The sequence below is a fragment of the Hyaena hyaena genome, unplaced genomic scaffold (genome assembly GCF_003009895.1).
Source record: "Hyaena hyaena isolate Hyena2069 unplaced genomic scaffold, ASM300989v1 scaffold_503, whole genome shotgun sequence".
Taxonomy (NCBI): domain Eukaryota; kingdom Metazoa; phylum Chordata; class Mammalia; order Carnivora; family Hyaenidae; genus Hyaena; species Hyaena hyaena.
In genome coordinates, this window is record NW_024081132.1 from 3,294 (window position 1) to 143,691 (window position 140,398).

At 50.6% G+C, this 140,398-nt stretch overlaps 5 protein-coding genes across 14 annotated transcripts; 4 read left to right on the forward strand and 1 right to left on the reverse strand.

Moving 5' to 3' along the window:
• The first annotated feature begins 19,943 nt into the window (after window positions 1-19,943).
• MOB3C (MOB kinase activator 3C) lies at window positions 19,944-28,531 on the forward strand. 3 transcript variants are annotated; one of them, XM_039254851.1, is made up of 4 exons: window positions 19,944-20,094; window positions 23,422-23,890; window positions 26,021-26,223; window positions 26,539-28,531. In XM_039254851.1, exons 2-4 carry the CDS (start codon window positions 23,473-23,475, stop codon window positions 26,566-26,568), a joined length of 651 nt encoding a protein of 216 aa, XP_039110782.1. In that variant the 5' UTR covers window positions 19,944-20,094; window positions 23,422-23,472; the 3' UTR covers window positions 26,569-28,531. The 3 variants fall into 3 exon arrangements, with proteins under 3 accessions (XP_039110782.1, XP_039110784.1, XP_039110783.1); XM_039254853.1 differs by having other exon boundaries at window positions 26,021-26,182; XM_039254852.1 differs by lacking the exon at window positions 19,944-20,094 and adding an exon at window positions 23,045-23,125.
• Window positions 28,532-31,733: 3,202 nt separating this feature from the next.
• MKNK1 (MAPK interacting serine/threonine kinase 1) lies at window positions 31,734-73,403 on the forward strand. 7 transcript variants are annotated; one of them, XM_039254835.1, is made up of 15 exons: window positions 31,734-31,778; window positions 36,829-36,946; window positions 41,546-41,716; window positions 47,779-47,885; window positions 50,280-50,381; window positions 52,684-52,781; window positions 55,964-56,043; window positions 57,595-57,668; window positions 59,829-59,933; window positions 63,420-63,475; window positions 66,712-66,966; window positions 68,296-68,490; window positions 69,200-69,364; window positions 70,767-70,810; window positions 72,097-73,403. In XM_039254835.1, exons 3-15 carry the CDS (start codon window positions 41,553-41,555, stop codon window positions 72,320-72,322), a joined length of 1,671 nt encoding a protein of 556 aa, XP_039110766.1. In that variant the 5' UTR covers window positions 31,734-31,778; window positions 36,829-36,946; window positions 41,546-41,552; the 3' UTR covers window positions 72,323-73,403. The 7 variants fall into 7 exon arrangements, with proteins under 7 accessions (XP_039110766.1, XP_039110764.1, XP_039110767.1 ...); XM_039254833.1 differs by having other exon boundaries at window positions 31,753-31,817; XM_039254836.1 differs by having other exon boundaries at window positions 31,753-31,817; window positions 66,712-66,807.
• A 5,704-nt stretch (window positions 73,404-79,107) lies between these two features.
• KNCN (kinocilin) lies at window positions 79,108-81,909 on the forward strand. The gene is made up of 4 exons (XM_039254799.1): window positions 79,108-79,258; window positions 80,306-80,374; window positions 80,951-81,025; window positions 81,830-81,909. The coding sequence occupies exons 1-4, from the start codon at window positions 79,108-79,110 to the stop codon at window positions 81,907-81,909; spliced, it is 375 nt and encodes a 124-aa protein (XP_039110730.1).
• Window positions 81,910-95,702: 13,793 nt separating this feature from the next.
• On the forward strand, window positions 95,703-96,230 carry TMEM275 (transmembrane protein 275). The gene has a single exon (XM_039254800.1). The coding sequence runs from the start codon at window positions 95,703-95,705 to the stop codon at window positions 96,228-96,230; it is 528 nt and encodes a 175-aa protein (XP_039110731.1).
• Window positions 96,231-114,147: 17,917 nt separating this feature from the next.
• DMBX1 (diencephalon/mesencephalon homeobox 1) lies at window positions 114,148-119,337 on the reverse strand. Of its 2 annotated transcripts, none has more exons than XM_039254848.1 (4): window positions 119,175-119,337; window positions 116,103-116,281; window positions 115,496-115,844; window positions 114,148-114,587 (listed from the first exon to the last, which is right to left on the reverse strand). In XM_039254848.1, exons 1-4 carry the CDS (start codon window positions 119,326-119,328, stop codon window positions 114,148-114,150), a joined length of 1,122 nt encoding a protein of 373 aa, XP_039110779.1. In that variant the 5' UTR covers window positions 119,329-119,337. The 2 variants fall into 2 exon arrangements, with proteins under 2 accessions (XP_039110779.1, XP_039110778.1); XM_039254847.1 differs by having other exon boundaries at window positions 116,103-116,298; window positions 119,177-119,328.
• Between the last annotated feature and the right edge of the window lie 21,061 nt (window positions 119,338-140,398).

Here is a 140,398-nt window from a genome sequence, read left to right on the forward strand (position 1 = left end):
AGTGTTATTAAAGGTTTTTGAACAGGGAGTGACCCAGGCCATTTATCTGGATTATTTGCTTCCTAAATATATTTTAGTTCTAGCCTGGTCAGTATGATTATTTAGGAGACAGTTGCAATAGTGTTAGCAAGAGATCAGGAAGACCTGAAGTAGAGCAGTAAGGGTAATGGAAAGAGAGGGGCCCTAGAAGTAGATAGTAAAATGGGCAGGATTTGGTAAGTTGATATGAAAGATTGAAAGAAAGGGAGGAATCAGTCTTCTTAATAAACCTCCTTATTGAGCAACATAGGAATGAATATATTTATCTTCTTGAGTCCTAGAAAGGGAGGAGACTATTGCTTCATATTGAGAACTAAGGCAGGGGGTGGGGCTTTCCATAACCCTCCATGAGAGACAAATACATGTCTCCCTACCCACCATACTAGTGGTCTTCAAACTAGTGGTCATAACCCTTTATCCAAACAAAATCTTATTATGTAAAACCTCTGATATAACAGCCTCTGATATAACACAGAGGTAAAGGGACCTGAGGCACCTCCACAGAATCCCTAGGACTCTGCAGTGTGGACACTACCTTTCTAGAATGAATATAGATGAAACTACCCTTATTGCCACTATTCTGAGCCTCAAATTAAAGTTGATTGTCAGAGGTCCCTATAGTTCATAGGACCAGAAAGTAGTGGTATCTGCCTCCAATTATGGCAGTGCAGTTGCTTTCGAAGTGGTTTACTCTTGAGGCATGTTTGAGTATAGGAAAGGTAAAATTGATGAAGTAGAGTTATCAGCCTTGACCAGTGTTAATTATCTTGCCCCACCAGAAACAGTATCAGGATGAAGTAGAGGGAGTACCAGTCTAGGAGTCCAGAGATCTGGTCCTGGCTCTGCCATTTGCTAGTCAAATGACCTTGGACCCATCCCTGAACTTCATGTCCTTTGATTGCCTGGCCTATTAAAAGAAGACTGGGTGATCTCTGAGGCTCTTTCCAGCTCTAAAATTCTATTAATTTGAAATACCCAGCATTTTAGAAGAAGGCTTTTGATTGAAAATCCAGTCTTAGAGATTAGTTCCTGCCTGTGAGAAATGACCTAAAAGCCCCATGGGAGGGAGTGGAGGTAAAGCAGCCTATGGTATTTATAAATCCATTTCCATCATTCTGTAGCTAGACATAGCACACTTTTGGCAGTTAGGTTTAGTGGGAATTTTCCACTATCTTTTGTGGTTGGGTTTTGGGCGTATGAACACAGTGATAATGAATAAGTGCCTCTGACCAGCTAGAACTAGAGAATTTCATAGGAAGCAAAAGTAATAGTTGTTTGAGGTAATTCTTTTGTCAGGTTTTGAGATTATAGCCTGTGTCCTGACCCAATATTTGTTACATAGAGAGCACCATTTCCCTGCCACTGAGCTTTAAAGAAGGTGGACCCTTCTCTTCCCGTGGAGTTTTGCTGGTAGATTACATAGCAAATTCTTCCAAAATTTAATGGCTTAAAACAAAAAATTTATTACCTCATTGACTCTGTGGGTCAGGAATTCAGGAGCTGCACAACTGAATGGCTCTGGGCATAGAGTCGGTCATGAAGTTGCTGCCAGGATATTGGCTTAGGCTGTAGTCATCTGAAGAAGGTTGATTCGGCTCAAGGACCTCCAAGCCCATGGCATGGCTACTGGCAAGAAACCTCATTTCCTTGCCACATCGGCTGCTTTGTAGGGCTACTTGAATGTCCTAATGACTTTGGCAACTGACTTTCCCCAGAGTAATTCAAGAGAGATAGCAAGACACAAGCTACAGTGTCTTCTGTGACTTAGTAGAAGTCATTCTCCTTCATCTCACCGTGGTTCATTTGGAAAAAGCAAGTCAGTACATACAGCCTACACTCAAGGAAAGGGAAACTAAGCTCCCTCAAAGAGAGAAGTGTCAGAATTTGTGGACAAACTGTAGAACCACACAGCTGGCTTTGGCACTAGTTTTCTGACTGAGATGGTATCAGGAACAGTGTTTATTCAATAGTTTGTCTGGTTAGTCAAAAACTTAGTACTGACTCTCACTATTGCTCTCCCCCCCCCCCCCCGCATTGAGATATACTTAACAGTTACTGAGGAACAGAACGAGGAGGGGAATTTTTGACATATTCATTACTTTATTCAGCAAACATTCACCAGATGTGACCCTGTACAGGAATGTAGAGCAAGCACATACTTTGAGGAATTCATACTAGGGAAGACACAAAAAATCAAAAGGCGGGTGGGGGGGGAGAAGGACAGATACAATATAATATGATACATACTATGGTAGAGGCCAGCATGGGGTAATTTGGGTGCACAGACAAGGGGCACCTTACAAAGACTTGGATGTCAAGTGGTCATAGAAGCTTTCTAGAAGCAGTGACTCCTGAGTAAGGCCCTCCACCTGCCACAGAACTCACAGACAGAGCTTTCTGGCCCTGTGCAGGGAAGGACCTCACTACTCTTTTTATCTTACAGAATGTTGCTGAGGCCCAGTGCATTGCCAACCAAGTTCAGCTCTTCTATGCCACTGATCGGAAGGAGACCTATGAGTTAGTGGAGACCTTTAACTTCAGGCCAAATGAGTTCAAATATATGTCTGTCATTGCTGAATTGGAGCAAAGTGGACTTGGAGCAGAACTGAAATGTGCCCAGGACCAGGAAAAGACTTAAAGCTGTAAGGGTTGGCTTACAGTGTCTGCTCAGCCCTGGATAGTTTTTTAAAACCCACTGCCCCCCCTTGAACTTTTGGAGCTTAGCATATATAAGGAGCAGTCTCTAATGAGTTGACCTGCAGGCTTATTACAAAAAGTAATCATGGAGGTGAGCCCTTTTACTTGATATTCAGGAATGAAGGTAGGAAAAGGAAACACTTTTTTAAGTGTTTGTGGTCATGATCAGAGAGGGCTGAGGATCCACAAGATGGTTGATTTGACTTTACACAGTTTTATAATAGCGCTAAGCACCACACAGCTCCCAAATGACTAGTTCCTCATATGTATAAAATTGTGACAGGATAATAACCTTGATGACCTGCTATAGTTAGATGTGGGCTTTGCATACTCTTCCTGTGTGTCCCTTGGCTGACCAAAGGCATAGCCCAAATACCCTGTTTAGACTCTAGAACAACCAGATATTGCCATAAGGATTAAGACTTCATCTAGATGTCCCCAGACTTGTCTTTAGTGTGGCTGTCGGAGGGTCTTGTAGATTTCAGGTGTAGTTAAACACACCAGTACGGCCTGCGTACTGTTAAACCATGGTTTGTGGCACCTCCTCCTCTAGAAGCTGCATATCTGGAGGCGAAGAGTCAGTACAGTGTAAATAAATCAACACTTTTGTAAGGAGAGGATCGATCCAGATTTGCATGTTTTGTTTGTTTTAAACAACTCTAAACCATGCCAGTATTAAATGAAAAAGTAGGTGGAAGCAAATGTTCCCAGATTGGGTGCGGGAAAAATCTAGCAATAAAATAAAGTCTGGCTTACAGTCTTTTCATACAAAACAGTGAAATCTAACCTACGTGCTGTCCTTGGTGTTGGTGTGAATCAGTGGACTGATCAAAACCCATCTTTGTACTCAGCAGTTGCTTAAAACTCCAAATATAAGAAAGGAGCTCTCCAGCGCCGAAAATTTGTATTTGGTTCGTAGTGTCACTGTTGTGGCTCCAAGTTCAGTGATGGAAGAGCTTGGTTACACACCAGCCTTCTGAATCTGAGGGTCCAGGGGCCCCTCAGTGTCATCGACCCCTTTCCTATGCCTTTCCTTTTCCTGACCTGACGTGCTCCAACCTTGCTGCTCCTGCCTGCGGTTTGCCTGTGTGACACTGAATTGGTAAGTGGGCCTGTAACCAGGAGTTGCAGATTGCGTGTGTATATGTTCTTTACTATGGAAGATTGTTTATAGGTTGGGCCTGTCTCCAAGCTCTTAAGATGAGATTGGTCTTCCCATGATTTTCTGAGCTGTGTCTTACTTTGTTGTATTTCTGAGTCTGTGTGTAGAAAGAGATAGTGTATATTTAAGCTGGAAAAGCTGCTAGCCTTTCACAGTTTCTCTAAAGGTTGAGCTATTTCTAATCCAAATTATGGACCTGCCTTTGTTCTGACAGTTTATTTATTGAGGAACTTGAGTCTGGATGTTTGGAGTCCCAGGAATCTTTGACATCAGGTAGAGTTGCTTTTGTGGGTATCCGGTGATGTGTGCTTTTCCCTCCGGATGGACCCACTTCTTGGCCATAGTACATTTTCATAACACCTCCACCAGACGGTGAGAAAAAATAAGATGATGGAAGAAGAAATAAGAATTAATTGGCTGCTCGTTCCTCCCAGCTTTGCCCTAAATCCCCACTTGCCAGAAAAGAATGTATACATGGACAGTTATATTGGACATGGTCAAAATGCCATCTGGCTGCTCTTTATATTTACCTGGCGAGATCTGGCAAAGAACTAAAAGAAAATTGTAACGATCAGTAAATTTGAACCCTGGTGGGACATGGTGTTACAGGAAGTGGACGAGTTTTAGAGTTAAGTCAATCTGGGTTCAGATGTCAGTGTTGGGATTCATTAGCTCTGAAATGTTGAACAAATTATCTAAAGCCTTTCATTCTGTTTCTCCATCTGTAAAATGTGGATTATAATAATATCTACCTCATAGGATTACTGCGAGAATTTAAACAGTCTTACCCATAGACTACAGTAGAGCTTCATAAATGTCAATACCACTCTTTTCAACTCTCTCTCCTGTCGTTAAAGACCAACACAAATCAGCATTTCAGATGCAGAGATCATTCTTCATTCTGGTGTAAAGAGCAAACCATATCTCACAAGTTCTCAAACTTTAAGTTGCAGTAGAATTACCTAGAGCACTTTAAAATGCATATTCTCAGTTCCCCCACCCTGCTGAATCATAATCTTTTCAGAAGGTGCTGGGAATCTGTGTTTAAGACGTGCTCCAGATGATTGGGATGTAGCTGACTCACCAGTCACTTTGAGAACCATTGCCTTATCTGTTCTTCACAAAAAATCTCTCATTAGCCAGATTTTTCCTTCCTACAGACAGGACATTAACCTTAAGATCAGTTTCTTTGCTCTTGCCTCCCATAGTGGTCTCTCTTTGCTCACTTTACAGTATAATTCTTTACGTATGTATGTTTTTTTCCCCACTAGACTGTGAGCTCCTTGAGGGCCAGGGTCTATCTCCATTCCCAGTGCCAAAGACATGGCCTGGAACATAGAAGATACTGAGTTGTTTGCTGAATAAATAAATGATGTGGATTTTAGCCAAAACATGGTCTTTTTGTATGTGTACCTGTATTTAAATACTCTGAATTTAACCGAATCTCTCAACACCTACAGATTGGAACTTACTGAGTAGTAATCTGTGCAGACCAGGAGGCCAGCTTGTACACAGTGTCTGTGTGTCTCACAGTCCACTGGCATTACCACGGTGGGCCGTCTGCCCAGGGGAATTCAGCGGGCACTTGCAGAGCACTTACTCCAACTGCTGTGCAGGAAGATGAGTAGGGTGATCCCTGCCTCAAGCTCTGTTCTGGCCACAGCTTGAGTCTCAATTCCCTCTGCCATTGTGCCTCACATCTGGCACCTGGTCACAGTTCTGCTGCTTTCTTCAACCAGTTTGGAAGCAGGAACCACATGTTCTGTTTTTTTGTAGTCTCCACAATACTGACCTTATTCAGTCTTGGAGGAGAGGTGTAAATGCCCACCCTCAGTCATTTGACTTAGCATTGATTTAGCATCCGTTAATATTTATTGAGTACCAATCACATGCCAAACACAGTCACAGGAAACTGAGGGATACAGCAATAGACAGGACAAATAAGGCCCCTGTTTTCATGGAGCTTATATCCTTGTGGAGAAGGCAAATGAATAAATGAATAAGATTATTTCAAATACTGGTAGTGCTATGAAAATAAAAAAAATAGTGTGCCTGAATGTGGAGTGGAGGCAGTAACTTAGTGGTCAGGAGAGCCTGCTCTGTAGAGGTGGTTGTTGATACGTGAGTTGAGGGAAAGTACCAGGTAGAACAGCAAGTGCTGAGGCTTGAAGCAGGGCCAAGCTAAGGATGAGAGTTTCTGGGTACAGTTTACAGGTTCATTCCCTTGAGCTCACAGCTCAGCAAGTGAGACACTGACATGAATAATTACAATATAAGGCAAACTGACCAGTGCCATCTTGGAAGAGGGGTGAAGAAGTCTAAAAAATGCTGCTGGGTACTGTGGGGATGCACATCTTGCCACATCATGGTGCCCACCATGAAGCAATTATGCTTGTAATAGAGAATAAGAGGTAGACAATATCAAGGTCTCAAAGAATATGCTCTCCCTACAGAGAGGCCCAGTGAGTTCAGAGCTGACCTCACAATATATACACAGTAGCAGTACCACTAGCATAGATGATAAGAGGCTTACCAACGTGCCAGGCGCCATGTAAGCCTTTTGCATGGATTATCTCAATCCTCACAACCCTGTGAGGACAGCAGGAACCTGCTAATTGGTAAGATGCGCTGCTCCCCTACTTCCAGCTCCGAGAAGATGGCAGCCTCCCAGGTACCCCTAACCCCAGCTCCAGCAGCCAGCTCAGGCGCTAAGTCATGGGTGCCTCTTGAATCAGCCCTTGCTCTGAGACACAGGTATGCCAATCTTCCTGCTGTCAACTAAAGAACAAAATGCACGCGTTAAATGTTTCTGATTTCTCCAAACTTTATTTCAAATGGCATCATGTTCTAAGGAGAACTTGTTTTGTGCACCATGGAACACTCTGGTCTTGGCCAATTCGAATGTGGCACAGAGGTGGCAGCACTTTTGTCCCTGTTCTGCTGAAGGAGAGACTCAGTGCACAGAAAGGGAAGAGATGGCTTAAAGGTCACTGCCTGCATCAGGAGCCAAGCCAGGAATAGAAAGTGACTGTCCAGGCTCCAGACTTAATGGTGTCATTTGTTAACGTCCACTGAGCAGGCTCACAGGGCTACCTCTGAACGCACCAGACCTCAGGAACTAGAAGGGCTGCCAGAAAAATTGGTTTGAACCATTATGAATCCTCCCGGGCTCCCTAGAGCTTTCAGAACCAAGTCCCTTTGGATCAGTTCACAGGACACAGGAGCTTCAAGGATCTGGTCAACTTCTCCAGGCTCATCTCGTGCTAGACCCCCACTCACTGCGTTAGCTCCAGATGTTCTGGATGACCAGTAGTTCCTTGAATACATTATGCTTTTCTTACCACTGTGCTGGTCTGTTTAGATACTTTTGCCTGCCTCAACTGCCCATTTCCCCTTCATCAAGTTAATTCTTATGTCTTTCAAAGCCCCACTTAAGCATCCAAAGCCTTCCCTGACATCTGCCGTGCTCCCCGATGCCCATCATGTGCTCCTCTGTGCTTCCCTGGCATTTTGTGCTCCACGTTTGCAAGGCTGTCTCTCCCATAGACTAGACACTTTTCAGAGACAGGGATCACATCTTATTGGACATTATCTTTCCATGAAGCCTAGCACAGAGAGAAAATACCCAGCGAATGTTGACTACATTCCTCGTGAATGACTGCTCAGCCCAGACCACCTGTGTCTATAAGCATCCCTTGTACCATGAGATCCAGCCCTGGTGAGCACACTGTGATTGGATCTAGCCTCAGGCAGTGGCTGTGTTGCTTGCTCTTATTATGGATGCTGCACATAGAAAACAAAACCACGGGGCCATCAGAGGAGGCAGCCAGGTTCAGGATATGTAAGCAGGAAGAACTGAGAGACAGTGTCCAAACTTTTGGAGCAAGACAAGTATTTTAAGGTACCAGCACAGCATGTTCAAGCTCCTGCCTCGACTTACCAAATCTTAACATTAAAAACAGTCTTAGCTGGGGCGCCTTGGTGGCTCTGTCAGTTAAGCTTCCAACATTTGGTTTCCATTCAAGTCATGATCTCATGGTTTGTGGGACTGAGTCCCATGTCGGGCTCTATGCTGACAGCAAAGAGCCTGCTTGAGATTCCCTCTCCCCTCTCTCTCTGCACCTTCCCTGCTCATTCTCTCTCTCTCTCTCCCTCTAAATAAATTTTTTAAAAAGTGTCTTAGGGGTGCCAGGATGGCTCATTCAGTTGAGCATTTGACTCTTGATATTGGCTCAGGTCATGATTTCAAGGTTTGTTGGATTGGAGTCTCACATCAGGCTCTGGACTGAGAGCATGGACCCTGCTTGGGATTCTGCTTCTCTCTCTCTCTCTCTCTCTCTCTCTCAAAATAAAGAAAGAAAGAAAATAAAAATATTAATTAATTAAAAGGATCTTAGAGGGGCACCTGGGTGGCTCAGTCAGTTAAGCATCTGCCTCGTGATTTCAGCTCAGGTCTTGACCTCAGGGTTGTGAGTTCAAGACCTGCATTGGGCTTTGTGCTGGGCATAGAGCCTAAGAGAGAGAGAGAGAGAGGATCTTAGAGACTGTCCTGTTGCTACTTTTCAACTGTGCCTCAGGAAATGCCAACAGTTCCTTAGAGGTAGGAATCCTGGGAGCCTGGTCCTTGCCCCAAACTCAACCAGAGAAGCAGTGTTGTATTTACTGGACTTCCCATAAGCTGTCATTTGAAGAAATCGTTCCCAAGAAAGACTGAGAAACCGTGGTCTAGTTTAGCCTCCTACCATGACAGCAGCCCTCTCTAGAGCATCGAGCCACTGGGCAACTGTTTGAAGACTTCCAGGGCTTGGGATCTGTCCCCACTGCTAGCTGACCTGAGCCCTGCTGAGACAGCTCTGAGTGATGGTAAGTTCTTCCCCAGCCAGCACTGAGACCTAGCCACCCCTCACTCTTGTCTTCTTGCTGGACTTCATTCTGCCCACAATAGCCGGAGCCTCCCAGAAAAGTCTGTTCACTTTTCTACTCCACAGCCTCTTCTGCTGGGGTATGACAACAGCTCTCAAGTTGCCTGGCAGCCTCTGCTGCAGATCAGGCTTCCTTCTGTCTTTCCTGAGATGACTGAAAACCATAGCACCTGCTTATGGACTGAAAACCCTAGCACTACACCCCTGGGGCCTGACCTGAGCCACCTACTGGGGTGGCCAGAGTGGATTTAGGCTGGTGGTCCTTCGGGAGTTGTCATGGCCCACCTGGCAGTCATCTCCCCACAATGCCACTCACTGAGGTCACCTTAGTGACCCCTTCACCTTGCCCTTTTCTCACTCACATCCCCCTCCCATCCTTAACTTTCTCCCCACAATCAGCTGTCAAACATGGTTTTTCCTACCTGCAACTCTTGACTTTGAGGCATCTACGCATATCTTGATTTCATGTCATCTGACTGGTTTCCATCACAGTGTTCGCATTCATCTTGACTTGAACCTTGGCTCTTGCCCAGAAACTATGTCCCTCTCAACAGATGTGATACTCACTTTTCCTTGGTCTTCTACATCTGTTGTCAGAGTAGTTGTCAGAGATAAGATACCCCCTCAAGCATTTCACTTAACCACTGTCCCCTCACGCCCCCAAAATAAACCTCTTGCCTTGGTTTAAAACATTACTACTGGGTCATTTTGACTCAGGATCCACTGTGATCCCCAGATTACTTTTGCTCATGTTGTTATGAATCATACATTTATTATTTGGCATGAATCCCCACCTTATATTCTTATTTCTTCAACCCACATTTATTCTCCCAATTTGGCCTTTCTCTGATCTGGTGGGAAGTAGCTGACAGATCTAATATTTTTCAGGGGAAAGGAGGAAGCAGAGAGGTGTTTTGCTGAACCTCTCTGGTGCGTGGCTCCCAGGAGACTCTGAGATGTTTGCTTCCATTACTTAAGTTTCTTCCATTTAATCTTTTTCAACAATACCATAAGGCTAATATTACTCCCATTTTACAAATGAGGACACTGGGGAGACAGCATCACAGACATTAAGGGTTAGGTGTAAATTAGAATTCCAGGTCTGCCTTTGGACAAGTTACCCAACTTCTCTGAGTCTTTGTACAGTGTTTAGCTCTGCTTCACACATAAAAGTGCAGCAAAATCATAGCTGATAGATTAAAGACTTCATTTTTTCAAGGCACACCTCTCCACATGGAGGAGGTGGGATCTTCTGCTCTTAGAACACAGACCTACTTCTGGCATGTGGACCTACTTCTAAACACAAGTTTCTATTGTGCTATTTTTTCTGCACTATGTTTTCAAGAAATACTCTTCTATGAATATAACAATGCTTGAGCAAATAGTTATCATGTCAGAGAGCATGGCAATAGGAATTTGGGGCTCTCAAGGCTGAATTCACCAACTGGCAGGTAGCAGCCAGGAGAGGAAGGCTGAGTTAAGCCCAGAGAAGAGTATACAGGTTGGAATGAGCACTATTTATCTCTCCTGACCACCAGCTGGCTGGACCCAATGCCCATACCTAGGACAGGGGAGTAGGGTAGGGGCAAACAAATAAATCCAAAGCCTGGGGGCTGACATCTGGGTGGGGAGCCAGTTGACACTTGGAGTTTCAGGCCAAGGTGCAGGGCCTGCCTGACTATTTGTAGATGGCTTATCGGAGACCAAGTTCTTCCAGATTACACACCTCTGCTTACTTAGCTCATTAGACTTAATAGTTTGACAGCTTTAAGAGGCCAAACCCTGTAATTTTCCCACCTGCTTGGGCATCAAAAACAGCTGAAGAACTTGTCAAAGATGTTGATTCTTGGGCCCCACCACTAGAATATGCATTCTTTTGGTCTGGGGTGAGGCCTGGGAAACTTTTTTTAAATCTATCTCCAGGTAAGTCTATGGCTCAGCCTGGGTTGGGAACCCCCGCAATAAGGTAGTGATTATACACCTGAAGAAAAAGGCCCCAGTCCAGGCAACATGACTTTCTCAATGTCACACAGGATGTTGGTAGCAGCATTCCTTCTATCTCTTTGTAGCAGATTTTCTCTGCACCTTGGTTCCAGGCAACCCAACTGTAAATATCTGTAAAACAAGGATTGGTTTAAGATTTCTGGGATGAGACTAGCTATTCCCTAGCATGGCCCAGGTAAGGACTTTGAAGTGCAACAGAGAAAAGCAGAGGCCTTCCCAGACTCTTGGAGTCCAGATGGCTTCCTTGTATGATTGTGAGAGCTGAAATTTCCCCAGCTCATGACCCCTGGAGCCAAATGCTGGACTATCTGTTGCACTGGATTATTTGTGCCTGGCCCCTGCAGCTGCATGGAGAATTGTGTGTGGCCTGTGTAGGCTGAAGCTCTCCATCCATCCTGTGCACATTTGCTCTTGCCTGTGGTGAGGGAGCAGAGGTGGGTGATGCAGGCATGGGGGATGAATGAGAACTCAGCTACAGAGCTCGGCTGGGAAACTCACACCCCATTGGAGCTGGGATTGATTGGCTGGAACTTTCTTGCCCTTCTCAGTTTGTCTCAGAGCCAGCAGCCCGCACTGTGTCCTTTGGGCACCCCTGTGGAGAAGGAATTGCTTTCAAGGTCAGGAAAGCTCTGAGTATCTCAGTGGTGGTCTACCATATACCTTCTTCCCAGAGGCAGATCCCATCCCTCAAGTGACCCTCAGATAGCCTTTTCCTGAACCCCTTCTCTCTGTATCTTGTCTCCTTTTTGTGTCTTTCTCTTTTTCCCTTTCTACCTGCAACTCACCTTAATGACTTTCTCTCCTGAGTGCTATATCTGTAGAATGTATGGAATATGACCTGCACCAGCAGATTTTGCAAGAGTATCAAAAGAGAGAGTGAGAAATCTAAGGTGGTGTCAAGGTTACTGAGGATGGTGGATGAACTTAACGCTGTTAATTGCTTTAACATGGATCCAGCACAAATGTCTAAGCTATCATCTACTTTCCCAGGAGACCATCTTAAGAAAAGCATCTAGTTCCCTTCCAAGGCGATTTGTTCTCCTCTCCCTGACTTACCGGACGGGTCATATGAGGTAGCTCTTAAACAGTACATATGCTAAGCACTCAATGTGGGGTAGTGGGTGGACCCACGGCTGGAGTTAGGAGGCTGGGTCCCAGCTCCAACATTTTCAGGCTGTGGCTCTTGGCCAAGTCATTTTGAAGACCTTTCGGAGCCATTGCTTGCCTCCCAGGTTTGTTGCAGGACTCAAAAATGACCAGAGAGGTGAAAGCACTTTGTAAACCAAAAAGTTCCTTACAACTGTCAGTGATTGTTACAGAGTTCCAAGGAGGAAGTAACATAAGAAACAGCCCACTTTTCAGGGTTTACTGTCCAAAGGTGAAGACAATCTCCTGGGCTTCACCAGGAATCCTAAGAACTTTCTGCAAGGCACTATGAACTTTCTGTGCCGAGGGCTCCCCCGTGAGGAGGATTGGTTCCAGGCAGCTGGTGGAATGAAAGCAGACTCCCTGGAAGAGGGGAGTGCACTTTTTTCCCTTAGCCTGGGGCAAAGCTGTGCTCCTCGAGCTGTTTCTTGAAAAAATCCTTAGTGCAGCCCCTGGGGAGCTGGATAACAACTGTGGGAGGTCACAGGCTGTACTTGCTGTGGAATTCAGACTGCACAGGGTGCAGTGTGAGTCCTAGAAGCGGGGCCCCACCCACTGCCTGAACAGCTGCTTTCTGGCTAGGAGATGCAGTTTTCATACCTCCAGGAAATGAAGCCAAGATGGGACCTAGTGATTCTTCCACAGAGAGCTGTAGGGCAGAGCATGGGGAGTCATCCTAACATGCCCAAAGCCTTCTTCCCCCTGAGTGTAACCTCTTTCTCTCTGGCCCACCCCTCCTTTTCTCTCTCGGAGGACAGTTTCACAGCTCTAGAAAGACAAACCTCCCTCCCAGGGTTGATGAGAGGAAGAAATGAGAAAATGCATCTCAAGCAGAGGTATATAAATGTTCACTGAATGGCTTTTATTGTCATTATTTATCTTTGGACCCCTCTCCTTCACTCCCTGGGCCTGTTTCCCATTTACTTGGAGGAAGTTAGACCAAGTGATGATAGTCAAGGGCCTTCCCCTTTAAGAGTGGATCTCTTTCTGTTGCATGTAATGATCCTCTGTAGCCTCAGGTTTTTCTTCTCTTTTTTGTTTTAAATAGGGCTTGAACTCACACACCTGAAATCAAGAGTCCCATGCTCTACTGACTGAACCAGCCAGGAGCCCCAGTGTAGCCTCAGTTTTATGAGCTGTGAAATGGGACACCTGTGCCTGGTGGAAAATCCTCAGAAGACTGAGGCTTTTGTCAGCACCCACAAAGCAAGGGCAAATACAGTGTGTCTGCCAAATCAGTGCCCGACATCCAATGAGTCCTCAGTAAATACTTATGGAATGAATGAATAGATGAACAAATGAATGAAATGGGTATACTGTTTTCACTCTACCATGCTGTCTCTGTAAGATGTTAAAACTATACTATTTTCTTTTTTTTTTTTTACAAATAGTTTATTGTCAAATTTTTTTTTTTTTTACAAATAGTTTATTGTCAAATAAAACTATACTAATTTTCTACTATCATTACTACAAGACATCATCCCCAGCCCTCTGGGAGGCCCTCCAGCTTGACCCCGCCCCACAAGTGAAACAGGGAACCGGAAGAGGTTGTCTTAGTATGTCCAGGCTGCTGTAACAGAATGCTGGGCTGCTGTAACAGAATGCCATAGACTGGTTGGCTTAAAAAACAACAGAAAGTTATTTTTCACAGTTTTGGAAGCTGGGAAGTCCGAAGTCAAGGCATTCACAGGTTCAGAGTCTTTTTTTTTTTAATATTTTTATTTATTTCTAAGAGAGAGAGAGAGAGAGACAGCGTGAGCAGGGGAGGGTCAGAGAGAGAGGGAGANACACAGACTCTGAAACAGGCTCCAGGCTCTGAGCTGGCAGTCAGCACAGAGCCCGATGCGGGGCTCGAACCCATGAACCGCGAGATCATGACCAAGCGAAAGTCAGACGCTTAACCGACTAAGCCACCCAGGCGCCCCTTTCAGAGTCTTATGAGGACCTGATTCCTGGTTCATAGACGGCCATCTTTTTGCATCTTTGTGTCCTCACATGGAAGAAGCAAGGGTATTCTCTGGGGTCTCTGTTGCAAAGACATCATTCCTGAGGGCTCCACCCTCATGTCTTCCTCACCTCCCAAGGGCCCCACCCCCAAATACCATCACATTGGGGATTCGGTTTCAACATATGAATTTGAAGGGAGGATAAAAGCATTCAATCTGTAGCATAGGTTCTCAAACCTTAGTCTTCTGAATAAACCTCACTGGAGAGCTTGCTAAACAGCAGATTCCTGGACCTACCCCAGAGATACTGAAACAGAATCTCCATGAGAGAGGCCTAGAAATCTGTCCTTCTGTGGTTCCCTTTTAAAACTTATTGTTAATAAGTTCACTCATTATTATTAATAAGTAAATACTTAATATTTAAGTAGTTATTATTTAAATAAGTAATATATATTATGTTTAATTGTTAATAAGTTTACTTATTACTGTTTATAAGTTTTGGGGTGCCTGGGGGGCTCATTCAGTTGAGCGGTTGAACTTCTGACTATGTTTGGTCAGGTCATAATTCCAGGGTTGTGGGATCGAGCCCAACATCAGGCTCGATGGTGGGCATAGAGCCTGCTTAAGATTCTCTCTCTCACCCTCTATCCCGCTACCCTCCCACTCATGCACTCTCTTTCTCCCTCTAAAATAAAAATAAAATTAAATATATTACTGTTAATAATTTTCAATTTACTGTTGAAATATTAAAATGTATACAAAAGTAAAGCCAATAGTATAATAAACCCCTAGTCCCTATGACTCAGCATAAATAATTTTTAATACATGACAATTTGGTTTCATATCTACTCTCGCCCACTTTCTCTCCAAATCCTAGACATCATATTGTTTCATCCTTACATTCTTCTGTTTATATTTCTAAAAGACAATTACTTACAAAAAAATCCTTAAATAACAATAATTCTTTAATATTATCAAAAGTATAGTCATTCAAACTTCCTAATTATTTCATAAACTGTTTAGAATTGATTTGTTCAAATCAGGATCCAAAGAAAATCCACAACTTGCAACTGATATGTCTTTTAGTCAATGTTTAAAAAAAAAACAACCTATTTTTGGGGGCGCCTGGGTGACTCAGTTGGTTAAGCGTCAGACTCTTGGTTTCAGCTCAGGTCATGATCTCATGGTTCGTGAGTTCAAGCCCCATATTGGGCACTGTGCTGACAGTGTAGAGTCTGCTTGGGATTCTATCTCTTCCTCTCTCTCTGTCCCTACCCCCCAGAAGTAAATAAACAAACTTTAAAAAAAATTTTAAAGATTAAAAACTTATTTTTTAATAATCTTGTACTCACATAGAAATTGCAAAAATGATACAGAGCTCCTGTGTACCCTTCACCCAGCTTCCCCCAGTGACAATAACTTACATAACCATAATAATGATCACAACCAGGAAACTGACATTTAAAACTACAGACTTTATTTGGATTTTACCAAATATACTCATTTTTCTTTTCTTTCTTTCTTTTCTTTCTTTCTTTCTTTCTTTCTTTCTTTCTTTCTTTCTTTCTTTCTTTCTTTCTTTCTTTCTTTCTTTCCTTCTTTCTTTCCTTCCTTCTTCTTCTTCTTCCTCTCCTTCTTCTTCTTCTTTTTTTTTAGAGAGAGGTGGGGCGGAGGGCAACAGAGATAATCTTAAGCAGAAACATAAGAGTGTAGAGCCTACACAGAGCCCAATGCAGGGATCGAACTCATGAACTGTGAGATCATGACCTGAGCCAAAATCAAGAGTCACTTAACAGACTGAGACACTCAGGCACCCCAAATGCACTCATTTTTCATTTTTTCTTTTGTATATAGTTCTGTGAAATTGTATAACCTGTGACCTGTGACCCAGAGAAAGTCCCGTATACTATGTCTTTATAGTCACACTCTCCTCCCCAGCTCTAACTCCTGGCAACTACTGATATCTCTACCCTGAGTAGAGTGGGACACAACTTCCTGTGCAGGCTTTGTGGTAGGCTCTAGGAAAGGCTGAGCCTGGGACACTGGTGAACCCCTCCCCCAAAACACACATATATACTATCACCTCTCCTGGGAACAAACTGGAAACTACCCCAAGTTGTTGGAGGGTATGCACCTAGGGGAGGGAACAATGCCTGCCAGGGCCAAGCTGGGGGTCAGGTCAGAGGGCTGTGAAATTGTCCTAAGGCCCATATGCACACACTGCACCTCTCCCTCCAAGGGTGGGTGGGGAGCCTGGAGAGAGGAGTACCTTGGAGCACAACCAGGCTGTGTTTCTGCTGTGTTTCATACTGCCTGGGTCTCTGCCCTTGCTTTACAAGATCACAGTAAAAGAGGGTTTACAGGGAAAAGTGCAAACCCTCTTCTACACAAAGCCTGCTGGATGCTTGAAAGCCACACCCCACCCCCAACAAAGACTGGTCTCCTGCAGTTTACAAGGACTATTGCATTTGACCCTTGCAGCTCTTCTATTATTTTTGTTTTGTTGTTTCTATTTTACAGAAGGGGAAATAGACTCAGAGAGAATAAATGCATTGTCTGAAGTCACACAGAATTTTAATGGAAGTCCTTTTCAACCTTGTTCTCCCCTGTCACATTCCCTTGAAACTTGTCTTCCGCAAGCTAAAAGAGATCTAAGCTCAATCCCTCTTAACTGCCATGGAGGTATCCTTCACTTTTTTCTCCATATACAGGATGGAAGACTCGGAGGAGAAAGCCTGTCTTCTGGGCAGGGAGGGGCAGAAGCTGAAATAGAAACTTCTCCTTTGGAGAATGAGGGGAAGGTGGGCACTGTCAGGCTATAGGAGCCGCCAGATGCCTGGTGGGGAGAGCTACTGTCGCCCATTCTGGGGGATGTGTGGAAATGAGGGGGGGCTTTCTATAGGAGGGGCTAGGGAGTCCCCAGGAAAAGGTCACTCTGTATCTGAGGAGTCACTGGGTACAGACCTACAGGCCTGGGAGGGCAGGGGCGGGGTAAGGGGCAGGAAGTTGGTCCTGATAAGGGATTTGAAATGGTGTGGGTGGAACATACTCCTCTGGTACAAAATGAGGAAGTTGACTTTTCCAGACACACACAGAGAGGGGCAGAGACTTTCCCAGATACACACAGCAGGTGCCCAGGTCTGGACACAACACAGCTGCAACTTGGAGCTCTCATAGAAGAGTCTTGTGCCCAGGCTGTGCAGTGGAAGAGGGTACATCCTCAACTAAGTTCCTGATGGCTCCTGCCAAGCTTCAGAGACAGAGCCTTATTTCAACCACTTACACTCAGAACACAGTGGGATGGACCAGTGTCTGTCCCATAGGATTACAACATGCCATCAGAGAGGGTAGGAGTAACCCAAGGTCACAGCTAATATGTGGTAACAAGCCATGACCTTGTTCTCCAAGGTCTGGGTCTGGAAGGACAGTCTCTCTAGCCAAGACTGAAAGTCACTGGAAGGAGATACAGGTATTTGAGGAATCTGGGTTATCTCTGGCTTCTCCCAACCTTCTACCTGCCGCCCATCCCACCTTTCAGACTGTCAAGTTGTATTGAGACAGATGCCAGGGAGCTCTGAGGATGAGCTGGGAACTTCTGAACTTCCTTCAAAATGGATCTTTTCTATTCCCCACAACATAAGATTCTGTGCTTTTCACTCTTCACCAGGCAAACTCCTACCCATCCTATAAAACCCAGCTTGGAGGTACAGCAAATAACCATGTACAAAACCACAGAGGGAGTCACATCACATTCCAAAGAATCTTACAGACCATCATCTCCAACCACAATGCAATATAATTAGAAGTCAACAAGAAAAATATAAACCTCCCATAGGCTGAGAAACTAAAACCATACTTCTAAATCATCCATGAATTAAAGAGGAAATGACAATGAAATTTCGAAATATTTAGAACTGAATGATAAGGAAAACACAAACAGTTTCTATTTCCTTTGTGAAGTCCCAGGCCCTGGGCCCATGTGCCAAGCATTTATCTTCTGCTGCCTCTCCAGCCTCACTCTGCACCCTCCTCCTTCCAGCTTTAGGCCGTGGAAGGCCCACATTGCTCAATGGGCTGCAAAGAGGTTCCCTTGCCCAGGCTTTGGGTAGGATTTTCCCCTAGACCTTTGCACTATGATTGCTCTGTCCGTGGAGCTTATGCCAAATGCAGTCAGTAGCCTCCTCCTCATAGCTTCCACTTTTACCACTCCCTCCCAGCACCCCTGCAGCTAGGGGTGACCACTTCAGCCTAGGGTAGATAGTGAAGGGGTGTTCTTGATAGCCCTTCAGTGATATGCCATCCCTGTGGTTTTCCTACACCCTGAATACACCTCTAAATAGTGCTTTTTTTAAAAAAAATGTTTATGTATTTTTGAAGAAGAGAGAGACAGAGTGTGAGCCGGGGAGGGGCAGAGAGAGAGAGAGAGAGAGAGAGGGAGACACAGAACCTGAAACAGGCTCCAGGGTCTGAGCTGTCAGCACAGAACCTGATGTGGGGCTCAAACTCACGAACTGTGAGATCATGACCTGAGCTTAACTAAGTCAGACGCTTAACTAACTGAGCCACCTAGGTGCCCCTAAATAGTGATTTCTTTAAACTCTCATCAAAGTGACCAATTTGAGTGTTCCATGTGCTTCCTGCAGATAACCCTGCTCTCCACTCTTACAAAGGGCTCACCATCAGTCCATAACCATGTTCTCACTCCTGGATGACTGAGCTCTGCCTTGTGTTATCTCTGAGGATTGGACCTACTGCTGACTTGTCAGCACCTGAGGTCAGCCACTGAATCAGCTTCCTCACCTGATCCCTGGCTCTCAGTGCAAGTCATGCTCAGTAAAGGTATTGATTAGGATATCAAACAAATGAAAGAATAGTTTAGAATTCCTTCTGCATACACTACAGCATGCAATTGTTTGCTTACAGGGGATTTGGGGAAGAGCGAAGACTCAGACATCATAAAAAAAAAGAAAAAAAACTTCGAGCTAGGTAAAAATAGGTGCTTACAAAAGATGAATCCTCAGTTCTAGAAGCTGGGATCCTTAAGGATCCAGTCTGTTCTCATACCATCAAGCAAGCAGAAGATCCAGACACAAGAGGAGCCCAGTGATCTGTGCAATGGTAAATGCCTACCTCCTGATGCCAGCTCCTCCTCCCCCTCACCTCCTCATCTTCTGCACCCCTCCAGAGTGACCTCTGCCTTGGCCCTCCCACCTCAGAAGGCCTCCAACCTTCCCTCCCATCCCAGGACCGTCAGCCAACTGGTCTCTGGGCCTGGACCACAGCCGGTGTAGTGGTATGGGATATCTGTCTGCCTTCAGGGGAGGAACCTAAGCTGAAAAGTAGAGAGAGCAGATCAGGTCTTAAAGGTTTGGATTTGGTTGAAAGAAAGGAGGTAAAGAAGATATTTCAAACTGGGAAGAACTGGAACAAAGATCTTGTGGGGGGAAACGGGGTGACTTTGTGTGAGGAGTGAGGAGAATTTGCCCTAAGCAAAGCACTCAGGTGGAGGCGCCTGTCATCTGAGCATTCTTCAGGGCCAGTACTTTGAGTGCTGACTGGAAAGACTCAGCTGGTGTTTCCCAAAACATTCATTCACTCGGCAAATGGGCATTAATTAATTGCCTGCTATGTGCCAGGCACCATGCCAGAAACTGAGGGTACGGGAGTGGATAGAGCAGACCCGATCCTGATTGAGCTCAGGGACAAGTGGAACACAGACGATTCTAGGCGGGCAAGGAAACCACCATTACCTAGCAGCCCTTGTTTCTGCTCCACACAGAAGCTGGGCCTGTCCCCATTTTACAGTTGAGGAAGCGGAGGATGCCTTAGTGGCAGAAGTCCAAGGGGACTGGGCCAGGGCCAGCTGCTCAGTCCTTCGCCCAGCGGGAAGCTGGGAGCGTGATTCGGACTTCCCGGAAAGGCTGGAGCGCGTCTGTGCACTGGGAGGGGGTCCCCTTTCCCCGCCCTTTCCCCGCCCGGCGGCCGCGGCGCGGCTGGGCCAGGAGGGTGGGGGCGGAGCTGGCGTCGCCGCGGGGGCGGAGGGCGACCGCGGCCCGGCCGGGCTGGCAGGCCGGTGGACAGGCGAGAGAACCGGCCCAGCCGGAGGACCGGAGGAGGACGCGACCCAGCGCGTCGGGGATGTGACCCTGCGGCCAGAGAAGAGGACCGAGGCGGTCCCGTGAGTGAGCGCCGCGCCCCCGCCGCGCACACGGCCCAGCCTCGCTGCCACTTTCATTTCTTCCTTTCTCCCGACGTAGCCCCGACCGGAGGCGACCTCCGCCCCAAGGCAGGCTGGCCGCGGCGCTAGGTCCGGGGTCCGAGGCTCTGAGCTGTAAAAGTCGGGGTTGGGGGTGGCGGTGTTTGAGGGGGGCGTGTCTTCAGGAGCGGAAACGTCAGGCCTGCGCCTCTGGGTCCTAAGACAGGTCTGTCCCGGCAGCTGGGCGAGGAGGTCAGGGGTCCAGGGGGGAGGGCAGAGGTGGGCGAGGGTGACCAGGAGCGGTGGGAAAAACGTGGAGTCCCGCCTCTACCTTGCTCTTGGAGCTCTGCCCTCAGGGCGCCCCCGCACACTCATCCAACAGCCGTAGGCTGCATTTTGGGTTCAAACTGGGGCCAGCCTGTCCAAGATCCTGCGCCAGACCAGAGGAGCAGCAGGTGGCCCTGGCAGAGGGCTAAATGTCAGGAACAGGCAAGGCCATTCTGTGGGCTTCTTTTGGGAAGCCTACCCAGATGCCCACCCAGGGAGTGAGTCATCACTGGGTACTTTAGGAGTAAAAGAACACCCAGAGTTAGGAGCAGGACTGAGAGACCGAAATGGCCATGATTCAGGGAGGGGACAGAGGTCCTCTGAGGGTTGGGAACTCAGCAAGGGCATGGGAGTGGGAAGTGGTGAGACAGGGATGTGTATAGATCCCCCCCCCCCCTCCCCGACTCCTTCCTGAAGCTTACTTACATTTTCCTGGGGAAAGACCCAGGCCTTGAAATTCTACAGCCAGAAGATGGGAGTCTAGCTCCCTGGTCAGGTCACTCAGGTGCTGTGGGGGCAAGGGGGAGGTTCAGCATGTTGGGGGAACAGGAATTAGTTTCATCTGATTGGTGGGAACATCTCTCCCTCCACTCCACTCCACTCCACTCCACTCCACTCCACTCCACTCCTTTCTCTCCTTCCACTCCTCTCCTTTCCCTTTCCCTCCACCAGAACAGTGACCAGCCAGCACAAGAAAATGGTCCTTTACTCATTGTCATGGGTTGAGCCCCACCTTATCCCAGTTCCCAATTCAACCATTAGAGATGGTAACTTGCTTTGTGAATGGTGGCTCCTCAGAAACAGGACCTCTGTTTCCCCATCTGTGCAAGAAGTGGCTTGTTCAGTTGATTTCTCAGGGCTCTTTCAACTTTACAGTTCTTGATTCTAAGCTTTCCTTAAAGCCTGAGCATCAGCTATGTGTCATGACCTAGACTGGGGGAGTGGGGTGGGGATATGGGGGGGGGGGACACAACAATGGCCAAATGGCAGCTTCCACCCGAGGAGAAAGACATCTGGGTTTAGTAGAGGGGACTGTGGGTGGAGGTAGCATTCAACCTGGCCATGTGTAGTCAGAGAGACCAGTGTAAGAAAACACACAGAGGCAGGAGGGTGGGGGCAGGTTCAGGGATCAGGACAGGAAACAGACCTGGGTGGCTGGTGGAGGGAAGTGGGCAGGAAAGGTGGGGTGAGATGATGAATGGTCAAGTGGTAGTCTATTGGCAACTGTCAGTAAAGGGGGCTGGGCAAAGGAGGAGAGCCAGGAACCCCACCTAGTTGCAGTAGGAGCGATTTTGGAAGCACCTGCTACAAGCAGAGTTTAGAATGCAGGTGGCACGTGAAGGGGTGGAAATCTCCTCTGGGATCAGGAAGCTTAGGAGCCACACTGGGGACTCCTTTGAGTAGAAGTCAAGGATCAGGGAATGGGTGAGATGACTTTCTACATCTTCAGGGTTTTTTTTTTTTTTTTCTCAAGAAGCCAAGATCCTGCTGGGAGACCTGCCCCTCCTGTCCAAACCACCTGTCATTTACTTGACCATCCCCATCCTGGCCTGCCTGTTGTGGGTACAAGGAAGAATCCTCGTTCCAAACTTCTCCACTAGCCTGACCTGTTGCCTAACCTGACACCTCTCCCAAATGCCACCTTGTTTCTGTCCTCATTCCTGCATTCTGCCCAGCATTATTAGAGACGGAATAATAGAGAAAGGAAAGTGCGCTGTATCAGCTCTGAGGTTAAGGCAAGGTTTGTTTGTGGCTGTATTCAGCCTCCGTCTAGGGCTTGAGTCAGGATTCAGATTGACCAGGGTCAGGGCCAGGTCAGAGGTCAGCCCAGAGCCACAGCTCAGTGCTCAGCCTACACTCAGGTTTAGCCCTCGGTCTGTGCCTAAATTCCATTTTCAGTAGGTACCTGGGTCTGACTTTCCCAAGAGCTCGCACATGCACAGCGTAGGTGAGGTGACTACCATACCATTCCCAGAAACCTAGTCTGTATCTGAGTGACCCAGGATGTTGCATGGGTGAGATCCATGCCTGCTATGGGGGTCACCCAGCCAGGAGACTAGAACGCAGGACCCTTGCCTCCAAGCCTGCTGTTCCAAAGTCTGTTCTGAGTCTGGGATGCCTCCGTTTAAGAGGCAAAACAAATGTGTCTGAATTCTAGATAGGCCCAGCTGCATAGATCTGATAGCATTCCCTGCTTTCCAGTGCTAGGCACGTAGTAGGTGCTCACCGAACTTGTACTGTCAGGTGCAGGAGGAGGGGCCGGTAACGTGTTCAGGTTTGGGGCTGGAGGAGGCTGGCTTAGTAGGGAAGGATTTCTAGCCACTGTTGGAGGAAGTGGTACCCATCTGGACCTGCCACCTCCCCCTCTCCTCCAGTGCCTGCAGCCACACTCCAGCTGGCCACATGAGGTCCCTTTCCTTTTTTGGGGGGAATAAAAGGAAAGTACATTTTTGGTAGAAAAGTCCCGCTGCTCCCTGGGAATCCCCGGTGGCCGGATGGACTACGGGATATCCCAGAGGAAGCTGAAGGCGGGGCCTTGCCCCTGCCCCAACCCCCAGCACAATGCAGCCAGCCTCTCCCATGCTGCACCAGCTGGTCCACAGGGCGTCCCTGAGGTCATCTCATCCAGGCCTCTGCCTCCTGGCTGGCCTGCAGGAAGCCTCTGCCACCTCTCTAATGGTCAACAGTAAGTCTGATGAGCACCTGTTGGGAGCCCAGGCCCAGACCTCTGTGAGATGCAGTGAAAGGGGAGAGATAACACAATGAGATGGGCGGGCTGTGGGCGATTGGTAGGGGGAGTAAGGGTAGCTTGGAAATGGGGCAGCGGCCCTGGGCCTAGGGAATGAGGAGGATTTAGACTCCAGGCAGAGGCTGAGTTTGGCCAAAAGCTGAGAGTGAGAGGGAAATGATGTGTTTGGGGGTCAAAGCCCTTTTGGTGCGGACCTCACCACCATTCTCCCCCTGTGCCCTTGGCCCTGGCAGGGCATCCACAGGTCCTGTCCCTGGACACCTGGCCTTCAGCCCAGCCTGACTATGGCGCTGTGCCTGAAGCAGGTGTTCGCCAAGGACAAGACATTCCGGCCTCGGAAGCGCTTCGAGCCAGGCACACAGCGCTTCGAGCTGTATAAGAAGGCGCAGGCATCACTTAAGTCGGGCCTGGACCTGCGCACTGTGGTGAGGCTGCCGCCGGGAGAGAACATAGACGACTGGATCGCTGTGCACGTGGTGGACTTCTTCAATCGCATCAACCTCATCTATGGCACCATGGCTGAGCGCTGCAGCGAGACCAGCTGCCCGGTCATGGCCGGAGGGCCCCGCTATGAGTACCGCTGGCAGGACGAGCGCCAGTACAGGCGGCCCGCCAAGCTCTCGGCGCCCCGCTACATGGCCTTGCTCATGGACTGGATTGAGGGCCTCATCAATGACGAAGATGTCTTTCCCACTCGTGTTGGTGAGTGCCACCTGGCATGCAAATCAGGCCTGGCCAGGGAGGGAGAGAGCCACCAAGGCCATTCTACAGATGAGGCATTTAGTTTGACATAGCAAATTCTGTAAGAGGTGGGGGAAGGGGGCATGATTTTCATCCCTATTTTGTAGAAAAGGAAACCGAGCCTCAGAGAGATTAAGTGTCTGTTCAAAATCAGGCATCTTGACCTAGGACTGCCTGATTCTGTTTGGGGCCCTTCTTGCCTGAGGCCTAAGTGCCCTTCCAGGAACCACCTTGGCAAGACCACTATGATTCTCAGAACCTTCTAGAACAGATGTCTGTAGGTGCTCCCAACAGGTCACCCTGTCTGGGCTGACTGACTTGCTATCTCCTGGGAGTTGCCTCTGACTCCCGCTCCAGGAAAGGGAAGGGGGTGGGGATTTGGAAGGCCAGACTGTGTCTCCACCTCAGGGGGCTCTGAGGGCAGAATGTTCCCTTGTCAGGTCCAAGCCATGGGCCTTTTCTTATCTCAGCTGTGCAGCCTGGGCCCATGAGGGTGGGGAGAGGAGATGAGTGAAGTCACACAGGCCCTGCTTCCCCACCCAAGGGCAGCAAGAGCCAGTGTAGGCCCAGGAGCTGAGCAGGCATGACACTGTATTCATCACAGCAGCCCCACCCCCACCTGGCCTCCCATTTAAGGCTGTAGGAACCAGAGATGGGTTGGGCAAGGTGGTCAAGCCCAGAGGGAAGATGTCTGAATACTGAGAGAGGCTGGGCACTGAGTCACGATAGGTGCTCACAGCCCCTCCCCAGCTTGGGGCCTGCCATTTCCTGCACTATCATGCCCAACAGTGGGCATCTGCACTTCGCACGGGAGGAACTGAGGCCAACAGTGGCAGTGCAGTGAATCAGGAGGGATTCAGAAGTGCAGCTCAGGTCTCCTGAGACCCAGGGCCCCAAGTCTAGATGGGTAGGACAAGTCTGAGGAATATGGGCTGGACTTAGAAGGGCTCATAGAGAGGCAGGGCTTAACCCCACCTGAGAGCAGTGAAGACCAGTATGGAGCAGGGTGGACCAGTGTGGGCCTGCATCTGGGCTCTTATTCTCTTCTAGCCTCTTCTGACTCAGGCCTGTGAGCCCCAGGTGTCTGTACCTTAACCCTCAGGATGTCTCTGCCTCAGCAGAGAAGGCAGCATAGCCACCAAATCTCTACCCTGAGTGTGGCCACCAAGGTCTCTACCCTGAGTGTGAGGGGCTGTGCAGAAATTGGGCCTTTTTCACAGGTACCAGGGCTTCTCTCAGGCAGGGGCTGTGGCATTTATCTTTGCGGGTTGCGGCAGTACAGTGCCAACAGCATTTGAATCCTGCCTTCAGTCTGTACTAATCAAGAAGTATGGCCTTGGGCAAGTGGCTTCACTGTCGTGCATCACCATCACACACTTCTACTTTATCATATCTATAAGGGCTATGATACCCATATCATATGAAGCAAAAGGTGTGGAAGGCCCAGCACAGAACTTGGCTCAAAGATGGAAGCTTCTTTGTAAGCGTTATTGAATAGTTGAAGGAATGAGAGATACCTGAACTAGTTCTTGAGGATTTTGTAATTCTCAGGACTGGGGATCTGGAGCCTGCTGTGTGAATGTTATGAAAAGGAGGGGGTTGGGGTGAGGCTGGAGAATAAGGTCAGGATCAGATCATGGAAGGCCTTGAGCAGACACCATGCTATGAAATTAGAACTTAATCCCAAAGACCGATGTTTTTAAAAATGGAAACTAGATGTTGATAAACTCGCTTTGGAATTCACCCAAATGTCACAGGACAACACCTGCAGATGCATGTATTTCTGTGAAGAATTTGAGTATAACTTTCATCATAACCAAAGAAGGGTTGGTCAGTGACCCCAGCATGGTTGCAGAGTCCTGTTCAGGGCGACAGAAAAATCTGGGAGATGATTTGTATTTCAGCAAGGGAAGGGCACAGTGAGATTTGTACTTTGTTTAAAAGGGAAGTGGGGAGAAAGAGGACCATGGTCTCTCTCTGTCCCCAACAGGGAAGTGGCTGTCCTAGGCCTGTGATGGGGAGGGCAGGGTTGGGCAGGGTTTCATTACCAGGATAGTGATCCCCCCACTTCTGCCCATCCACAACCCCTAGGAGTTCCTTTCCCCAAGAACTTCCAGCAGGTCTGCACCAAGATCCTGACCCGCCTCTTCCGTGTCTTTGTCCACGTCTACATCCACCACTTTGACAGCATCCTCAGCATGGGGGCCGAGGCACACGTCAACACCTGCTATAAACACTTCTACTATTTCATCCGTGAGTTCAGCCTCGTAGACCAGCGGGAGCTAGAGCCATTGGTAAGGCCCCTGTTGCCCTCCCCAACAAAGGCTAGCCTTGGAATTTTCCAATCCAAAGGCTACCTACTTCAAGAAAATGCAATACCCAAGTGGATGGATTAGGGGAAGGCAATTCGTTTAGCAGTAGATTCTGTTCCTTAATAGAGAATTCATTCAAGACTCAGTTTACAGACTCAGGTCTATAGCCTGGAGTTGGGATTGGGGGCAGGAAGGGGCCAGGTTCAGGCAGAAGAAGAGCCAGGCCCTATGGTTTGGGAAGGGGTTGCCTGGTAGGTTGAGCTCTGACTGATCCCTTTCCGTCTTATGTCTCTACAGAGGGAGATGACAGAGCGGATCTGTCACTGAGCCCAGGCCTGGAGTTGTTGCCTGTCAGATGGACCATGTGAACACAGAGTGGCTGGGGAGAGGACCCTCAGAAGTCTGGTAGCAGAGAAATCTGAAGTGCCTGGGGCCCCTCCACACACACAGAGCCCCTGAACTTGTGGTTCTCAGGAGTCTGCCCACATGCTCCTTGACTGCTGATGAATGGAGAAGGGGAGAGCTTAAAAATGGATGAACAGAAGGGAAAAAGGAACTACATCTCCACATGAAGTCTAGGGGTGGGATTGGCTACATTTCTTCTCCAATACTCTTCCATGGTGGTTCCCTTCCCTCTTTGGGGAATGTGGATGTGGTTGAGTGATAGCAAGAAAGGTACTAGAGACTGAGCAAGCTGTGTGAGTAAACAGAGACGACTCTGCGTGTGTGTGAGTATATGTGTGTGTGTATGTGGTTTTCACCGTGGAGTGTGTCTGTAAGAACTAGCTGCTTTAGACCCACCCTGGAACGTAGTAGGCCCTCCATAAATGTTAGGTAAATGGATGAATGGAAGGAAGAAGGAAATAAATAGGGATTGGGACCACCAGACCATGACCACCATAGGAGTGATGACAGGTCAGTCTCCCGACTCTGACTGTGTGTATAAGTGCACAAAATGTGATTGTAGATGTAGCTCTATATTTGAACCTTCAGGCTACCATCTTCCGTAAGCATGAGTTCTGGAGAGCTATAGGGAGTTGAGTAGGGGGTCTTGCCCTGGATACCTATACCCCTGGCCCACCACAGACACACATTCTGATTTGCTCAGCCAAAGATGCCTAGGAACTGTCATTTCACTCATCCCTCTGCCTCAGGAAAGCCTGATTATAGATAGCCTCTTGAGGCTGGGGGTGATCCCTCATATCCACAAAGGTCCTCTGGTCCTTAAACTGGAAATCATACACTCCAATATAGCTCCCAGAGTCTATAGACTTGGCTCTCAGGATCTGAAGCCCAGCACAAAAATAATCCTCCAACCCAAGGAGCCAGTGGAACTTGCATTGGGGAACTCCAGAGTCTTTTCTCCCATCCAAGGACACTGAAGATGTGTTGCTAGTGAATGGACTCTTCTAGGCTTGGAAAACCCCCATCCTACAAGGACCTGCCTCCTTCCCAACCATCCCTGAGACATTCCAGCTGGTTGGATAGCTGTCCACAGAGAACCTGTTGATTTGACACTCCATTACTCGACACCACCATGCCCAGCCCTGTGCCCAGATCCACAGGTGGGGAAACTGAGGTAGAGGGAGGGCCCTCCCCTCCAAGAGCCTCTACCCTGGGAGGCCAGGATGGAGAGCCAGGAAGGGCCTGAGGATTATTCTGAGAATCATCTGTGTACCTAGGAGGAAATGGAAGCCCAGAGGAAAGGAGGGAGAAACTGTCCAAGGCCTGGCAGCAAGGCTTTTGTGGAGCTGAAGTAGAAACCAGAGGTCCTGACTGCCACCTCAGGGCCTGTGGACTGCTACATAGGGAGGTGAGACGCATGTGGAAAGGTGGTCTGACAGCCCCTCTCTAGGGCACAACTGTTCCTGCCTTGAGCAAGGACTTCTAGTGAATTCCAGAGTACTCCACTGCCTCTCAGGTCAGCTGGGGCTGTCTGCTGAGCCAAGCCTCCAAAATCATGCCCTTCTCAGTGGCCCAGCAGCTGCCTGATCTCTGGGGAAGCGTGTGAGGCTCCTGGGGCCAGCCAGCTGGACCTGGGACCGCTGCCTCTGGAGAAGTTCCCAAGGGAAACACTGACCCAGCTGCTTTGCTGGATGCTCTGGGCTGGGGTAGGATCCAGGGACCAGAGACTCCCTCAAGGAGGACTGAGAACTGGAAGATGGGTTCTAAGCCGTGGCCAGTGCTGACTGCAGAGGGGGTGGGGAGACGGGAAATCTATTTTTGTGAAACAGAGGGAAGACTTTATTATTGTTATTTTTTGGTAAAATAAAGGAGGCAAACTAAAGCAGCACTGGTGGGAAGCTGTGGTCTGGATGCCACATGGCTCCTGGGCAGGCTGTGGAAGGAACTGGGCCAAAATGGGGAAGGGAAGGCTCTTTGTCCTGAGATCCCAGGCCATGTGGAGGGCTGACTGGTGTGGTCATGTGTGGCCTAGATCTCTAGGGTGGAGACACTGAGGTTTTCCCAGGGCTCTGGGAATTCTGGACCCAAAACTTCTGGCCTCATCTAGGACTCTGAGAGTCAAGAGGGCCAGCTTTTGACTTTGGAGAATTCAGTCTCTTGGGGTCTTTCCTTGTTTCTGCTCAGGTTCCCTGGCATGGCCATTCTCAACCCACCCCTTAATCTGTGTGGTTTATTGGAGCTAATGGGTTAAGGGACGGGGCAGAAATACAGTTCTAACCCCAATCATAGCAGAGGAAGCCCTTCTCAAGAAAAGGCTGTTTGTTGGGTGCTAGACAGAGCTCCAAGTTGGGGTGGCAAGACATGGGTAGACTCCTGAGCTTATTCCCTAGGAGACAATTTGCTTAGGTCTTGCTGCCATTCCACTGTCCCTCACCCACCAGCTGCCCACACAAGAGCAGAAAACAGCTTGTTCTTAAGAGTTAGCAAAGGGCTACCTAGTGCTCTTTCCTCTCCCTAAGAAGGAGACAGCCTGGCTTTGTGCAGTGGTTCTCCTGGGAGGCAGAGGCCTACAGTCCAGACCCAGCCCAGCCCCTGAGGTACAGTGGCGGGCCTCTTTTCCCCTCTAGACCTTGATTTCCCAGTCTGTTTCATGACTAGGTGTGGGCATAAGGGACTGACTTATCTCTGAGATCCTTCATTACTCACAGTCTGTGGATCCTTCACAATCATAACAGCTAATACCATGTGTTGGGTACAATTCTAAGTGCTTAACACGTAGTAGCTTACCAAATCAAGTTTGTCTTTGGTTAGCTGCCTGGCTCCCTTCCTGATGCCCAGTGTCCCTGCTTTCACTGCTCCAGGATCTGGAGGCCCAGCCCAGCATTCTAAAAGGTAGCTTTGCTTGTACACTTCCTGTGACCCACTACCTCCTCAGTGACTAAATAGCTCAGACTCTTCTAAAAGTTCAGGCTCTGGGCCCATAGTTATTTTGAAATACACCATGGCAGAGAAGGTAAATTTATCTCAGAACTGTGTGGCTAAGGCCTACACTTTACATGGGAATGACTGAATACATCAGGAAGACATCATAAAACTACTTTGAGAAATTCAGACAGGGATGCTCAGAGAAGACAGGACAGAGGTAGAGAGAAAGGAAGGTACAGAAGAGAGAGCTGGTGTCTTAGCAAGACGGGAAACAGCCTCCCACCCCCACCCCACAGGGCAAAACTTGGCAGGAACAGGTCCTGAGAGATGCATGTGCCGGGGGTAGAGGGGCAGTTTGTTGGCAGCCACTGCAGAAGACTTTGTTGTTCTGTTGTTCTGTTTGTTCAAGATCCATAAAAATACTTAGAGCAGGAAATGAGAAAGCGAGCCACTCTCTGCATCTTGGGGCAGAGCATCCACCTTTGAGTAAAGGATGCCCCACCACCCTGGCCCTGAAGAACACTGGAGCTGCTTCTTTGAAGTTTCTGCTGCCATTCCCCCCACCCAGGAACCTGTATGTAGTGTGTGGTGAAGGGAGCCACAGTATGGCTGGAGCTCCACCTGTTTGGGGGGAGCCCTCCTGGAGCCCTTCCTTCTCTGAGCCCCCCAGAGCCCTCATCTGATATATATTTTTTTAAATGTTTATTTTTGAGACAGAGAGAGACAGCATGAGCGGGGAAGGGGTAGAGAGAGAGGGAGACACAGAATCTGAAGCAGGTTCCAGGCTCTGAGCTGTCAACACGGAGCCTGATGCGGGGCTTGAACTCACGAACCACGAGATCATGACCTGAGCCGAAGTCGGACGCTTAACCGACTGAGCCACCCAGGCGCCCCGCCCTCATCTGATATTAACTGAACTTGGTCACCATGTACAGAGACATAGCAGTTTTGAGAACCTGGATTGGAACATAGGCCTGAGCAACTTAGGACCAGCTGGCTGTTTAGATATTCAGGGAACAGAGATAGGAACAGGCCAGCATGGCCTCTGAGGACATGAAGCTTGAGTGAGCCTGGAAGGTGATGGGTGGGAGAGGTCAGGACATACAGGGCCTTCAGGTTCGACTGAGGGATTCTGTAAGTGACCCAACACAGAAGCCTGGGAGAAGATTCCCCTCTCCAGCCTTCACACAGACTGGGAATTCTAGCAAAGCCCTGAATGTGCTCTCACGTTCTAGACCTTCTTCCATCATATAGGTGAGAACACTGAGCTCCAAAGTGGAAAGGAACAAACATTTGTCAGGATGGCGGGAGATGGAAGTCTAAGAGGCTCTTAACTAGCAGTGCTCATCAGACTCACACAACCATCATGAGACAGGGAAGGGATGTTTATACTTTCGTTTCACCAAGGGGGAAACACATTTAGAGTCAGGACCTGATTTAAACCCAAGTCAGCACTCTCCTTCCCTCATTACATTTGCAGCCTGGGGAAGGGCTGAGGGTTGAAATATCAATTTAAATGCACTTGGTTTTCTCCAAGAAACTAACTTAAAAAATTTTTAATGTTTATTTATTTTGGGGGCGGAGGGGGGGTGGCAGAGAGTGATGGAGACACAGAATCCTAAGCAGGCTCCAGGCTCTGAGCTGTCAGGGGACAGGGTATCAAACTCACAAGCGGTGAGATCATGACTTGAGCCCAAGTCAGACGCTTAACTAAATGAGCCACCAAGGCTCCCCTCCAAGACATTAACTTTTAAGTGTTCCATTTTGAATTCCTGGGGGTAATGCTTTACTCAAGGAAACTCTCACAAACGTCTTAAATTTTACAGAATTAGCCCTCGTTTTAGAAAAGACTGGGAGCATTTCCCCACATGAAATAGGCACTTTAAAAATTGCATCCTGGTACAGGGAAGCTCCCGGTAAGTGTTGATTACACCAGCCGCTGCCTGGCCGCGTCGCTCCTGGCGCTTGGGTGACTTCCCGACCTTCACTCCAAAAAAAAAAAAAAAAAAGTCAAAGGAGCTAAGCCCCACCCCCAGGCCCAGCAATCCCCACGCCCCTCTCCCTCTCGTCTTCCCAGTTTACTTAGCTCGCTCCCACCCTTTCCCGGGGGTAGCCATCAGGGCGCACGCGCAGCTCCGCCCCTCTCTGGTCCGGCCCGCCCCTCGACTCTAGCACCGCCTCTTCCGCGTTCTCGGAGCGACCTGCAGGTGTGTGCGCGCGACCGGTCCCGCAGAGAGTCAGCGGAGGTAAAGGCGACCCAGTGAGGTATCCCTCGGAGCAAAACGGGGCGGGGGGCGTCTGTGAAGGAGTCGGTGTGCCCGGGACAGGGCAGACAGGGCCTTCCGAGCGGCCCGCGGTCACGAACCGATCGTGCTGTGAAGGGAATGTTGAAGGGGACGCTTGTTTAGGGCTCTCCTCAGGGACCCCGTCTGGGACCTGGCGGTGTTCCGTCAGGGGCGAGCTCAGGACGCAGCGTGTGTCCCCGTTCGGGTCTCAGCCAGTGCCTGAGGTCGAGATTAGGTTGTGACAGGTGTCTGAGGTCGGAGCTCAGGCAGCGGCCAGTTTGAAACTCAGCCCCAACCATGCTGTATGACTGGGCTCAAAGCGCAGGCAGTCCCCCATCACGAAATAGATTTTCATGTGAGGAGTTTAATGATCTGTGTGTCCTATCTTATTTTAAAGTGAACTGTTTTCATCTAAAAGCTCTTGACATGTGTGGGTCGCTGTACAGTGAGGAGAAATGATGTCAGGAGTAATCTCTTTCTAAGGAGTTTCCAGGCTACCCGTCAGGTGGTCAGTAGCAGATCAGAGCCCAGCGCAGGTGACACGAGTGAGCTGTTGGAAGTGCTTGACTTTGGGTTAGGGAGTCCTGGGTTCACATTTCACACCTGCCACTTCCTAGCTGTGTGTTCTTGGGTCATTTCCCCTCCCAGAGCTGTGGTTTCTCTTGTATGAAAAGGGCATCGTAGGGCCATTGTGAAGGTTTACTAAGATTACATGTGTCACCCAGGATGGCACCTGTCACAGAATGGGTGCTGAGTACATGGTAGCTGTGATTTCTAGGAACGAGGTCATTTTGGAGGGGAGAATGTTAGAGAGGCCCCATGGGAAGAGTTGAGGAGACCTAGGTCTTGAAGCCTCAGTGGACTTTATAGATGGAACTGACCTTGTAGGATGGGAAGGGAACTGATGCTTATTGACCATGGCTCACATGCCAAGCAGCGCCCCGGGCAGTGGATGTATATTGTGTACTGTCTCACTGGGTCCTCAGTCACCTGCCTGCTGCTTTCAGCCCCACTACTCTTTGCTTCAGCCGCTCTGAAAAGGGCTAGGCTGGAAGTGATGTAAAGAGGAGGCTCGGGGTTGGATGTTCATATGGAGCCAGACCAGTTCAAGACTTTGGTGTCCCCTTCCCCAGTTTCTCCCACCTCAGCTCTTGCCTTTGTGTGATCCCAGAGTTAATTGCGTTCTTGACTTTGGGGAGCTGGTTACTCTAGTGCTGTAGCAGATTTGATGGTTAGAGGTCCTGGCAAGAGAGCACGTCTTAAACTTAGATTGCATGAAGCTGAACCATGGCAGATAGAAGTTCTGTGAACAGGACCTGTTGGATTCCAGCACATGCTTAGGAAGTGCGTGTGGCCTCCTGTTATATGGTCCCATAGTAATCTAGTAATGTGGTTCCTTTTACCTCCTCTTCATGGGTGCCCATGTGATCTTCCTAAGATGGTGTTCTCATCATATTATGTCTCTGCTCAGAAACCTTGGCAGGCTTCATTGCCTACTGTATAGAGTCTGGACTCCTCAGCTGCATAGACAACCCTCCCCGCCTAATCTGTTCCCAAGTCTGTCTCCTGCCCTGTTTTCCTGTGTTCTCCCAAAACTATACCCATGTCTCAATCAAAACCAGCTAGTTTTTGTTCCTTAGACACTCCCTGCATTTTTCTTTGCTTGTACTCTCTTCCTGGCATTCCCTCCTCCTTTCTTGTCTTTCAAGGTCTGTCTCATGTGACCTTCTCACTGAAACCTCTCTGTTCCCCTTGCTGGATTAGATGCCCCCCCTTCCCAACTTCTATAGCAGGGGCTGAACCTCAAATATAGCTCTAGTTACTGTCTACATTGGGGTATATCACCCCATGTGTACTATGAGTACACTGGTAGTAAGGGACCATGTCTGTTTCATCCCTCCTCTTCCTGACACATAGTAGGCCTTTGCAGTGTTTGTGGTTGAGTGAGTCATTGAGATTTTTTATGTATTTGCTTTGGTCTTTGTTTTATGAGCTTTAGGTTCAGAGTGGGCCTTTGTGTTTTGCGTTTTCTTTGTGCTAAGGAGAGCCCTTGTTTTGACTGATGATGTCCTAATTTACAGGCATCAAAGGCAAGAAAGTGCAGGAATTCTGTACAAGGCAGGATACTTCATTGATTATTGTTCTCTTGCCTTTGCTGTGAGTTTTGTTGGAAGGGAGGTGGTGCTCTGTTCAAGGACCTGAACTGAGTGTGATATAGATCATGCAGGGGAAAGCTCACAGGTGGTTTATTAATCTGTTGGCCTTGGCATTGGCCTGGCCCTTTCCATCTGGAAACCAGCAGCTACAAATTCACATTTTCCCTTGCCAACAGCTTCAGCACATGGAACAGAAAACTCCTTGATGATCATAGAAAAATACACATCATTGAAGGTAGAGGAGTTTGAGAACCATCTGTTTCTACCTCTGATTTTATGGATGGGGAGAGGCCCCAAGAGGGGAAGGGCTTGATCAACACTGCACAAGGAATCAGTCAGTGACAGAGATAGTACTAAAAGCGAAATTCCTGACTCTGTTTTTTTTCATTCCACTGAACTTAATATAATATCTAACATTTATTGAGCACTTACTATTTGGTAAATACTATTTTAATGCTTTGTATGTAACACCTTAAAACTCTGTTTATACACTTGGATACTGAGGCAGATGAAAATCATTCAGATTTAGTTTCTGATTCCACAACTCTGGTTTTTAATATGGTGGGGATGGCAGTCCTCTCCTAACCAGTGGAGTGGAATGGTTCTCTACAGAGCTTTCTGGCAGATCACCCTACCTCTGTGAGTGACAGATATTCTCCCAGCAATGTGTCCCTATAACCTGGGGAGATGTTTTTAGAGGAATCCAGAGTGTGTTGAAAGAATAGATGAAAAAAGTGAAGGAAGCCAATGAATATTAGTTTATCATGTTTATCAAGTAAGGTAGTAAATGCAAAGTTTTAGAATAAACTCAGTCCAAGATCTTTCTGTAAAGATTCCCAGTCAAGGATGGCAAGATTCAATTCAATGAACACATATTGAACTTTTTCTATGTACAAAACCCTGGTACTGAGAAATATACACAGAGGAAAACAACACATTTCCTGCCCTTCTGCAAGTAATTGTCTTCTCAGAGCCTTCTCCCACAAGTGTAGTTGGGAAGATAGATAAGTACATAAATAACTGAAATCAGGCTGACTGTGGTAAATGTAGTAAGGAAGGTAAACAAAGTGGGAGTTTGGGAAAAGGAGAAATCAATCCCAACACGACCAAAGGGGATCTAGAGGATTCCTGAAGGTGGAAATTTATGCTGGGCTTTGGAACAAGTTCATTTCTATGAGAAGCAATATGTTAGGTGCTTTACACACTATAATTTATTTAATCCTCACAATCTCATAATGTGGGGATATTTGTCCCCAATTTAAAGACGAAGAAGCCGGACCTCAGAATGATTAAAGTGACTTGCCCAAGGTCAGGTAGCTAGTAAGTGGCAGAGCTTGTCCAAACCTATGAGTGTTGAATTTCAAACACCTATGTTCTTTCCATTATGCTGCAAGGCTCCTAATGCCATGACTAGGGTTCTGTTTACTCTGGCTGCATAATGGAGGGTAGTCTAGAGCAGAGAAGGTCCCGGAAGGAGGACATCAGTGAGGAGGCTGTTGGAATAGTCCAGTTCAGGTTTAAACTGTGAACCACCTGCCTAATATGGAAGCTGCCTGTTCCAGGTCTGCTTGATTGTTCAATGCGTGGGCATTTTTAGCAGCTGCTGTAGCATCATAAACCAAGCATATTGCCGTTCTTTGTGAGTAGAATTTCAGAATCAGTTTAGAGAGGCTGCTGGCACCCTTACGTTTTAGGCATAGGTTCTAATGTAAGATTAGCAGGTGATTACAGAAGTGTCTGGGGAAGAAACCCATTTGGTGGATACTGTTCCTTCATTTTCTCACCCTTACATTCAACAAAGAATCTGTAGTGGAGGAAAGAGAACTACACTTAGTCACTAGGCTGGTCCTAGTTATGCTCATTATCATCTGTGAGGCCTTGATCTTGGCTTCTTCCTCTGTAATATTGGATCTGTTTGGGTTCACTTCTGAGATCTCTTCTCTTGCTAGTGTCACGTGTTGCTTTGCTCTTCCTGGTTTGAGGTAGTATAAACAAGCGGCTGAACTGGGACACCTGGGTGGCTCAGTCGGTTAGACGTCTGACTCTTGATTTCAGCTCAGGTCATGATCTCACAGTTTGTGAGATTGAGACCCACACTGGGCTCTGAGCTGACAGCAGGAAGCCTGCTTCGATTCTCTCTCTCTCTCTCTCTCTCTCTCTCTCTCTGTCTGTCTCTGCACCTCCCCTCTCCCGTCTCATAATAAATAAACTTTAAAAGAAGTGGCTGAGAATATGCACATGGATTCCAAGAGATTAGGTTTAAATCCCTGCCTCTAATGCTGCTTCTAGATTGACAGTAGCCAGGTGTATAGACTCCAGAGTTGGACTGGCTAGGTTTGAGTCTGAGCTCTACTGTTTGCTAGCTGTGTGACTGGAGTAAGTTATTGAACCTTCCTGGTTCTCAGTTTCTTCATCTGTAAATTGGGGATACAAATATTACCCATCTCTTAGGGTTGCTATGAGGATTGAGGTAACTCATCTCAAACACTTAGCACAGTGCCCAGCACATAGTAGGTGCTCCATGAATGTCAGCTTTAATACCAATCATATTAACAATTATTATTGATGTCTAGTTAGCTATTCTTTTTATAGAAAGTATTTTTATTAGGGCCATTTTCCCTGCTGTCTGACTCTGACATTGTTGCCTTCTCTTTCTTTCCATTGCCTCATCAGGAAACTTTGAAATAATAGACTGTTCTACCACAGAGTTGCAAAGTGTAAAGACAGAAAGTGCCTATAGGAAAGAGTCAGGTAAAAGTCAGTGGCTCATTAGAAAATCTTACCTGACTTGTGTTTTCACCCACTTCTTTCCACAGTAAACAGGAACAGAGCAGCATACTTATTCCCTTTTGCACAGCCTTCAACAAAAGTGCTGAGGAAGACCCCTCCACCTCGCTTGCTGAGAAGTACAATAACCGTGTCTCTGGAAAAGTGGTACGTAATTTGGTTCTTCTTTCTCTCCAGTTTAAACCCCTTTGACCTTAACTTAAGCCATTTCATCTTGTTCCATTTTCCATAAATATGGAAAATTTCCTTCTGATTTTAAAGGCAAGATGAGATCAAGATTTTCTCATGAGAACCTTTTGTGTACTTAAAGCCAGAATCGAGTTAGGCCTCCTCTTCTCTTCTTGAGGCTAAGCAGCCTTGGTTTAAAACCTATTTTCCGTTGCTTGGATCACATTGGTCATGCTTTTTTCTTTTTTTCAGTTTTTCTATTTCTTGGCAGTGACCCAGACTGCTTAGTTTGCTAATAAAAGTCCAAATATAACAGTTTATGGGAAGGATAACTTCAGGTGTTTTCATTCACTCGTGAACATTTATTGAGTGTTTGCCCCATGCCAGGTCCTGTGCTGGGTGTAGGGTACCCAGAGAGGAATCAGACATAGTCTTCACCCTGTCCCTAGCTCACAGTCTAAGGGGAGGTGTGGGGAGGTGTATGATTCAATGTTACAGATGCTGTGATTCGATTATGCACAAGTGTGGAGGGCTGGAATTTGTTGAGGGCCATTAGGTAGAAACAGATCATCCATTTTGCCTGGACTGTAGGGTCAAGATTTCTATACGGGAGTGATAGGGCATAATGCAGAAAGCGTAGTCTGAAGCAAGGCTGTGGAGGCCCTGAGTGACAGCACAGGAGCTTAGTTATTCCAGCGGCAGTGGACACCCATTAGATGTTTTGGAGCAAGGAAGTAACAGACTCAAATTTGGGGTTTTGGACCAAGGACAGAGATACCACAAGCTTTAGTCTTATCGGTCCTCCATGGATGTTTTCATATTACTTGAAAGTAATATGATGGATCCCTTGTTTGTAGAATGTTTTTTTTTGCTCTAAAACTTCTATAGAAAAACTGGTTCTTAACTTGGGAAAAATTTCATTCCCCATGCAGGCAGGAAGTTTGTGAGGAATTGAGAGAGAATTGGTGCCCAGCCTATATAAGACCCAGTGGCAGGTTGATGTGTGTAGGTATGGTCTGACCACATTCATTTTTTCCCAGCCCTATCCCAGGCAGAGGTCCAGGAAGGAGGAGAGGGCTCCAGAGCTCATCAGGGTATTTGATAAGCCATGCTGAGAAGATTCAGGCAGTGTGAGAGTCAAAAGTTCTTTCTGAGGAGGAAAAGAGGTCCAGAGGAATTTGAAATGGTGTCAGAAGGAATCAGGGCTAACCAGACCCTTAGAATCCTGGGTCATGAATCTGAAAACCTCCAAATTCTATCTCTCTGCCTTTGCACTTTGCTATCAGTTTATTCCTTCTGGCAGCCCAGTTGTGGTTTACAGAGTGCTGTCCAGGGACACAGCTAATCTGGAGAAGCCATATCTCAAGCTAGAGTCATAACTGTAGCATTTATGGAGTGCCTACTCTATGCCAGCCATTGTGCCATGAACTTGAAACATGAACTCATTTAATTCTCACAACAAGCCTGTGACGTAGGTATTCCTGCCCCTGCTTTATAGATGATGACAGTGAAGCAGAAAGGTTAAGTATTATTTTTCCAAGGCAGCCTCATTAGTAAATGAGGAAGCCAGAATATGAATCTAGGCCCTAATGGCTTGAAAGCCCATGTACTTTCTGCCTCCCCAGCCCTTGAGTAGTTCCAGACAGCAGAATAACACAAAATCCATAAAGGAATTGTTTTTTACTATAAGCCTGCTAGAGGTGGAAATGAACAGAGGTGTGTTTGTGTACATGTGTGTATTGGAGGGAGGGGAAATAAACTGGGTTGGCAAACTCTGGCCTACACATCATATCTGGTTCACCACCTGTTTTGTATGGACTAAAGAATACTTCTTGCATTTTTAAATGGTTGGGGAAAAAATTCAAGAGAAGATTAATATTTGTGATGGGAAAATTATATAAAATCCAAATTTCAGCATCCATAAGTAAGGCTTCGCAGAATAGAGCCACAGTTGTTTATTTACATATCGTCTGTGGCTGCTTTCACTCTACAAAGGCAAAATTCAGTAGTCACAACAAAGACCATGTGACCCAGAAAGCCTAAAATATTTACTATCTGGTTCTTTGTAGAAAAAAATTGGTGGGTCGCTTGGGTGGTTTAGTTGGTTAAGCATCCAACTTCACCTCAGGTCATCATCTTATAGTTCATGAGTTCAAGCCCCGCTTCTGGCTTTATGCTGACAGCTCCGGGCCTGGAGCCTGCTTTAGATTCTGTGTCTTCCTCTTGCTTTCTGCCCCTCTTCTACTTGTGTGTGAGTGAGCATGCGCTCTCTCTCTCTCTCTCTCTCTCTCTTCCCACTCTCAAAAATAAATAAACATTTTTTTAAAAATTGGCCAACTCCTACTATAGGCAGCAAGAAGCAACCAATGGCAAGACTCAAGGCAAAGATTTGAAGTTCAGAGGTGGTCAAGGTTGTCCCCGGAGGTGTGGCCATAAGGAGAGAGTATAACCCAAGCTTCTTTGGGCCCTGGAAATAATTTCATTAGGCCACAGAGATTTGTTGGGGAATAAAAAGTATAATAGGAAGGATAATTGTATGTGCCAGCATTGTCTATTGGACAGTAAAGAAATATTTTATGTATGAAGTAACTTAGATATTTACTAGAGCCCTTTTTGTGTGCCAGATACTCTGTTAGATACTAGAAATACAAAGATGAAAAGGGATGTCCCTGCCTTTGAGGAGCTTATAGCCTAGTGGGCAAACCACAAATGCATGTCAATAGCCAACTCTGTATTCTCAGAGCATGCTGTGGATTTGATGAAATGCTTGATGAAGTAGAAAATAGCCAGGGACTGCTATACTTTGTAAAAACACTTTCAGTAATTTGTGAGGGGCCCTGAAGGATGAATAGGTCTTCTTTTCAAGAAGCAACGTACTAGGCTGAAGGAGAGTCTGACCATGTGAGTATTCGGAACAAGGAGGTTAGAGGAGGAAGAGACATTGGAAATGATTTAGAAACATTCTGTGGCTGGGCAGCTGGCAGGGTGAGATAATCTGATAGAGAAGAAGGGAGAAGAGGAAGGATGGGGGTTGGGACAAGTCCAGTTTGGGACACGTGATTTGAGGTAATGGTGAAACATCCGGCTTCCAGTTCAAAAACCGTTTTAGAAATGTTAGCATGGGGGCCCAGAAATCAGATTTAAACTGCATGGTCAGAGATGGCCAACAGACACATGAAACGATGCTCAGCATCCCTCTGCATCAGGGAAATACAAATCAAAACCACACTGAGATACCACCTCACGCCAGTCAGAGTGGCTAAAGTGAGCAAATCAGAGAACTCTAGATGCTGGCGAGGATGTGGAGAAATGGGCCCCCTCCTGCACTGTTGGTGGGAATGTAAACTGGTACAGCCCCTTTGGAAAACAGCGTGGAGGTTCCTCAGGAAACTAACAATAGAACTCCCCTATGACCCAGCAATAGCACTGCTAGGAATTTACCCAAGGGATACAGAAATGCTGATGCATAGGAGCACATGGACCCCAATGTTCATAGCAGCACTCTCCACAATAGCTAAAACATGGAAAGAGACTAAGTGTCCATCATCGGACGAATGGATCAAAAAGATGTGGTTTATCTACACCATGGAATACTACATGGCAATGAGAAACAATGAAATCTGGCCATGTGTAGCAACACGGATGGACCTTGAGGGTGTTATGCTGAGTGAAATAAGTCAGGCAGAGAAGGACAAATATCATATGTTTGCACGTATAGGAGGATTAGGAGGAACTTGACGGAGGAACAAGGGGGAGAAGAAGGGCGGAAATGGTGGGGGAAAGGGAGAGAGGCAAACCATGAGAGACTCTTGAATGCTGACAAAAACTGAGGACTGATGGATGTGGGGGGGAGGGGGGATGGGCATGGAGGAGGGCACTTGTGGGGAAGAGCACTGAGTGTTATGTGGAAACTAATTTGACAATAAACTATTTGTAAAAAAAAAAATAAACTGCATGGTCAGAGCTTTTCCACTGGGAAAAAGGGAAGTAGAGACTCATTTTGTAGAGCTTTGACACAGGATAGAGCCGCCAGTTTGAAAATAGCAGTGGGCATGTAGAAAATGACATCAGATGGAAAACTAGCAGTAATTATGCACTGAGCACAAAACCTTCCTCGTGTTTGTACCACCTGCTGCTCTCTGCATCCACTCATCTTTCTGGCTTCACTGCCTTCTGCCTGTGAGACCTAGACCTGGCCATTAAGAGATAGAGCCAGAACTCATTCATCCCTAACAATATGGGCGACAGAGAAGTGTCAGCTTTTACCTTCTGCGAGACGCTGCTCGGCAAACAGAGCTGTCCAGAGCTGTCATCCAGGCCCAGGTCTGGACCCCCACAGTGGAAACAGAATATGAAAACTTTTACTCAGACCCTTGCTAAATCTCCAAATGCTCCGTGTCCACACTTTCAAATGCTCAAATGTCTAATTTTAAAGATGAGAAATTTGTGACGGCCTTGTCTATATCCACTTACTGGTATAACACATAGGTTTGGGGAACATGTAGGGTGATCTTTATCTTCTTTAGTCATTGTAAAGAAGTCAGACATTTATATCTTTTCTGTTTCTGCTTTTTTAAGGATTTTCATGCCAGATGAAGCAAAAGCTAGTGGAGAACTGAAGAATGTGTGCTACCTCCAGAGGCTTTTGAAACGCTGCAGTAGCTGGAAGACGGCAGCCCTCTGTCAGGGGCCTTATTTCATTATTTCATCTCAGTTTACAGAGGATTTACTTCTCAGAAGCTGGGCAAGGTAAGATGGATGCACATTTCACTTAACCTTTCAGATTGCCTCGGGTTGAAATTACCTGATACTTCCAGAGGGAAGGGTGGGTCAGAGATTTTGGTATTTAGTGAGCAGCTAGCATTAACTGGACTGCCTGGCATGCCTCAGACAGTTACTTAGGCGGGACGAACACATTTCTGCCGGAATACAATGGCAGAGAAAGTCACAAGAAAAACCACGCAGTGAGTAAAACATATTTATTTGCTTTTAATTATAAAAGTAAAACAACCATACCATAAATAACAAAATCAAATAAAACAGAGATATGAAAAGTAAAGTTCTGTACCCACCTAATTTCATTTCTCAAAGTAACCATTGTTAATAATGGCTTGAGATGTAACTTTTTGTTTTTACGGTATACTATTTGTGACATATATTATGGTATTTTGAAGTGCTCTTTTTTTGTTATTGTTAATGTTTTATTTACTTTTGAGAGAGAGAGTGTGCCAGCAGGGGAGGGGCAGAGAGAGAGGGAGACAGGATCTGAAGCAGGCTCTGCGCTGAGAGCAGTGAATCCAATGTGGAGCTCGAACTCACAAACTGTGAGATCACGTCCTGAGCCAAAGTCAGACGCTCAACCAACTGAGCCACCCAGGTGCCCCTGAAGTGTTCTTAAATACCTGAGGCTTCATCATGCCTGGCAGGTTATAAATAATGCCTTCGTTGTAGATTGGGTCAGATGAGGGTTGGCTGAGCATAGTTTTAGTCTGATCTGTGAGCTTTTCTGCTCCTTTGCTGCTCTGTATCACCCTTCCTTACTGAAGCTTCCCAGTGGCCTCCCCCCATTCCCAACCAGCTTCCCTTCCTGAATTCTCCCCTTCTTTGGTGGTACCACCGCTCTTAGGGTTACCTGACTTTAGTTAATAAACATAGCTTCATAAACATACACTGAGGTTCTTCAGAGGGTAGTCATCTTTGACTCCTCCACCATCTCCAGTCGCTTGGCAGGACTAGGACCAGTTCTGCCTGCGCGGCTTCACCCCCTCGCCTCTTTCTCCATCTGTCCCCGCCTCGGTCACAGGCCTTCCTTGCCCACCTGCCTGCTGCAGCAGCCTCTCACCGCTCTCCCAGTCCCTGTCCAGCCTCCAGTCTGTTCTGCGTATCACAGCCACTTTCATGGCCCAGTCCCTCCCCACTGTTCACAAGTGTGCTCTGCTGACCTTGGGGGTTCTTTGAAACCTTTTCAGGGTATCTACAAGATCAAAACTATCTTCAGAATAGCACTAAGATGTTATTTGTGGTTACAAAGCAACAGTGGGTAGAACTGCTAGTGCCTGAGCATGAGTCCAGGCAGCAGTACGAAGTGTGCTAGCAGCCTCTGTATTCCTCATTGCTACACTCCCAGCTTTTTACAAAATGCCATTTAGTGAATCTCAGCTCTTGAGTACACATCTTTTTAATATTCCGGGTGACAGAATGGAAACGCCCACCAAGCACTTCCATGCCTGCTGACATACAGGGGTTGTCTCAAGGCAAAGCGCCTTTGGGATTGTTTACATTACAAGCTGAACTCTTCATTTTTACTTGAAAGAAGGACTGTGGCTTGGTGGGGCTGCAAGGTAGATAGGGACCTTGGAGGGTCTTGCTGGCCACGTTAATAAGCCTGTGTGATCTGACTTCAGCCTGCTCTTTTCAGCTTTTTATACTACCCTGCTCACACAAATCCAGTCCTTTACTCCTGCTTGCTTTTTCTAAAGCACATACTCCCTTTACCTGCTCTGCCCTTCCTTTGATCATTTCTTCCACCAGGAGATGCAGTGAGAGATCTGAACATTGCTTGTGATCCCAGAGTCAGAACAGAGGAGGAAGATGGGTCTGACTCCAGACCCTTTGCCTCTGGAAATCTTGCTGTCACAGTCCTGTTGGGTGCCTGTTGTGAATGACCACCCTGCTGGCACCCTGGGAGGCCTCACACTGCCCACTTCCACAGCAGTTGAATGAGAATCCGCGGTCTGCCTACTGCTGGCCAGCCTTGCAGCACACAGCACTCTTGGGGAAAACCTGTGAAATACCCTAGCCCCTTGGAATCACACTCCCAAACTGTCATCCAAGTGAGCTGATTTCACAGGTGGCTCTTTTCATCTGTCATGCGTTAAATTTGACTAGCTTCTGTTGGAGTGTACTTTTTCCTTGACCTTGTCTCCTATGTAGTAATGATCTATCAGAAACGAAATCAACCAACTAATAGGTCAGGTGGAAGAACGTAGCCTTGTACCTGATACCCGAACTGCCATGACATAATGTGGTTGGACTGGTTTGTAGCTCATTCTCCATAATATGCCAAAGTACAAAATACAAGGTTATCTCCAAGTAAGACAGAGAAACTTCTGATAAATCATATTTCAGATTAATGTAAGCATGTGGTGATAATGCCTTTGTATTTATGTAAGCTACAGCAGGGCTGCCCAGCCTTTTTGACATCAGAGCACACACAGAAAATGATATTGTTCAGCTCGGTGAGGGGATCAATACCTTATTCACAGCCCATCAGTAGGGAAGCTCTGTGCTAAGGTTTCTAAATAAAAGCATTTTTGTTGATGCCTGGCTAACTCTGACTGGCTACCCCTCCTGCCTTTCAGCATTAATGTTTAAATGTAATATTAATAATATTTAATATATGAAGTAATATTAAATATACTTATAATAATGTAATAGTTAAAAGCTTGAATTTTAAGCCAGTCTATCTAGATTTAGATCCTCGCTCTTCCACTTACTTAGCTTTGTGACAATGGGCAAATTAATTACTTAATCTCTTTGTAGCCCAATTTCTTCATCTGTAAAATGTAGATAATAATTATGCTTATTTCCTAGAAGTTGTGAAGATGAAATAAGTTAGGATATGTTAAATGTGGTGTTTGTAAAATGCTTGGGACGTTGCCTGGTATATGAAGAGCACCATGTGAGTGTGCGTGCAGCCACTAGTCATTGTGTGTGCAGTGGCTGCGAGTACTACTCCTTCAGGGACGCCGGTGTTCTGGGCTCCGGCTCCCCAGACCCATCCTTGCTGCCTCCTCCTTGGCCTCACATTTGTCAGTCTTGGCTCTTCCTTAAGAGTGTTCACCCCCTTCCTTTCATTTCCTCAAGTCTCCATTGTTTGGGGGCCTCCACCAGCTGGTGACTGCGAAGGCATCACTACGAATAACTGTACTTATCACCTTGTTCTCACCATTGTTCCTTCTCTGGAAAGCCCCTGTGACTGAAGGAAATAACTCTTACAGGGTGGGAAGAGGAGTGAACCAGAGACTCTGAAGAGAACCTTGAGTACTTGGGAGAGGAGCGTGAGCTAAATTTGCCGGGCTGAGTTAACCAGCAAAGTTGTGTTCTCAGGGGAGAAATGATCTTCTTTGGTATCACATAGTAGATGCAGGAGTTGGTCAGTTCTCTGAAGGTTCTGTCAAATCATGGAGAACCGATATGGTGATTTGGGGGACAGTGTGGCTCATAAGACTTTTTGGAGAAATGACAGTTCTTTCAGAGGCAGGCCTTGGAGTCACCTATGGGGAGAATGGAGATGATGAGTCCTTGCCTGTCAGGAACATCTGTTGCTATTGCAGTCTCACCTGGGTGAAACGCCTCAGCCCTTCCTCAGCTGCTCCGGGAGTTCTGATTCATGCTGACCGGCCATGATGCTTCTCTTCAGGCTTAGCACATTCTCTTTCTCGGTCTCTCTCCCCAGATCCCACCCTGGCCAGTTCCCACTCATCCCTCAGATGTCGGTTTAGCTATTCCTTCCTCTGGTTGCCAAGCTGAGTTTTATATCTATCTTCTGCTCCATGGCACCTGCTACTTCCTGTCACAAAGCACCTGTCCCACTCTATTGAAATTGTTTTGTACGTCAGTGGACTTAAAGTCCTAAGGGCAGAGACCGTGTCTTCTCTTGTATTCTCACTGGCTAGCACTGGACAGTCTGTAGGTACCCAGTAAATACGGTATTTGCTGAACGAGTAAGACAGCAGTGCTCTCACATCGTGTCTTCTTTGACCTTCACACAGCCTGGTGGTATGGGCAGCCTGGGCCTTACTCTGACCTCTTCTGGTACGTGAGGAAACGGATACTTAGTGAAGCCAAGCAAACTGCCAAGCGCACACAGAGCTGGACGGCCAGGATTGAGACTGATATCTCACAGGCTCAAATGCTCATTGCATCATATTGTCATACTGACTTTTACAGAATTTTTCCTTTTAAAAAAATTAGCATTTAAAGAAGATAAAAATTAAAATAGTATTCTATGTTGTTTTCCAGTATTAGAAAGAATAACATCTTCAGGGCACCAATATTCCTGAAATGTTTTTTCCTCACTGAATGTTGAATTTCAATACAGAGAAATCTACATATGGTTTTAAATATTCTATAATCAGATTCCAAATTGAAATGTGTGTCAGAGAAAACTTATTGTGTATTTTATTGAAAATAAAGCTTGGCTAAAACAATAAGAGCATTAAAAAGTAATACGCATCATTATATATAATTTAGAGAATGCTGAAAAATGTAAAGCAGAAAATAAAAATCACCCCATCACACAGAGAAAACTACTATATAGATTAGAAACGTCCTGGACTCGAAAGGTGGCACTGAGTTTGAACCCGTTAAACCACTCACAGATGTTTGATGTTTGGTAGATTGTTTAACCTCTGAGCCTCAGTTTCCTCACCTGAAATAATGGCGAAATATTTACCTTGCGGGATTATTGTAAGAATTAGAATTATTGTAATGTATGTAAAATACCTAGCATCATGCCTGGCACATACTACGTACCTTTTCAAATTGTGGAAGTGTTAACATTTTTGTGTATTTGTGTCTGATACTTCTACACACATGTGCACACAGTATGTCATTGGGTCATCACTGGCTTGCTGGAAAGGGCAGGTATTATTTTAAAACCTATCCCATTGATGAGGAGACTGAGGCTCTAAAAGGCAGAGTAGCTTGGCATAGCCTTGGTATGTCTGGTAATCTCTGAGCCAGGACCCTCACCTTGGTCTCCTGATGCCAAGCTCACGTCCTTCCCTGTCAACAGTGCGCGTCTCCTCCAGCTCCACCTCTACCAGTACGCAAATGGCAGACCACCAAGCTCTGACCAATGGCAAGGTAGGGGCTAGAGGCAGTGGAAGTACTTGGAGCCTACCCACAAGCTGGAGTCTGAAAACTTAAAGGAAATACTCACTTTCTTCTCTAAAATAACACACACGCTGCCCAATCCTATAGCAGATACCAGACTTCTGGCTACAAAGGCAAGAACCTCCTGGGTCATGGAGGTTTTTCTCACAGGGAGTTTGTCAGAGAACTCATAGAATGGAACAGCCTGACGCTGCATTGTCTGTAGGGCAGAGGTGTGCTCACATTTCTTTTAGCGTGTGTCCTGGTTACTTAAAGGGCCTGGGTGACATGCATGCACCTGACACTAAGAGTGTGCATCATTTCGTATCATTTCACTTCAGAGCACATTTTCTGATAGCTGATAGGTATCTGACGCTGTGCCGCAGATGATGAACAGGCAATAGTCGTGGCCTTTAGGAGCACTGGGGAGAGCTCAAGGCTGTCAGTGCTCAGCACCAAATGCTGTCAGTGCTCTCGTAGAACTTCTAGCAGGGTGTTTGGGAGCAGAGGAGGAGCACTATTAGTTCTGTGCAGTAATACGATCTGTTTGCCTGGTGCCTGATATCCAAAGTGTTTGTACAAACTGAGCTCATTCAAAGGAGCACAGGCTTCTGAGCCGGGTTTTGGTGGCTGAGAGGATGTTGGGGGCCAAGGGAAGGAGGTGAGCCAGGGACCAGCGTGATTGTGGAGCCTTACACCATGAGGAAGCTTTCATTTAATGATTGCACCATTAATAAATTAAGGACCACAGCCCCTGCTAGTGGGCTGTGACAAAATAGAGTTTATGGACAGGCTCCAGATGGGGACCTATCAACCCCTTGATAAGATTAGGACACCTCCTCCCTCCCTGTATAAACAGGGAAGTTAAACATGTTTTGTTTTGTTTTGTTTTTTTACTTCACTGTCTTCCTACATTTTTTTTTTCTTCCTAGTTTCAAAAACAACTCTCCTTCAACAAGTTCTGTTTCCAAGGAAAGTGTTAACCATTTGTCCCTTCTGGCGTACCCTCTTCCATTGAAATCCATGCAGAATAGTCCAGGTACTCTATCTTTGTGTGTGTGAAGCCATAAAATCTAATATTGAGTATGCAGCAGTGCTCAGAGGTATGATTCTTCCACAAGAGGCTCCCTCAGCCCTGCTGTGGTAAAAACCAAGTGTAAATTGCCGCGAACAGGGTTTTCTAGCTAGAGTCGTAAGTATGTGTGAGCATCCCCTGTGAATTATAATGCTGCCAGCTCTCTTGCTGCTCCTCTGCATTGCCTGCCTTTCGGCTGTTTTGCTTGTCTGCAGGCCCTCCATCAGAGTGCAGGCAGGGGAAGGAGAAAGAAGTGAATCCAAAGTCGGGCCGCTCTGCGCTTGCCTCGCAGCACTGATGAGAACATGGATGGGGACAAGAACTGACACTGGACTGCACACGAGGGCAGGGCGAGAGGGACAGCAGTCCCTCCTCCTCAGCCTGCTGTTGCCAAGGCCAGTGCCCCTCCCTGGGCTCCTGAAGAGCCCCCTATGTTTTATTTCTGTAGCATTTCTCACTGTGTTGGGCAGCTTTTTCCCTTTCATTTACCTTGGGGAGGGTGGATATTGGGTACTGTGCTGATTCAAGTTGGATTCTTTGAATTCATAGCTAGTTGCAGTCCCCAGATTTATCTTGTGCTTGAAGCTATTGGCCAGAGTACTATTTTGAGATCCTCTATGGACTCCTTTTATCCATGTGTTTATCTCTTCTCTAAAGAATCATTGGGGGCACCTGGTGGCTGAGTCATTTGAGTGTCTGACTTCAGCTCAGGTCATGATCTCACAGTTCCTGAGTTCAAGCCCCTATTGGGCTTGGTGCTGTCAGTGCAGAGCCTGCTTTGGATCCTCTGTCCCCTTCTCTCTACCCTGCCCTGCTTGCCCTCTCTCTCTCTCTCAAAAATAAATAAACATTAAAAAAATTTTTTTAAATAAAGTATAATTGAAAATCTGCTGTCATCAGATCCAAAAACGGGAGGAAGAATTCACTCAAACTGGGCTATCAGACACTCGGCTGCCTAACCGTGCTTTCTGGGCTGTCGTGTCGACAAGTGCCATCGCTCTGCTTCCTCTTAATGGCTGTTGTGCCCCTGCTTCTGAGAACAGTGTATAGATGTACATTGGCTCTAATCAATCTTCTGAGCAGACTTGCCATTTCTCTGACCGTGTTCAGCCAGGGTCCTCCAAGAAGAAAGCGGGCCTTTCCCCTCAATGGGCAAAGGGCCAGCTTCCATTTCAAAATCTCTTAGAAAAAAAAAATCCAACAAGCCAAGAGCCTGTGTTTATTGAAGGTTGGTCTAAAAGTCTCTCACACTGAATGCCCCACCAGCACCCGAGCGCCTCTATTTTAGAAGGATGTAAAGGTTTAATCACCCTGGTGGGGATTTAGACCCAGAGACTTCAGAGAAATCTTATTATTTCTAACTGCAGGCAAAGAGTATTAAGGCTTCACTCTGCATCAGGGGCATGACATGTTCTATAAGTAATTTATCTTTAACAGGGGAAGGCCCTTACTAGAGTGTCTTAGAAACAGTGCCGTGATTGGGCCCTGGTTCCCTGTGCCCCCTTTCTCTTTCTCCTTGCGTCTCCTGCTTATTCTTTCTGTCCCCACCCTTTCCTGCCCAGTGTGTCCAGTGTCGAAATGCCTGCCTCACACATCCTCCCTTGAACATGGGGAGCCTCCCTTTAACCTGCTGGTCAGAGAGAGATAATAATGTTTTTGCAATAAATGACCTCATCCAGCAGCCTGATACAGGCCTATCGACTGCAGACTTCTGAATGGACCCTAAATGCAAAATGCATCCTCTCAAATAAGGAGCTGAGGGGAAGGGGAGGGTGTGCTCAGGGCTCCACAGATACTTTGCTCTTAGACATGAAGTGATTTAGGGCCATCCTCAACCCCACCCCCTGCCCTGTTGTACCTCCAGCGGCTGCTCCACCAAAGGCCTGTGGATCTAGGTGCACATCCACTCAGATGTTACTGTGCATATGGTTTCATTTGCATGGGACCCTCCCAAGCCCATGCCCTTGCTTAGCTCCTTGGGTCCTGCCTTTCTGGTGCTGAGGCAGGAGGACATCACAGGTGGGACTCTACTTATGGATTCATTATTTTTGTTGGGAACTATAGTTTGACTGATGGCGATCTAAATCCATGTGCTAATGAGCTTGGTTAAAACAGGCTCTGCGATCCTCTTTTAATCTAGCCTGTCTATCTGATTTTCTTTCCACAGTTAATGATCTCCTATAATGGCTTTGCCTTTAGTTTTGGCTCGTGGGTCAAACAAATCAATAGTCCACACAGATATTTAAAAACCATCAGTGTAAAGCTCCTGGGTCCCCTCCCCCCACTTTTTTTCCCTTCTGGGTGAACTTATGGCTTGATCAGTACAATGATGTTTTCCCTACATCTCTTTTCTCCCAGAGATGGGCAGCAGTGGGCCCCTTCCTGTTGCAGAAGGTGACAAGAGGAAAAAGAAGAAGCGGAAGGCCCGGGCCACTGACTGCTTGCCAGGGAAGTTTGAAGGTTGGTCACACAACTCAGATTCGGGCCTGTGACTCTACCATATGGCATTCTGGTAGCCCATGGATCTAGGTTAGAGCATGCATCATGTGAGAGCTGGCTCCTGCTTATCTGTGCAGTAGGGATGAAAAATGGGATGGCAGAGCTCTCTCGGATGGTGTACTCTGAATGCTTTCAGCACTTCATCAGGGGACGGGACGATCAACCTGTCAGACTTGTATACGGAGTGAGATGACCTGGTGTGTTTCAGCCCTTTTCTGATGTGATCTTTACCCCAGCTTGTTCCTCAGGGGTTTGCTGAGAGGTAGAACAACCATGTAAGAGGACGAGAGAACACCTAGGGCCACAGCTCCAGATGAAAGTTAAATCTTCGATTGGGGCGCCTGGGTGGCTTAGTCGTTTAAGCGTCCAACTTTCGCTTAGGTCATGATCTCGCGGTTCGTGGGTTCGAGCCCCGCGTCGGGCTCTGTGCTGACTGCCAGCTCAGAGCCTGGAGCCTATTTCGGAGTCTGTGTCTCCCTCTCTCTCTGACACTCCCCTGCTCACGCTCTCTCTCTCTCTCCCTCTCCTAGAAATAAATAAAAATATTAAAAAAAAAAAAAGTTAAATCTTCGATAAGCAGAGGGTGTGACTTCTAGCGATTGCAGCTACTTGGGCTGGATGAGTTTGACTCCATCTTAAGAGTTCATGCCATGTTCAGGGGACCTGACGTTGGGTCATCAAAGATTTTGCTTGTGAGGCACAGACTCAATGCTGGCCCTGTTATCGCTGGACCTGTGATGGGATGAAGTGAATCACTGAACACTTCTGCAAGGGACTGAATGGAGTGACACCCCCTCCCTTCATTTATTGTGTTTCTTTCATCGTGAGACCTGAAATAGCTTCACCTCATGGGCCCTCTTTCCAATGTTGCAGATGCTCTGGTGAATTGATTGTTTTGTACAGTGACTCTAATAATAGGCCCTTTTATGGGTCAGGAATATTTGGACTTCCAACCACCACCTATCCTGACATGCATGAAAGGCTAATGCCAAAGTATCCATTGGGAGAGAAGCATGTTATTTAAAATACTTACAAACAGCAGTGTGCATGCTTATAAGTAGTCACAAGACCAAACTGTGATGGACCCAGGAAGGTACTTACTGTACGGTTTGTCTTTAACTTAAAGAGCAGACATATGTGTATAGGAGGGGCACGGGGATGGATAAAAGCCTCAAGGTTTTTAGAAAAATTTCCAAATCAACAGATCTTACCCTTTCGGTAAACATGAGAGTATTTCCTGTTATTTGAGGACGGCTTGTGCAATTATAGGCTTCTCATGCTAAGAGTGATAAAATCTAATTTCATGGTTTAGAAGTGTTCTGCTCACCTTGTGGGTTTAAATGCTAGGCTGCCTTGAGAGGAGAAAAAACCTGAAGAATGGAGGTCAAGGGAGGAGGAGGTCAGCTCAGCAGAGGCCACGATGGAGCTGTGGCTTCCTTAGGAAGGGGCTCAGAAAGTTTGTGCTATTTGTGAGCCTGGGCAGGTTACCTGTATGTTCTTTCAACCCAGGCCTATTCCTCTGCTAGAACCGCCCTGACTCAGCACCCTAAAAACCTCGAGGCATCTGTTTGCATCCTACTTCTGTATCCTGTTTCCTGTGGGTGATTTCCGGAAACTTCTCAGAAACCTCCAGTGACTTCTGTGTGTGGTGTGAAATAAAACAGTGCTTTATTTCCCTTTGTATCACCAGTGCCTAGCACAGAGCTAGGCACAGAGCAGGTGCTCAACAAATGAGTAAAGGAATGAATGATGTCCATTCGAATCACACTCCTTCTATCAGGATCCCCCGGTTTCCCTAAACAGATTTAACCTTTCCCTCCCCTTGTTCTTTTTCACTGTGTCTTGTCCCTTTATAATAGTACTTACCACTGCCTGGTTTATTCTGGGGTCATTTGTTTATATGACTGTCTTCCCCACTGGACTGTGACCCTCAAAGGGCAGGGACTATTTGTCACTCTGTCCCTACTATGAGTTTAATATGTCATCTGGCACACAGTAGATGCTCAGAAGGTGTGAGCTGCTTTCACTGAGCTCATCTCTAAAATGAGGAACAGGATGCCTTCGATGTGGTCTGGTTGTTGAGAAACTGAGTCCTAAGAGAACGGGACAACTAAGGGTCTTCCTCGTCACTGAGTGCTGCGGAGCCATCATGTGTGCCTAGGCTGACACACAGGGAAAGCGGAGTGGCAGAAGCCCTTCTTTCCATCTTTGCTTGGAAAGACATGACTCATCTCGTAATTCCTCTCCCCCATTTCACTTCTAGATATGTACAAGCTGACCTCTGAATTGCTTGGAGAGGGAGCCTATGCCAAAGTCCAAGGTGCCGTGAGCCTGCAGAATGGCAAAGAGTATGCTGTCAAAGTGAGTGTCTCATCAGGATGCCAGGCTTTACTTTACAAATAGGCGTCACTTGTCCTAGCCAAATAAATTTTATATTCTGCCATATGGCAACTCAATAAAAATGGGGGCTCCAAAGCTATACTCACTGGATTCAACTCTTGGTTTCTCGACTTACTTGCTGGGTAACATTGGGCAAGTTACTTAACACCCTGCCCTTCAGTTGCCTTATCTGTAAAATGGGCATAATAATAGAAACTATATAGTATTGATGTAGGGGTTGAATAAATATGTGTAAAGTGCTTAGAACAATGCCTGCCTAGTAGTAAGCTGCTTCTGATTATTCTGAAAAATAAAGTAAGGTTCAAGGAGTAGACAGCCAGATTTGGAATTAGAAGGCTTACCTGAATCTCTTTTTTTTTTTTTTAATTTTTTTTTTTAATGTTTTATTTATTTCTAGGAGAGAGAGAGAGAGAGACAGCGTGAGCAGGGGAGGGTCAGAGAGAGAGGGAGTCACAGACTGAAACAGGCTCCAGGCTCCGAGCTGGCAGTCAGCACAGAGCCCGACGCGGGGCTCGAACCCACGAACCGCGAGATCATGACCTAAGCGAAAGTCGGATGCTTAACCGACTAAGCCACCCAGGCGCCCCCTGAATCTCTTTTTTAACAAACTACTACTTGACTTCGGGCAAGTCACTGAACCTACTTAAACCTCAGTTTCCACATCTCTAAAATGAAGATAATACTGCCTTCCCTCCCTATCTCATGGAGTGGTTATTAGATGAAAAATAAAAATGAACTGGTAGACTTAGAGACCCTACAAATTATAAAATGCTGTAAAGTGATGTATAGTATAATAATGAGGACTGAGCACTCAGCTTTGGGGCGGGAAAGGTGGCTTCTTGCTGCATGACCTTGGGGAGGCTCACTCTGCCCCTCTGTGCCTCCATTTGCCGGCTCCACGTGGAAGAAGGATGGATCTGGAGCATTGATTCTCAAAGTGTGGTTCCTGCACCAATAGCGCATTCCATTGCCTGGAAACTTGTCGGAATTATAAATTATCTGGCTCCATCCCAGACCTACCAAGTCAGAAACTAGTGGACCCAGAAGTTTGATTTTAGCCAGTTCTCCAAGTGGTTCTGACTGTTGCTGAAGTTGGGGAAGCCCTTATGTAGGACCGTTTTACATTTAGTGTGGATCAGAATCATCTAGAGACTAATAGCACAGAGACCCAACTTTCTTGATAAAGGATAGGGTCTAGGGTTTTGTTTGTTTGTTTGTTTGTTTGTTTTTTACCAAGTTCCATAGGTGATTCTTATACCCACCAAAGTTTGGGAACTGCTGATCTAGAAACAAGGTCTCATTAAATCCAAGGGGGATTGGATTGAAGTGTATTTCACATCATCCACCTGAGCGCCCAGGTCAAAGCGCTGCCTCATACAAGCAAATCCAGCCAAAGTGGCTCCTGAAAGAAGTGTTTCTTCTTTTAACCAACTGACTATAGTCCCAGCTGTGGATTAATGAAGGCGAACACTTCTGCTAAGCCACAGTCCTTTTTGCTGGAGTGTTGCTTCATATAGTAACAAAAGTATTAACTGGAATTCCTTTTTGGAAACATCAGTATAAATTACAAGCAATTTTTTAAAAATATGCTTAAGTGTGGCAATAAATCACAAACACAAATTGATTTTCAGAAGTTTGGGGATATTAATGCATCCATCCAGACCTATTTCTAAAGGGTTGGATCATGAGAGGGAAACCTGGCCCTCTGTGCCCGCCCCCCTCATCTTTGGTGCGAACACAGGACCCTAGCTTGGTAATTCTCTGTATTGAGCAGTTTAACCCACATCTCCTATCGCTCCTGTCCTTTGGAAGCTCCCTAGAGATGTGCTACTTCTACCAGCATGGCCCCACAACATTAATTTTATTAGGGCTTCCCTACAGGCATCTGACTGACGCATCCTAGAGTCTCAGGATTGGAATGGAGTTTCAGGATAATCTGGTCCTGAATTTCTTCCATAACTCCTCAAATAGTTGCCCGTGTTCTGCTCCCCCACCTCTGATAGCAGGAGCCCATCACCTCTGCAGAAAAAGTCATGCCATTGCTGAATAACTTGCCTACTACAAGGTTCTTTCTGACTTTGATGTGAAATGCTAGGTGAGTGAACGAGTTGAATAGCTTCTGTGCCCCGGCACTGCACCTCTCTGACTACTTAGAATTGGGCCCACAGTGGTTTACTAACAGACATTGACTTGTATAGAAAATTACACCTGGTCGTGGGTGTTTGTGCTACAGCATATAGGAGTGGTTTGGATATAGCAGACTGGGAATGAAGGAACAAGTTGTTGTTGTCTGCACCGTGCCCACTCCACACGTGGGGCTGTAAAGTAGAGCTGGCTCTGCGGAGGACTTGCCCCCAGGCTTGGCTCGTGGTGGGCTGGGGCTCGGGATGGATCCACGGACATGTTTGGAGCTAAGCAGTCCCTCCCTGCTTAAACCACCTGCTCCTCTGTTGCTACCCACGCCTTCAGTTCGTATTTGCCAGGTACAGGCAGGGATAGGATAGCAAGGGCTTTGGAGGCAGCCCTGGGCTGGAATGCCAACCCTGTCACCACTTACCAGAGCTGTGGGCAGAATGTTTGACCTCTTCCTGTCTTTTGGGATTGTGTTGTAAAAATTAACCATGGACCTGAGGGTCTTAATGCAGCGCCTGCCAAAGGACAGGTTCTCCACAGAAGTGCAGAGGTGGGGTCTGAGCTGGGCCTTGGAACTTTAGTCCTTCTCCACTGTGTCCTCTGTCCCCCTTGCTCTTCCTTCAACCCTTCCACTGAGATCCTTCAGTGGAAGTTGTAAATCTTACACTTAAGGCAGGAAGAGATGCCCTTGGGGTAGGGGCTGGACAGAGGTAGCTCTTTATCCTATGGCCAGCTGCTTCAGTCTCCCCTGGGCAGCTGGGGCAACCACCCCATAGCTTCCACGGTGTTTGCCTGGCCAGAATCAAACAGGCCCAGCCAGGCTAGAAATCCCTCAGGCCAGTCTGTCGTGTTGCCCGCAGAGTCACAGCGCCTGTGTCACCAAGGGCCTACTCCAGGCTTGCGCTTGAAACTGGCTGTAGGCAGAATTGGGCCTTGTGTTCTCCCAGAGGGGTCCTGCTGAGAGGTGTTTCGAGGTCAGGTGAATATGACAGATTTTATTCTTCCCACAGATCATCGAAAAACAAGCAGGGCACAGTCGGAGTAGGGTATTTCGAGAGGTGGAGACACTCTATCAGTGTCAAGGAAACAAGTGAGTACAGTCTTGGGTTACTTGCTGCTTCTATTGGGGGGATGCTTAGCTGCAGAAAAGGTTCTTTCTCACCACCTCCCGACCCTAGCATTTAGCTCTCATGCCTTGGCCACAACTGCACAGGATTCTTTCTGTCTTTCCGTGTTTAAAGAGAGAGAGCGGGAACAGAAGCAGTAGTGGCCTTTGCTTCTGTTCAGGCTGAAATACTATAAATAACAATACAGGCAAGTTGGAAGAGTGAGCAATCTGAGGGACTGGGAGAACATTGGGGTTCTGTTTCTTTCAAGTGCCTGTGGGAACCAAGCAGACAGAGCTTGCAAGTTTAGGGGCCAGCTGTAATGACTAGGTGAGGATGGTGAGAGCGAGGACGAATGCTCGCTCTGTTCTGTTCCCAGCATACCTGTGCCTGTGCGGCAACTACTCAGGTCCCAGAGGCTGCTGGGCACTGTGCTGGGAAGCTGGGCCAAGGTGGGCTCCTGCCCCGCCTCAGCCTGCTCACCACCAGCTCCAAATGAGCGGCTCTCCCACGGTGGCTTTAAATCAGGGTCACCTCTAAGACTCTGCTTCCCACTCAGTCTCCCTGCACAGCAGGGTCAGCAGGGAGCCAGCGGCCAGGTATTGATGGCTTTGTCATTAAGCTTGGAGGGTAGGGGCTGCTGTTGATTTAACTCCAGGCGCTGCCTCCACAATCTTCTTTCAAATCAGGCCATTTCAGTCATCTTATTTGGACGCCTTCACACTAGTAAAAGCCTGGTGTCTCCCAAAGTGGTCAGCATTTTTTTATGAGGGACAGATTTTTATTTTCAGCCCTGCAGCTTCTGAGTTCAGCATTAGAGACTCTACTTGGTTTATTTCGTTCTTTAAAAGAAAAAAAAATCCCCAACACCTCCGATATCCAGGCTGGTGGCTTCCCTCCTGAGTTACAAGACGACCTTGTTGGCAGAGCCCGGTAATGCGCAGGCAGACAGAGAGTGCTCACCGGGGAAGGCCACAAGTGCTGCCGTGGCAGGAAGGCGGCCGTTTCATTAAGCAGCGCTTAGCAGTTAGGGTCTAGCGGTGCCCACGTTAGGCCCCAAGTCTATTTGACAGATGTTTCCATTTTCTCCAGGCAATGTAAATACTGCCCCGTGATTTATGGGCAAGAGGGAGGGCAAGTAATTATTTGCTGCCTGCCTCCAGGACACACACCTACTATTCAGTGTTATTAGCCGCAATTGCTTCCAGTCGGCTGCAGATTTTATTCAGTTTAATGTGACCGGGACTTTTTTATAACTCTACCTAGTGGGTTTTAGGGTTGGGGTTTGACAGCACCGACTTGGTGAAAACACCAGAGACTGAACATTATGGAAAGATAAGGTGACCTGAGTCTTGCTAACACCACTGGCTACTTCTCAAACATGGGTCTTTAATAAGCATTCTGATATCAAGCTGATCTCTGCCCTGCTACAGGGCGTTGTGAATTTTTTTTCACTGTATATTTGTAAGTGGGCTTTAATATATAATACCATTTCCCTTCCCCCCCTTTCCTCCTATATTTTTTTCCTATTTAAGGAACATTTTGGAGCTGATTGAGTTCTTTGAAGATGACACGAGATTTTACTTGGTCTTTGAGAAATTGCAAGGAGGTACTTACTGTTGAGTATGTGTTTGGACTTCTGATTAAGACCCAGAGTGGTGATCATCCATCACGAATCCCAGAGACTTCTAAAATGAGTCAAGCTAATAAAAAGGATGAAGGACTTAAAACTGCCCTTGATTTGGGAGAAGGGAGGCCGGAGGGAAGGATGATAATTAGCATTTTGCAGAGCCTAGAATGTCACCTGTGTGGGCATTCTATAAATGCCTTCTGGTTTTAATAGCACTCATGTATAGATATATTTAGTTATCAATTTATCAATCCAGTGTTTTGACATGTTCTCTATTTAAATTAGTTATGAGGTTGAAGCTCTTACATACATTGTGAAGTCCAGAAAGGCTCATCAAAGGATTGGGGAAGGTCCCATGGCCTAGGACATAGACCCAGGATAGAGAGGAGGACTGAGAATCTGGATCCTTCAGATGGAAAGAAGCCACTCTTGACCATCACCACTACTGCCATCACCCACATACATAATCACTGGAATGTGTATCGAAGTTGCTTTCCTGATGTAGAGAAGAGGATAGAGAAACCCTTGCCCTCACCATCTCTTACCCAGCCCGAGGACAGATTTGCAGGGTGCAGGTTAGGGAGGCTATCTAGAGCTGAGTGGAGGACCACGTGGAGGGGGTTGGTGGTTAAGGAAGCATGCTTTAGAAACCAGTAAAGCCGAGTTTAAATATAGGCCCATCACTTACTAGCTGTGTGGCCTTGGACAAGTCACATAATCTTCCTAAACCTTTCTAAACAGTGTTCTCGTCTGTCAAATAGGGATAATGACAGCACCTACCTTTTTTGATAGCTCTGAAGATTAAATGAGATCATTCATGTGAAATGCTTTGCACAGTGCCCAATAGGCTCTAAGGAGTCCATAAATGTCAGCTATTAATATTATTAAAATAATTGGGTATATGAAGGCTATCTTAGAAGTAAGTAGCATGTCACCCTCTATCTTCCACTTTAACAAATTTGGAAACAAGAGACTCACTAGAGTAGAGCAAGCCTGAGACCTAGTCAGGAGCCAGTTTCCTGGGAATGTTCCCTAGAATGCTGGGATCCTTTCATTGTTTAATCCGTCAAGTGAAAGATCTTTCATCCCCTCTCCATGCCTAAAACCAGGGATAAGTAAACACGTGCCATTTGTAGGACACAGAGATGACACCTCCAGCTTCCAGTAGTGAGCGTAGACCACCGGGAGCCAGGCCATGTGCTCCTGCCTGTGCCGTTTGTTCACACCCCTGCCCTGCTCCACAGCACTGAGACGTTACATTGGAAATGCTAGGGGTCATCTGTAACCATATTGCTTAGAGTGCAACCCTACTGAGGCTAGACCCAGCGGGAAAAGAGATTGTGGTTGGGTCAGGGCCGACCATGGCTCCAGCAGTCAGACTACACATCTGGTTGAGGGGCTCTCTGCCCAGTTTCTCCAGCCAGGCTTACTAGGCTTACGTCCTGAGGCCTCCACTTAGTGGTGTCATCTTAGCAAGTGGCTTAGCCATTCTTGGCTTCAGGTTCCCTACCTGTAAAACGGGGATACCTATATTTTGTACATTTTATACAGTTGTGGTGAGGCTAAGATAATCTGTTTAAAGAGTATTAAATAGTGCCTGGCATGTAGTAACTACTCGATAAATGTTAGCCATTGCCAACAAAATAGTAACAATAATATTAATAATAAATAAGAAAATTCAGAGGGAAAGTACTTTTCCCCCTTTTTCTAGGCTTTCTAGGCCTCTATGTATCTGGTGAGGGTATGGAATTTCTGTTTAAAGACTTGTGCTCTCATTTGGATCTGAGATCAAATACAGAGGAGGAAAAGTTCCTGTGGAGAGGCCTCCAACCCTATGTAGATTCACTTTTAGTTCTTTCTCATTTCAGAAGCCAAATCTGCCCTGATGGCATTTTGGTCATTTAAATAGTTGTTTGCTGTTCCTTCTGCGCTCATCATGGGCAGGTGCAGAAGACAGCAATGCAGTTCTGTCCAGTTCTGTGCTCGTGTCCCCTCGCTGCCAGGCACCACACTGGGTACTGGACATTTAGTGATAAATAAGCCTCAGTCCCCACCCCAAACTTGTGAAAACTGGCCTCTGAGAAGTGATACTTCCTAAGGCCCAGAAAGGCATAACTATGTGTCTTCTCTGCCCCCCAGGCTCCATCCTGGCTCACATCCAGAAGCAGAAGCACTTCAATGAACGAGAAGCCAGCCGAGTGGTACGGGATGTGGCCACTGCCCTTGATTTCCTGCACACCAAAGGTAAACCAAGCCTCTGCCTCAGTGATTGGGTTGGGCCGGCCAGCCTCTGGGGACAGAGGGAGAGGAGCAGGCCAGGCGGAGAGCTGGGCCAGGAGCTGGTACAGCTGGCAGGCCCGCCCGTGACGGGGAGGGAGCAAACCAGGATGGCGCTAGGCTTCCGATGTGGATGGTGGGCAGATGTGGCACTACTGAGACGGGTAGGGGCCCAGGGGAAGGAGCAGGGAAGAAAAAGGAAATTTCATGTTGAACAAGATGTGTGAGTGTGTGGGCATGGATGCTCTCCTTTTCCTGTCCTAGTGAAGAAGGCAAGCCCCATCGTGACACTACTATTCCAGTATAAATATGTGGATGTTACTCTTTCTAGTCTTTAACATTTGTCACCTGCATCTCTCCAGAATCAGCACGAGAGTATGTATCTAGTTTTATATGTTGTTCGTAATAAATGGAAAATTCATTTTTCTACTAACATGGTTAAGTTTGAGGTGTCTGTTGAACCTCACAATGGTAAATCGCGGGTTGCTGTTGTCCAAATTACACTTCAGTTTACAGTCCCTCATCTAGGACTGATTATTTCAGAACTTTTATAGTGAATTAAATCTTTTTGCAAATTAAATGTTTTTGTATTTCCATAAATATGTTTGACTCTTACATTTTTTTAAATGTTTATTATTTTGAGAGAGAGAGAGAGAGAGAGAGCGAGGGAGGGAGGAAGGCAGAGAGAAAGGGAGAGAGAATCCCAAGCAGGCTCTGTTCTGTCAGTGCAGAGCCCAATGCAGGGCTTGAACTCATGAGCCGTGAGATCACGACCTGAGCCGAAACCAAGTTTTCAACACTTAACCGACTGAGCCACCCAGGCACTCTTGATTATTATATTTTTTAATTTTTTTTTTATGTTTTATTTATTTCTAGGAGAGAGAGAGAGAGACAGCATGAGCAGGGGAGGGTCAGAGAGAGAGGGAGTCACAGACTGAAACAGGCTCCAGGCTCTGAGCTGGCAGTCAGCACAGAGCCCGACGCGGGGCTCGAACCCACGAACCGCGAGATCATGACCTAAGCGAAAGTCGGACGCTTAACCGACTAGGCCACCCAGGCGCCCCAATTATTATATTTTTTAAATTTGCCTAACACCTATGCCATGGAAAAATGAACTCTGGCTTTACTTTTTACCAGCTATGTGCTCACTCAGTAATAATGCCGACCCACAGGGTGGGTGAGAAGAGAGAGAATTACATTATCAATAGTAGTTAACATTCACATAGTTAGTGTTAGGCGCTAACTCATGGAATTGTGTGCAACCTGTGTGTGTATTGTGTATGTATAACACAGTTGGAGTGTAGTGCCTGCCACCTAGTTAGGTAATGTTATCTCCTTCACCCTTAACCCTGCCAGACAGAAGCATTTTTATTCCTAATATTAATTCCCTTAAAATAAAGTGCTGTGTCTGGTGGGGGGTGTGGGCGGAACGAATAATCTGGGACTTAGTTCTGCTCCCTTCCTCTGTTGTGGATGTTGGCCAGCTACACTGGTTACGAGACACCACTTGCAGGCATGCTGGGCTCACAGAGCAGCACAGACCCAGTGGCATGTGTGCAGAAGTTCGGCCTCACTGGTCCCTCATTCACCTCACTTCCTCCCGTGGCTGAAGGGAGATCTCCATGCCGACAGCGCCCATGTTGGGCACCTGACTTGCACATGGGACAAAAGTTCCTAGAAGGGGCGTCTGCACTTTCCCCAGCATGATGAATAGCACTAGTTCTGCTTCTGAAAGCTGGGATGCATGTAGGTAACACCTGCTTGACAAAGATTTACAACTGTTCTCCAAGCTGCCTCTGTAGATTGCAAAACTGGGTCACGCTTTTTGCAAGATCCATACCTTAGAGGGGGGTAAAGGTGGTTTTATTATTTATTTATTTATTTATGTATTTATTAGAAGAATGCACTAAAGGGAACAGAGCTGGTGTGTCTTAGGGGTGCTGAAGTGCTTGTTAACATCTAGCTGGCCAGCTGCCCATGTGGCTTGAAGTTGGAGGGGATGAAAAACGATTTCCAGCTGAACTTGGCTGTTTTCTAAATAACTTCATGCTGGGAAGATGAATTGGGCAAGAATGGGTCAGCCCTGAAACAAGTTCCACACTTTTAAATACTGGACACACTGCAGCTTAACCTCTGGGAAATGAAGCAGAGCAGGTCGATGGCCGGTGTGCTCACAAAGGTGGGCCCATTATTACAGCATGGCGCTCAGTTCTCAGGCTGCGGGACGACTGGGCCATCAGCACCTATTTGGAGAGCAGGACTCCATGTGTGGCTCGCGATCCTTCTGTGGGAGCACTTGCTGTAATGGAAAATATCTTTCACTTTTAGTGCGGCAAGCTGTAGCCTGACTCAATTTGTACAGCCTGGACGGAGCTGCTCTGGGTTCTCATTCAATTAGGTGACTGATGAAGTTACTCAGCCTGCTGGAGCTCAGGTTTTCCCTCCCTCGTGAAGTGCCTTGGGTAGGCTGGGCCTCTGCCTTCTGCCAAGGAATCGGAGGGCTACCCTAGAACTTGGTCATCGAGGGAGTTTTAGGAAAGCAGATTCTGCTTTTCCTTCTTACTCCATGAATTCTCTGCTACTTTCCAGTACTTCTGGGCACTAGCTGTTTGGCTCTTGCTCAACCTTCCAGTCTTTCTGTCTCTGCTGTGCATTCTGCAGGAGGAAAGGGGGATGGAGATTTCTGTGTCCGCCGTGGCCCTATGAGTTGTTCTTTGTCCCTGTCTTCGGTCAGAAGGTGGTTTTCCCCCAGGTGCCCTCTTGGCCAGGTCAGCAGCCTTGAGCCCCTTATGGAGTAAGCTGCTATCTGCAGTCTCCCTCGGGAGGTCAGGTCAAAATGCAGGGCAGGTGTCTCTTAAGAACAGCACCTTTGGCCAAAGTGGTCCTTGCTGTGCTTCTAGCACGACTGTCTTGGACTTGCAGAGCAGGTGAGAAGGGGATCAGACAAGCTTTGGAAGATGTGTTAACTAACACTTGGTGCTCTGACCATTCAGGGAGTCCCACTTAGGGAATCATTTTTGATATAAATCAGCCACCCAAGAAGACATGAGGTAGAGCAGCCTCAGCCTCCCCAGATGCTCTTAAACAAGGCACTAATTATTTCTGCATTGCTGTCCCAGCATGGCCATTTGCAGGGCTCTTTGCTCTGCTTCATATTAGCTTCTTATTCTTGGTCGTCCCTGCAGTGCTGCGGGGTAGGCTGGCTGGGGCTTGTTCAGCCCGTCTTACTCCTGCCAGACTTCTAAAGCTTCGGCTTCGAAAGAGCTTGCAGAATCAACTATGCTTTTGGTTTGTCTCTGGTTACTCCTGCCTCCTGCAGCTCGTTGATTTTTTAATGTACCATAATTGGGAATTAATCTGCGAACAACAGCATTTGGAAAAAATTAATTGTGTGTGGAATGTTTGATAATTATGTGCATATATTAACCATTTCTTTGCTCTTTGTCATTCCAGGCATCGCTCACCGAGATCTGAAGCCAGAAAATATATTGTGTGAGTCTCCAGAAAAGGTACAAAGGGCTGACTTGGGAGATTACAGCTTACACTCATGTGGGGAAGCCACTTCCACTTTCTGTTGGGTCGTTAGCAGTAGCAGTTCTGTCGGCATCAGGTACCAACCTGAGCTAGCTGATTTTTATAAACACGTGAGAATGTTATACCTAATGTGTGGCGTTTCCGCCTTCCCAGTTGGCTTCATCCCTGGCTCTTCCTTGCTCTTTATGAATAGTGTGATTGGCTTAAGCCTGAAAGTTTATAAAATACATGAGACGTGCACAAAATGAATGTTTTCTAGCCAGTGCACCTGTCTTTAGAACAGTGTGAGTCATAAACAACAACTCAATCTTCTGTGAAGCAAATCTCTGTCTAAAAATGGTGTTTATGTTATGGTACACATGCCAGCTAGTGTCCACTACTTGAAGTGGTAATTAGGAAGCAAGTTCTTAAAAAAAGTTTCTGTTTCCATTTTTATTTCCAGAGGTGCCTATTAATAAGAAAACACTTATATCTGATGTTGAACAGATGCAACGTACTTTATTTATTTATTTATTTATTTATTTATTTTACAAATAGTTTATTGTCAAATTAGTTTCCACATTAACACCCAGTGCTCATCCCCACAAGTGCCCTCCTCCATGCCCCTCCCCCCTCCCCCCACATCCATCAGTCCTCAGTTTTTGTCAGCATTCAAGAGTCTCTCATGGTTTGCCTCTCTCCCTTTCCCCCACCATTTCCCCCCTTCTTCTCCCCCTTGTTCCTCAGTTAAGTTCCTCTTAATCCTCCTACACAAGATACAACGTACTTTAAACTTTACCTTAACCTACTAGCAAATAGAAGTGTTTGCCCTTTGTAAGCATGTATGAATTTGACAAATTCTGTGTTTGTTTGGAGGGATCGAGGCCCTGGTTTTGATGGCACACATTCCTAGCTCTGTGTGTGTGTAAGAGTGCATATGTATGAACACAGATACTGGTCTGAGTGAAGAGATAGCTCATAAATAGGAATGGCTTCGAGTGAATGTGGGAGGCAGCCTGCCACTTAACAGTTTGTGGGGAATAGTAATACATTAGCTCAGATAAGATCTTGTGACTTCCTGTCAGCGGCTCTGGCAGAAGACTTTATAATTTGTCACTATTATCATTATGATTATTAATAATAACCATAGCTAACATTTCTTGAGTGCTTACATTGTGCCTGGCACTTATACTCATCTGATAAATAGTATAGATTAAAACTAAGGGGTCTCACCCTAGAACTCAGGCATTCTGAACCACTCTGTTGCTTCTGGTTTACAATATGCTTTCATTCTTTTGTTCTTTCATTTGATCTTAATAGCTCAGGATTGTTGCCCCTTTTCTGTGTTTGAAAACTAAAACTGAGAGCAACTGAGCATCAAAAGACATTATCAAGGAAATGAAATGATAAGCCATAGAATGGTAGAGAATATTTGCAAATAATGTATCTGATAAGAGTTTAATAGCCAAAATGTATAAAGAACTTCTAAATCTCAACATCAAAAAGACAGCTCAAGCTTAAAAATAGTCAAAGGACTTGAATAGACATTTCTCCCCCCAAAAAGTATACAGATGGCCATTATACATATGAAAAGGTGCTCAGCATCCTTAGTCATTAGGGAAATGCTAATTGAAACCACAATTAGATACCACCTCACAGCTACTAGGATGGTTAGAATTTTTAAAAAAAGGGGGAAAAAACACAGAAAATAACATGATGATAAGGCTGTGGAGAAATTGGAACCCTCATATACTACTGGTAGGAATGTAAAATAGTGCTGCTACATCGAAAACAGCCTGGCAGTTCCTCAAAAAGCTAAACACAGAATTACCACACCACCCAGCAATTCCACACCTATGTATAATACCCAAAAGAATTGAAAACAGAGGCTTGAACTTGAACATCAATGTTCATTGGAACTTTATTCACAATAGCCAACAGCTGGAAACAACCCAAGTGTCCATCAACAACAGGTAAATGGATTAACAAAATGTGGCTTGTCCATACAATGGACTATTGTTCGGCCCTGCAACAGAATGAAGTTCCAATCCATGCCACATCATGGATGAACGCTGAAAACAGTATGCTAAGTGAAATAAGCCAGACACAAAAAGACAGATACTGTGTGATTCTACTTACATGAAATATCTGAAATAGCCAAATTCAGAGACAGAAAGTAGATTAGACATTACTGAGGAGAGGGGGACCTATCGAATGGTTTCTGTTTGGGATGATGGAAAAGTTTTGGAAACAGACACTGGTGATGGTTGCACAGCAGCATGAATGTAATTAGTGCCTGGGTTATTTTATGTTCTGTATATATTTACCACCACCACAGCAAAAACAGAGAGGCTAAGTGAAAAAGAAAAGAAAATATAAGACAGAGAAGGAGGAGGAAGGGAAGGGAACAGGAAGAAAGCAAGGGGGGAAGGGAGGTTGAGAGACTGTCCTGGCTTCCGCAGCAGGTTAAATGGCTGAGCTGGGACTCTCACAACCAGCATTTTGGAGCGGCTCCCTGGGCTGCCTCCACCACGCAGGCCATTCTCCTTGCACACAAAGTGCCCTGGTGGACTCCAGAGATGACTGATGCTGTCTGTGTTTTCAGGGGCAACATCCAGTATGGATGACCCGCCATCCCAGCCTGCGGGCTTTCCCAGGAAACATGCTTTCGGTACTCAAACCAGCAGAATCCCAAGCAAGCAAAGACAAGTTGGTCACCCTAAGCCACTGGAGGTCATGCCCTCCACTGAATGGGCCACAAGGAGTCTTACAGGAATATATACTTCTCAGATTCTGCAACCTATACCATCTTTTGTCATTTGTCATTTGTGGGCAAGACTTCCATAGGTTTCCTACTTGTTTTACTAAGTGCACAGCAGTCTGACACCACGTAGTATGCACGTTTTCTCTTAGGAAGGGAGGAAAGGGTGTGGGGCCAGAGGGCACCTTAGGATAAATCCTCAGGTGACTTCTAGGTAACCCAAGGGCAGCAAACATGACATGACAGATAAAGCTGGGCTTCAGCATGGCAGCCATATATACAGAGAGAGAGAGAGAGAGAGAGAGGGCACCCCTGAGAGCAAGAGTGAGAGTGAGCCAGTGAGAGACCCCCACCTCCCACGTGAGGGGAGAGAGCGAGGGAGGGTGAGTGCCTTTGTCATAGTCACATTGGTCTCCTCCTGCCCTTGGGTTTCATATATTTGTAACCTCTGTTTCCTGCTTTCCTTTTCAGGTGTCTCCAGTGAAAATCTGTGACTTTGACTTGGGGAGTGGGGTGAAATTGAACAACTCCTGCACCCCCATAACCACACCAGAGCTGACCACTCCAGTATGTATGGCTGGGCACCCTGTACCACTTCCTTCGGGGCTCCTGTCATTTGGAGTACCCACAAGCCAAAGCTGGAGTGCAGAACAGGGGCTAAGGAAGGAAAACCAAGTGTATCTACATCACTGCCAGCTGCCTGAATTGTCATCTGGCCACTGCATAGTGAGCCCTCCCCCCCCCCCACCAGTGCTTAACTGCTGATGAAAGAGCTTGCAGCATGAGGTGGGTCCTCTGCCAATGACGGGACAAACTGTATCTATGAGAACAGGCTGAGCCCTGACTCCTGATCCAGGTAGAGACAGATGCTGTCCTAGACCAGCTTTTTGCATGTGAGCACATGATAGCTCTGAGTTCTGCTGTGTCCTGCAGCATCTGGGCACATCCCCCCGTGATGGAGGACAGGAGTGTGGTCTTACTGTGGCAGGAACTGAGAGGCCCTGGCTCCCTGCATGTAGGATCACTTGGCTGAGGTATCCTGCTGCTTCCTTCACTTCACATTTCATGCCGGATGTGCAGCTGGGAGCTGTTCTTCCTAAGATCCTCTTGCACACACCCAATGTACTACAATTATTGTGAGGCTTTTGAGATTTGCATGCTTCATCAGTGAATTTTCCTAATACCCTTTTTTAAGACATGCATTTCAGTATGCTCATGTCTTATTCTAATCAACATTATTAGAAATGTTTCCATATTAGCTTCTACAACACTGAGCTACCTTGTTCTCAAAGTCATTAGCTCTAATTGCCAATAACAGAAAGTCCTTTCTCCATTTCCCATCTTCCCATCTAATTAGTCATGTGTGTTGGAGGCCAGGGAGGTATCTCTTGGCACCCTGAAATAATGAAGAAGGGAGCAAAAAGAATTGTTTTGTTTTTATAAGTCTTTTCCGTGCAAGGATGGGAGGAAGGAATCCTGAATTTTTGCACTTGGTTACCACTGATGTGCTTGAACCAAATCCCTGCCCCATCCTAGTCCTTGGTGTTCCCGTCTATAAATGGGAGAAGCAGGGAGGTTGGATTTGTTCCAAGAGCTGTCCCAGCTTTGATGAACTCTTAATTCTAAAGTCTTACCCCTCCTTGGTCTAAGACGACAGAGAAGGTTAGCAGGGCTTCGCTTGAAGAACTCATTGCCTTATGGGATTACATGTCCACAGACCCCCTCCCAGAGCCATGCCCTTGGTACATCGAAGTGCCAGTATATTAGGTGACTGTCTGCAGAGAGCTGAGGCAGAGGGACTCCTGCAGCCTCTGCCTCCTGGAGAAGGACCTGAAAAGATAAGAAGGGGACCTGGAACTAGCCGTGTGATCGTGGGGAATGCTAGGACTCCATTTACAAATGTTCAGGTGGCTCAGCTTTTCTAAGTGCCTCGGTGCTCTGCAACCCCATCCTCTTACTCAAGTCCCATTACATTCTGCTCTTCGCCATCCCCTCCCCCGTGACTAAGCATCTCCCTTCTCTGCCCTTTCCCCTCCCCAACCTTGGCCCCCACAGTGTGGCTCTGCAGAATACATGGCCCCGGAGGTGGTGGAGGTCTTCAGGGACGAGGCCACTTTTTACGACAAGCGCTGTGACCTGTGGAGCCTGGGCGTGGTCCTCTACATCATGCTGAGTGGCTACCCCCCCTTCGTAGGTCACTGTGGGGCCGACTGTGGCTGGGACCGGGGAGAGGTCTGCAGGGTGTGCCAGGTGAGCCCAGCTCCGGGACCCTCTGCACCGGGGCTGCTGGGCGGGGGTCAGCGTGCTTGTGGGATGCCCAGCAGTACTGGGCTGGGGGTTGTTCCTGCTCTGGAAGGGGGTCTATAGTGCCCTTTTCCTCTTCTGTCCAAGGGCCAGCAACAGGGTGAGAGAGAGACAGAGGAGCACTCAGTCCAGCTGGGAGCTCAGGAGAGGATTGTTAGAGAAGAACGTACCTGAGCTGAGTCTTAAAACATGAGTCCAGCCCAGGAGAAGAGGGGCCAAAAACAGAAGCAGAAGCAGAAGCACCAGCAAAGACACGGAGGTGTGGGACAGCGGCACGTGTACAGGAAAGGAGGGTAGAAGTGTAAGGTTAGGGCCGAGGCGAGGTGAGACCTGACAGGTTGCGAGGAACCCATTTGTGGGGGCCCCATATGAAGGGCCAAGGAACTGGGGCTGTGTTCCCTAGTTGGTCTTCCCCAAGTGTCACCCACTCAGCCCACCAGGTAGCCTAGTCATCCGTGCCCACCAGGGGCATTCTGTGTGGCCTGATGATTTAGTGGGGATGGGGGAACCAGGAAGGGCCCTGGCCTGTGACATCGCCAAGCCCTGGGCAGCAGCTTCAGCTGAGGTCCATGGGACCCAGGTGACCTAATCAATGGCAGGCACATCCTGCTTATTCCCTGGTAGTGTGGCCTTAGGAGGAATCTTCTTTACCTAGAACAAGCTGTTTGAGAGCATCCAGGAAGGCAAGTATGAGTTTCCTGACAAGGACTGGGCACACATCTCCAGCGAGGCTAAAGACCTCATCTCCAAGCTCCTGGTTCGAGATGCAAAGCAGAGACTGAGTGCTGCCCAAGTTCTGCAGCACCCCTGGGTGCAGGGGGTGAGTAACCCAGGGCGGGGCGGTCACCCACCTCGGTGGCCTGTAGTGTGGCCATGAGGAAGCTTTATAGTAGCAGGTACTGGACAGCAGCCTGGGTGGCTGACTTCAGCTGGAGGGAGACCATATGGCAGCTTCAGTCCCTGCACATGTGGAGTGAACTGGCCACTGAAGGAACCGCTTAGGGGTCATAAACTTGGCTCTAATCTTGGCCTCAGATGAGGCTCCTAACTGACCTATGCCTCTCAGGAATGGACAGAGGCCTCTGAGGGATTTGGCTCATGCATCCCACCATTGGCAGAGGCACACAGTCTGGGAAGCAGTCCGATATTGGGCTTTGGGGTCTGTGGTACCCTCCCCATATGACACACATCATTAGCTGGGAATGCCCAGAAGCAGGGCCTCAGTGCCCTGCTCACCGTGAGGATGCAGTGAGGGCACCTAGGTTCTCCATGTGGTCCTGGAGTGCAGCTTGCCTAAAAGGCAAATGGTGGTGTTTTTCCCAAACTAAAGATCCAAATCTTTCCTAGAAAATTTATTTCTTTTAATGTGTATTTTTGAGAGAGCAGGGGAGGGACAGAGAAAGAGGGAGACAAAGGATCCGAAGGGAGCCCTGTGCTATCAGCAGACAGCCTGATGCAGAGCTGGAACTCACAAAACTATGAGATCATGACCTGAGCCAAAGTCAGACACTTAACCGACTAAGCCACCCAGCACCCCAACCAGGAAGCATTTTTAACCATCCTCCTCAGTCATGGTACTTGATGTCTGCCCCTCCAAGGGGTCGACCACACCTCCTGTGATTCACTGTGTCATTGGTCTGCCAGGCCCTACCCAGCCTCAGTGGCCCTGCCAGTGGAAGGGAGCAAACATTGCCAGCGCCCTGTTACAGGGAGACCCAATCCAAGAATCTCTGAGTGGCTAATTCCCAGGTACCCAAGAGGTGCTGTCCTTACTGGACACCTACCCATGCTGGACTCTGGCAGTCCTGGGATGCGTAAAACCCAATCCCTGTCTTCTTATTCTAGTGGAGAGAGGGAGACAAGGACTAAATGAGGTGTAGTGTAATGAATGTGTATCAGAAGGACAAGGGACGGGGAGGGAGGTGGCAGGGGTGGGAGTATAAATGCTTCCTTCACAAGGGAAGTGACCCTCAGGCTGGGTCTTGGAGGACGGTTAGGACTCTGCCAGGCACGGAGTGGCTCTCCACGCAAAGGCAGCTGGGTTCAAGCTGGGACTTTCTTGCTCTCTCCTTGGAAGGTCTGACCCCGCAGGTGAGTTCGGCCAAGTCTCTGTGCTGGGCCAGGAGCCTCTAATAACATACCCACCCTGTACTGGCATGGGCGGGGGCAGCTCTTGAAGGAGGGAGCAGTGCTTACCCCCGCGTCTGTCCTTCCCATTCTAGCAAGCTCCAGAAAGGGGACTCCCCACGCCGCGAATCCTCCAGAGGTAAATGCTCCAACCCCATGCCCTTTCTTTGGCTTGACTGTCCCTCAAACTTTCAGCCACATGGGATGGAGGTAGGGACAGGGAGCCCATCTCTAGGCTCAGGTATCCTCCTCCTGGAAGGGCTCCCCAGCCTGCCTTCTCTTCTGCCACCTGATGGCCTCCCCTGCCCTCCAGCTCCTTCAAGGCCCCTCTGCAGGAGAAAAACCTGTTTCCATATCCACTCTTGCATCCTAACTAGAAATCACCATTTACAGCCCAAAGACCTTCTCTGTGGGTTACTCACCCCAGGGTTTCCTGCTGCCACTATGGCTGTAGTAGCAGGATGGGGGCGCTGTAAGGCACTGGGATCGGTTGTCCTGTCACCACTAGACACGACGATAGGAATGGCCACTGGACAATAAATACATACCACATGCCAGATACGCTGCCAAGGGCTGTACAGGGATGCTATTCATAATCTGTATGATAAATTTAAAAGAGAGGTATACCTATTACTCCCATATTGTGGGTGAGAGAACCAAGAGTAGAGAGATTGCAGTAACTTACTCAGGGCCACACAGTAGCCTTGGGAGTTGGACTTTGAACCTGGATCTGTTGGACTCTAGTGCCTTTTAACACTAGGTCATGTTCCTAGTGAGCATTGCCCTATTGCCAAAGGACCAGGGCTCCCACATTGTGGGAACACCTCTAGGAACCAACCTCATGACAAGTTTCTGGGAGTCACACAGGGAGGTCTTACAACGCTGTAGTCTCCATTCATGTGAGCCAGAATGCTACCGCCCTGCTTGGGTCCCACCTGATTCTCTAGGGCTGTGTCCAGGGGCCTTGAGGCTCTAAACCTCTGGTCCACCTTAGAGGATGTATTTGGTAGGCCCACGGCGCCTGCTGAATACTAGCCTGGAGCTGGGCCCTGGGGACACAGACAGAGGCGCAGCCCCTGCTCTTGCTGCTCCCTGCTCTGACAGGGGAGAGGGGATATGTGGGTGTGCACTTTGTGTGCTGGGCCTTTCCTCTGGAAGAGCTGGGTGTGGAACTTGGGAGCTCGAGGAGGGTGCTCTGAATAGAAGGGGACATTTGTCCCAAGTCTGAGGTCTTAGGACTGTAGTTGAGGCTCAAAGCCATTCCAGCCTCAGTGAAATAAGATTCTGAACCTGGGCAAGAATGACTTCCGGGGGGGTGAGGGGTGGGCCGGGGGCAGCCCAGAAAAAGCTGCTGGGGGTCTGGGAGCCAGCCGGCCAGGGCACTGAGCCCCACTCCCCTCTGCTGTGTGCTGCCCGCCCCTCTAGAAATAGCACGATGGACCTGACACTCTTCGCAGCTGAGGCCATCGCCCTTAACCGCCAGCTTTCTCAGCACGAGGAAGACGAGCTGGCAGAGGAGTCCCTGGCTGAGGGCCTATGTTCTGTGAGGCTTTCTCCTCCGTGCAAGTCACGCCTGGCCCGACGGAGGGCCCTGGCCCAGGCAGGTCGCAGCGATGACCCGGAACCGTGTCCAACTCCCACTGCACTCTGACCCGCTCCAGCCACAGCCTCCAGGACCTCAGCCTGCCCGGGCTAGGCCAAAGTCTGCAGAGCCGGTAGAGGGAGCCGCTCTGTGGCTCCATCCAGGCCACCCAACCCCCCATTTCCCCAGAGTCCTCAAGGAAAAAGCTCTTTCCAAAGGGGTTGTCTTTGAAAAGGAAAGCAATCACTTGTCACTTTGCATAATCGCCTGAGGCAGGGACATCTCTCTGCTGGGCTCCTGCCCACCTGCTCACCCGCCTGCAGATCTAGGATGCAGCCTGCTCTCCTGGGTGGCAGGCGGCAGTGGCGGCTGGGGCTGCAGCCTTCAGGGAGCCAGCCTTGGGAAGCGTTGGTTGACAGAGGCTCTTTCTTCTCTCTGCACTGTCACCTCCTCCCCCCACCCCCCTGCTGGTCCTTCCACCTTCCTCTGTCCTCCGGATGTCCTCCCCTGGCTGAACAAAGCCATCCCGTCACTTCAGGAGAGGTCAGGGAGCCTTCTGTGTTCAGGAGGCCAGATCAGTCTTCCAGTCTGTAGCGCAGGAGAAACACATAATCTTTCTTTGCCGGGACCAAAACGTGTCCCTCATTTATCATCCTCTTCCTTGTTTGGGATTGCTGCTGAAGTCCATATTATTTCATTTAAAAACATGTTTTTTTTTAACCATGCACTTCCAGCAAAGATGGGACTTTCAACTCCCACTGCAAGCCCGTGGATTTTCCAGAGCATGTAATGGCTCGTTCTTCCTCAAATGTCCATGCATGTGAAAGGTTTTAATTGCTGTTTCCTATTATTCTCACTGGTTTTAAGCTGTTGAGACGATGCGTGCCTTAGATACTGTGTCTGCTGGAGGGCAGCATCAGACCAGGGCAGTTAGAAGGAGCTGTGCGCCCGATGTGGCCCCGGATCGGATGCGGCGCAGGTCCCAGCCATGTGCCTGCTGCCCCAGAGAGCATGAAGACACATTGGCGTCAGATAAGCTGGGCTGTGCAGCCACCTAGAGAAAATCGATTTGTACATGTCAGACAGACATTTACACAACACGACAATGCTATTATACATGTGCTTGTTTTAATAAAACTTGTAAATTTTAGCTGCGGCCTTCTTGATGGTCCTTTCCTCCCCTGTAAACCTGAGGAGTCAGGCCTCCCGGAGAGGGGCTGAGTCCAGCCCAGTGCGGGGAAGGCGCACCTAGTGGGACCTCTCAATCTAGCCCCTCATTGGACCCCCAACACAAGGTGAAGGAGATTTCACTGCTTTTCTTTTTTAGACGAGGAAATGAAGTTCATCAGCATTTGTCAATCTCCTTTTCTGTGCTCGGATCCAGAGATGAGTGGGAAGCAGCCTCTGCCCCCTAGGGTCTCGCCATTGGCAGAAGATGGTCAGCAACCATCACACAAGCCGTCTTCAAAAAGTATTTTATTAGATGTGCCCTGTGCCCAGGCCAGCACCCACGCAGGCAGGAACAAAGCCCTGTCTGTCTGGAGCAGCACTAAGCCTTTCTTCAGGATCTGTTTTGGGGTGTTGTGTGCCCAGGACTGTGCCAGACTTGGAACAAAGAAAAATGGCGCCTCAGCCACGGCTTTCATGTGCATCACGCACAGGGCTTTCCTGTGCTTTGTCCGGTGTCATCTTCAGAGCCACACTGGAGAGGGCAGGGGTGGGAAGGGGTTGGCAAGACGGAAGTCCGAGGATTGGGGCAGGGCACGAGGTGCTACTGGCAGCTTTTCTGCACAGGGGAGCAGAGACGGGTGATGGGATTGGGAGCTCCCCACTCTAGGGGCTCTCCTGCAGTGTGGGTGCCTCCATGTAGACACACTTTCTGTTGGCTGTCTTCCCTTCCCAGTAACTGTTAACGTGCTCACATCCTTTCTTCTACCTGGAGTGGGATGGGCTAGAGAGACAGGCCTGCAGAATCTGAGCCTTTGGGCCCAAAGTCTCCCAGTCCCTGGGGGCTTGGAGCCAGGGTATGAGTTTTGTCCCGACTCTAGCTCCAGCCCAGTCAGTCCTTTGGGTTGGCCAGCAGGGATGGGACTTCCAGGGGCTTCCTGGACCAAGTGCCCCCTACTCCCAGCTGTGAGCAGCACCAGCCGGCTCTGTCGTGCCTCCGTGCCTTTGCTCCGGCTGTGCCCTTGGCAAGCCTGCTTCCCCATCCCCGGTCCAACCGGCAAGGCCCCTCTTATCCTTCACGGCTCTGCTTAAATGCTACAGTGCTTACTTTGGTTTTGCTGGCATTATTGTGTGCTTACTAAGGAACAGCTGCTTGCGGAGAAAGTTCTTGGCCTTATTTAATTTTCATAGCAGTCATATCATTATGTTGCCCCACTTAGAACTGAGCAGAAAAAGGAAAAACTTACTTCGCTCTACAGGTAGGAAGACAGAAATGAAATTCTTCTGAGAGAGACTTGGGACCCAGAGCTGCACTGCCAGGGTTCAGATCCCAGCCCTGCTGCTTAACTAGCTTTGCGCCCTTGGCAAGTTACTGCCCTGGGTAGCAGTTTCTTTAGCCAAAATTGGGCTGCTTACCTCTTGGTGCCATTTTGAACTTGTGGATTAATAAATACAGCGTTAGAGCAGTTCAGGCACATACAGCAAGTATGCAGTAAAGGCTGGCTATGGTAGTTGTAGCTGTTTTCATTGCCATCCCCTGAGGCAGAATTACTCCACTCTGTGCCAGTGATGAAGACGAGCTTTCCCCCTTTCCTTGGCTTGTGTGGGTGGAGATGGATCTGGGCTTTCCAGATGGGTCTGGCTTCTAGCCCTTTGTGGGGTCTTCCTGCCGACAGGCTGCTCTGCCCCTCTGGGCTGGGGTCCCTGTCCCCAAGGGGCTGCTGTAGTGGCCAGGGCAGAGTCTGAGTTTGGGGATCTTGGGGGTCTTGTGTACTAGTCCTTTTGCCACTGTTCACTGGGTGACCTTGGGAAGTCCCTTGTCCTTTATGAGGCCCAGGCCACATGTCTGGCTCTGCTGGGCAAAGACATATGGCAGACACACTGAGGGAGGCTCTGGGGCCTTCAGCTAGGGCGGCCAGTCCCCTAGCTCTAGGGCTCAGGCTTGGACTGAGCCTTAGGAGAAAGATGGTCCCAGCCAGCCAGCATGTCCTAGACCTCAGGCCTCCTGCCTCAAACCTAGTTAGCAAGACTCCTATCTGACCTCTAGCTGGGGGCCTGGGCATAGGGGCCAAGTCTTTCTCCCTCTGGGATCTGGGGATCCACCTGCCTGAGCTCTGGGGCGCCCTCCTCCCTCCCAGCCCAATGCACCTGTTCCACAAACAGCAGTGCCCTGGTCCCGTGCCAACTCCAGCTGCTTAGGTCTGGAGGGGAGCCAGGAGCAAGGTACCCCCACGGCTGGCACTCTTGTTGCCATGGTAGCAGTTGCCTTGGAAGCCACTTCCCTGAGTTTAGCTTCTGAACAGTCTGGGAAAGCTGCCCGTCCTCCAGGGGATTGGTGCATTAATCACGCTCTTTTCCAGGGTCCTCACCCCTCAAGGAAAATAAACAGAACTAAACCACACTGACGCCTTTCGCCCACTCTTCCTTCCCACCCCAGGCCAGCCTTGGACTTGGTGCCTCTGGGAAGGAAAAAGCATAGGCAGGCACTCCAGCCCCAGCCTCGCCTAGAGACAAAGAGATGACCCGTGGCCTACCCACCCCCGGGGTTCAAAGGCCTGGAGGCCCCAGACTTCAGGAAGGAGGGCTCTGGTGCTGGGAGGGGGGGGGAGGGTGAGGGGTAGGGGACAGGTGGGGTGATTGGCCTCTAGTGACTTGGGTTTCCAACTCTACCTATCGTAGGAAGCACATCACCCAAGGACAAGCTTGTATTTCTTTTTCACAGATGAACCAGCCTATATTGAGGAAAGAATTGGCAAGCCTCCCTCTCCACATTTCTAATCAATGGAAGAGTGGGCATCACAAAGGCTTTAAGTACCTTTAATGACACTCCCCTGTCATGATGGCAAAGATGGAGGCCTTGACTGAACACTGTGCCTCCCTCTGATGGTGGGATTGCCAATTCCTCCCACCTCAAATAAGACAATTTAGAAACTGAGGGACAACGAAATGCTAGAGTACTTCTGAGCTGAACCGGGAATCTGGACACAGGGTTTGTCGAGGACTCTGGGGCAACCGTTCCTCTCCCCATGTCTCAGCCTCCCTACCTGTTCTATGAAGGAGCTTGCGGAGGTTTATAGTTCTGTGATCTTGTAACTGATAATGGCTTCATGGGTCTCTCCTCCATATTTCCTCTTCCGACTTTGTGCCCTGAGGAATTTACAATGTCAAAAAACAAAAAAACAAAAAAAAAAAACCACCCTCTAATTTAGCATTTGGTCTCCAATTTTTAGAGGTTGGAGTATTCTTCTGGAATATGAAATTCACAATGTGCAGGCCTCCCTGACTCCAGCCTCTGCCATCCCCCCATCCCCCTTCACCAGATGGGCAAAGTGAGGTTCAGGCGGTGGAGTGGCTGGCCCAAGTCCCACAGCATGAAGTGCCCTGTCTCGCTGACGGTGTGGGGGCCGCCATCAGCTTCATACCCTGCCCAACCCGAGTTATGCAAACACTTAATGGGGGTGAGGGCATTGAGATTCCCAAAGCTCAACATCTCAGAACACATTTTCATAGACAATTATTTTGACAGCTCCTTCTAAAACTAGTCAGTGGGGGGATCAATTATGTGTGACAGAGACATGGGCTGTCATTTGATGCCTAATTAGAGGAATAATCAGAACTCATCCTGGAGAGAGGCACAGAGAACATTGGCAGCAGCCGCTGTGGCTGGGGAATGCCCACCTCCAGGGGCTTCCTCTTCTGGGGCCCAGGGACACAGCCTGGGGCCCACTGGTGCTCTGCAGTCATTCCTCCTCTCTGTGAACCTTTGAGTTCACACCTGTTCTTGCCTCAGGCTTCTCTTCAGCCTCCTGACAGTGTCTCCCTTGGCAAAGCTCAGTCAGGGGACCCTGGCCTTCTCAGGCCCCCACCCCCATCCAAGGAAAGCGCTTTGTTAGAGGCAGAGGTGCCAGGGTGCCCGTAGCCTTCCTCTTTGCTGCCCTGAGGTGTTTGTGCAGGTCCAAGCCCTCCCTGAACTCCGCCTTGTGTTCAGAAGCCTCGCCCAGGTCCCTGATAGCCATGGCATTCTGTGGAGCTCACTCCCCGAGTCTGCCCTTGAGGAGCTTCTGGTCCACAGAGGAGACAGAGAATGAGGTCAGATGGTGGGCACTTCAGCATGGGGGACACAGGAGCAGTGGTAGGCAGCCCCCTCCCCCCACTCAGGCACCGTCAGGACGGACTTCACCCAGCTGGGGCTGGCCAAGCAGGGTCCTGCAGGACGGAGGCGCTCTCCCAACAGCTAGGCAGACATTCAGCAGAAGGGCGGCAGCAGAGAAGGGGAGGAGCGAGGGGCAGGGGGTAGCTGTGGAGGTGGAGAACCTTGGCCTGGCTCTGCTGGGTGGCAGACATAGTCAGGGAGACAGGCACACAAAGAGAGGCCAGTGGGGCCAGGGATGGGACCCTGGGACCTGCCCAGGTGCCTAGGGGCAGGCCCAGATCCTGGGATGGGGGAGGTCCTGATCCATAAAAGGCCAGAGAATGCAGTTAGTGGTGAGGGCTGTGTCTGGGTGGGCTAGGGCTGGGCTGGGCTACCAATGCCCAGCCTCTAACTGGTGGGTGCTGCAAGTAGGTCAGACAGGCAGGACAGAGGAGGTCGGGAGGCGCCAGCCATGTCCCAGTCTCCTGACCCTGGCTGCTGACACCCCACCGCTGCCAATCCTCTCCCTATGTTTATCTTCCTCCTACCTCACGCCCCCCACCTCTGCTTTTCCCTCTCAGCCCCCTGCTAGGGATCCTTCCCAGCCCACTGGCAACTAAAAGGGGGGCGAGTACCAAGCCTACCTGAGGAGAAGGAGGTCCCCTGAGATCAGCCTCAAACCAAGACCCCTCAGCCCTGCTCCCCCTAGGAGACCAGAGCTTGACAGGCTGGGGGGAGGGGCGCGGGGCGAGCATGAACCTTGTTCTCTCCTCCTGTCCCAGTCACTGTTCCGGCCTCTGAGCTTCCTCCAGGCCCCCTATGTGTCACACTTGTGCCTGTCTCCATGTCCCTGAGCAGAGGCCTCATGTGCCAAATGGCGGAAGACAGCAAGGGTGGGCCCTGAGCAGATAGCCGGGAGTCTCTTGACGTCCCTGGCCACTAAACCCCGCAGTCCACCCTGCCCCCTCAGGCGCCAGCCGTGGAACCTGGGCTGCCTGCCCGCGTGGGCCTCTGGGACAGGTGGCAGCTCACGTTGCAGCCTCATGAATAACTCAGGACCCCCCTGCGGCCCACTTCTCTGAGGAGCCCGTGTCCCCTGGACCAACCTCCCCCACTGCTTTAAACTTTAATAGGCCAAGGCCCAGTGGCAGCCACACAGGTTCCAGGGAGCTAGGGCGCGATGTCCTGGGCACGGGCGCTCAGGCTCAGCCCTCCCGAGAGGAAGCGCACAGGAGAGAACCCCGTACGGCAGGCCCTGCTCTCCAGAACTCTGGTGGCCAAGGCAGGATGTGGTCAGGCAGGAGCAACCTCCACATTCAGTGGCCTTTGGGGGAGGAAGAGTAGGCTGGGGTGACCTGGCAGGGATCCTAGGTCAAGGTGCGGCCGGGGGCCCCTTGGAGAGCTGTGGGATAGGGTTACCAGCCTCAAATCTTCCTCCCCAGAAACCCCTGCTCTGAAGGTGGAGCGTCAGCAAAGATACATCCAGGAGGACAGAGACCTCCAGGGCTCTCCCGGGGACAGGCCCCTCTGGCAGCAGACCCCTGGCTAGGCCTGCATGGACATCCCCATCAGCAGCAGAGACTTCCGCTGCCTGCAGCTGGCCTGTGTGGCCCTCGGCCTGGTGGCCGGCAGCATCATCATCGGTGTGTCCGTGTCCAAAGCTGCAGCTGCCGTGGGTGGCATCTTTATTGGCGCCGCCGGTCTGGGTGAGCAGGTGCTGGGCTTGGAAGGGGGAGCGGGGGCATGGTCAGGTGAATGAGAAATGGAGGGAATGGCTGGTTTCATAGGAATCGGTTGGGGAGTATAGAAGCTACAGAGACGTGAGCAAAGCAGCTGTCGGAGGTACAGGGAGGCAGGGAGGGCTGGAGTGAGGTTCCTTCTGCTGGGGGGAAGGAGACTGGGAGAAGGGAGCTGGACGTCAAACTCCTCTCTGGCCCTCTAGTCCCAAGCCCTGGGCTCCTGGGTTTGGGGTGGAATTCATAAGCCTGTTGAGGGTGGGTTGACAGGGGTCACGTAAAGGAGGACAGATGTCCCAGTGGGACACTCAGCCAAGAGAGGATCCAACTCAGAGGGTTTCCTTTTCTTTCCTGGTATTTCTTGGCAGGTCATCTGTCTGTCCAGGCATCTATCCACTCTCTATCTGAGCCAGTCCCACTGATATCCCCACAGTGCTGAGTACCATCCCTCCCCACTCCACCTCCTGGGCCAAAAGCAGAGCCAGAAGCACCAGACGGGTGGGTTCTTGGCCTCTGTACCTGCAAATTCTTGCCAAGGGTCACAGACATTTGGTCTGGGGATGAAATGGAGGTGGGCAGGGCAGGGTCCACTCTTCTGCTAAGCGCTCCCCAGGGCTGGGTGGGAAGAAGCACGCTAAGGAGCTCCCAGGCTCAGGGGAGGCAGGGGTATTGGAGTGTTGGTGGCGGTGATGTCAGCTGGGCCCACTTCCAGCCAGTTAGCACCTGGGCAGGCTAGAGCCAGGAACCTGGGCTTTCACAGCCTGTAACCCTTTCTCCAAAGAGGCACTACTCCCTGCCCCCTCTTAGGCCTGGGTGATGGGGAGCCGCCCCCCTAAACTCTCACAGGCTCACATTTGCGCACCCACAGTCCAACGTGCACACTCATGCTCCTTCCGTGCACATCCATGTCACCCTCATAAACCACCCCCGGGCTCACAGCCTACCCACAGCCTCATGCAGCCTGCACTAACCCGGCCCCTTCCCCATCACAGGACCCCTCTGTGTCTCTCTTCTCAGGGCTCGTCATCTTGGCCTACCCCTTTCTAAAGGCTCGGTTCAACCTGGACCACATCCTGCCTACCATAGGTGAGTCCTCTCCCCAGCCCCCAGCAGAGCCCTATTCCAAGGACTGTTGTGTGAGACCCATTGTGTGTGAATCTGTGGCCCACTGTGGGGCAAAACCCTGCCCATGTGTATGACTGATCCTGGCTGTGTGTGTGTGTGTGTGTGTGTGTGTGTGTGTGTGGTGTGTGTGTGGTGTGTGTGTGGTGTGTGTGTAGGTATAGGTGTGTGTGTGTGTGCTGGCATTGCCATGACCTCCAACAATGACCTCAGGACCCCTGTATAGCTCCTCAATTCATCTCAGCTGCCCACACACAGGCTACCGTCTCCATCAATCCTGGGGGGCTTTGCATATTCCTAGTTCTCCCCGCGACCTTCACCTCCTCAAAAAGTCCTCCATCTTCCCTTTCAAGGGCCCATTTCTCCCATCTCCACCCCCAAGCCAGCCCAGATCATGTGGGAGGCCTAAAGGAATGTGATGGAGTGAAGACAGCAGCGGGGATGGAGATGAGGCAACAGGCAGGTCTTCCCTTCCCAAAGCAGGACTTGATCTGAGAATGGCTTAGTAACCAGGGGGCCTGGGGTGGTCTTATTGTGCAGGGAGCCTGAGAATCCACCCCCATCCGGGGCCAGACCATGGGGAGGGAAGATCCAGCGCCAATGGCAATAAAGAGGGTAAGTTTTAAAAACTCCTGAGTCCATCTTCCACCTCTGCTCTCTGGCTGAGCAGCTCTGTGGGAGCCAGGGAGAAGCCTGGAGGGACATGCAGAAGGGGCGTCCCCAGTCACCAGGAGCCAGCAGAGTGTTCAGCCAAAACCCTTCTTGCTCGGGGCTGAGCTGGGCTCCTCTTGTTTGACCTCAGGGCTTCTCTGTTGTGCCCTACATGGGCACCCGGACAGACCCGTGGTCCCATGTCTCAGTTTACGTTTTTTCACTCTCTTCTCCCATGATGGAATCCAACTCTCAGAGCCAGTAACTGAAATGGAACAGCTTCCTCCTTCCCCATCTCCACACACTGGAAAATTCTAGGGCAGGAGTTTCTCAAAGATGGGCCTAGCCCACAGCATCTACTGCCAGTGCTGGGATGCCTAATCCCAGCAAAGGGCTCCCTTCCAGACCCTGCTCCAAACACTTTACATATATTAATGTGTTCCATTCTCAAAACAGCCACATGAGGGAGGTACTGTAATTAGGCCCACTTTATATATGGGGCAACTGAGGCACAGAGAGATTAAGTAAGGCAGCTAGGAAGTAGTGGAACCAGAACTGAAACCAGGCAGCCAGCCTCAAGTCCAGCCTCTAACCGCCCACCAACCCCCCCATGCTGCTGTCCTCTTGAAGAGCCAGTCTGACCATCCGTGCCTCTTTAAACTCAGCTGAAGCTGTCCCTGGGACTCCCCTCCCTCCCCACTGGCCCTCTGAGTTGCTCTGATCCGGAATCTGTCTACTCAGGCAGCCCTGTGCTTGTCTCTTGCCCAGGAGCCCGAAGCAGCCTGTCCACTGTGAGCAGAACACTGGAGAAGCTGAAGCCAGGGGGCCGGGGGACTGGGGAGGGCTGAGGCAGGGCTGAGGGGCTACCCCCTGCCCTCCCTCCCTCCCTCCCTGTCTGCCGGCTACCCTGATCTCAGAGCCCAAACCAGAGATGAACTGGGCCCTAGAGACACGAGACCTGCATTCGCCTGAGCAAAGCTCTTTGGAAATGGCTTCCATGTGGCAGAGAGCAGAGCCTGAAGCAAAGGTGTCATTGGAGGTTCCACAGGGGACCCTGGCCTCTGGCTTTTGACATGGATTTTCTCTCTGGACTGCAGCTCAGCATGCTTCCCGTTTTGATCTACTGACTGGTTTCTCTGGAATTTGGGGCCAGAGATACCTCAGACCCTTACTCCAGCCTGGCCACAGAAATAAACCACAGGGCCACAGGAACCACACACAGGATCCCTCAGCCTCTAAGGCCTGGTCCTGGGCCTCTGGAGCTCACCGGCCAGGCAGAAGAGCTGGAACAGATTCTTTGAAAAGAGATATCAAAAGCTTTGGGCCACTCCTCAAGGACAGGGTTTTAGCAGCAGCGAAACAGACAGGAGCATGTCCTAGAAAAAAACAAAATAGTCATGCCATGACAGGGACCCAGGAAAGGCAGTGACCTAGAGGCTTCCAGGAGGAGGTGGCTCCTGAACTGATCCCTGTCCTAAGACTCTTGTATGTGACTCCACTATCCAAGGCTTTTTGTGATCTGACCCCAGACAAGACCTCCAGCCTTCCCTCTGTCCCCCACCCTCTCACTGTGGCTGACAGTCTCAAATATTCCAGCCCCCAAGCTTTGGCCTGTGTTCTCCAGGAGGCCCCCTGCTTTCTCTGCCTATCCAAAGCCCTCACCTTGAAAGGCACAGCTCCAAGGATCCTCTTAACACAGCACCCTCCCCCCATCTTCCTGCAGCCTCCCTCGCTCTGCAGGGTCCAGGCAGACTGATGTCTTCTTTCTCACAAAACAATTATTAATCCTACTGAAACCTACTGTATGTTGCCCATTTCCGGTCACCATCAGGGTACACAGTAGGTGTTCAATCTATGTTAATGGCTTAAATTTTTAGCAGAAAAACAATTCCCCAATCTTTCCTTGGAGAGCCACGTCAAGGCCCCATGTACCCACGGGGCTTGGGGCAAGGAGGACCTGGCCCAGGTGTGTGTGGTTGTGCAGAAAACATTGCGCCTCCCTCCACACCACTCCTCACTCACCCACAGCCTCAAGGTGGAGCAGGTGTTTGACCTCTACAGAGACATCTGCCCCATGTGGCCACTGTCCTGGTTTGTGAGAAGAGGACAAGGTAGGAAGAGTCTCATTCTTCAAGGACCAGTGCAGATGACACCTCTTCTCAGAAGCCTCCCCTGACTGTGCTGTGCTCCCACAGCCCACATGACTCTGAGTGGTCCTTGTCCACTTCCTCCTCCCAAGCGCAGGGGCCGGAGGACCAGGCACACATGTACCCAGAGGATGTTGCAAAACCAAACCAAAAGTGGGAGAGACCAGTCCATTGTACAGATGGGAAAGCTGAGGCCCTTCAGAAAAAAGGACTCATCGAGTCCCGCGGTGACAGGTTGTGCAGCCAGACCTTGTACCCAGGCCTCCTCTGTCTCCCCACCCAAGGCCCTAGCCTCTGCTGTCCTCTGCATAGAGACCAACTCCCTGACCAGGGTGGGGCAGGCCTCCACTCCTAAATGCTGGCCAGTCGTGGACCCTGTGGTTCCTCTAGCCTGAGGGAAGTCCCCCTCCTGTACTTCCCTCCCCTCTACCTCCCTCCTGCCTGCTCACTGTCCCTTCTCCACTCCTTCAACATCGTTATCATCAACATAACAACATAACTTGGACCCAGTGGGCCCTCCTTGATCAATAAGGAAACCCTTCCTGCTGCCCATCTTTATGCCTTACCTGAAGCATCCCAGAAAGATGCCCAAGGGTGGAAAGGGTGGGAATGGGGGGAGTGGAACCTGGGCTCTGGGGAGGGTGGTACCCCTTGGCCGACAACCAGCCCTTCCCCAACATGATCTTCCCAAAGCAGGGCTATCGTATCTTCAATGCCTGGCACAGCCCAGCACAGAGTGGCGTGGGGATCAGAGCAGAATAAAGTAAGGAATGAACACATAAAAAGGCAAAGGCTGTGTCCATTGAGAAAGAACTAGGCAGAGATCCAAAGGACCCTTGAAACTGTGGGAGTCTTCAAGGTGGGGAACCCCAAGACCTCCCTCAGCCTAAGTGAATGTCCAGATACATCCTCCCAAGTGTATCTGCACACCAGTCCCCCCACCCCCTCAGCCTGGTCACGGGAGCGGTCCACTTGGAGCTCATGCCTTCTCCCCACCCATGCTTTGGAAGATGAATTTGGGCCAAGTAGGCAGGGTGGTGTGGTGGGTAGTGTTAGGGAGGAAGTGCCCTCTCCCCCTCTGAGCGGCTCCAGAACCCTCCAATATTGCAGTGAGAGTGGGTGTGGGCAGTGAGAGTGGGTGTGGGCAGTGAGAGTGGGTGTGGGCAGGCGCAGCTCATTGGACCCAGCTCTTCCAGTGGTCTGTTCAATAATGAAATCAGTTCCGTCCAACAGCCTTCAACTGTGGCTGTGTCTGGCTGGCCCCACAAGGTGGATCTAACGCTGGTCCTCCAGGAATAAAGGTGGAGGGTGCAGATCTGGACCCCTGATCTCACCTGCTGATTTGGGGGTTTAAGGAAAGCTTCCGGAGGGAAGTGACGTCCCATCTGCACTCTGAAGGTTGAGCTGGAGTTAGCCAGGTGAAGGGAAAGTCCGCCATGGGTCAGAGAAGGCACGGAAGTGGGGAGTGCTTGGTCCAGGCAGCCCCTTGGAAGCCACAGCCCTGCTGGCCAACCTGGAGAACTGACCAGGCTGGGGCTGGAGTCCAGGGAGACTCACATCCCACCTCTGCATCCACCACAAGTCCCGGGGCCGGGGTTCTGGGCAAGAGGCTGTGGGGTCCTTGCACCTCAGTTTCCTCATCTGCAGCCAGAGGATGAGTTAGCGCCGTCTTCTCAGGACCACCGTCAGGAGGAAGGTTGCCCCCATGTAGTTCACATCTGGAGGATTTATGAATGGATAAGCACATGAATGAAGGCGGAGGTTGGAGGAGATACTCTTCCAGATGAACTCCAGGTTCTGGAAATCAGCACCTCAAACTGCCACCCAGTCCTCCCTCCCCATCCTTCACCCCTCACTGGACCTCTTACAGATCCCATGGGACACGTGTGGCCTCCTACCAGGGGCTCGTGGCCACACCCACTTCTAGGGTGCGGGATTGGTGGGCGGTGTTCGGGGAAGGGTGGCTGAAAGCAAGCCCCGACCCGGGAGAAGTCTCAAGTCTCCCTGTCCCCACAACCCTCTCCCTCCCCCGCTCCCCACCCTCTAGGGAAGGTGGGGAATCCGTCAGGGGCTGCAGACGGAACCCACGCCACCTACGTCCCTCGCTCCAGACTGAGTGGCAACGTCTGCGTCCCGGCCCCGAAAGTCCGGGCTGGATGGAGACCGTGGGGGTGCTGGGAGCCCAGGGCAAGGTGCTAGAAACCGCGGAACGTAGAGGAGGGAAGGGGAGAGGGGCGGTGCGGAGAGGGAGAGGAGACGACACTCTGTGAGAACGCCGCTCCGCCCGGGAGCCCAGGGGCCCAGGGGCCGCTGCGACGCTGCGCAAGGGACGCCCCGAACCCGCCGCCCGGCTGCGCGCGCCTCCCCGCCCCCCGCCGCGAGGGGCGGGGCCTGTCTGGGGGCTGCGCTCCCCACCCAGACCCTCCCTGTCCCCGACCCTCCTGCTGGCCCGGAATGCTCAGAGAAACGTCAGACCTGCCGGCCCAGGCAAGTGAAAGCCCCACGAGTTGGGGGGAGGCTGGAGGGGGGGGGGTTGGAGGGGGGTCAAGGGAATGAGACCGGCGGGAGAGGGCGGCCAGGGAGGGGTGGTCTTTAGGGAATGGAGGCGATGCTCCACCAAGCCCGAAACCCCAGCAGAACCGAGTAGTACCCAGACAAGGAGTCAGGGACCTGTAGCCTGGGACAGACTTCCTAGAAAAGCGATGAGGAAGACAGGAAAACAGGAGAAGGGCACATGCAGCACAGAAGTAGCTGCCTTGGGCCCCCTCTGCCTGACCCTGATCTCTCCCCGCTCTATGTCTCAGTGAGAATCTCCCCTAGGACCTACCGTCACCCCCCACCCAGCTGACGGCTATTGTTCCCAAGGCCCAAAGTGAACAGGGAATCAGAGAGAAGTGGACATAGAGTCACTTCAAAACGAAGACACTGGTGAAGCCAGGAGACCCCTGCGACCAGTTTTGTTTAACCAATATTCCCTAGGCACCTGGGGACAGTCAGGCACTCCACTGGGGACTAGCAGCAAACAAGATGAGGATAATGCTGGTCCTCCAGGAAGAAAGTTGGAAGATGCAGACCTGGACACCCAATGACTTCCCAGCTGTACTCTGAAGGCTGAGCTGGACTTAGCCAGGTAAGGGAAAGTCCACTGTGTTTCAGGCAGAGGGAGTAGCATGTTCACTTGGCCACACCTGGTGAGTTCAGCTCCACTTGAGCAAAATCAAGGGGGCGGCCTGGAGGAAGCCAACCAGGATGGCAGCAGTGGGGAGCCCAGGAGGGATGCACCCATTAAGGAGAGATGGAGGAGGGGGATGAATATGGTAGAAGTGAGACAGAAGAGGAAGGGATGGATTGTAGAGACACTCAGAGGGAAGAATCTGCAAGGCCTGGTGATGGGTTGGGTTGGAAGAGTATGAAGGCAAGCCTGAAGGCGAAGGAAGAGCTAGGAGGAAGCCCAGGTTTCTGGCTGGGAGTCTGGGCTTTGTGGGAGAAGATGAAGTTGAAGGAGCCTGTTTCCAAGAAGAAACACTTTGAAGAAAGGAAGAGAGTTTTATATGGAGGCAGATGTGGGGCTGAAGGAGGTCTGGTTTTGTTTTGGGTCAGGACAGGCGTGAGTGCATCCACGAGGAGGTGCAGTCACAGTGAGGGGGGCTGATGAGCACTGATTGGGAGGGGGAGGTTGCCCCAGAGCCCTGAGGGCCTGAATGATGCCAGAGACGTGCCAGCTGGTGATTTTCTTTTCACCTTTGTGGCTTACCAGTTTGGGCTGGTAGGAAGACTTGGAGGAAGCAGAGAGCCTGGCTGATGCAGGGTTAAGACTTTGCTAGGCGGCTCTGGCAGAAGGACAAAGGAACAAGTTAAGCTTCAAGACAAGGTAAATTGCAGGGGAGTAACTGAAGTGACGTAGTGTGCAGAAAAGGAAGTGGAGACAAAAGGCTCGTGGAGAAAATGCTGATAGGTCCGGGCCTGCGCTGGATCTGAGAACGGTCACAGCAAGAGGCAGTAGAGTCACAGCGAGGAGCACAGGATTAGAAGACACACTGCTTTAGATGTGAATCCCTGATCAGCCACATATTATCACCATGTCTATTACAAGTAATAGACATGTGTCCCCATCTCTGAGCCTCTGTGTCCCCATCTGAAAACAGAGATGGCAATAGCATCTGTGTATAGAATTGTCACGGGGCTTAAATGAGATGATATATAACATATATAAAAAGGCTTAAAAGTATGTTTGGCACATAGTAGGTGCTGTACCAGTGTTTCTATAGTGATAGCAGTGAGGCTATGATCGAGAGTAGGATGGCTCATGGTGATGACAGGGGTGATGAGGGCCCAGGGTGGCGAGGGAAGGGTCACTGGGATGGAATGGGTAACTGGGCACTGGAGATGAGGAGCCAACCAAGTAGGAGGCCACAGGGTGGGGCAGTTGTGCCAAGGATGCTGAAGTCTCTCGGAGCTGGGACTCAGGCTGGAGGGCAGGAGGTCCACACCAGGGAGTCTTCAGTACCCCTTTCTGCCAGCCCTCCCACTAGCTCCAGGCAGCTGAGTTGCATGGAGTGAAGGCAGAGGCCCAGACTCAGGCTGGAGATCCAAGTCTGGCCTCCCTGGATGCAGCCTTGGTTTGATATCCACAGGGCTGTGATCGCTGCAGAGTCCCATGTGCCTGGGGACTCTCAGCTGTGCAGGAAGCCAGAGCCTGCTGGACTGGCAGAGATCATCTAGACCAAACTCCCACTTTCCCAATAGCAATCCTGAGCTCCAGTGAGGGGAGCTTCAAGTACTTGCCTGTTGCAGGCCTGGGAACCCCCTGTAAGGGGGAAGGAGGGTGCCATCTGAGCAGCTGGAATGAAACTCCTATCACCCCTCCTCATAGGCCCAACTCTCCTTATCACCAAATTACCCATCCTCCATGCTCCCAGGCAAAGAGAATTCTCCAGAACACCTCTCTGGGCAGCAGCTCATTTCCACTGTATAGGCAGGCACCTGAGAGAGTGTCTGTCTGTCAATGTGTTGGCCTGTGTCTGCAGCTCTCTGAGTATATTACATCTGTGCTTGTATTTCTGGGTATGTCTGTTCACTGAGTGTGCATGTGGGGTGTGTGTGGGGGGGGATGGGGGGGTGGGTATGTGTGTGTGTGTGTGCACGAACACGTGCATACTCACTCAGGAACTAGGATAATGGGACCCAGGAGTCAGACACGGGAGCTGGGAGCCTCACCTTCAGACTTCATCCTCAAGCCTTGTTTCCAGCTTGGGGAACCTGTGAGGGGCCAGGGGTGGCCTGTGGGCTGGGCTGGGCTGGGGGTGGTAGCAGTGCTCTGGGCTCTGTCTGGGGAGGCAGAATTCAGTTGATAGAAGCTGAGAGCTTCCAGACTAGTGAATAAGCCAGCGCTGAGTAATGTGGTGTGGGAGGCTCCCTGGGGACAGGGAGAGGGTTGGACATAGCCAGCGTGTAGAAGTATTGGGGGCCTGAGAGTTGGCCCAGACTTTCAAGGACTGAGGGGGAATAGAAGAGTTACAATTAAGGGGAACAGAAGGGTTCACAGTGAAGGGTAAAGAGCCAGGCTGAGCAAACAAGGGCCTCAATCTCACCTGGAGGACAGAGGCTGGGACTAGTGGCTAAAGCCTGCACTGAACCCCCAACCCCTTCACCCGGAGGCTTTTGAGTCCTTGGAGCAGGAACCTGGGACCAGGAAGGCTGGCAGCTGCCCCTGGTGATGCCGCTGCTCTTGTATGACAGATATTCCAGATTCGTGGACTGGCCCAGGGGTGGGGGCTGACCTGAAGGGGCTTTAGGCAGAGTCCACCTTTCCAGGAACTCTTGCCTCCATCTACTGAGGACCACCCTCCTTTAGCCTCAGGCTTGCTTAGGATTAGCTAGATAGTAATAAGTAATATATATATAATTGATATATTACATATAATATGCTTTATATTATGTATTATATGTTGTATAGTATATATGTTTTATAGTATATATAATATGTTTTTATATGTATGAGGGGTTTTTTTTTGAGAGAGAGAGAGAAAAAGTGTGCACGCAAAAGGGGGAGGGGCAGAGCTGCTCAATCCCATGACTCTAGGATCAAGACCTGAGCCAATATTAAGAGTTTGATGCTCAACCACCTGAGCCACTCAGGTACCCCATTATATCATTGTGTATATATATATGTGTGTGTGTGTGTGTGTGTGTGTGTGTGTGTGTGTGTGTGTGTGTATATCTTTGTTTTCTTTTTAATAGTCAAACATCCCTATACTTTCCAGTAAGCAGAAATTCTGGTGCAGCAGAAACATGGGCTTTTCACTCTGACAGATCTGAGTTTGAACCCCAGCTTTACCTGTTACAGCTGAGTAAACCAGGGAAAGTTCTTTACCTCTTTGAGCCTTGATTTCCTCACTGTAACCTGGGTTCCAGACTGCAACAGTTCACAGGATTGGAGTAGAGATTAACTGTATGAGCACAGGGAAAGTACTTAGCCCAGAATCCTTGTTGACTGGGAGAGCCCCTCCCCCAATCAGAACCCCAGTGCAGCAGGTGCCTTCTCAGGCAAATGACTTAATCCCAACCCAAGACAAAGAACAGCCTATCACAGATAAATGTACCATTTTTAAGAGACCTTTTGATATTTTGACAGTAATGTCTGAACAGGTTCCCGTTTTCATCTCCACAAACCACAGGTAGTTGAGGGTGGGACAGCAGGTTGACAAGTTCAGAGACAATAACATGGTTAAACCTTCCCTGCATTTAAACAGCTGAGGCCCAGAGAGGGGCCCTGGCCCTCCCAAGTTGCCCAGCCAAACCAAAGTGGAGTCTCGGTCATCTGAGGCCTAGCCTCTAGTCTGCCTCTATCCTAAAGTGCCTCTGGCCTAGACTCCCAAATAGAGATGACCAGACCTCCTGTGCCAAAGGGAGGGCAGCAAGGAAGGGTGACCACTTGACCAGGGTCATGGGCAGCTGATCAGAGTCCTTCCTGGTTAGGAAAAGCAGGGTTCTGGTTTGGATTGGACACAGACTCCCTCCATGATATTTCCCATTCCAAGCTTCAGCTTCTCCCATCCATTGATGAAGGGGTTGAACTAGATGATTTCTACCAGGTCAGCAGCTTGGAGTGCTCACTAAAGAGGAGGTCTGTTCCAGGGTACCTGGGCAGCTCATTCGGTTAAGTGTCCGACTTCAGCTCAGGTCATGATCTCATGATTTGTGGGTTCAAGCCCCGCATCGGGCTCTGTGCTGACAGCTAGCTCAGAGCTTGGAGCCTGTCTTTGGATTCTGTGTCTCCCTCTCTCTCTGACCCTTCCCTGCCCATGCTGTCTCTCTCTCTTTCTCCCAAAAATAAATAAAAGCATATTAAAAAATTTTTAAAGATAAGGTCGTTCCAATCCTAACAACTCAAGATTCAGAGCAATGGTCTTCCCTCCTATTCAGGCAATGAGATCGAAGTGGAGAGGGCTTGAAGGATTGGGGAATGCGATAGCATCATCCCAAAGGTTCCTGCTTCTGAAATTAAATACTCCAGAAGTGATGGAGCCTAGAAGTGATGCATGGTACAGTTCATTGGCCGGAACTACCCCCATGGCCCCACCTAGTCACAAATTGGCCAGGAAGTACAATTTTAACATGTCTTTAGAAGGGAGAGAACAGAAAAGATTTAGTGAATGGCGCCAATGACACCCCACAATAGAGTTAGCCAGAGCACCCACCACAAAACAACATCCGACTGCAACAGCACTGGCTGGAGGGCCACGGTCCACCAGATGGAAACAGTGGCACAAACTGACTTGCAATGGCTGAGGAACCTCAACATCTCATGCCTTTGCACCCTAGATCCCAGTTAACCAGGCTGGAGGTACCTCTCAGCCCTTAGCCCTTCCTCTGCCTGGGGTGGCAACTCTGGGGGTCGTTTTTTGTCTTTCAGAGTCAGCTCTGCCTCCCAGGAGCAAATAAGAATCATTCATTGACAATTAGCCCTTGGAAGCTCAGCCCCCCCAATAGTGCTTTTGTTGCACTGAGTGTGCTAAGCCATGGAAAGAGAAAAGCGAGTTTACCTTTCTTGAGAGATGCACAAAACACACTGGCCCCTCCTCTGTTGTTGACTTTGGAGCAGCATAAGTGCTGATTACAGGAGCTTATGTACAGGGCCCGAGGAGAGGCCATGCCCTGTGCTCCACTCATTCAACAAGCATTTAGCAAACCTAGCACTAGGCTAGCTTGAGACCTCAGGTTCCAGGGTCCCGACACCAGGTTTCAAGTCCTGGCACCACCACGGCCACTCAGAGGTCTTGGGGTGAACTTAGTTAATCTTTTTGTGGTTCAATATCCTCATCAATAAAATGGGGATATAACAGTAATACTTAATCTCATGTTGTAAAAACTAAATTAGAGTGGTGCCTGGGTGGCTCAGTTGGTTAAGAGTCCGACTTCAGCTCAGGTCATGATCACACGGTTCGTGTGTTCGAGCCCCACATCGGGCTCTGTGCTGATGTCTAGCTCAGAGCCCAGAGCCTGCTTCAGATTCCGTATCTCCCTCTCTCTCTGACCCTCCCCTGCTCACGCTGTTCCTCTCTCTCTCTCTCTCAGAAATAAATAAAAAACATTAAAAAAAAACCCCGCTAAATTAGATGTTATTGCAAAGTGTTCAACATAGTGCAACCTACTTAGTTAGCTAAGTTACTGCTAATTTCAGATTCCTGTCTAGACCTATTTCTGGATAGACTAGCTTATATCAGACCAAATTACTCACTGAGGATAACTAAAAGGCGGGATTAAATTTAAGAGATCTGTTTAAAGGCATGGGAAAGCTACGAAGACAGTGAGGACTTGAGGGGCCAAGATCTTGGAGAGAAGTAATATTTGGTTTAATTTTTCCCTTAAGGCATTTTTTCCAGTTTGTAGGAGACAGTGGCCATAAATTAGGAAGTCAACATTGGAATTTAGGGCTTAAAGAGGGGAAGAGCCTTGTTAAATCCTTTAGCTTTTGGTTAGGGGCCCCAACAGCCTATTCTCTGGGAGTAATGGTTAAATGGATATAGGCCAGACTCAGGAAGACTAAAACACAGCTCCCAGTCAGTGCAATTCCAGAGTGGCTTAAGGTAGGTGGCCTGTCCCTTAACCTGCCCTGTCAGAAACAAAAGCAAATCTATGGACAAAGGTGACATCATCTGGAACCTCATGCAGTCTCTACAGTTTTTCATGCACAGAGTTGGACATTCAATAATTTATCTTGCATTCCAGGAGATTAGACCAACTGACCAAAAGCCAAGAACAATTAAACAGACAATAGAAGTAGGCGATCCCGATGTTGGGGTCTTCAGACATGAACCTTAAAGGGCTTAATTTGTTCAAGAAAATAGATAAGAAGGATTCTTTTAATAGAACACTGGAAGCTATGAAAAAGAATGAAGTGGAAATTCTAGAACTGAAATGGTATAACAATTGAAATTAAGAACTGGATGGATGGATTGTACAGCAGAGAAGACACAGGTAAAGAGAGGATTAGTGAATTGGATGACAAATCAGTTTTAAAAAAACATCCAGATAGAAACACAAAAAGAGAAAAAAAAGGCTAGAAAATACAGAACAGAGGGTTGTCTGGGTCGCTTAGTTGGTTAAGCGTCCAACATCAGCTCAGGTCATGATCTCATGATTCAGGAGGTCAAGCTCCGCATGGGGCTCTGTGCTGACAGCTCAGAGCCTGGAGCCTGTTTCGGATTCTGTGTCTTCCTCTCTCTCTGCCCTTCCCCCACTCATGCTCTGTCTCTCAAAGATGAATAAATGTTAAAAAAAAGAAAGAAAGAAAATAGAGAACAGAGTGTAAGAGACGTGTGGGACAATATCATATGGTTGAACATATGCACAATTGGGGTTCTAGGAGAGGAGAAAGAGAATGAGGAAAAAGATAATGCCTGAAAATTTTCCAAAACTGTGGGGAAGATCAAGCCACAGATTGTAGAAGCATCAGGAAATACAAGAAAGATAAATACGGAGAAAATCACACCTAGGCACATCATAGTAAAACCGAAACCCAAAGAATCTTCCCTATAAGGAAAAAGAAAAAAGAGCTGACCCTCCAGAGCCTCCCCTCCCCTTGTCCAATGTTGGCTTTCAAGAATCTGTGTGAGGTGAGGTGAAGGGCCAGACTCCACCTCCTCCATCAGCCTCAAATGGAGCCTTCCTGGGGCGGGGGGGCGGGGGGGGGAACCTATCTAGTTCAGATAATACTGGATATTGAGAAGGTGGGGGAGGGGCTTGAGAAGGGGAAAATTGGAGAATCTTGCAGCCCCTCCCAAGGGCAATAGGAAGAAGCTATTAGGATCCATGTCCACATCAACCCTGAGGAAATCAAATCTTTCTTTTTAAAATGAAGCAAGATCACACATATATGGAGTGCACCAGATTATGTATGTATTCTCTGATTCTAGCCCCAGGTTGTCTGGTCTTCCTTCTAGTCCATCCACAAGCGCCCAGATCCACTTCCCTCCCTGAGCCTCAGTTTCCTCAGTTGTAAAATGTGTTGATACTGTTGATAAGTATCAAGCAGTTGTAGGGATTCAGTGATGCCATGGATGTGAACAAGCTTTGCCAACTATAAAGTGTTGTATCCCTTCAGTGGTTGCTATTTCTGCCTGGCAGAGCCAAAGGCTGCAGGTTAAAGAGAGCAGATGGTTCATGCAAACGTGGAGCTTCCTGAGGAACCTGTGGTTGTAAGTCCTCTAAAAGGTCAACAAGTGCTTGCTTGGCTAGGATTTGGGGATTTCTGGTTGAGTCTGCAAGGTGCTTCTGGCCAGAGTCCCATTAGAGCTCCTGCCTCTCACCGTGGTGCCAGGGGAGGGAGCCATGAAGTGATCAGATCCGGGAAGAAATGGAGGTGGCCTTCCTGGCCCTCTGACCACCTCCGGCCAGGCTGAGTCCAGCCTGTGTACAGTGAGGACTGTGCTGCCCCTCGCCCACACTAGCCCTCACTTTCACTCACCCAGTCATCAAAGTCTCCCCAACCCCACTGTGTGCAGGCTCTGGACACTCAGGAAGGACAACTCAGGGCTCAGCCCTGAGGCACTCCCAGCGGAGGGATAGATCCACTGTTCTGTTTCCATCCTCCCAGATCTGAGACCTTATAGCTCCTTCTCTAGCAACCACCACCATGACAACATGGCTAACAGTTATTGGATTCTCACTGTCCTTCAAGCACTGTCCGGAGCACCTGATTTCGCTTAAAGCATTTAATGACCACTAAACCCTATGACCAGGTCCTGTCACTGACTCTACGCTACAGGTGTTAACACTGACGCACAGAGAAGCCACTCAGTCAAGCTCAGTTACTCATCCTGAATGCGCTGCTCCCACCTGTGGTACCACTATCCGATTACTCCCCTCTCACCCCCCACTCAGAGCCCTTTTCTGACATTTTTTCACAATCCTAACACAATTCCATAGCTATGATCTCATCCTTTGAGGGCCTTTATACCTGGGATTTCATGTTCTAGAACAGAATTCTCAAATAGGAGTCCTAAAGCTCTAGGTTCTAATTACATTACCTTTGCTTCTGCATGCATTCCCAGAATTCTAGAACCCAGTGATAGATCCCAGAACCAGATACAACTAGAGAATTCTAGAAAGGCATTTCAGCAACCAGTGATTGGGCTTTCAAGTCCAGGTTCAGTAGTAGAATCCTGGGGGTGGGACAGGGATAGGGTTGGAATCTAACAGAATGCCTGGTCTACAAAGGATCTTGGGTCTGCTCCAGCCCATGTAGAGACTGTCCCTTCTCACTGGCCCTCTGAAACATCAGGAGCTCCTCAGTCTCCTGTGGCCACTCATTCCAGAGCCTCATCTGATGTTTAGGAAAGTTAGTGTCACTGCTATGCCTACCAGAGCTTAGGGTGGGGACACCAAAGCCTGGTGGCAGGTCATTAGGCCCTGGTCCTGGATCTTGGGTAAATTGCTAAACCTCTCTGGGCTTCAGTTTCCTTATCTAGACAAGGAAGGGCTTGAGCAGATGGTTTCTAAGTCTGCTTCCACTTGGGAGGCGGAGAAAGTTGTCTAAATCCCAAGAGCAGCCATCCGCCCTCTAATTAGTACTGATAATGATGATTATCATTTGATGAGCACCTAGGTACACGCTGAGCACTTTACAGCCATTCACTCGCTTAATTTAATTAATGCAGGAAGGCTTCCTGGAGTAGAGGAGGTGGAGGGATTTCGTCTGGTGAAGGAGTGGAGGAAGGATGGTAAGATTAGCCACCAGAGACTCCAGGGCCCATTCCCATACAGGACGGGTTCTGCTTCCCAGAGGCGGAAGGAGGGGGGCTGACCAAGATAACCGCGCCCCCCCCCAAGGCACTGAATGCAGCCCCAGAGCTGAGAGTTCCGGAAACTGAGGTGCCCTGCTGACCCTCCCTCCCGCTCTGTGCCCACAGGACTCCCGTGAGCTGGCCATGTGCGCCTGGCCGGGCCGGCGGCCGGACGGAGCTTGATGCGTGCCCGGCGTCCCCAAGCCCATGCCGCCCCCGGAGAAGAACCGAAGCCCCCCTGCCCGGGCGCTCGCGGGCCGCGCTCGGGGTAGGCTGCCCAGCCTGCCGTCGCCGGCGCTGTTCTGCGCCTGCGGCCTGTGCGTGCTGCTGGCGGGCGTGAACGTGACCCTGGTGGGCGCCTTCGCCTCTTTCCCGCCCCGAAGCAACGCGCCGCTTGTCGTGGGGCCGGCGCTGCTGGCGCTGGCGCTCCTCTGCTTCGCTGTCTGCTGCGCGTGTAGCCGCCGGGGCCCCGCTCCCCGCGCGCGCTCGGCGGCGGCCTCGGGCCCGGGCCCGGGCGGCGGCGGCGGCGGGCCGGTGGCGCTGGAGATGGAGAGCAGCGAGCGCACGGCGCAGGACACAACGGCCGTGCAGCTCAGCCCTGCCGCTTCGGCCGCGTCTTCGAGCCGCTCCAGCCCCGGTCCCTTCGCCCTGGACGTCCCCACGCCCGCAGTGGTCTACGCGCCGCGCACCGAAGGGGTCCAGCTCAACCTGCCCCGGGAGCGCGTCGCCCCCTAGCGGACCCGGTGCCCGGCCCTGACTCCCTGTCGGGCCCCCTTCGTTTGATACCACTTAAGAAAAAAGAGTGGGAGAGAGGAAGGAGAAGAAGGAAAAGGAAAAAAAAAAAAATCCATATGGGTCCGGTGCTGGGCACAGGTGGCCTCATCTGTCCCATCTCTGGAACGTCTAGAGGGGTGACGGTGAAGAGGAACACTCACCAATGGAGGGAGCAGTGCCTTGGCCCATCAAGTGGGGTCGGCGGGGCCCTACTTTACCTCACTCCCCAGACTTGAAGAAACGGGCCCCTGGACCTTCGATCCCTAACACCACCACCCATGAGCCGCTCCGAGAGGGACTAACAACCAGCAAGTCCCCTGACCCCAAGGCGTGGGAGGAAGCAGGGGCAGGCAGGAATGTCAGCCTGGGCAGTCTCCTGTCCCTGCACACTGTGAAAGGCCACCAGCTCCCCCTTCTGCTCCTTCTGCCCTCCTTGTCTCTACCCCATCATGATCTTTCGGGATTAAGGGGATGTGGGGGGTTCTGATTTGAGCCAGGATCTCCTAAGGTAGAGCTGGGTTGAGCACCTCACTGACTGGTAGATCAGATCACCAGAGCTGAGGCTGAAGCACATCAGGGATGAAAGGTGAGGGGGCTCCTCCAAACAGGAAGGCCCCAGTGTGATCCATGCTGTGGTTCCTGATGTGCCTCGCTCCTCAATAAAGCACCTCTGGAGCCAAGTTCTCTATGATGGTGCAGCCTAGGGGGAGGGATTGACTGTGGGGCTTCTGGCTGAGCACCCTTGATTCTGGGGTCCTCCTAGCCAAGAGCTTCACCTTCCTAGCACCATCCCCTCTTGGAGACCTGGAAGGGGACTCCAGGAGAGAGGAGTGTGTGACTGGTCATCCTGTGGGAACAAGTGTGTGAGATTGGGAGTGGGATGGATCTATGTGTCTGCATGGGGTTGCCTGGCTACGCATAAGAGATGGGGAGTGTGGGAGTATTTGGGTGGCAGTATCTAACGTCATACATGAATGTGAGAATGTGTGTGGGTGTGTGTGGTGGTAGTTAAGGAGTGAGTCACCCAGTAAGAAGGATGAAGCGCTCCCCACAGCTATGCAAAGCCTACACCTTTCCCCTGATGTGCCTGCATTCTGCCCAGTGAGTGAGGGCATCTGGTAGAGGGGTAGAGGGATGGAGGCTGCCTCACAAGAGAAGCCAGGGAGCTGAAGACTGGGGTCGGTGGGGGGAGGATACTGCAACCCTGGGCCAGCCCCTTCTCGATGCAGGGACCTGGAAAAGCAGTGCCTGGTGATGGTGGCACACCCCTTGCTGGCCACAACTTCCTGTCCATCCACCTTTGGCTTCAGCACCCTCCCTTTTTCTTTCCAGGGTGGGCTCTACTGCTCTTCTTCCCTGGTCTGGGATTTCCCACCAGCCCTGGGAAGGGCTGACCCCCTCTCTGCCTCTTCCCCCTCTGACCCTTCCCTTCCTCTGACTCCCTTTCTGCCTCTGCCTCTCCTGCTGTCTCCCCCACTCACTGACCTGGAGAAGAGTGAATCTGTCTGCATAGGTGCCAAGTAGGTCATCTCTATTAATTCACACGGATTAATGGGCCCTAACCTTTGAAGCATCCAGTCCCTGGAGCTGATGACCTCTTCTCAGAACACTTCCCCACCCCGACTTTGTGTGTGTGTGTGTGTGTGTACCCGCTTGAGCACGCAGATGCAAGAAAGGCCGCCTTCCCAGGCTTCAGTCCTCTCTCTTCTGGATCACTGGTCTGCAGCCTCAGACGCCACCTGCTGCTGCCTTAGTAGAGCAGGAGGTGAGAGAGGTGACCGCTGATGCTGCCTTGGGGTGTGGTCTGGACCACCCTCCTTAGGAGGAGGCCCCCCCAGATTCTAGCCTGGAATGGTAGGACCAGCCCCAACCCCTCTCCCACCCGCTGGCAGAGGCCTAGAATTGCACCACCAGACCTCCTCTTCACCCCACCAACGTCTGGGAGGGTGGGAGGAAGAGTGAGCATGTGCTAAGGGCTCAATGCCACAAATGGATGGTGTGAGTGAATAGAATTGGGGGGGGGGGACCAGGGGAAACACTGGCTCCCTGGAGTCTCCCTTCCACTGCCTCCTCTAGCTGAAGGTCATCCTTTGTCCCTTCTGTGCCCCCTCCCCCTCCACAGGCACACCAGGAGATATTCTCCATACCCCAGGGCCCACTTCCCAGTCAGCCCTAGAAACTACTCCCTCACACCCCGTCTTTCCTGGACCTGCTTCTGTGGGTGAGGGCTCCTCCCCTCACACTCCTTCAGGCCCTTCTAGGGCAGGACCCCACTGAGGAGCTAGCCAGGCGCAGGAGCACCTCACTCTCTGATACAGAGGCTGGGTGATGGCTCTGTCCCCACCCATCTGCAGGCTGCTCTCAGGCAGGCTCCAGGGGGCCAGTCTGTGGACGGTGAGGACACAACTCTGACAGCACAGGGGTAGCGGGCTCTCTGACCTCGAGGAATTCGAGCCGGGACTGGTGACTCTTGCAGGGACACCGCACAGGGGCACTGGGATGAGGGCCAGCCCCCGCCACTCCCACGCTGAGACGCTGAGAGTGGAAGCATGAGAGCCTGTCCTTAGAAGTCCAGGAGCTGCTGTGCAGGAGGCACAGCTGGTCCTTCTGAAAGGAGGGGTGCTTCCTGGGGCCTGTGGGGCTCAGGGGTGGCAAGGTGAGCCCCAGTTCCCAGAGGGAACTCCTGATAGCCTGGGAAAAGGGAGCCCACTAAGGGGCCGGAAACTTGGATCTCCTCTCACTGTTCCCACTAGAAGAAACGAGGGCAGCCACTTGGGACCACTTTTTTCCCAATGATTTAAACAATTCCTGAGGGGCACCTGGGTGGCTCAATCGGTTAAGTGGCCAACTCTTGGTTTTGACTCAGGTCATGATCTCACAGTTCGTGGGTTCAAGCCCCACTTCAGGCTCTTCGCTCACAGTGTGGAAACCTGCTTGAGATCATCTCTCTCTCCCTCTTTCTGCCCCTCCCCTGCTTGTGCTCTCTCTGTCTTTCTCAAAATAAATAAATAAACTTGAAAAAAAGAAACAATTTTGAGCCCTACTATGTGTCCAGCACTGGGAATATAGTGGTGAACAAGCCCTGGAGGGGGTCTTACATCTACTTGGAGGAGACAGGCAATAAAGAATTAAGCAAACAACAACAACAACAACAAAATATTAACTAGTGGAAGTGCTGTGCAGAAAATCACAATAAGAAGGTGTGACAGAGGGACTTCTTGGGTGGCTGGGAAGGTCTTCTCTGGGAGGTGACATTTAAGCTGAGTTCTGATTGACAAGAGTCAGCCATGTAAAGGTCTAGGGCAAGAACATTTCAAGCTCAGGAAATGGCCAGTGCTAAAGCCTCTGTGCATCCAGCCAAGAAAGAAGGGCTATAGATGACACTGGGGAGCGTGGTGGGGGGAGGGGAGGGGGCATGTTGCTCAGCTCATGTACAGCTTAGCAAGCGGGATGCAGAATTGGGATTTTACTCTCAGTGAGGTGGGAGCCACTGGAGGCTTTTAAGCAGGGAAGTGACATGGTCTGATTTATGATTGTAAAGATCACTCTGCCTGCTGTGTGGAAAATAGAGTGTCGAGGGGCAAGAGGGGAAATAGGGTGGGTTGGGAGGTTATTGCCGTGAGATGCTGGGGGGCTGGGACTGGAGTGGTGGCCGGGAAGTGGACAGATTCTATACTCATTTTGGAGGTCTCTCTGTTGGGGAAGTTCAAGAGGAGAGAAAGGGAGGACTCCAGGAAGAACTTCTAGAATTTTTATTTGAGAGCTGGGCACAGGATGGAGGAAGAGCCAGGGCTGAGGTAAGATGAAAAGTCTGTTAACCCAGGGGAGCTGTCTTATGATTGCTGGAGGTACAGCCCTGAGTTCTGGAAAGAGGATTCAGATTTAGAAGCCATTGTCATATGGGTGGTCGGGAAGCCACGAGTCCAGATGAAGCATCTGAGGAGAGATGAAGACAGAGAACTCAGAATCCAGAATAGTCTATCCTCTGAATCTAAGAGAGAGAAGGAACATTGAATTGCCCAGTTCTGAATCCCGCCCGACCTTCTGCTGATGCAAGTGCCTTGCTGATGAGGTCTGTGGACTAGGAGTTGGGGATTGGGGAGAAGTGAGTGGAATGTGAGCTCCAAGAAGCTAGCACTCCTGGCTTGTTCACTGCTATGCACTCAGGTGTGTTCACCTGACACAAGGGAAGTACACGATAGATATTTGTCGAATGACTGAATGAGTAAAAGGTGTGGATCTTATCACATGGCTAAGACACCAGGTCGCCAGTAATAGGGAATTATTAAGATGCCTGCTCTGGGCAGGAAGGGAGAAAAGCTCTTTATGTGTGTGAAAGTTCCCGTGGCCAACTCCTGTTTTCTGCGTCTGTGTGGAAGATGGGGTGACACAGGAATGTAGAGCTGGCTAGATGGACACTGATGGAAGTGCCTGAGGGCTAGGCTCCCCAAAGTAGGAAATGGCCAGATGGACTGGGGAAGCCTAAGGAAATCGGCACTGCTAGGGAGTGCCACCAGAGGGCACTCTGGGCACATGACAGGGGATAGAGACGGCTCAGCCCAGCCAGACTGTGTAAGTTTGCCTTTTCCCCTTCTGAGGGCAAACCCCTGAGGAGTAGGGGTAGCAAGGAGCTGGGCATACAAGGACTGGGGGTGCGGTCACCCAACTCTACTGACACCTCCAACCCTGAAACCTGACCTTATCACAGAGGGAGGCCTAACCCTGGGCAGCCTTTATCAAGGGCACAGGTAAGACCTGAGTCTGGTTATCTTGATCTTAGACTGAGACCTCACCCCAGTCCATACTGAGTCATGACCTAAACATGATCTTGGTCATACTCTGAGGCTTGATGCTGCCTGGTCCCTACACTGAATCCTGATCCTGGTCTTAGACTGAGTTCTAACTCAGACCATAAACTGAACCCTGATCTTCATCAAAGATTAGACCCTGATCTGGGCACAGACTGAGTCTTGATCATGGATATACATTAAGCCCTTATTCTAGTCCCAACCTGAACTCTGACCCTGATCCATACATTGAATGCTAACCTTGGACAAAGACTGAATTTTCATCATGGTTACAGACTGAGTCAGACTTCTGCCCCAGAAGGAAATAACTCTTGGAAATACTTCTGAGGGAAAGAAGAGGAATTCTGGATCTCTGAATGGTCCAGAAACTCCTGGACGTTAGACACCTGAGAGGCCAGACAGAAAGGCTGTCTAGGACATGAGGGAGGGAGGCCGGCTGGGTCTTCTCCAAGCACCCTTGGAGCTCCAGGTGGGGGCCTCCCTACGTGCCCGGATGTCTGGGGGGCCTCCAGGCTGAGTTTCTTCCATCTGCACTTCTGACTCCCTAGGAACCTTGAGCAAGTCCGTTTCATTGTCTACCCCTTGTTGCCTTTCAGGGAAAATGTGAGGAGAAGGTGATTTTCCATGTGAAAGGGTCCTTCCATGGACCAGGTCATTCCATGTGTCCCCACCCTGTGCTCTGGCAGGAAGAGAAATCCCTTCCCTCCAGGAGTTCACTCTAGCTGGTCACTCCAAATAGGCAAAAAAAAGTGAATCATGCTCCAGGTGGCACCAGCCGGGCCTCAGCCTCAGGTTGGCAGGGGCGGCGAGCATGACGGCAGTATGGGCCGCGGAGCAGAAGTCCCAAGACCTCTGTATACTCCTGGGGCCTGGTGTGTGTGAGGGTTGGGAGGTCCACAGGCGACCACACACCTGTCCCCAGGGTACCGGGGTCCAATTCAGTTTCTGCCCTACTCCAGGTACAGCCTGGATGTCTTGTCCCGCAGGGCCAAGCTGGCCTCTACCAGGCCTGCTGGCCAGCTTACCTTGGGAGGCACTGAGGGCACGAGTGGGGGCCAAGCCAGGCAGGAGCCCGGGCGGGGGAGGGGACAGCTCTAGTCAAAAAACGCTGACGCCAAAGACAATGAGCTCTCCGAGGCTGAGGCAACTCATTTGGTCCCGGCCACGCTTTATTAAATTCTCATAAACCTGTCAGGGGGGACAGGGCTCGCTTCAGTTTACCTCATTAGCCCGACACAATGACAGTGGGGGGGGGGGGGGGGGGCAGAGGGAGGAGGCGGCAAGGGGAGGCCCTTGCTCGGCGCTGAGAACTGAGCCAGCCGGGAAGATAATTGAATTAAGTGGCTTTTGTTAATGGTTTTTAAGACTCCGAAGTGTAAATAACATTTAGGGGCTTTCTTTTAATGGTGCTGGGGTTTTAGAGACCTAGGGAGCTTAGAGGAGGCCCAGCAGGTCCCTGCCCCTCCCCCCACCCCAGGGGAGCTGCACGGGGACGCCTTGAAGTTAGACGGGGAGGAGCGAAGGGAGGGGCCAGGGAAGGTAAGACAACTTCCTGGTGGGTCTTTGAACCAAGGCAGGGAGGGGACGTGAGCAAGGGAGGGCAGAGAGGCTGGGGCTGACTGTGAGGGCCTGCCCTTCTGGAATGCCGCCATTGGACAAAATGAGCAGGGACATCCCTGGGGTGTTACTGGAGGCATGGCTTGTGAGTGTTCAGGAGACCTGGCCTCCTGGGGCATCCAGGGTTCTTTCCTCATTGGTGGGTCTCGGGTCTTTGTGGGTGTTTTGATTATTGCCAGTGGGAGGGGCTCCCCTGGAAGGGGGTGAGGACCTCCTCACGGAAGACCTCAAGCTTCTTGTTTTGGAACTGAACCCGTGGCTTTCCTCAGTGACAGCTTCTTCCCCCCTGCAAATACCACCAGGTCCAGGAGTCCCTGTGGCTGGAGGCAAAGGGGTCTGACTAGATCCCAAGGAGCTGGAAGTGAGATGGGGCAGGACTGGGCCCAGGCCAGCCCACAAAGGGTTAAGGCATTAATCGCCCTGCATGCGACAAAGGGAAGTGGGTTTTCTGATCCAGAAAGGATCAGTCCGTGGGACGCCCCATCAGACCCTTCAGCGTGAAATTACACCCCAGCAGGGGTGCTCCCCCCCCCCCCCCAACTACTCGCCTGGCCCTGGCACAGGATTAGGGCCTGGAGTCATCAGTTTAATAGATCCCACCTCCCCTCCCTACCCCTCTCCCCCAGGAGCCTTCAGTCCTGCCTCCAGGCCCAGGCCAACCTCTTTACTCACCCGCTGTCCACCTGGCTATGGATGTGCCTGGCCATCTCTGGCCTCACCCTTAGTCTGGTCATTCCACTGGTCTCCTTGGTTGAACCCTGACCCCAGCCATGCACTGAGCCTTGACCCCACTCCCTATTTTTGTTTCTTCATAACCTTTAATCAGCATCCCAGACGTATTTGTTTCATTGCTTATCTCTGCCTCTCCCCACTAGCACTAAGTGCATTTGGAGCTGAGACAGTCTGTTCAGCACCGTACCCCCAGCACCCCGGCTCTGTGTGGCCTGGGGATGGTACTCAATACAGTTAGCTGACTGAGGTGCCTCCCATCCACCTCACAAAGATTGGACTGTGGTCCCTAACTCTGGACATTGGTGCTCAGGACTGAGAGGTAGGAGCCAAAGCCTGTGCCCGGACAGGGCCATGACCTCCAGAAGACACAGGGGGATGTGCGATTGCTCTGCCTCAGGCCTGACCTCATCTCATAAGGAGCCATGAGTGAGACAGACAAGAGAAGGGAGAGGGTGCTCTTTCGTCCTTGGGTACCATCCCTGAACACCATTTCACCTACTTCCTTAGGCTGCTGCTAGGCCTTTGCCACGCAAGGGCCTCTAAGCCCTGTCTGCACCTACAACTGGGAACCCCCAGCATGGAAAGAGGTCCTGGAGGCAGCACTTGAGGAGACTGGGGCAGGTGGGGCAGGGGTGTGTGTGAATATCACACGGTAAAGAAAACCAAGCAGGACCAAGAAACCAAGAAACCAAGGCTCTCTAAGGCAGGCAGGAAGCCTGTAAAGACTACCCTCCAACCTCTACACAGGAAACAGAGGCCTAGAGAAAGCCAGGGTTGCTCAAGGTCACACAGCAAGGCCAGACAGGAATCAGGCACCAGAGGTTGTAGGCACAGCTTGTCCTTCATACTTCTCCTCCAGGTCAACTTGACAAGGATGGAATTTAGGTTGGACACTAACTCTGAGCCAGGCTTTGGGCCATGCCACGTCCTGCCTGGGTGTGGGTAAGAACCGTACACAGTAGCCGAGAGGGAAGGGGCTTCCTCTCCCCTGATGTTATCAGGCAAGTCTCCCTGGAAAGGGCAGTCTGTGTGTGGGTTCTGTATAATGACTAGACTTTCCCCAGGAGGGATCAGCAAAAGCAGGTGGTGAAGGGCACGGTGAGTGACTGAGGCACCACATGGTTTGGTTGGACATCCCAGAACAGGATGAATAGACACAGCCCCCCAGCCCCACCCCAGACCAGGCCTGATGAGGAGGCGGAAGGTTTCAGCTCAGCAGGAGGAAGAACTTCTCAAGAGTCAGACCTGGCAAGAGCTTCCCATTCCTGCAGAACTGTGAGTGGGGGTTCGGTGTTGGTGACCCCTGCCTGAGCGGAGACTGAACTAGAGACCCCTGCAGATGTCTGTTCTGAGAACCTGTAGCAGGAATCACCAGACCATCCCTAAGCCTGGTCCTCCAGCGGGCCAGCTGCCACCCCTACCTTTGTCCATTCCCTTGGGCTTGGCAGGGTTCTGGTGGCCAGAATGGGGGAGAAGGAGATGAGAAGGCAGGCAGATAGACTCCTGCTGCAGGCCCGGCTACTCGGGGTCCTGTCTGTATATCGTGGCTTCCACCCAGGCCAGTCTAAGGGATCTGAGTCCAAGACTGACTTAAACACAGGACTGAGACCCTGAGAGGGAGTTTCCCCCTATCCCCAGTCCGAAAGGCAGGTTGAGGCTGCGCCTTCTCTCTAGGTGCCTTACAAAGAGCAGACTGAGGGTGAGCCCGAATGAGGGAAGCACTTCAGGCCACCTTGTCGGCGCTGCCTCTAGAGGGACTGGGTGTGCCGGTGAGAGGCCCCTGGTCTGAGGATATCTTGTACCTTCTAAGAGAACTGGAACTGTCTTCCATCTCTCCCGTGTTCTCAAGCATCCACCCCAGCCTAATCTGGATTCTTTCTTTTTTTTTTTTTTAAATGTTTATTTATTTCTAGGAGACAGAGAGAGAGACAGCGTGAGCAGGGGAGGGTCAGAGAGAGAGGGAGTCACAGACTGAAACAGGCTCCAGGCTCTGAGCTGGCAGTCAGCACAGAGCCCGACGCGGGGCTTGAACCCACGAACCATGAGATCATGACCTAAGCGAAAGTCGGACGCTTAACCAACTAAGCCACCCAGGCACCCCAGAATCTGGATTCTTTCTGAGGTAATGCAGCTCCTGTTTCTTGGAATTCTCCCTCAGAGAAAACTTTAAGGTAAAAGCCAAAGCATCTCCCCCTCCTCCCCCACCAGCCCACCAAGCACATCTGCATGGAGGCGAGGGGATGGCAGGGGGTGACCTGTGAAGGACCCAGGCTCCCAGGTCTGCCAGGCTGCTCAGGTGGAGATGGCGACAAAGAACGGCTTTGTGCACACATGCGCACACTCACATGCACCCGCACACGCCCCACACAAGCTCTTTCCAAGAACGGCTCTCCAAGCCTGGTTGCCAAGATAAAGGAGACACCAGGCGGTCAGCCCCCAGGAGGAAATATCGCTCCTGTGGCCTTTGTTGTTCAAAGGGCTTTGCGAAATCTCCAGACTCCTCTTGGAATGGATCCCGGGCTGAGGTGGCGGTTTCCCGCAGCTGGAGACATGGGCAAGGATGGCACAGCCTCCCGGGCCTGGGTGGGGGGGAGCCCCAGGGGGCCAGGCTTGGAGTCATGAGCAGCCCAGCAGAAGTATAATCCTTCACTTCCATACTTCCATTATTAGCTTACTCAATTCCCACAAGCCTGGGGGTAGGCAGAGATCTCCCCATTTTACAGTAGTAAAACAGAGGTTCAGAGAAGTCTGACATTTATTAAACGGCCCCACAGTGAGTTAATGCTAGAAACGAAAGTGACTTGGCAGCAGTTACAGACTTAGCTCAGCCCTGCCCCAAACTGAGCCCTGCCCTGGACTCATTCTGAACCCCAACTCTGACCTCTAATTGAGCTGCGATGTGCCCTAGACTGAGCCCTGCACGTGGCTTCGACTGATCCCTGATCCCAGCTGCACACAGAGCTTTGACCCTGGCCCCTAACAGAACTATGCCCTACCCCAGACTGGTCCCTGATCCTGGACTCAGATTGCCTCTCCTATTACCTGTAAGCCTCATATGAGGTCAGAGATCTGTGCTTCTCATTCACCTGTACTACTTTACATTTCTAAGTGTGTGATGACTCAAGTAATCTCTAGTTTACCTATTAGATTATATATAGAGCCAGGGGGCTGAGTCTATTTTGTTTGTCAGCACTTAAAATAGTACAGTAATAGCAATAATAAACATTTATTGAGCATTTCCTAAATGCCAGACTCTGTGCTAAGGGTTTTACAGATGCTATCTCACTGAATCCTCGGAAAGAACCCTGAAGTAGGCGTTATCCTGAGTCCATTTTACAGATGAGGACGCTGACCCCCAAGGTCACACTAGGAAGAGGTATGTGGGAGTACAGGATGCTCTTAGTAGTTCCCTTGTCCATCACACTCAGCTGCCTGGTGAGGGGAGGGGCGAGGGGGAAGCCTCAGCTGTAGGAGGCAGTGGAGGCACTTGGGCAGGTGGGAACAGCTGAGGACTGTCAAGAGACTGAGTCTCTGAAGCCACGGAAGGGCCAGACCGGCTATGTAATTTGTGGAGTCCAGTGCAAGATGCGAGTGTGTGGCCCTTGTTTAAAAACTGAGAATTTTAAGATAACAACAAGAGAACATTATAGGGCTTCAGCCCAGAGCCCTGTGTGGCCATGGTTCTCATGCCCACGAAGGCAGCCCTGAGAGGGAGGACAGTGTGTGAGGATGGGTGTGTGGGTGAGGGAACGTGGGTGCTGGAGGGGCAGCTAGAGCCAAGGAGGGATTCTTACATGGGCATTAGGGTGGTACCTTCAGTGGGCCCAGGGCAGCATTCACGGTGTATCTTTGGGCAGCAAGCTGGCAGCTGGGGAGGCCTGCATGCAGAGGGGAGCTGGTGCCACGCTCGGAGTGTTCGGGGGTGCCCGTCTGGTGTGTAAACTAAGAATGCAAGTCTGGGGGCTGGGGCAAGTGTGTGTGGAGCATCCAGGCAACAGATGGTGGGCTGTGTGTCTGAGGGCTTGTAAGGGAGGTGTGTCCATGAGTAGGAGAGAGACAGACACTCTGAAATTGTGTAGTCCCACGCAGGAGTCAGTATGCCCCCTTTGTGCGAGAGACAGGATATGGGTGTATGCGGTTGTGAGTGCGGAAAAAAGGTGTGAGTGTATGGGAGTGTGTGTGTGTGTGTGTGTGTGTGTGTGTGACCCTGCGTGAGAATGTATGCATATCTCCACCCACCCCCCTGGGCACTGGCGTGTGCCGCCTTCCCTGTTGTGAGGGGCTCCCAGGTGAAGATGCCCCGGGCTGGCCCCCAGGCCTCTGTGGGGCCAGAACCCTCCCAGAGCATTCCAGCCAGCCTTAGGGTGGGCAGAGCCACAGAGCCGCCTCCCAGGCTGCCGGAGTGATCCTGGGCCAGTGGTGTCAGGTTCCCGGTGGTGGCGGGCCCTCCCTTTGCAGCCCTCTGAGCGCCTTTGTTGGAAGTTCAGACAAACTTGTCAGGGGGGTGGGCAGGAGGCCACCTCCTAATCGGCTTTCCCAGAAGGGAGAGGAGAATGAGAGATTGGGGGTTGGGGGGACGGGGCTCCAGTCCCCGCAGCTCTGTGGGAAAAGGGGGGAGGGGCAGGCCTAGCCCTACTGGCCCTAAAGCCGTCCATCCCCCATGACCTCTGGGAAGGTGCCCTATCCCCTAGGCCCCTGAGGAACCAGACTCCTGGACTCCAAGAACACTGAGGCCAAGGCCTAAGAAAAGGAGGATTTGAAGAGAAGCTTCAGGGAGCCCCCCCGCCCCCCGCCTTTCTCGCCTCATCTGCCACATACTGTCTGAGTGCCTCCTGCATGCCAGGCACCCAACCCCTCAGCCTCCCCCAGGGCTTTCTCCTCTTTAGCTCGTCTGAGCCTCCCAGGCAGCAGGCTAGTCATAATAAAGGATTCCCATTCAACAGAAGAGGGTACTGAGGACCAGAGAGGGCAGTTATTTGCCATAGTAAACAACACGCTGAGAGTAGTCCCAACCCCGTAATAGAATCTTCTTTGCTCCATTGCATTTCCCTGAGGTCCCATTCCCACAGTCACTTTGTGTGATCTCTTATGATAACATGGCTTCATCCGCCATGTTTCTGTTGACAACTACCAAGGTGAAGACCATGGATTCCAAGGTTAACCAGGGTCATACCTTGGTTCATTTATTACCGTCTGCATGGTCATGGGCAAATTGTTTAACTGCTCTGTGCCTCATTTTCCTCATGATAATAGTGGAGATAATAGTGCCTACTGCATAGAGTTGGGTAAGGATTGAAGTACCAGGCACAGAGAAAGTGCTATCTAGTATTTGTTAAATAAATTAAAGTCTAGGGCAGCAGTGCAGACAGACCCCTCTCTTGAGCCCTGGTCCAGTACATTCCAACATCTTCCCTTAAACTCAAGGCTCAGATGAGCAAACGAGGCCAGCCTGGGGTCAGGCTCATTTCCCCAACACTCACCCCAGCCCAAGGGTCTCCATCTAGCAGGTCACCAGACCAGACTCGAGTAACCTTGACCCTTAACATGCCTGCAGTTGCCTCAATAATTCTATTTCTTAGATTTTTCTTCCGTTTCGACTGATCCCTTCTCCTCTCCCCTCTCCTCCCAGACCACATGGATGCCACTTCCTCCCACCAGGACATGACAGTGGCCTCCACTGTGGTCCCCCAGCCTCCTCATGAACCACCATACTACAGAGAGATGGGGGGATGGGTTTACTAAAATGCAGTCTGATCAGCCCTCCCCCCCTACTGGAAATAACTCTCAACACCCCCCACGGCCCTTGGGCTTGAGTCCAAGCTCCCAGCTTCTCTTTCCATTCTCAGCCCCTGACTACCCCCCACCATGCTCAGCTCCACCCAGACCAGCCCCTTGCTTAGGGCTCAGGGGCTCCCCCAGCCAGCTGAGTCTTGCAGCTTTGTATGTGCTGTGCGTCTCCCTGGACACCCTTCCCTCCTGCCCTGCTGGTGAACGCTGGACCCATGAAGCACAGCTCCAAAGTCTTTCTCCCAACGGGCCTTCCTGACCTCCCCAGGCTGAGAGAGGGACGGGCCTTCTGTACTCCCTTTGTTCTCTATTTTTCAACCCCAAATCACCCTGTGTTGTAACTGTCCAGAGAGCATGTTTTCCTCACTTGTTTCTATACCCAGCACCCAACACGGGGACAAGCATACAGCAGATGCTTGGTAAGTGTTGAGTAGATGAGTGACTCAGACTACGGGGCTACCAGGGCACCTCCTACCCCAGGGAAAGTGTGTGCTGCGGGGCTGAAGTATGCAGGAGGCCCACAGCGGCTCAGGTCTGGGAGGGAGAAGTGGGAGATTTGGGGCAGACATTTGATCTGCCAGCCCCTCCTAGAGAGATGGGAAGGCAAGGTGAAGGGGGGTGTCCCCCCTAATCCTCAGCCCCACTAGGGAGAGAGGAATGTGTCCCCTGGGTCAGAAGCCACCACCTGGCAAATGGGGAGGTCAGGGCCCTCCCAAGGTCCCTGTGGTTTGAGCGCCCTGCCTCCTAGAAGCCCAGCAGACAGCTCCTTGCATGCCATTTGGGTCTGCTGGGCTTGTACCAGGAAATCTTCAGAGGGGACTCTCACCACCCCCAAATCCCAGCCCCGAGCTTGTGCTACCCCTTCTGGCTCAAGGGCCCTATACAGACACTCTGGAGCCCCAGGGAAGGGCAGTGAAGGCTGAATAGGGAAGATGGACCATCATCTTTTTCTTGAAATGCAGCAGAAATGTGCACGCACATACACACAGACACTTATGAATTCATGGCACAGGTTCTCATACATACATATAGACTTATAGGCTATAATCACACACACATACTCTGCTCACCCTAAGCTGGAAGGACCTTCATAAATCTCTAATCCATCCTGCCACCCATAGCAGAAATCCCCTTCTTCATTCTCTGCTTGTTCATCTCTGAGGACAAAGAGCTCACTCTCTCCTGAGGTTGCCCATCCCACTGGAGGGCAGCTCTGGCTTTAGGTCCAAATGTACCTTCCTGTCATCCCCCGTTGGTCCTGGCTTACTTGCTGTTTCCAACAGAATCCCCTGCCTCTCCTCATCCTACACACCCATCATCCCAGGCTACCCTGAATACCCGCAAGCGCCTTGCACCTGCCACATGTACTGTGGTCTAAACAGCCCACAGAAGAAGGAACCCTCCTACGCCCTGGTCCCTCTATTCCCCACGACCACTCCAGAGTGGCACAACAGCCACAATTGGTAAGGGCCATGGAGAGAGCCACCAGGCCAGCATGGGAATGGCCAATCATGAGGCATGCCTGTCTCCCTCCTCCACTGGCCACAGCACTGGACAAGCAGGAAACAGACCTTGAGACGCTGCCCGTTCAGCCCACTGCAGGCATATCTGGGAATGAATGTGGACCAAGGGCTGTGCTGCCGGATTCTTTTATTAGCCAAGAAGGACAAAGAACAGGTCACAACATCACAGGAAATCAGACAGACGGACGGATCACGGGACAGAGTGTCATGCTGCACTACGCAGGAGGCAGGGCAGGGAGGGGGAAATTTGAGTCTTGCTTTTTTCAACTAACAGAATAAATAAATACGGTACACAGTGTTTTTGCCACGGCCTGGCACAACCTCTAAGCACAAATGGTCACAAAACAGCTGGTTTGGAAAGCAGTCTGTACAGCCCCCCAGCTGCTGAGTTGGGGTTGGGGGCCCAGGCCCCTGGACCATGCTCAGGGGAAGTGAAGAAGCAGGGAAATGGAGACCTCAAATAAGAGGGAGAGGTGAGGGATGAGGCTTTTGTGGAAGGAACGGTCAGAGGTCGAGCCTCACAGTGAGCCAGCAGGCCCCAGGGGAGGCCTCAATCTCAGGTGCAAGGGGCCCAACCCAAGACCATACCCTCTGACGCCTACAGGAGATGCATGGCACACTGTCCTCTTGTTCTCTGGCTGCCTTCAGTAACTCAGGCTGGTCCTAACCCAGGCTGCATCTGTGCAGGGGCAGCGGATCATGTACACCTTCTCTGCCTTCTCTGGGCCAGTGGAATTGGATCAGTTGAATGAGGAAATGTCGACAAAGATCTGAGGGAAGCTGGGCTGAGCTCCAGCCATGACAGAATATGGCTCCAGGGTGGAACTTGTCCTTTAGGAGGTCAGGGGAGGCTTCCTGGGTGAGGTGGTAATGTATAGAACTGTTGGATTCCAAGGCCCACTGACAGTCACCTGCATCCAGGGACTGCAAAAGGTGTCAGTCCCCATGCCTGATCTAGATGAGACTGCTTTCTTTCATTTCAGAAACAGACCTTCCTGGAGCTGATCCTAGAAGACAAACCAAAAATCCCTTCTGTCTCGTGTAGAGTCTCTACCCTTCGGCCTTCCTGCCTAAGTCCCTTTTCCTCTGATGCTCCTGTGGCTGTTAGATTCACCTTCCAAATCCCAGAACCCAGATCCTGGTTCAGCTGATCCCCTTCACCTGCCTGCCACATCAAAGTGAATCCATTAGCCTGGATTCAAGGCCCTCAGCCCCACCTCTCATGAGACCAGGGCCCCCTGCCCCTCATCCACCTTGTCTTACTCCGTTGCCTTATTAAAATAGCTTTCCTGGCCCAGGCAACCATCCCCCTCACTTTTTCGCCATCCAAAGCCTTCTCCATCTGTGCCAGCCCAGATAAACACCATCCCCCACCCACACAGCAAGATGGGCATCGACTACTCTGCAAACCAATCCTACCTGGCCCCGACAGGCAACCCAGTGCACCTTACCACTGGGAGAGGAGACATACCTTAGGGATATTTACTCCGGCTTCCAAATGCAATTTTTCTAAGCACAGTGTTGAGGGCTCGGTGGTGAGCCACAAAGGGTTGAGGATAATGACTTAGAATCTGTGCAAGCCTTTGCCTTCCCCTTGCCCTGAGCCCCTGATGCCCTGTAAAGTCATGGAGATGTGGCAGCCTCAAAGGCGGGCACTATGACTCCAGAAAATCAGGATCCAGTCCAGATTTTCTCAACTAAAAGGGACCCATTATATTTATGGGGAAAGTGAGGCCCAGAAACTGTGGCCACGCTCATGCAGAGGCTTGTACGTGCCACACTCATTGCTCCACAGCAACAGTAAATTTCCAATCCATCTGCTGTACTTTTGAGAGCCTTGTTGTTGTTGTTGTTGTTGTTGTTAGTTTAACTAAAACCCTGCAAGGGTTGTGAGCCCAGACATGCAGGATGTTACAGCTGGACAGGATGTTACAGGCCATCTAATCCAGATGGGGTGACAGGCCCAGAGAGGCTACAGGCCGACTCAAGGGCACACTGCTCTGAAGGGAAGTTCGCTGAGCCGAACTCCTGGCCATACACCGGCACCCACTTTTCCATGCCAGTGACTAGCTGGACGGAAGCCCTGACTCCAACAATTAGCTCCAGGACAGCATGTCAACAGAAGCCTGCGAGATGCACTGTTGTGTGGGGTTGCACTTATTGTGATCAGGAGTTAGGATTCAGCCTTTCTTCCTGGCTCAGACACACCCCTGCAGCGGACTCTAGCTGCGGAACTTAGAGGCCAGGGAGTGGGAGAGGAGAGTCTGCCCCGTTCCTCTGAAGAGACCTCTCTCTGAGAGCACCCCTCCCCTGCTGCCTCCCTCCAGCCAGAGAAGTCTCACCAGAGAGACCTAGAACCCTGCGGTCAGTCCTGGATGAACGCTGGCGGCCGTGCTCTGTCCTGGAGGTCTCACAGGTAAGGATGCCACCATTCTATTGCCTGCCTCAGCCTGCCTCCTGCCTCCACTCCCCTCCTCCTCCATCTTAGGAATGGGGCCTCAAGGCTGAGGAAAGAGAGAGAAGAGAATGTGACTGGTGACCCTTCTAGATGACAGGCCTGAGGGAGGACAGCTAAGGAGGCCAGTGCCAGCTCCTGCCCTCAGCTCCAGTGGCAAAAGGGCCTCCAGCTAGGGCCTTACCACCTCTACTGGGGATGGAGAGGAACAGCAGCCTAGAGAGGCCGGTGCAGGGAGGAGACAGGCAGGTGGGAAGAAGCAGGAGGGAAGAACAGGAAAAAGCAAAATCACTACAACTAACAAGTCACAATCCCAGACAAAACATAGCCTGGGAATCGACAACACCACACAGCCAGGACCAAAGAAAGAAAGCAGGAGCAGGAAGAAGAGACGTGGGTGAAGGTCCAGAGTGGGGAAGACAGAGGCTGGGGAGAGAGGGGTAGGAGACAGGACAGCAGAGGGTCAGGGAAGGAGAGGCAAGAGAGACAGAGGAAAGCCAAGGAGAGATGTGGATGCTGTACGGGGAGGCAAGGGCGGCCGGGGGCCTGGGGCAGGCAGGGGCCTGAAAATAGAGCTTTATATATTTATATTTATATCTCACATTCCACACATCAACTTACTAGGGGGCAGAGGGAGGGAGGGAAGGCAGGGAGGAGGCCGTGCTGAGGGGGGGATCTGGCCACAGAGGGCCTCACTCTCCTGCAGACAGCTGCGGGCACCCTGGCCTCCCCTCCCCCAGATTCGGCCTCCGAGGGATCCAAGCAGGGCCATGCAGAGGGTGTGCAAGTGTGGGTTTCACGGAGGGGGCTGGGACTCAGGGAGGGGGACAGGGGGCAGGACTCCAAGGCCCCAGGATCCCCGGGCTCATAGAGTTAACTCCTTGCAAGCCGTCTGGGGGTAACCCTGGGGCTGGGAGGGGGCACCCAAGACCCCTGGCTGGGTTGGAGGCCAGCAGTCAGTTGGGCAGCGTGTCGAGTCCCAGAGAGGCTGCATGCTGCTTGGCCCGAAGCCGCAGGTTCTCGATGCTCGTGGTTTTACTGTTCAGGGCAGCCGAGGCAGGTGCCAGGCCTGCTGGGGGCGCAGGCAGCAGCGGGGACCCCCACACGCCCTGGTGGGCAGCAGCGGCTGCCGACAGGGATTGGTAGTAGGACTGGCAGTGCAGCGAGCCCAGCGGGGCCATGTTGACGCCCAGATAGGGCACGGCGGCGGCAGCGGGGGCTGGGCCCCCCACTTCGAAGGATGAGTAGTGCACTAGGTTGTTGGTGGCTGCCATGTGCTGGCGGAATTGCTCCTGCAGACGGAAGAGGCTCAGCGGGGATGACGAGTAGGAGTGGGAGGGGCCCAGGAGGCCACCCCCCGGTGCTGCAGGGGCCAGGGCCAGGCTGCCCGGGGAGTCTGCAAGCAGAGCACCGAGAACCAAGGTCTCAGGACCAGGACACTGGTTTGCCAGGACTGACTCCCTCAGTCCTCCCACCCCCTGGGCATGGCAGACAAGACGGGCATTGGCCAAAACCATATCCACTCACAGCCAAGGCGTGTCCTGAAGCACCCCTCAGAATCCTGGGAGGGAAGGACCCAGGCTTCCTGGGCAGCCCCAGAGACCCTGCCGGGGCCCCCGTGTCTAACTTCTTGGGAGGCCTGTCACCTCCCCTTCCCCTCTGCTGTCTGTGGCTCCCGCCCCTCACCAGCTCTCTGCCTGGGCTCAGGATCTGTGTCTGAGCTACGCCTCATGCCACAGCTCTATTCCTTCAGAAACATGGCTCTGAGTCTCTGCGGCATGTGAGAGTCCCTGATACCAATGTGGTATTCACCCAGTATGTACTGGTGTGTCTGTACTGGTTGTTAAAATACCACGGTATTTCCATAATAGTTGATAAACAGCTTTCGCCCTGAGCTCCCTAAGCCTCCTCCCCTGCCACCTGGCCCCTCCCCGGAAAATACCTGGCACTGGCCTGCTATGGCAAACTCCTTTCTTTTATTTTTTATCTTTTTTTTTTTTTTTTTTTTTTGAGAGAGAGAAAGACAGAGAGAATCTTGAGGAGGCTCCATGCTCAGCACTGAGCCCAATGTGGAGCCTGATGTGGGGCTCAATCTCACGACCTTGAGATCAGGACCTGAGCTGAAATCAAGAGCCAGACACTTACCCGACTGAGCCACTCAGGCAGCCTGGCCAGCTCCTTTCTAAGGGGTCATGCCCTAGTGCCATAGGTTAAAAGCTGACTCTATCCCTGCTCTGATCCACCTCACACACCCAGGCCCCTCGGCTGGGCCCCAGCCCACCCATGGCACCTGCCAAGCCTCACCTGCCTTGGGGCTGCCCCTCTTGCAGCCCAGCCCCTTGCTCTCAGCCCCAGGGCTCTTCTCAGTTTTGGGATCCTCGATCCCTGCATGGGGATCCTCTTCCCGGTCTGGCTGGTCCTCAGGGGCTGATTCACTGGCCGACTGCTCAGACAGGCTCAGGTGAAGCTCGGCAGGGGGGTCACCACTGGGCAGGCTTGGGGGCTGATCAGTCTCCAGCTGGGTGTCTGGGGTTGGGACCTCGGCCTTGCCTTCCCCATGCGAGCCCTCAGCCTCCTTCTGCTTCTGGAGCTGCTCCTTTTGCAGGCTGCGCTGCTTCTTCCGGAACTTGGCCCTGCGGTTCTTGAACCACACCTGGGGATGGGAGAGCAGCTGTGGGTTGTGGAAGTGGGGTGCTCTGAGAGGGGACGTGCATGATAACACTGCCCCCCACCCCCAGGAAACACACACCCCCATCCCTTCCAAAACCCCGCTCCTGTCATCACAGGCATTCGTGGAGAGAGCAGTTACACGGGCGTTGAGGGATAGAAATGCTGGTTCCTGGGCAGAGGGAAGCCAGTTTGGCGGGCTGGTGCTTGTCTGCAAGGTCCACTTAGAGGAGCGGGGCCCTACCTGCACCCGGGCCTCAGGCAGGTTGGTGCACATGGCCAGCCTCTCCCGCATCACCACATCTGGGTAGTGAGTCTTCTGGAAGGTCTTTTCCAGGGCCTCGAGCTGCTGGGCAGTGAATGCCGTGCGGCTACGGCGCTGTTTGCGATGCTGTGAGCCATAGCGGGCCTCCAAGATGATGTCTTGAAATGTACAGCCGTTGGAGGGCAAGGAGAGGGCGCCCATTTAATTACGGGAAATAGGTTTTGAACCTTACTTTGCTCTGACCCACTGCGGACACTCAGGCTCCTACAGAGCCAGGTCCTGGCCCTTTCCCCTTGGAAATCCCCCATCTTCTCTCCATAGGGAGATACAATCTCTCCTTGCCCATGTTCGCTATAAGGCCCACAGGGGCCTAACTCGTCTCCATGAGAAGTTGTCAGGATTATGACTGAGAGTGGTCTTACTCATTTGGCTTGGGGGTGGGGGATAGGTAGGTGGACATTACCCTAAGATCTTCAAAGTCCTAGGATGCTATGAGTATAATATTCCAAGACTACATGATGCTAATAATCTGTATGTCAGTGTCACAAAGGTTATAATATTCTATGACCCTTAGATTCTGGATACCAACAGAATACAGGCCCCTGACCATGAGAAGCCAGGCTGGCAGCAGGGATGGTATCTGCAAGATCTAGTTAGGAGAGGTCTGACTGGTATATAATTCGCTGGCACTTGATTCTATGTCCTCTGGGAATGACTCTGATGATTCAAGTTGGCCTGTGAGTCTCTGGTGGCAAGACCTGAGGCTCCTGCTGTTATGCCCCCCCCCCCCAAAAGAAAGCCTGGCACTGGCAGGGCCCTCAGAGCACAGGAGTTTTTGCATCTAGTCTTGGCCCTTTTGGCTGCTTCTTCAAAGGACAAAAAAGACTAGGTTCTAACCACTGCAGGCTCAGACGAGAGACAGAGCTAGTGTATTATTGATCCCACAGTCCTGCTCACATGCTTCTAACATGAAAACCACCGAGGCTAGAGATCTAGATTCCAGCCCTTCTGCTTGACTAGATCCTAATGGACGGACAGTAATCTCTGCCTCCCATCGCCCATAAATGGACCCTGGACTGTCTACATTGAAGGGGACCCAAGCTGGGTCAGCCTCTGATAGGGCTGCCAGAGTCCTTCTCCTGCGCTCCAGAGATTGGGGAGTTGCCCACAACACTCTAAATGAGAAAGGATGCAACTGGGTATCCAGAAAGACTACCTTTGGGTTACTCCTTCTTCAGTTTAAAGAGGGAGCCCCGAATCTCTCACAAACTGGCACTAATCCCAGCCTGGACTGAGCTCATGCTGGTTACCTGGGGACTGGGGACCCCTCGGTCAGCTGAACCCTGGTTGAGGGAGCAACAGCTCAGCCTCCTGCTTCTTGCTCCAGGGGCCAGAAGGGTGGGTGGTCACAGGGGAGGCTGGGCTGTCTGTACCATCAGCAAAACTGTCTGCCAGAAGGCGAGGCCTCCAAACAAAGGCTCACCTGGAGCTCATGTCCCTCCTTCCTAAGAATTAGAGAATTGGGGGGTGGAGTATTAAATGTTCTAGCTCCTCTGTCCCCACCAGCAGGGATGAGCCTCCATTCCCTGACTCCTGTGAGAAGCCAGTGTCACCAGCACGTTCGGGATTGAGAATCCACTCCAAACCAGAGATGTAGCTGTAGCCAGGACAGGACTGTGCCCACATCCCCACGCTGGAGACTTATGCCCCGCACTGAGCTAGAGAAGACAACCAGGGGCTCAGGAATTTTATTCACTGAGCCCTACCCCAAGGCCTGGCAGGGTCTCAAGGAGTGGGAATAGCTGCCCCAGCCTCCCTTCCAGGCTGGCACCTCTTCCCAGAAAAGGTCCTCATATCCCATCCCTTTGCTGTGCCTCTGCTCATGCTGGTCCCCTCACCACTCATTCTCTTTTAAGGTCTGGCCCCTGCCCCACAGCCTGCAGGAAGGCTTCTCTGACTACACCACATGCCGCTGCTCTGAGCTGCCCCACCACTGAATCCTAGCCACGCTCCTGCCATGCCCTTCTATGGCTCTGTGAGCACCTGGCCTCCCTGGGGGTGCCCTGAAGTCCTCGGACTACTGCCTGGCACAGGGCAGTGAACCCACATGGGTTTCACTAGCTGCTCAAGGTTTGACCTGGGACATGAGAGAGTGGGTGGTCCTCTCTCAGGAAACATGCCCCTCACCTGCAGTCAAATTCTTCTCATGCCCAGTGACAGGCCGCAGGGCAGCAAATCAGTAAAAGGGGGACAGAGACATAAGTCTGCAGCTCCCTCATGGGCACTTACCTTGGGATTTGAGGAATAGTGACCTCTGAGCACTTAGCAGGCTCTGCTGAATACTTTGCCTACACTATCTCAAATAACTTCCCCGCCATCCTATTGTCTCCTCTGTATAAAGGGGGTGCAGGCTCAGAGAGGAGAGGTGGATGGGCAGACCCCCCAATAACTACAGATCTGGAACTTCGAAGTTTATCTTTTTAGCCCAAATGTCATGTTCAAACCCCCCAGCCCCACCTAGATTTAACCTCTCTGAGCCTCAGTTTCCTTGTCCCTAAAATGAGGATAATCTCTTTTTATCAGGGTTGGATGCACAGAGAAAGCCTCACACAACACCTGGCACACACTCGGCTGTTATTATTTGTATGACTCCCAGGGCCTGAAATATCCTTGCCTGGCCACTCCAGTCCTCTTCCAGCCACTCCTCGGGGAGAGTCCCTTACCTGCCTCAGTCTTCATCTGTGAGACAGGCAGGTAGGCGGATGAGTCCCTCCCTCAGGGGGTTGTTAAGGGAATCTGAAGGCCCAGGGCAGCTCCAGTGCCCGGCACAGTTCCGGCAAACAAGGAGTGCTCTGGACCGTCATGCATAGATTTTAAATTGACACCTTTCTGTGTTGCTAAGTGACCTGGGTCTTCCATAGCCTCCCAGAGTAAACTCCCAGTGCTCCCTCCCTCCTATCTTCAACTTCCAGAGACCCCACCCCCCAGACCTCTCCTCCACCCCCAGCCCCCACAGTTCTACCCCCAAGGTCCCATCTCCATGGCCCTTACCAGCCAGGCGCTCAGCCAGCGTAAGCGCGTGCACCGATGGCCGGTAGTCGGGCGCGTGCTGGGCCTGCTGGGCCGCCTGCTGGTGCAGGTTGTACATGGCGCTGAGTGAGTTCATGGCGTGCAGCGAGTAGCCATTCACCCCGTAGTGCTGCATCGCGGCGTGCGCCTGCGGACAGGGAAGGAGGGGAGACATGAACCTGGGGATCACACTCCACCCTGATGAAGACACACCCCCAGCCTAGTCCTTGGATGTTCACCTCACCCCCAGGAGCTTCTGCCTCTCCATCAGAAAGTGGCCTGGGCTCTGGAGTCAGACTGCCTGGGCTGGAATCTCAACTCTGCCACGTAGGAGCTTTGTGACTTTTGGGCAGGTCACTTAACTTCTCTGTCCCTCCGTTTCTCCATCTGCAAAATGGGGCTAATAATAGTACTTATCATATGGGATTGTTGCAAGGATTAAGAGAAGCCTTTACAATAGGGCCTGGCACACAGTATGTGCTAAAAAATGTTAGTCACTGTGACGTATCAGTCCAGTTGCTGCTTTACGTAGCCATCTCCATTCAGTCACCCAGGTACTCTCCTATCTGTGCCTTCATTGATTCATTCACACACATATTATTTATTCAACACCTACTGAGGCCCACGTGGGGCCAAGCCCAGAGCTGCACTGGGAACACTGAGGCATTTGCTCTGACGAGATAGTGGATTAAAACTTTCATGTGCCACACAGACAAAAGAACACTACTGTTACGACTGTTACACATTCACTGCCATTACCTTCAAGAGCAATGAACCCCATTTACAGATGAGTCTACCAAGGCTTAGAGAAAGAGCAGTGACATGTTGACGCCACACAGCCAAAGCAGGGCCCAGCCCGCCCACACTGCTTCAGCTCCATTCTTTGGTGGCTAATTTATCATCCTTCCTACTGAGATGACCCAGCTCAGCACAAGGCTGCCAAGGCCCTATCAGTCCCAGGTCTCTTCCAGACCCTCACAGTCCTTATCTGAGTGCCCACCCTGTGTCGGCCTGAAGTGTCATTTTTGGAATGTGACCCAAAGTCTGCAGGCTCCCAAAGACATACAGGTGCTTTCTGTATCCAGAGCGTGGGAGGGAACGGGGGAGGGTTGGCACAATGGCAAGTCCATTTGGTAAGAGGAAGAACTTGCCCAAGTGTCTCAGCTCCCCACCCTCACTGATGTACACTCACAGACTATATGTAACCAAACATCCACAGCACACACACGCACCACACGTTTCATGCACAAATATACATACGTGGACATTCTCAGCAAGGCACTCACAGAAGTGGTCATTGTCACACACAAACTCAGCAATATTTACAAATTCAATGTCATTATCCCCACGGGTCTGCACACAGACATTCTCACAGATATCTATCCAAGCAGTAAGTATATCTACACACAAACATCACACTCACACCCGTTTATATATTACACATATTTATTCAATAAATATGTATTAAGCACCCACCTACTAAGTGACCAAACAAAGTCCTTGCCTTTATGGAATTTACATTCCAAGGGAGGAGGACGACAAAAATAACAAGTAAATATAGGTAGTAATGCCAGACGGAAACAAGTGCTCCGAAGAAAAATAAGACAGAGGAGGAGAATAACAAGAGGAAAAGGGAAGATTATTGTGGAACACAGGGTCAGGAAAGGGCACTCTGCCATTTGGAGTAAACCATGCGAGGTTCTGGGAGGAAGGCTTTCCAGGCAGAAGGAACAGCAAGGACAAAGCCCTGAGGCATGAAGAAGCTTGGTGTTTATGTGGAACAGCAAAAAAGTCAGGGTATCTGAAACACAGAGAAGGAGGGAGCGAGTGGAGGGAGAGGAGAGGCCAGACCCCAGAGAGCTTCACAACCCCATTGCAAGAAGTTTGAATTTTATCCCCACCATGATGGGAAGCTCCTGGAGGGTCTTGGCTAAAGGGTAACATGATACAGTCTGTCATTAAAAGCTCATTTTGGCTGCAGAGAACAGACTGCAGAGGGTCAAGAAGAAAAGTGGAGAGACCAGGTAACTGCGGGAGGCCAGGCCAGCAACCAGGTGCCTTCCTCTAGGTGGTAGAGGGAGGTGGTGAGAAGTGGTCAGATTCAGGACATTTTTGTTTTTTTAGTTTTTTGTTTATTTGCTTGCTTTTTAGAGAAAGGGTGCACATGCACACAGAAGAGGAAGGGAGAGTAGAGGGTCAGAGAGAGAAAGGGGAAAAGATGATCTGAAGCAGGCTCTGTGCTGAGCCAAATGAACCACGAGATCATGACCTGAGCCAAAGTCTAACCTGAGCCAAAGTTGGACGCTTAACCACTCTATTGACTGAGCCACCCAGGTGCCCCAGATTCAGGACATATATTGATGGTAGAATGGACATGATTGTAATAGGTTAGTTATAAGATGTGAGGAAAAGAGATCAAAAAAGGATGACTGGGGGCACCTGGCTGGCTCAGTCAGTAGAGTATGCCACTCTTGATCTTGGGGTTTTGAGTTCAAGCTCAATGTTAGGCATAAAGCCTAGTTTAAAAAAAAAAAAAAACACAAAAAAAACAAAAATGGTGACTCAGACTTTTTTGGCCTGAGCACCTGAGTGAAGACAGGCCTTTTCCTGAATCAGGAACATTGAGGGAGAAAGGGGTCTGGGAAGGGGGCAATGGAAACCATGGTTTTGGAGGGACATGGTAAGTGTGAAAATATGAATCCAACATCCAAGTAAGAAGGTTGAATTAGCAGTTGGATATACAAGCCAGGAGCTGAGGTCAGGATTTATAGATTTCTGAGCTGACACTCCCACATAACACTTCCCAACAACATTTACTTAAAGAAGCCCACTCTACCCACTATATACATGACCCCAAAGGCAGAGATCCAAGAGGAAAGAAGGACAGACATGGTGACAGAGTGTTTAAATACCATATAATAGAGGGGTCCATGGGTGGCTCAATTGGTGGAGCATCTGACTTTGGCTCAGGTCATGATCTTGCAGTTCATGGGTTCGAGCCCCACATTGGGCTCTGTGCTGACAGCTCAGAGCCTGGAGCCTGCTTTGGATTCTGTGTCTCCCTCTCTCTCTGCCCCTCCTCCACTCATGCTCTTTCTCTCTTCTCTCTCAAAAATAAATAAAAATTAAAAAAAAATTTAATTTAAATACTGTGTAATATATATTTAATATATATATATTAATATATATAATAGAATATACCATAAACAAAGCTAAAAGGCAAACAAACCTGGAAAAATATTTACCATATATATGACATAGTAAAATTGATAAAAATAAATAACGCACATAAAAATAAGAGAACATCCATAACATATAAAGAGCTCCTCCATAGAAACAAAAAGATGGTCACCTTAAAAGACAGCAAGTAACTAAAGAGACAACTTATTAGGAAAAACACAAATAGCCGCCTGACCCATGACAAAAAGCTTAGCCTTTCTTGTAACCAAAGAAATAAAAATAGAAAACATAAGACACAATTTTTTTCACCAATCAGATTAGCAAATATGAAGAAAAAATTATTACCCAGGGTTATCTAGAGTAGAAAATGGTCCTTTCCTCCTCCTGACTTCGCTGACAAAAGAGCTTTAGTTCCTGATACCAAAAGCTTTTAGAGAGAGCATCATTTGACTCCACAATTTCATTTCCAGAAACATATCCTTCAAATATGCAGAGATGTGTGTCCGGGAATGTTTATCACAGCCCTGCTTACGGTGGCAAACAACTGGAAAGCTCCACTGTTAGTTCAGTAAACGAGGGGACAGTCATGCCCACAATGGAATACGGTGCCACAGTTTGAAACAGTGATGTGGATCTGTATGTGCTGATGCTCACAATATATCGTTAAGTGGAAGAAATAGGTAACAATATGCATGATATGATCCCATTTTTGTAATGTATGTATAAATATGCATAGAAAAGAAGTCTAGAAGGTTATACCCTGAAATGTTAACAGGGGTTATCTCTGGGAGATAGCAGATGGGATTACTGGTGATTTTCGCATTTATATATTTTTTTCTTTCTTTCCTTTTTGGAGGGAGGAGATGGGGAGGGTCATCCATGTGTTCCAATAGATGTGGGGATGGAGCCTGGCCCCAGAAGGTGTCACAAGCTCCAGGTGGGGAAGACGGAACAGAGTTTAGAAGTAATTTTATCCATCCCCTTCCCCCACCTCTACAGGGCTTTGTTGCTTTAAAACTCATTGCTGTTGATGTGGTGACATTTTAATTGACTTAATTATTGCTGATCTCACAGTTTTTGATGCACGACAAGTCTTTATTAACTAAAGCCAAGAGAAGTACCTCTCTTGGCGCCACAACTGCCCAGCTCACTGGTCCTCTGAAGGTCTCCAAGACCTTCCCAGTCTGGCCTCTGCCCACCCCTTCAGTCTGATGCCCTCCCACTCCCCAGCACCCAACAATCTCGGATTACCTGCCACTCCTTCTTGTCACCTCCATGCCTTTGTTGCTGTTGGGCCCTCCACCTGAAACACCCTTCCCTTCCTCCCACTTTGCCTGACAAATTCCTCTTTCTCCGTCAAGACCTAGTTCAACCTCCTCGAAGATAGGGCCTTTCCCAATTCGTCCCTAAGAAGGCATCTCTCTTCCCTCCAGGCTCCAGATAACTAAGTTCGGGTCAGGGAAATGATGATAACAATAACAAGAAAGCAACAAAAACAGCTCCTGTTTACTGAACACACTCTCTGAGCCCTTGCTCACCACACAAAGCACCTTCCATGGCTTTTCTTCTTCCAGCACCTGAATCGTAAGAGAGTAAGGACACTCCTACCTCCCCTACTGGACTGAGCTCCGTGAGGGTAAAAGGTGTATCTCATGCATTTCTGGACTCCCTACCCCAGCCCAGATCACAAGGCCTGGCACAGAGGCAGGGCTCAGGAGATGAGGATCCGATGAATAAATTAATAATAACCACTATTTATTAAGCGCCTGGGATACATCAGCAGCCATCTCCATCAATCCTCCCAGCACCATGGGAGGTAGGAACTGTTTTTATCAGATGCGGAAAAAGGAAGGTGAGAAAGACTGTTTAATTTGTTAAAGGGCAAGCAGCTAGGAAGTGGTGGAACAGGTTTCCACAGCGAGGTTCTTCCCACCAGCTAGTGTTTCCTAACCCCAGTCACGCAGGCTCTTATCTTGACACGTTTCATTCTCTGACTTCCAGCATCTCTGATTTGATCCGAGGCAACAGGACAACAGTAGAGAAAAAGCACGTTTCCCCAGTGTGCATGCTCGTGCATGCACGTGTGTGCGCGCGTGTGTGCACGTGTGTGTATGTGCGAGCGCCTGTGTTGTGAGATGAGGCTGCGTATGAGCCCAAATATTGCCAGCTGAGCTCCTCCCACCCCACCCTCAGACGCCTCCTCCTCAGTCCAGGTGGACATTAGGGCCCGACGTCTCCTCTGAGGCCACAAGGGGGGCCCCCGTCTGTGGATGCCACTCACCATCCGAGCTACACACATGTGGTAGCACGCAGCGTGCAGGTCACGTCAGCATTCGTGTGTGCCCATGTCTGTGTGATTGGCCACATACCTGCATGTGCGTCTGTGTTTACCTGTGTATGTGCAGTTATTTATGTCTCTGTGTATGCATGTCTGGAGGCCCATGAGCATGAATGAGTGTGTGTGTGTGTGTGTGTGTGTGTGTGTGAAATCAGAGGAACATACACTAAATGGTACCTCAGAACAAGGTCTGAGGGAGAACAAGAGAGAAATGCAAAGAGGAAAAAGGGGGGAAACCAAGGAGATGGAGTTGATGCAGGGAGACAGAGCAACACAGAGAAAATGAGTCGATTTGTCTAATCCATTTTTGTTTCTGCAACACCTAGCACAGAGCCTGGTACGCAGCCAGTGTTTAGTAACTAATAAATGTTGACTGGACGACAAAGAACCAGAAGCTAAGAGAGGTGAGGGAAAGTGAAAGAAGCAAGGCCATCATAATGGGTTATGGTCCTCAGGGCAGAAGGGACACCTAGACCCCTAGTCCTACCACCTCCTTTGTCCCCAGGACCTGAAGCCAGGGTCTGGGGAGAGCTCTGCTCAATGGGCCCTTTTCCAGCGATCGGGGCAGCCCAGTCCTGCTGCCCAGGTCCTCAGCCAGGCCCAGCAGCTGGAGCACCACCCACATCCAGTTCTGAGTGCGCGGCTCCCATAGCAAGGCCAAGAGCCACCCAGGCTGGAGTCCTGCGGGGCCTGCGGGAGCCTCTGAACAGGGCCCTGCACTGCTGGCCCCAGGCCGGCCCCGCGCGGGCTCAGCCCACTGCACACTCCAAACAGAATCAATTATATATTTAAAAGGTGCCGCCCCGCAATTCCTGGCGAGCCAAGAGAGCCATCCATCACGGCGCGGCCGCGTTTCACAAGCTGTCGAATTGTGCTTACATTGGTTAAAAGAATCTTTATATTTCATTAAGCAAGCAGATCGGCGGATCTCCCGCCACAGGCGCCATATAGATGGCTTTAATTTTCCAAATCTGCAAATGCATCCGTTATGTCCCCGCGTCGCTGCTGGCTGCGGCCTAATGCCCAGCCAATCGAAGAATCAAGCAGAATTTTATTAGGGGGCATTTTTTATAAATTAACAGCAGGACTGCTAGGAAACCGCACACAAGACGTCTTTGATTAACAGGAAAGTGGGCCCTTCCTTCGGTCACACCCGCGCAGCACCCCCACGGACCCATGCCATCTCTCTTCACTCTTCCTCTCCTGTTCTGAACTTTAAATTCCCCCTCAGTTTCTGCTTATTCCCACACACAGTGGGGAGCGCCGCAGAACAGCTTTGCTTAAGGGAAAGGGAAGAAAGCAGGAGGGGAGGGACCGACATTCTCTGAGGACTTGCCTCCTCTGTTGCAAGCCTGGTCAGACCCATTATCGCCGTAACAACTGACAGTTTCCTCTTGGTGATGCCCCCTTCTCACTCACAAGCTTCAGCACAAGCCGACTGGGTAGGAATTATTATCCCCATTATATGAATGCGAAAACTGAGACTCAGGGAGGTGAAACCACCTGCTCCGAGTCCCACAGTCGTTAAGTGGTAGAGGCAGGACAGGAAGCCCAGGTCACTGAGGATCTATCTGGGGTGCATCTCCAAAGTGTGGCCAAGGGATTGTCCCTAGTGAGGGCTAGTCTGGGTGCCAATGGCAGCACGAAGGACTGAAGGGAGACTGTTGCTACAGACTTCCTTCCCCGAGAAATGCCACCCTTCAGCCCTGCAGGATCCCCGGTGACCCTCTGTGAGGAGAGACCTCTGCAGCCATCCTTCCTACCTAGCAGTTTGGAGACCAAAGGCCCTTTTGCTTGGCAGGTAGCAGAACATAAATACACGAGCCCAGGAACACCAGGCTGGAGCTTCTGTCCCAACCCCAGGCTGCTATGTGACCTTGGCAAGGGTTCTACCTACCACTGACCAAATGGCTGCCCTAGAAAGGAAAGAAATCTGTCATGAGAATGTAACCCAGGGCTGGCCAGCCACCTGAAGGAGGCTAAGAAGAGATTCCTCATGCTTGTGCATGTGTGTGCATACACATGTGTGCATGTGTGCTGGACGTAGGAAGCTGAAGACTTCCAGCTCGGAGCAGATGGGCCCAAGATTTTAAGAGAATCTCTGTGCCTGGCACACACCAAATACTCAACTGCAGTAACCTCACCAATTTCTTACCTCAGCTCTATGAGGGAGGCACTATTGTCATCTCTGCTTTACAGAGGAGGAATTGAGGCTCAAGGGAGGTGAGTTACCCTTGGCTGACGTGTTTGGGAACTGGAACGGCCGAGCCCTCATCCCAATAAGTGCCCCTATTCCCACATCAGTCCTTAGTCCTGAATTGCCAAGAAATAGCAATGGGAGCATATGCTGTATGGGGGCACCAGAGCCCTATCCTGAGCAAGGAGCCTGCAGCACCAGGGCTGGGGGCAGACTTGAGACGAAGGTATCCCCAGCTGCTCTCTCACAGTGCTGTTACAGCTTCACTCTCAGGTCACTGCTGAACCCTCCAACTCCAAAAACCTCCACGGTCGGCATCAGGCACTAAACGGGGCAGAGAGCCCAGGAACCAGCCACTTTGTCCCCCTGCCAGGGACCGATTCCCCCACCCACAGCCCCCCTCCCAAGGGCATGGGCCAGGGCACCAACAACACCGTGACTCCATGTGGCCAGCAAGACCACAGGAAATGGCCAAGGATACATTCTAGAGACACTTATAAGGGCTAGTGGCTGGAAATGTGGCATCATTTGCTTCTGGGTGTCTAAGAGCTAGGGAATCCAGGGCATATCCCCCCCTGAGATCCTCATCCCCTGGATGGCCAACCCCAGCCCCACTGCTCCTATCAGTGCACACTTAAACCTGTTTCCATTTCCCCTTTTTAAAACAAATGGGCTCATCTCTCAGACCAGTTATCTCTGGTCTCTTCAAAGACAACTTTCTTGAAAGGCATTTCCAAATTCATCATTTCCACTCTGGGAGCACTGTTCCTCCACCAGCATTACCTAAAGAACTCCTGATCCCTTGCACTAGGCTTAGGCACCCCCTTCTCCTGGGAGCCTCCCCTGACACCCCAGCCTGAGTCAGGTGACTTCTTTGAACTCCTATCATGGCATTACATCACCAGATTATAGTGAACTGCCCATCTGCCTGTCCTTTACCCCAGATATAATTATAACTATTTTTACCAGCCATCCTGATAGAGACCTGACAGGCAGCATCTTATTTAATCCTCACAACAAACTCATAATCCCCACTTGACTGATAAGGGACCTGAGACTCAGAGAGGTGAAGTCATTTGCCCAAAGCCACACAGCTAAGCAGCTTAGCCAGGATGAAATCCAGGGAGTCTAATTCCACAGTGCTAAGTCTAACTCAGGGCTCACCAAGAACTCACCAGTTAGGGGGCTCCTGCAAGGCAAGATCTGGCACCGGAGCCAGTACTCAGTACCTAGCACAGGGAACATCAGGTGCTCATTCCTCAAGTAAAGAGAACCACTGTTTGTTAGGTAACGAACTCTGGGGTCATGTAAGGAGTTCCAACCCCTTTCTAGGGGAATGGTCAGATAGTCAGATGCCCTGGAGAAGAGACCCGCATTAGGAGATGTGATAAGGGCAGTAGAGCCCAGAACTGAGTGAGCCAAGGCCCAGAGTCCCCTCCTCACTTGCCTGTCCTATCCTACTGCAGCAGGAAAGACCACATGTCCCCACCAGAAGCCAAACCACCACCTGGCCATAGCTGTGACCTTGACCTTGCCATAGACTAAGCTCTAGCCATTGCTCTCACCTTGGCCATTGCTCTCACCTTGGCCATGCCCCATTCCCCAGTGGCATTTGATTCAGGTACCATGATGCCACATTGTACCATTAGTCCCACACCGCTTGATCCATGTGGGGAGGGATGGGGCTGTTGTTGAGGTCCAGAAACTCCAGTGGCTCCCCTTCAGCTGAGGGCCCCCAAGGTGGTCCTGGATTTGGAGCCAAAGAGCTCAGGTGGGCCTCAGGGTCTGTAGCTTTGCAAGGGTCAGATCAGATGGGACGCTGGTCTCCTGGCACCTAGAGCTCATCAGTTACCTCCCCTCCTGGTTAGGGATGGGGAGGAGCCCCAGTGTGCGGAGCTCCAGGGCCTGGGGCCCATCTCAGGACAGACCCCACCCCCATGGCCCTCTTGAGGAGCCCAGGAGCTTAGTTTCCTACACAAACTGTTATCCATTAACATCCAATTATCCCTTGGTCCGAGCCATTAATTATAAATCAGAAGCTAATTGGGGTAATTAGCCCCCTGCAGGCTAATGGGCCGAAACTAAGGGAGGCCGCTCTGCCTACCCTCCTCTGGTTTCTGAGGTGCTTAATATTGGGGGGTGCAAAGAAATCAGGCGGCTGGAGTTAATTTTAAGGCACTGAAATGCGGCAGAGAGTGTGAGAAAAGATGAGAGAGGCCAATTTTTGTTCTTTTTTTCTCAAGATCCCGTGCAGCGTGGGCCCTTGAGGACAGTTTGTTGCAGGGGACGCCTGACTGCAGGCCCTGGGAGTAGAACTCGAAATAATTGCTTGATTCTCCACTTCCTTTCCAGCATAGATGCAGCTAGAACATCCGAGAAGACCGAAGAGACTTGGTCGGAGCCAGGGCGGTGCAGAGGCCGGCGGTCAGCACGTTCCCGCGTCTCTCCGGCGCGGAGGAGGCAGTCTCGCTCGCCCGGTGCGCCCCGCACCAGAGTTCCGGCGGGGACGAGTGGGCCTCCCGGCGCTGGTCCAGACCCAGGCTGGTGCCGGGGCGGGGGCGCAGCAAGGACTGCGGAGTCCCTGCGGAGCGGCTGCGCCAGGTCTGGGCCGGGAGGACTCGGGGAGGAGTGCGTCGTGCCGGCTGCAAGAGCTCGGTTCCCGCCCTGCGCGCAGACAGACGAACGCGTGCCCCTGGAATGCAAGCAAACCCTGGCGGATAGAGCTGGGGAGGCTGGAAGGGGCCGCGAGGCCGCAAGGAGTGACCCCGTCTGAGAAACGCACTCCGGCCCGGTTGCCGCGGATCCACACAACTCTCCACTTCGCCGCCGCCTTCGGGAACCTGGCTTAAGTTCGAAAAACAGTCGGAGCCAGAGCTGTGATTCCAGATCTGCGTGAGCTGGGATCTCCGCCCGTCCGGCAGCAGTGAGGCTGTATCAAATAAGTAGCCCGAAGAACGGACGAGTGATTAAACAGCAGGAGAGATCGCTGGGTGGCAGGAGGGCCGGACGCGGTAACGGAGTCCGCAGCTCAGTGCCCTTCTTACTGAAAGGGAAACTGAGGCCAAGGAGGAACAGTGACTCACCCGAGGTCAGAGATGAGGGGTACTCAGTACAGGACGAAGGTCCATACCGGACCACACTCTCCGCTATAAGCTCATCCGCCTCCCCCCAGCACCCCTCCCTCCTGCGCCCGCCCGCTCCGTAATGGGCTTTGGCGGGCGGCGGCGGCGTCGCCCCGGGCCTTGATTAGATATTTATTGCTGTCATTTACATGGGCACCGCAGGGCGGCCGAGCGGGACTGCGGGGAAGGGGCGGGGGAGGAGGAGAGGAACGGGAACTAGGGAGGGGGGCGGCTCCACAGGGACCAGAGACCCGGAGAGAGCGGCCGCGGGAATTGGGAGCGGAGGCCAGACGCCAGTCCCAGTCGTAGACACGCAGGCCCTTGAGCTGCACGAGGAAAGCGGGAGAAGTGGGTTGTTGCGCTTCCCCGCGTTATCCTGGGTGAGGGGTGGGGGTGGGGGGCGGTGCATGCATATGTGTGATGCGCAATGAGTGTCAGGGAGTGTCCGGGTGAGTTTGACCTGTGTGTACATAACTGTGCCTGTCAGAGGGGTTTTGTGAGCGGGCGACCGGCAGATCTGCCTGTGTTCTTCTGTTTCTCTACCTGTGTAACTTCTCACCTGGGTGTATTTTAGCTACCCCTAGCCCAAGTGACTCTAACCCAAGTGTCTGACTCTGTATGGCAGTCGGCGTATGTGTATGTGTGTCTGTGTGGCTCCGTGTATCTGTCAGTATGAATGGCACAAAATTGCGTGTGTGTGTGTGTGCACGCGTGTGCACGCAGGATTAGCTCAGAGATGGAGGCAGGAGGCTGTGCCCCTTGGTCAGGTTCTCCCCTTTGCCTCAGCCTACAGCCAGAGTCAGGGTGCTCCAGTCTCCCAGAACCCAGGCTTCAGGGAAGCTGGCACAGAGGGCTGTAACTGATCCCTCATTCCAAGTCCACAATGGTATTGGCCCCCGCGGCCCCTGGAAACTGTTTCCTGCTCAAGATCCGCCAGGCAGAGAGTGAGTGGGTGTGCCAGGTCTCCAGAACAAGTTGTTTGTATCTAAGCAGAGAAATGGCTCCAACTGCATGACCACACTGGATGCCACGCGTGAAAATGGTGGTGACAGGGTGCAAGGGGCCCCCAGACACTCACCCGTCGCTCTTGAAGCTGACCCACAAGCCAGCCCACAGGCAGAACCCATCCAGAGGCCCAGGGTGGTTGCCTTCGCCTGGGGCGGGTTTCCACTCTTCTGCCTCTTTGCCTTGTTCGGATTTCCACTCAGGGTTTGTTGCCACGGAGCCAGGTTCTCACATGGAAGCAGGAGTCCCCGGCAGTAAGGACTGCAGGGGTAGGGGTGGTTACCCCTATCCTGAGTAAGGATTCCCTGCTTCTGGCCCAAAGACTGTGTCTACCCCAGCCACAAAGGAGAGAGATTTGAACCAATTATCTGGATAATTTGCTCTCACTAGGTAGCAAATTTGATTTTTTTTTTCTGAATGCCTACACACACATTAGCACAGCTGGCTGGCAGAGAAGGAAGGACTAAATTCACCATCCTTAGGTCAGACTTCTTTCCCTTTTGGGGAGGACTGGAGATGCCAGGACGTGAAACGCCAATCCCTACAAATTGAAAACAACCTACTCCACCCCACCTAAAACTAATAGACGACAAGACCTCCCAGGAAGATGCTAGGCCCGGCCAACCCGCCTGCAGCGCACAGGATCCCGAGTTCCAATGAGTGGAAGAGACAGCGGCCACCCCGCCGTCGCGGCGGTGAACTGGGGACTTGCACAATTTCCTGGGCTTCGGCGCGAACAACCTCCCCGGTGCGAACTGCCTTCCCCCGACCCCCACCCCCACCCCTGCAAGGCCCACCGAATCTGTAAAGCCCTCCTCTCTTCCCGAAGTCCTTAAACCGCGGGAGCCTCAGAAAACAAGCACAAGCTGAGCAGGCCAAGGTCCTCTGCAGACTTCTCTAAAACGAAAAAGGGCGCCCAGTGTCTCGGCAGAACCGGCCCTGAGACCGCGTTGGAGACTCCGCGGGTTCCCTGCTTGGGAGGATTCCAAAACCGAAACAAGACGAAAAGGCCATCCCAGCCCCCCCCCCCCAAAATCCAGACTCCCTCATTGAACAAAACATCAGCCCAAAGAGCTCCCCTCCTGCCGCCGCCAGAATCCAGAAAAGTTCCATCTCCAGTTTCGGGTTGAATTTGAAGGAAGTAAAGGTTACGCCTAGGCACCCCACCGCACCACCAGGGCCGCCGCGGCCCCAGCTCAGAGCCCGGGAACTTGAGACGGGCGACAAAGTTAAGCTATCGGTGTCCGGGACGCCGCCTATTCTCGTCCAGAACCCGGTCGCGGGCACCCGGGATGGGAGGCCCAAAGACGAGAGATCATGGCAGTTCTGGCAGTTCCCCAGCCCCTTGAGCGCCCCCCACAATTCACCGTGAGAGCCGCTCCAGGGACTGGACCCAGCCTGCGGGTCCCCGCCTGAGCTCACCCGACCCACGCCAGCAGAAGGCAGAAACGAATTCTAGGGGACTGGGCCCACCGCGCCCCAAACATTCACCTGAGGTACCCTAGCCCGAGGCCGCGTTTACGCGGACGGAGGCAGACTGAGCGCTGAACCACCCCCAACTGGAGAATTTGTGCAGAATCGCAATCCCGAGAGAAACGGTACACTCGTCCTCAGCGGAGTTTGAGCCGGAGCCGCGTGAGCCGGACCTGAGCCGGATCCCGGGTAATTTCCCGGGCACCAAGGGGTTCACCAGGCGGTATGGACGCCGACGCCAGGGAGGCGTGGGCGGCCCCTGCCCTCCCCGGGCGGGGACCTGGGCTTCGGGCCGCGCCCCTTCCCCAGCCTGGGCCCCGGGCTTCGAGAAGCCCGGGGCGCATCTGCTCCGCATTACCCCGGCCACCTCCTCCCCACCCCCTCTAAACTGAGAAGGATTTGTCTCCGCTTAATATCCAAACCTTTTTTGTATTTTTTTTTTCAGGGGCGAAGTAATATCTTCCAAATGAGGCAAAACCGTGACGGATCTGAAGCGTTCTCTGCGGGTGCCTGCGTCTCCGCGGGCCAAGGCTTCCGTCTCTGCTGTGGCGCGCTTCTGCCCACGGCTCTCCTCTCTCTGCCTCGGAATTTCGAGTTCTGCGCGCTGTCTCCTTAGGTAGCTCGCTGTCTCTGACCCCGTTTTCAGCCCTGAGTATCGCTCCCTCTGTCTGACCCTGTGTGTCTCCCTCTCTCTCTCCCCGAAACTGCGTCTGTGGCCTTCCCCTCTGCCTCCTCTGTCCCTGCGCAGTCTGTCTTGTCTCCAAGTCCCTGACCGCAAGCAAACTTTCCAATCCTCCCAGCTGGTACCGGACCCCAGACCAGAGGGGAGGCGGTCCCCAGAGTTCTCGGGCCGTGTCCTCCCCGCCCCGCTCCCCTCCCGGCCCGGCCCCGTCGGCCCCGCCCGCTCGCACCTGGTCTCCCGGGCCACGCCGCCGCCGCCGCCGCTGCCATCTACGCGCGCCGCGGCCGGGCTTGGAGTTTTAAACGGCGTTTCCCGGGCGCCCGGCGCGGGCCCACGCGCTCCCTAATGGCCCCAGTGGCTGCCAATCACGCGTCGCTCCCGCCCCCGTCCCGCCCCGCCCCGCCCCGCCGGTGCAGCGGAACCACTCTTGGCCTAGGATGCGACCGTCGGACCGTCGGTGGGTCTGTGGGCCCGGTCAGCGTCCGTCACCTCCTCCGAATCTTCATCTTTTGGTCTTCCAGTCCCGAGATCTCTGCGTCTCTAGGTTCTGCAAAAGCCGCAGGCCAATTCCTGGGACGACGAGGGGTCTTGACAAACCTTTCCCTCAAAAGGACGCACCCGCGAGACTGGGGGCTTAGTACCAGCATCAGTAGCGCTGGTGTGGGGGCGCTCTGGCTGACCCCCAACCCCCACCGTCCCTCCAAGATTGGTCCTGAGCTGCGCGCGCGCACACAGACACACGCTCTCCCTATGGGTCCCACACCACCCGCGGCCCTGCCGTCCCCGAGCCACCACAGCAGCCTATAACCCGATATCAGAACTCACCGCTCACGCACTCAGCCCATACAGACTGGCGCTCCTAACCTCCGGCCTCCAGTCTGGCAAACTGGGGGCCTCTTCGAGAGGCTGCAGATGTGGGACTCAGCCTCACACGCACCTGTTTCAAGGGGGACAGACGCCCGGTTCCTGGCCCACACAGGGAAGATCCTGGGCCTAGAGCCTTCGCATTCCTGCCAGTGCCCTACTCCGTGCAGGCAGGACCGGTTCACAGGAAGATGACGTTCTGGAGCTGCTTTTGGGGGCCAGGTGGTGAAGGAGCCCAGCCTTCTGAAAGGTGTGTCTGAGGTGTGTGCCAGAGGGGCAGGTTAACCACGACGCTGCTGGTGGTGCCCAAGTGACGATTGGTTGTGTTGAGGCTATCCATGGAGGTGATTAGAGAGGCACTCCACCAAGTGTGTGTAGGATGTAGGGTGCATATGGTGTGTGTCCCTGTGTGGCTGGGACTCTGTGCAGTCTGCCTCTGGCCACAGTGGTGGCAACTGTGAGTCGAATATGGAGTGTGTCCTTGTAACAAGTGCTCCTGCGACCACAAGTCCACATGTAACTGTGGCCATAAGTCCTTTTTGTGTGTATAACCAGTCTTTGTGCAATTGTGAGCCCAAGCATGACTGTGGATCCAGGTGGCTGTGTGTAAGACAGACACAGGATGAGCCCATGGTCTTAAACTTGGGGCTGGAGTGACTGGACCCTGGTTCTGGCATTCCCTCCAGTAAGTGAAGCTTCTGGGAGCTGGGCTGTTTACTTAGAGGCAAAAGCACAAAGAGGTAGGAGGTGTTGGCTGCCTGATGCTACCAGTAAATTTCAGAGTCCTGGACTGGGTGGAGGAGGTCAGGAATTTTGGCCTGGGCAGAAAGGGCCATGGACAGATTTGAGGATTGATCCCCAGGCAGAGTTAGGGGCTGAGTGCCTCAGGGGAGGGGGCAGGGAGTGGTGGGCCTCAGTAAGGGAGGGGAGAGAAGGGGGCGGTAAGAGGATTAGGCTGCTTAGACCCTTCTCTCCCACCAGGATCCCCCACCCCCACCCCAAAGCTCTAGAAGAGATTTCTTCTGCCAAAGCAAAACCGTTTAGGCTCCATTTAAAGGGACAAGAAAGGTGGAGGCGGGGGCTTTAAATAACCTTTTAATTTCCCTTCAGGGATCCAGCCCTGTGAGGGAGGGGAGAGAGGAGGAGGGAAGGGAGGAAAGGGGATCGAAGCCTGTCTCTTTGGCTTAAATTATCCAGACTTCAGCCAGGCCCTCCACAAGCAGGAGAAATGGTGGGAAGGACACTGCGCCCCCGCCTGGTTGCCCTCCACACACAAACACGTGCAAAGATCATTCTGGAGTAATTATAACCCTATATACACACATACAGTCATTCCGTCACACACAGAGACCTAGATACAGGTGCACACGTAGAGCTTCCCATTTAGAGATGCACAAATGGAGGAAGGGTCACTGAAGTCCCTTTCGTGTAGCAGAGATGTCGAATCCCTCCCTGCCTCACATCGCCTCTACTTGGTGGTACCAGGAGGGTTTGCTGAGGCACTCTGCCCAGGAGGAATCCTGGTTCCATTTGGGACTCCTTTCCCAGAGGGAAGGGGCTTCACCTTTCTTTACCCAGGGACCCAGCTCTCTAATTCATCCCTCCTTCATCCTTGCCTTAGATAAGACAGGGGCTGCCAGGCAGACTGGAGGGGTGGGGCCCCCAACCAGCCAGGGCCTGACTTGGGGCCAGGTGTGCCAGGCCCAGACTTGCAGAGCAGGGCTGTTGAGGATAGTGGTTTCTGGTGGCGAGCCGAAGGCTACTGAGGGTTCCAGGTGATGGGAGCACTTGCTCTCTGAGGGAACTTGTCTGCGACACAGACTCTGAGGCCAGCTGGGGAAACACCTCTTATCCCAGGGCCCTGCCAGTGCCAGCTGTCCCAGTCTTAGAGGTGTGGAGGTGGTGGCTGGGGGGTGGGGGCAGTATGCCTCAAGCCTAAGGGTACACACTGGGCCTTCAGACTGGAATTTCTAGGCACCTGGAGAATCCCACACTACCTTGTGGGGACACACAGACCTTCACACATGGGGACATTATGGGGATTGTCTCTATCATATTCCCACCCCGGTGTACTTCCACAGACATTGCAGCATGGTGTTGGGCTCTGAGTTGACTGGGGACATATATATATATGTTTATTTACTTTTGAGAGAGAGGGACAGAATGCAAGTGGGGGAAGGGCAGAGAGGGAGGGAGACACAGAATCTGAAGCAGGCTCCAGGCTCTGAGCTGTCAGCAAAGAGCCCAATGCGGGGCTCAAACCCACCAACCGCGAGATCATGACCTGAGCCGAAGTCGGATGCTTAACCGGCTCAGCCACCCAGGCACTCCGATTGTGGATTCTTACGAAGGCAGGGCAAAATGCCTGGCACATGCTGGCACCAGAAGTCAGAGAGGAAAATGGGGGGAAGGGGCAAGGGGAAGATGTCCTTTAGGGATGCCCAGCGTGATGGGGAGCTTGGCAAGCCACAAGGTGGGTGGGTTTTACTGATTTAACAAAATGATTCTGAAGGTGCCACTGTCTAGACAGGAGCTAAGAAGTAGAAACGATTCAGGGCCTCCCACCCCAGCTTGCTCCTGGAACCTCCCCACCCTCCCCTCCCACCCCAGGGGAGGTGGAGGAGGCTGTGGCTGACACCTTCAAAGGGCTTAAAAGGAAGGCGTCCCCAGACTGGCTGGGGACCCGCCCCCAATAGATTTTCCTGAGCGGCTGGGGCTGGGAGTGGAAGAAGCGGTGCATTTCGGGATGTGGTTGTACGTTTGTGTGCATTCGTTATCCTGTGAGTTATGTGTATATGAGTAGGTATGTGTATATATTCCTATATTTGTGTATAACATACGTGTGTATATGTTTAAATATGTAGTATATTAATGCAGACTGTGCTTATGTGTATTGGGGAGGGGGTGTTGGGGGAGATGTTCCTAAAATTGGACCAAGGTAGCGGGTAGGCAAGGGATGGATTAACTTGGGAACCTGGGGAAACTGGGTGCGCACAGATCTGGAAACTCGAGACCACCGGTCCCAGGCATCTGTGCAGAAAGATCTGGGAAATGAGGATCGGAGGTTCCCTCAAGTCCCATCTCTGGGCTCGGTTTAGAGCAGCAATGCCAAGTCAACCCCGGTACTCGCCCCACACATACATACATATATTCTGAAAGAGAACTGGAAGGCTCCTTGGCCACTCACAGCTCGAGAGGGAAGGGGGCAGACTCGCCGATGAGGCCATTCTGTAGGCGCCCCCAGATCCTCGAATTGCAGGAACACAGCCGGCTGCGTTGGAAGAGGCTCGCCAGGCAGACTTGTGAGCGTGCCCCTCCATGATCCTTCCCGGAGCCCCACTTTCCCCTGCGTCCCTATGAGCCGGGATTCGGGGGAGAGGGGGGCCTGAGTCCTGGTTCCAGATGGGGGGCGGCAGGCCCACTGCGCGGTCCGACCCCATGGCTGGCGCTCCCCGGGGCAGTGGCTAGGTGGTGGGCGTCTTAGAGCTAATTCGAGAGTTAATGGCGGCGGCCCGGCCCCCCGCGGCCCCCCACCCCCCACCCCCACCCCCGGGCAGGGCCGCGGGCCGCCCGCATCTGCGCGGTCCGCGGCGATTCATCATCTTGATCCATGGCGCGCGCTGACGGCGGCCCCGGCCGCGCTGACAAGACTAACAAAGCAATTTGCCACGAGCCATCTCCTGGACAGGTTATTAGCGCGGCCGCCGCTTAAAGAGCCCTCCCCCCAGCCCCAACCCTGGCGCAGGGCAGCTACCTGCTCTGCCCCTTCCCTCCGATGGCCTACTGCCCCTTGGCTTCAAAGATACCCACCTCCGTATTCCTGGCCCCCTCCGACCACCCCAGAGTACACCCCCCTGCACTCACCCTGCTAATTTTCCGTGCGGTCTTGCCTCCCCTAGCCGTGTCCATACCTGTTCCACCGCTCCTGCTCCCAGCCGCTCTCCCAATCCCCTCAGTCCTCCTGGCCCCTTCCCACCATCTCTCAGCTTTGTTCCCAATTTACCTGAATTGTCCCTCACCTTCTTACTCCCAGAGGGTCTCCCCACTTCTCTCCACCCTCCTCACCTCCTCTACCCACCCTCTTGCCATCAGGAATTGGAAAACCCTATGAATTCCCAGCTTTGGGAAGAGAGGGGTGTCCTACTGTGCTTTTGAATTCCTCCAACCACTTTTGCCCCCAAGTAACCTTACTGTGGGGGTTGGGGTGGCCCAAGGCCAGCTGGGTGGCTGTGGAAGGAAGGGGACACTCTGACTTTTCCAAGGGTACCTTAATAAGGGATGTAGTAAGTTGTACAGAATTTCTCTGACGGGAGGCCATGAATGCCAACGGGAAATGTTGGTCCCCATCCAAACAGAGGATCAAAGAAATTCAGGGCCAGACAGCAGGTCAGGGCAGAAGCGGTTACTAGAACCAGGTGTGTGGCCTCCCAGGCCTGAGCTTCATCCATGGCTGCACCCCCTCTGGAAATAAAGAAGGCCAAGAGATCAGGGTGTCCTTCCTAGGCAACTGCTCTCCCACCTGCAGTGAGGGGTGGAGAAAGCTATAAATGAAAGTAGGTGTGCTTGGTCAGATTTATCTATAGAAAATAGATAATGAGGGAGAAGAGCATTCTGCACATTCAGATCCCCAAAAGCAAAATGACAATTTGGTCATTTCAGACAGAAGTCTTCCTTTAAAAAATCCCCTGGGTAGGGTGGATGTGGTCTGGTTCTTTAGATATACTGCAGACCCATGTGAAGGGACTAGATGTGCATGAGGTGAGCTCCTGGATGTGTGTGTCTCTATGCATGGATGAAGCCAAGTGTCAGACATGTGTACTTGCACAGGTGGGGTGTGTCAAGTGTGTCCCTCTGAATATATGTGTGCATTGAGGCCTGGGAGGGGCCAACATGTGACATATATGTGAACATGTCTATGCACACCTAGGGTAACTGGCTTCACACCAGGAAGGAGCCCCCACCCTGTTGTTCTTCTCTTAGATCCTCAACATTCCCAAACTGTCAGCCTCTGTACCTGGGTGATGTGGAGAGAGACATGGCCTGCTCTGAGAGCCTGCTGGAGCTTCTTCAGAGGGATTTAGATATAGGAAGGAACATTCTGTCTAAAGGACAGGAGGTCTTGAACTTCCACCATGACCCAGGTTGGTGCTGAGTGCCCAGGTGGGGGCAGGGGAATGGACCATGTGCCAGGAACCTGGCGGTTTTCTTTTCCTCTAGCCAACCAGTCTTCACCCGCAGGGAGAGCCAGCTCTGTTGCTGCCTGTGCTACCACTGCGTCCCTGACGTGAAATATGGGGGGCGCAGGCCGCGCTGGGGAGATTTGTCATCTGTGCTCAGCGGGTGACTCTATCTGCAGACTATTAGAGTATAAAATATATTTTACAAGAGTTTTAGCTACAGGTGACTTGCTCTTTATTACTAGATGTGGGCAAAATCAATACTTCTGTAACTAAAAGATCATTTATTTTGCTTTTTGAAACATTTTTCAACAGGGGCACTGGCTAAGCTTGCAAAGCTATGATTAAGAGTTATGGCGGCTCCTGTTTCCCTTAACCCTTTAAGGACCGCAGTCCAGGCACTCCTAGTGCTGGTACCTGCCCATGGAAAGCCAGACACACAGACACACATCCCAACTGCAGCAATCACAGACACACTGACTGAAGTGTACATGCCCCCATGCTGGTAATACCATCATGCAGATGCCCAGATTCTCACATATGTGTACATACACTCTCCCCAGGTACATGCAGAAATATAGCGGCATATACATTCCTTCCCACCCAGAAACCCACAAATCAATTGCACATGTGCACAAGTGCGTGCTACATGAAAACCACCAGCACATATGCCTACATACAAATATCTCCCGCCTCATGTCCTAACACACTCACACATACACACCATAACCCTGAGATGCGCACAATCACATTGTGCTAACTCGTGACTCTGGGTCAGTGGTCAGCCAAAAATGGGGACTCTGAAAGGGGGTTGGAAGATACTGGTGGGTGGGGGGTGGGGGGGGAGTGTTTCATGAATGCAGCTTGGCCACTATTGGGCAAGGAATGGAGAGAACCCAGGAATGTCAGAGTCCAAAGATGGGATCTGCGGAAACTGGGCCCTACTCCAGTCAGCCCAGCTGTCCTCAGGCCCTCATCCCCATGACTGCCCTGTACCTACAACTAAAGCAGGGGGTATAGGTTTTCTGTATAAGAAAGCTGTGAAGTCACATAATTCTGTCAACACTGCTCATGGGTGACCACCCCTGGCCTGGGTGGGTTCAGAATGATTAAGTGGCCACATGCCATTTCCAGCATGACATCTCCCAGACTGGACTGTGACCATTAT

Excerpts from the sequence above, each read along its gene's own strand:
- MOB3C (XM_039254851.1), top strand. The coding sequence starts at position 23,473 with ATGGCGCTGTGCCTGAAGCAGGTGTTCGCCAAGGACAAGACATTCCGG. Across the intron at positions 23,891-26,020 it reads TGTCTTTCCCACTCGTGTTG|GAGTTCCTTTCCCCAAGAAC; the intron begins GTGAGTGCCACC and ends CACAACCCCTAG. Across the intron at positions 26,224-26,538 it reads AGCGGGAGCTAGAGCCATTG|AGGGAGATGACAGAGCGGAT; the intron begins GTAAGGCCCCTG and ends ATGTCTCTACAG.
- MKNK1 (XM_039254835.1), top strand. The coding sequence starts at position 41,553 with ATGCCAGATGAAGCAAAAGCTAGTGGAGAACTGAAGAATGTGTGCTAC. Across the intron at positions 41,717-47,778 it reads CTTCTCAGAAGCTGGGCAAG|TTTCAAAAACAACTCTCCTT; the intron begins GTAAGATGGATG and ends TTTTCTTCCTAG. Across the intron at positions 56,044-57,594 it reads TATCAGTGTCAAGGAAACAA|GAACATTTTGGAGCTGATTG; the intron begins GTGAGTACAGTC and ends TTCCTATTTAAG.
- KNCN (XM_039254799.1), top strand. The coding sequence starts at position 79,108 with ATGGACATCCCCATCAGCAGCAGAGACTTCCGCTGCCTGCAGCTGGCC. Across the intron at positions 79,259-80,305 it reads TATTGGCGCCGCCGGTCTGG|GGCTCGTCATCTTGGCCTAC; the intron begins GTGAGCAGGTGC and ends CTCTCTTCTCAG. Across the intron at positions 80,375-80,950 it reads CCACATCCTGCCTACCATAG|GGAGCCTGAGAATCCACCCC; the intron begins GTGAGTCCTCTC and ends CTTATTGTGCAG.
- TMEM275 (XM_039254800.1), top strand. The coding sequence starts at position 95,703 with ATGCCGCCCCCGGAGAAGAACCGAAGCCCCCCTGCCCGGGCGCTCGCG.
- DMBX1 (XM_039254847.1), bottom strand. The coding sequence starts at position 119,328 with ATGCAGCACTACGGGGTGAATGGCTACTCGCTGCACGCCATGAACTCA. Across the intron at positions 116,299-119,176 it reads ACGCTGGCTGAGCGCCTGGC|CGGCTGTACATTTCAAGACA; the intron begins TGGTAAGGGCCA and ends CTTGCCCTCCAA. Across the intron at positions 114,588-115,495 it reads GAGGGGCAGCCCCAAGGCAG|ACTCCCCGGGCAGCCTGGCC; the intron begins GTGAGGCTTGGC and ends CTCTGCTTGCAG.